This window comes from Rhinopithecus roxellana, chromosome 2 (genome assembly GCF_007565055.1).
Source record: "Rhinopithecus roxellana isolate Shanxi Qingling chromosome 2, ASM756505v1, whole genome shotgun sequence".
NCBI lineage: Eukaryota > Metazoa > Chordata > Mammalia > Primates > Cercopithecidae > Rhinopithecus > Rhinopithecus roxellana.
Window position 1 is genome coordinate 143,383,416 of NC_044550.1, and position 144,179 is coordinate 143,527,594.

General features: G+C 41.0%; 2 protein-coding genes and 1 non-coding gene across 9 annotated transcripts; 2 read left to right on the forward strand and 1 right to left on the reverse strand.

Moving 5' to 3' along the window:
• Positions 1–8,322: 8,322 nt before the first annotated feature.
• LOC104679127 (putative cytosolic acyl coenzyme A thioester hydrolase-like) lies at positions 8,323–9,651 on the reverse strand. Its single transcript, XM_030921717.1, is given in 3 exon segments — positions 8,323–8,388; positions 8,690–9,549; positions 9,552–9,651. Coding segments are annotated over 3 exon segments (1,011 nt in total). The 5' UTR covers positions 9,637–9,651.
• A 13,039-nt stretch (positions 9,652–22,690) lies between these two features.
• Positions 22,691–118,196, forward strand: N4BP2 (NEDD4 binding protein 2). 7 transcript variants are annotated; one of them, XM_010384591.2, is made up of 20 exons: positions 22,691–23,003; positions 41,199–41,295; positions 58,174–58,253; positions 59,867–60,209; positions 64,760–65,903; positions 69,018–69,142; positions 73,709–73,797; positions 75,656–75,732; positions 80,086–80,241; positions 82,181–84,558; positions 85,375–85,460; positions 86,420–86,465; positions 88,373–88,569; positions 94,682–94,800; positions 99,468–99,606; positions 103,905–104,042; positions 105,878–106,046; positions 112,700–112,823; positions 114,138–114,213; positions 117,806–118,196. In XM_010384591.2, the coding sequence occupies exons 4-19, from the start codon at positions 59,981–59,983 to the stop codon at positions 114,181–114,183; spliced, it is 5,262 nt and encodes a 1,753-aa protein (XP_010382893.2). In that variant the 5' UTR covers positions 22,691–23,003; positions 41,199–41,295; positions 58,174–58,253; positions 59,867–59,980; the 3' UTR covers positions 114,184–114,213; positions 117,806–118,196. The 7 variants fall into 7 exon arrangements, with proteins under 7 accessions (XP_010382893.2, XP_030777551.1, XP_030777547.1 ...); XM_030921691.1 differs by having other exon boundaries at positions 22,693–23,003; positions 103,854–104,042; XM_030921708.1 differs by lacking the exon at positions 58,174–58,253 and adding an exon at positions 62,716–62,807 and having other exon boundaries at positions 22,823–23,003; positions 103,854–104,042.
• LOC115895906 lies at positions 45,011–45,119 on the forward strand. The gene has a single exon (XR_004055972.1). It is a non-coding gene; the product is annotated as a U6 spliceosomal RNA (small nuclear RNA).
• Positions 118,197–144,179: the final 25,983 nt, after the last annotated feature.

Below are 144,179 nucleotides of genomic sequence, written 5' to 3' on the forward strand. Positions count from 1 at the left end.
GAGGCTGAGGTGAGATGATTGCTTGAGCCTGGGAGGTTAAGGCTGCAGTGAGCTATGATTGCACCACTGCACAGCCTGAGTGACAGAGCTAGACCCTCTCTCAAAAAAATAAAATAAATAAATAAATAAAAATAAAAAAGGAAGTGGACATGTCAAAAGGACTCATAAACTAACCTGAAGGAGTGCCTAATGACCAAACCTGGAACAATCTAAGAAACAATATAAATAATGACAGTATTGGATTATAACCCACGGAATAACTATCCAGGAGTCCATACTGACATAAATATAATTAAATGAATACATGACAGAGCAGGAACAATTATTTTTTTACAGAAAACTTCCAATTAATAAATGTAGAATGAATGTGGGAAATATACAATCTCCAATATATAAACACAACAGTAATTGTTGCAGGCAAGACCCACTGATGAATGGTAAAATCAGTGGTTGAGGCCAGGTGCAGTGGCTCAGGCCTATAATCCCGGGACTTTGGGAAGCTGAGATGGCAGGATAACTTGAGGCTAGGAGTTCAAGTCTACCCTTGGCAACCCAGAGAGACCCTGTCTCTACAAAAATAATTTAAAAAATTAGCTGGGTGTAGTGGAGTGCACCTTAGTCCCAGCTATTTGGGAGGCTGAGGTGGAGGGATTCCCTGAGTTCAGGCATTTGACTCTGCAGTTATGATTGTGCCACTGCACTCCAGCCTAGGTGATAGAGAGAGATCCTGTCTCTAAAGATAAAAAAAAAAAAAATCAGTGGTTTGAGGAGAAACAGGACATTTGCATATCCTCAAAACAACTCCTCTAAGATATTTATCAATATACAAATGAAAACACAGTAATTTAATTCCTGATAGATACCAGCTTAACCAAGTGATCAAGATTAATACTAGTAATAAGATGTATTGGCATCATATATCCTCTGATATAATGCATTGAGAGAACATGATATGACTTTTGTGGCATTTTTGTCAAAAATCCACGACTTCAATCTAATTATGAAAAAAATGCCAGATAAACTAAATTGAGAGATATTTTGCAAGATGACTACTAATACTCATCCAAGTGTCAAAGTCGGCTGGTGCAGGGGCTCACGCCTGCAATCTCAGATCTTTGGGAGGTTGAGGCTAGAAGAAGGCTTTAGCTTAAGAGTTTGAGAATAGCCTGGGCATCATAGTGAGACTTTGTCTCTACAAAAAATTTAAAAAGTAGCTGAGTGTGGTGGCCCATGCTCATCTCTCAGCTATTTGGGAGGCTGAGGTGGAAGGATTGCTTGACCTGGGGAAATGGATGTTGCGGTGAACCAATATCACACATTGCACTATAGCCTGGGTGACAGAGCGAGACTCTGTCTTACAAAAAAAAAGTGTCAAAGTTACGAAAGACAAGGAAAGACTGAGGAATTGTCATAGATTGGAGAAGACTAAGGAAACACAACTAAATGCAGTATGGGATTCTGGATTGGATCATGGAACAGAAAAAGGACATTACCAACATGGTGAAAACTCATCTCTACTAAAAATACAAAAAGTTAGCCAGGCGTGGTGGTGCAGGCCTGTAATCCCACTACTCAGAAGGCTGAGGCAGGAGAATCGCTTGAACCTGGGAGGTGGAGGTTGCAGTAAGCCAGGATTATGCCACTGCCCTCCAGTGTGGGCAACAGAGCAATACCCACCCTGTCTCAAAAATAAAATAAAATAAATTAAATTAAAATAAATAAGTAAAAAGAAAAAGGACATTGGGGGAAAACTGGTAAAATCCAAATAAGGTATATAGTTTATAGTGATTTAGTAATGTTAACTTCATAGTTTTGATCATTGTACTATGCTTGTGCATGTTTTTAACATTAGAGGAAGCTGGGTGAAGGGTATATGTGAATTCTGTACTATTTTTATAACTTTTTTGTAAGTGTAAAATTATTTCGAAATAATCTTTTTTTTAAAGGCGAATAAAGGGCATGGGGGTGGGATCCAAAACACAGGGGAGGCCGGGTGAGGTGGCTCACACCTGTAATCCCAGCACTTTGGGAGGCCAAGGTGGGCAGATCACTTGAGGTCAGGAGTTTGAGACCAGCCTAGCCAACATAGAGAAATGCTATCTCTACCAAAAACACAAAAATTAGCCGGGCATGGTGCTGTGTGCCTGTAATCCCGGCTACTCGGGAGGCTGAAGCACAAGAATCACTTGAACCCGGGAGGCGGAGCTTGCAGTGAGCTGAGATCGCATCACTGCATTCCAGCCTGGGCTACAAAGCAAGACTCTGTCTCAAAAAAATAAACAAATAAATAAAATAAATACATAAATAAATAAAACACAGGGGAAAGAGTAGCCTTAGTTAGGAGGAGCTATGCCTCTGCCATGGTATCAAGAAGGCTGGCAGAAGGCATGAGTGGTCCTGTAGATGAGTTTACTGTCTTGGTGGCTAGAAGCTGATAAAATTCTTCAGCGGGGTTCATGGCTGCATTCTCAAAGCCAATTCACAGGACATAGCATAGAATGAGGACTGGACAAATGTTTATCGAACTGAACAGGACTGAGTCTGAAACACAACTACATTATGATTATATCATTATTTCTACCTATGTGGCTTTAGGCATGTTACTCATTCTCTCAGTGCCTCCATTTCCTATGAAAATGGGAATATAATCCCAGTTGTTGAGGCAGAGATTTATATGTATTCACCCAAATCTGTTTCATTTTATTTCTGGGCACATAGCTAAATCATACTTTCCTGCCTCCAATTCTTTTTTTTTTTTTTTTTTTTTTTTTTGAGACGGAGTCTCGCTCTGTCGCCCAGGCTGGAGTGCAGTGGCCGGATCTCACTCACTACAAGCTCCGCCTCCCGGGTTCACGCCATTCTCCTGCCTCAGCCTCCGAGTAGCTGGGACTAAGGCGCCCGCCATCTCGCCCGGCTAATTTTTTGTATTTTTTAGTAGAGACGGGGTTTCACCGTGTTAGCCAGGATGGTCTCGATCTCCTGACCTTGTGATCCGCCCGTCTCGGCCTCCCAAAGTGCTGGGATTACAGGCTTGAGCCACCGCGCCCGGCCTCCTGCCTCCAATTCTGTTAGGCACAGAGCTGACCAGCACTTCATTGGCTCTGAATACATGTTTGATGAAAGAATATAACTATTGACATGCTCCATTACAAACTTTGTTGTGTCACCATTTCTTCCATATCTTCATACGGAACAAAACGACATCTTGTCTGGCCATGGAGGTGGTTAAGACTAAACGAAAATTTCCAAGAGATAATTTGTCATAAAGGATATGACTTGCTTTACACAGAACCAACTGCCAATGACTAACCCTTCTTTAATTATGAGCCGTGGAGAACAGTCATGCATTAAACATTCCTTGACATCCACCGGGCACGGTGGGACATTGGATAGACCCAGATGAAAATAATAGTTCACGGCCAGGCACGGTGGCTCACGCTGTAATTCCAGTACTTTGGGAGGCCGAGGTGGGTGGATCACTTGAGGTCAAGAGTTCAAGACCAGCCTGGCCAACATGGTGAAACCCCGACTCTACTAAGAATATAAAAATAAGCTGGGTGTGGTGGCGGGCACCTGTAATCCCAGCCACTTGGGAAGCTGAGACAGGAGCATCGCTTGAACCCAGGAGGTGGAGGTTGTAGTGAGCTGAGGTTGTGCCACTGCACTCCAGCCTGGGTGACAAGCGTGAAACTTCATCTCAAAAAAAAAAAAAAAAAAAAAAAAAAAAAGAAAGAAAATAATAGTTTGAAAAACTGAAAAATAGTTCAGGTGCTGTGGCTCATGCCTGTAATCCTAGCACTTTGGGAAACCAAGGTGGGAGGATTGCTTGAGCCCAGGTATTTGAGACCAGTCTGGGCAAAATAGTGAGACCCTGTCTCTACAGAAAAAATTAATAAAAATAAAAATAATTTAAAAAAATCAGCTGGGCATAGTGGCATGAACTAATTGGGAGGCTGAGGTGGGAGAATCCCGGAGGGAGTAGGAGTCCTGGAGGTCTAGGCTGCAGTGACCCTGTCTCCAAAAAACAAAACAAAACAAAACAAAACAAAACAAAACAAAAAAAAAGAGAGAGAGAGGGAAAAGAAAACAAATAAGAAACATTAAAGGGCCAGGCACGGTGGCTCATGCCTGTAATCCCAGCACTTTGGGAGGCCAAGGAGGGCGGATCACGAGGTCAGGAGTTAATGAGACCAGCCTGGCCAATATGATGAAACCTCCTCTGTACTAAAAATACAAAAATTAGCTGGGCATGGTGGTGGGTGCCTGTAATCCCAGCTACTCAGGAGGCTGAGGCAGAAGAATTGCTTGAACCCGAGAGGCAGAGGTTGCAGTGAGTCGAGATCGTGCCAGACTCTGTCTCAAAAAAAAAAAAAAAAGGAAAAAATCAGAAACATTTTGCTGGAGTGTTTCCTACTTTTTTGCTCCCTCGGACTGCCCCAGTCAGCTAATTTGAGGACATAGGATTATAAGAAAGGTGTGAGGACTGGGGGGTGTGTTGTGGTTAGAAAATGGGAAAATTGAATTGCAGCTAATACAAACTTTCTGGCTACTTAGTCTTCTAGGGTTGTAGTATCTTGGATTAAGTTATTATGGTTTAGATTTTGAACTTCAACATTTTCAGTTCAATAACATGGTCAAGTCAGTTATATGAAAATGAGTTAAATGAATCCATGGATTCTCATGCCAAACAGTCTCTTGTGAGAATATATAAACCAGAATGTTAATTTACTACCTTACAAGAGAAATGTAACCAGACAGCAGACTGTATATTCAGATTGTATATTTTATCAGCTGCTTGAGATTTTTTGTTTTGTTTTTGAGACAGGGTCTCACTCTGGCACCCAGGCTGGAGTGCAGTACGATCTCAGCTCACTGCAACCTCTACCTCCTGGGCTCAAGCCATCCTCCTACCTTGGCCTCCTGAGTAGCTGGGTCTACAGGCTCAAGCCACCATACCAGCTAATGTTTTGTATTTTTGGTAAAGATAGGATTTTGCCATGTTGTCCAGGCTGGTTTTGAACTGCTGGTCTCAAGTGAACCACCTGCCTGGGCCTGCCAAAGTGCTGGGATTACAGGCGTGAGTCACCACCCCGGCCTGCTTGAGATATTCTTTCCTTATAGGATAATCTACATGGGAAGCCTAGTTATAATCAGATTTTCTGGTAAACAGGAATCTGCAGCAAGAAGAATTAGATCGGTAATCATAAAAGACCAGTGTTATCTAATTACGATAACCGAATGCAATCATTTCAGCCTTAAGAACAGAATTGCTAAGAGAGGGTTGCTTTTTCTCTACTGCTATTTTCTTTCATGTGAGTTGAGCTGGAATGATGCGCTCATTGCTTTCCCTTTATTCATTGTAATCCAAGGCAGAGAGTAACTCATCTGATTGCTGAATCAGGAAGAACAACCTAGGTATGCTTGCCTCATTTCTTCTCATTTCTCTCAAGAGTACACACTTCCTCTGGGATTTAAGCCTTACTTGGGCCAGTGTGTTCAGTGTTGCCCAGGGCCAACTTCTTCCTTAGGCACAGCAGGCAGTGCCTAGGGTCCATGAAAATGTTTTAATTTCCTTTAAAATCAGAAGAAAAAAAAATGAGGCTGGGTGCGGTGGCTCAAGCCTGTAATCCCAGCACTTTGGGAGTCTGCTGCCGTAGGATCCCTTGAGCCCAGGAGTTGGAGACTAGCCTAGGCAATATAGTGAGACTCCGTATCCTTATCTACAAAAAATTTAAAAATTGGCTGGGCATGGTGCCATGCGCCTTTGGTCCCAGTTACTTGGAAGGCTGAGGTGGGAGGATCCTTGAGCCAGGAGGCTTAAACTGGAGTGAGCCGAGATATTGGCACTACAGTCTGGCCTGGGCAACACAGTGAGACCCTGTACGAAAAAAAAAAAAAAAGAAAGAAAGAAAAAGAAAAAAGAAAAAACAGAAGAAGAAAAAAGTGAATTTGTAGCTCAAACAAAAATGTTTTAATATATGTATATCAGTATAGTCATAATGTACAATTTTTAGTATATATATTTAATGAAGGAAAAAGAAGGGGAGCCCAAGAAAAAAGCAGAAGTGCCTATGGTCCCATGAAAGCCACAATGTGTGCCTTTGCTGCCTGTGGCACAGGGTAGGTAAGTGTATATCATTCTGGCGTTCAGATGACAGGTCAGTTTGGTTCTCATGAGCTGCATCCTCCAGTTAATCCTTATCAGTTCAAGGTGATATCTGACCTCACATTTACCTTATGCTTGCCCTTTATTCTCAATTTGGGCAGAGAAGAGCCATGTCCTTTATTGGATGCCCTCAAGACCTCAACATAAACTATAGGAATATATATTTACTGAATTAAACTGAAGGAGACTAGAGAATCTGTGTAGTGAGCCAGGCTACACTGATCGATGCTGGCTAACTTCTGCAGAAATACCATTATTTAACTTCCCTTTTCTCTGGTCCATACAGATCAAATCCTTCTATATATATCTATGTATATGTGTGTGTGTGTGTGTGTGTATATACATATATTTTTTAGACAGAGTCTTGCTCTTTCACCCAGGCTGGAGTGCAGTAGTGCCATCTTGGCTCACTTCAAGCGATTCTCCTGCCTCAGCCTCCCAAATAGCTGAGATTGCATGTACACTCCACCGTGCCCAGCTAATTTTTGTATTTCTAGTAGAGATGGGGTTTCGCAATGTTGGCCAGGCTGGTCTCAAACTCCTGACCTCAAGTGATCCGCCCACCTTGGACTCCCAAAGTGCTGGGATTACAGGTGGGAGCCACTGTGTCAGGCCCAAATCCTTCTATATTTTGCACTTAGCCAAAAAAAAAAAAAAAAAAAAAAGAGAAAACTCATTGACATTATCGTATACATTACGATTGATTTCTGATTTGGAACAAGTTTTTTGTTGTTGTTGTTGTTTTGAGATGGAGTCTTGCTCTGCAGCTGAGGCTGGAGTGCAGTGGCTCAATCTCGGCTCACTGCAACCTCCGCTTCCCGGGTTCAAGGGATTCTCCTGCCTCAGTCTCCTGAGTAGCTGGGACTACAGGCGCACTCCACCATGCATGGCTAATTTTTGTATTTTTAGTAGAGCTGGGGTTTTCACCATGTTGGTCAGACTGGTCTCGAACTCCTGACTTCAGGTGATCCACCCACCTCAGCTTCCCAAAGTGCTGGGATTACAGGGTGAGCCACCGAGCCTGGCCCAAGGCATGGTTTTATATATTAAAAAGTTGCTGGCCGGGTGCGGTGGCTCACGCCTATAATCCCAGCACTTCAGGAGACCGAGGCAGGTGGAATACCTGAGGTCAGGGGTTTGAGACCAGCCTGACCAACATGGTGAAACCCCATCTCTACTAAAAATACAAAAAATTAGCCAGGCATAGTGACACATGCCTACAATCCCAGCTACTTGGGAGGTTGAGGCAGGATAATTGCTTGAACCGGAGAGGCAGAGGTGCAGTGAGCTGAGATCGTGCCATTGCACTCCAGCCTGGGCAACAAGAGCAAAAGTATGTCTCAAAAAAAAAAAAAGTCACTGATGTTAAGTGATATTATTACATTCAGAGAGCAAGTTGGGATTACAAATAACATTTTTCCAGGTAAATCAATATATTCTTAGTTTTTTTTCCCCCTTATCTACATTAGTTACCTGATTAAAAATCCTGGATATTTGAGTTCTAGTTTTTTCTTTTTCTTCTTTTTTTTTTTTTTGAGACAGAGTTTCACTCTTGTTGCCCAGGCTGGAGTGCAGTAGCATGATCTCGGTTCAGTGCAACCTCTGCCTCCCAGGTTCAAGAGATTGTCCTGCCTCAGCCTCCCGAGTAGCTGGGATTACAGGCACCCGCCACCACACCCAGTTAAGTTTTGTATTTTTAGTAGAGATGGGTTTTGCCATGTTGGCTAGGCTGGTCTGGAACTCCTGACATCAAGTGATCCACCTGCCTCAGCCTCTCAAAGTGCTGGGATTACAGGCGTGAGCCACCGCGCCCAGCAGAATTTTTTTCTTTTCCAGCCAAGCAGCAGCTTTATTAGTGGTGCTGGGTTCTTTCCATACCTTGCAGTGTGCTGGGAAGCATTCCCCAGGGTTTCCACAGAATGCCTCCCAGCGCTCGGGACAACACTGTGTAGCTTTGACACTGGAATGATATAAATAAAGCTTTGGTGTGTAGGTTTGCAGGAGAGAGTACAGGTTAATACTATGATACGAAAAATTCAGACAACACCAGCTCTCAATGTGAATTGGGTTTTTGGCCAAAGGGGTAACTTCTATGTAACTGGACACTGGGCCTGTTGCCACATCTATTCAAGGCCCCAGCAGCAGGAGGAGGGCGTCTAGGGCTGAGGCACCATGTGGCCCTGCCACTTCGCCTTCATCTGCAGGTACCGCCCTTTGCCTTCCTCAAAGCGTTTCTCTCTCTCTTTCTTTTTTTTTTTCTGAGACAGTTTCGCTCCTGTTGCCCAGGCTAGAGTGCTCCCTGCAACTTCCCTCTCCCGGGTTCAAGAGATTCTCCTGACTCAGCCTCCTGAGTAACTGGGATTACAGGCATGCACCATCACGACTGGCCAATTTTTTGTATTTTTAGTAGAGACGGGGTTTCACCATGTTGACCAGGCTGGTCTGAACTTCCAACCTCAGATGATTCGCCTGCCTCAGCCTCCCAAAGTGCTGGGATTACAGACTTGAGCCACCGAGTCAGGCTTCAAAGCGCTTTTTCTCATTCTGGGTCTCGGGCAAGCGCTGGGGCATGGGCAGCGACCCACCCTCCTGGCTCAGTGACACTTAGGTGAAGACACTGGCGGCCCGGTAGCGCTTCTGGGAGCTGTCCGCAACAGAGTTGGCGTCCACCAAGACCTCTATCTCTACGGATTTATTGCTCGTGAAGGCCATGCGTCCCGAGATGGTTTTGATGCAGCCTTTTCTGATCTTGTCGTGAAAATTAATGGCGTTCACGGAAGCTGTGACGAGGTTGGTCTTGCAGTGGCGTGCAGCCACGATCCCGGCGACCTCGTCCGTGAGCTTCATGGTCACGCCTTCATGCACGAAGCTGTGCAGGGTACAGTCTGAAGGCCCCACCATGTGGATCAAGCTGGACTGGCTGTAGCTGACAGTGTTCGGCTCTGGGTTGAGGACTGGCTGGACGACGTCCTCGTTCCTCCACTTGGTCTCCATGCGCTCCAGCTTCTGGGTTTTGTACCGCTTCTGGCCCGCCTCCTCCTGCTCCTGCCGGGAATACACAACAGGAGGCACTTCGAGGACCTTGTCCACGTTCTTCAGCGACAGGGGCACATACCAGAGGGTGGCTTTATTGGTCAGCTTTTTGGTACCTGTAAGGATGTTTTCGGACATCACGTTGACCTGCACCTCCACTGAGTGCTCGGAGGTGTAGGTGATCTCTGTGCTGATGTGGGCCACCTCACCGATGCACATGGGCCACAGGAAGTAGGTGTGCTCGACTCGAGCCAGAGTGGCCACACAGTGGTCTCTGTTCTGGCTGTTGCAAGGCCAGGTGCTGATGATGGCGCCCACCTCCTCGATCATCTTCAGGATGGTCACCCCTAGACATTGCGGGCCACATTGGCGTCATCTGGCCGCGTGATCCTGCAGATCTGGATGGGAGACGGCGTCTCGATGTCTGGGCCAGACATGCTGGCAGCTGCGCAGTGGCTGCGGGCGGGCATAGGTGTCTGGCAGGCCTGGCGCGGAATTGAGTTTTAGTGTCGAGAAAATTAAAGTTTTGGTGTTTTTTTTTTTTTTGAGACGGAGTCTTGCTCTGTCGCCGGGGCTGGAGTGCAGTGGCCGGATCTCAGCTCACTGCAAGCTCCGCCTCCCGGGTTTACGCCATTCTCCTGCCTCAGCCTCCCGAGTAGCTGGGACTACAGGCGCCCGCCACCTCGCCCGGCTAGTTTTTTTTTGTATTTTTTAGTAGAGACGGGGTTTCACCGTGTTAGCCAGGATGGTCTCGATCTCCTGACCTCGTGATCCGCCCGTCTCGGCCTCCCAAAGTGCTGGGATTACAGGCTTGAGCCACCGCGCCCGGCCTAAGTTTTGGTTGTTAAAATGATTGCAGTTTTAGCTAACTTCAATTTTAAAATTCACCAATAATAAAACTATTATTTATCAATAAGTAGAAACGAGTTAGAAAATATTCAATCCTTTCAATTCAGTTGGGGAATAAACTAATATTTTTCGAACAACTGACACATATCAAGCATTTACTTAGGTATTTGCATCCATATTGCAATTTAATTCCTGCAACTGTCCTGGAGCGGCACAGTGTCTCAGGCCAGCATTTTGGGAGGCTGATGGGGGAGGATCGCTTGGGCCCAGGAGTTCATAGACCATCCTGGGCAACATAGTGAGATCCCCATCTCTAAAGAAAACTAAACAAAACAAAACCAGTTCTTTTTTTTCTTTTTTCTTTTTTTTAGACAGGCTCTCTGTCAACCAGGCTGGAGTACAGTGGTGCAATCTCGGCTCACTGCAACCTCCGCCTCCCAGGTTCAAGCAATTCTCCTGTCTCAGTCTCCCGAGTAGCTGTGATTACAGGCTCTTGCCACCACGCCTGGCTAAAAACCAGTCCTTTAAATTTAGCATCCTGGTCAGGAACGGTGGCTCATGCCTGTAATCCCAGTATTTTGGGAGGCTGAGGCAGGTGGATCACTTGAGTTCAGGAGTTTGAGACCAGCCTGGGCAACATGGCAAAACCCTGTCTTTACAAAAAATACAAAAATTAGCTGGGCATGGTGGCATGTGCCTGTAGTCCCTGCTACCTGGGAGGCTGAGGTGGGATGATCACTTGAGTTCCAGAGGCAGAGGTTGCAGTGAGCCGATATAGTGCCACTGCACCCCAGCCTGGGCAAAAGAGTGAGACCCTTTCTAAAAAAAAAAAAAAAAATTAGCATCCTTATCCCCACTGTAGAATTAAAGAAATTGAGGCTAGGAGCAGTTAAGTATCTTTACAGAGATCATACATTAATGGGAAGGCAGAACTAAAAATATGGATTTACACCTAAAGTTTAAAAGCCTGTATTATTTTCCACTTCACCATACTACTTCTCTTAGCAAAAATAACAATGATGATGCTTTGTATCTGTCTTACCTCACATAAATTATAACAAAGGTCCTTAAGGACAGGGTCAATGTCTTATACTTTTACAGTATCCCTAATGAATTTTCAGGAAATATTGCTTGAATGGTATGGTTGGTTCCTGGTATTTAAATACTGTTATTTAATTTTTCAATGGTATTTCAATGATATAAATAAATTATGCTTTTTTAACCTTAGTGTTTATAATGCAATTATTCTGACTTATTTCACATCAGAGACAATTTTATCCAGTTTAAATTCATCTTACATAAAAAATGCGTAAACAGGCTGAATGCAGTGGCTCATGCCTGAATCTCAGCACTTTGGGAGGCTGTGGCAGGCAGACTGCTTGAGCTCAGGAGTTTGAGACCAGCCAAGGGAGCATGGCAAAACCCTGTGTCTACAAAAAATATAATTATTAGCCAAGCATGGTGGCACATGCCCGTGGTCCCTCCTATTGGGAGGCTGAAGTGGGAGGATCACCTGAGCCCAGGGAGTTTGAGACTGCAATAAGCTGTGATCACGCCACTGCACTCCAGTCTGGGAGACAGAGTGAGACCATGTCTCAAAAAAAAAAAAAGCGTAAACATATATGCAGTTATGTTTGCTGCCATTCTGCCATTTTTTGGAGTGTATGATATTTTTGGAGCATTATTATATCATGCTCATATAAAATATATTTAATATATTTAAATTCATTTGTAGGCTATTAAACTCTAGGAGTTGTCTTATGAATACCATTCTGGGACTTCCAGGATTTTCCTAAGTACTTTCTATCTGTTCAGTACCGGGAATAATAATATAAAATAAATAGTAAAAGGATAGTACTATCTATAGAGTTCAAAACACTGACAGAGAAATGGACTTTGCCTTCGGAAAGGTATTAGCCTCAACGGGTTAAGTAGTCCTAGAACTTGGAAACATATATATATTTTTTCCTTTCTTTTTCTTTCTTCCTTTTTTGAGTCTTGCAGAATTAGCTAGAATGGAAACCCATATTTGAATGTACTAAAATAACTATCAGCCGAGGACTCTTCACTCTGGGATTGGTGCTCTTGCCCTGGCCCTAATGCCTTTCTTTTCAAAATACAAACCAGATCAAACCAAACAAAAATGTCTCACACTCCTCAAACTCCATTCTAATTAGCAACATTCAGAATTTATCTTTCAGGCAGGTCATTACCAAACATTGAAAAGCCTAACTTCTTAGGCAGGGACTGAGAGGAAAGTCTAGTGGGTGGAATGTGTTACTTGGCCCCAGGCCCAGCTCACATTTTCCATAAGCAAACACCACCTTAGCTTAGGGTGAATGTCCTTAACACCACCTCTGGAGCTGGCCTCCCTCAATTTAGGAGGTTTTTGTTTTTGTTTTGTTTTTTAAGTACAATAACATTTTGAGAACCTAAATAATTTCATTACAAAGAACTTTACATTTCCCTTTAACAAGCATTTACAGAAAAACTACTACGAGGTCGCACGCAGTGGCTCACGCCTGTAATCCTAGCACTTTGGGAGGCCAAGGCACGCAGATCAGTTGAGGCCAGGAGTTCAAGACCAGCCTAGCCAACATGTCGAAAACCCATCTCTACTAAAAATACAAAAATTAGCCGAGCATGATGGTGCATGCCTGTAATCCCAACTACTTGGGAGGCTGAGGCAAGAGAATCGCTTGACCCAGAAGGGGGAGGTTGCAGTGAGCCGAGATCACACCACTGCATTCCAGCCTGGGTGACAGAGCGCGACCCTGTCACAAACAAACAAAAACAGAAAGGAAAACCTGCTATGATAGTTAGATTTCTCTGGATGCAACTATCAAGAAACAACTCAAGTTAGCTTAGGCCATAAAAGGAGAGATTTATTGTAAGAATATAGGGATGTTTTGAAGAAACCAAGGAGAGAGATGTAGCTGGCCCAGGAAAGACCAGAAACAAGTTGTTGAGAGCCCAGACATCATTTTCTCTTCATCTCTCCAATATCTCTTTTCTGCTTGTTTCTTCTCCCTAGAGCAGCTTCCTCTGCTACCCTGGACTGACGTAGAATATAGCTGCCTCCAATTCCTGAGTTAATCCTATACAAGCTCAGCAGCACAAAGAAACTGAGAATCGCAAATCTTTTATATTTTTACTTAAACGCTATTTATTTTTACACAGCAAATAGATTTTTTTGGGGGTCTTGCTCTGTTACCCAGGCTGGAGTGCAGTGGAGCAATGATAGCTCAAGCCATCCTTTCACCTCAGCCTCCAAAGTAGCTGGAACTACAGGCACACACCACCATGCCCAGCTAATTAAAATTTTCTTCTTTTTTTTCTTTTCTTTTTTTTTTTAAGGCCAGGCACAGTGGCTCATGCTTGTAATCCCAGCACTTTGGGAGGCCATGGCAGGCAGATCACTTGAGGTCAGGAGTTCGAGACCAGCCTGGTCAATATGGTCAGACCTCATCTCTACGAAAAATACCAAAATTAGCTGGGTGTGGTGGTGCGTGCCTGTAATTCCAGCTACTCGGGAGGCTGAAGCAAGAGAATCACTTGAACCCAGGAGGTGTTGAACCTGGGAGGTGGAGGTTGCAGTGAGATTAGATGGCGCTACTACACTCCAGCCTGGGCAACAAAGTGAGACTCTGTCTCAAATTTAAAAAAAAAAGTAAAAAAAAAAAAAAAATTGGGGCCTGGCGTGGTGGCCCATGCCTGTAATCTCAGCACTTTGGGAGGCCACGGTGGGCAGATCACCTGAGGTCAGGAGTTTAAGACCAGCCTGGGAAACATGGTGAAACCCCATTCTATACTAAAAATACAAAAATTAGGGCTGGGTGCAGTGGCTTATGCCTGTAATCCAAGCACTTTGGGAGGCTGAGACAGGCGGATCACCTGAGATTAGGAGTTCGAGACCAGCCTGGCCAACATGGAGAAACCCCCGTCTCTACTAAAAATACAAAATTAGCCGGGTGTGGTGGCCCATGTCTGTAATCTCAGATACTCGGGAGGCAGGAGAATCGCTTGAGCATGGGAGGTGGAGGTTGCAGTAAGCCGAGATCATGCCATTGCACTCCAGCCTGGGAAACAAGAGCAAAACTCCGTCTCAAAAAACAAAACAAAACAAAACAAAAATTAGCCTGGCATGGTGGCAGGCACCTGTAATCCCAGCTACTCGGGAGGCTGAGGTAGGGGAATCACTTGAACCTGGGAGGCGGAGGTTGCAGTGAGCCGAGACACGCCATTGCACTCCAGCCTGGGTGACAGAGAATGACTCCGTTTAAAAACAAAAAAATTAGCTTGGCACAGTGGTGTATGACTGTAATCCTAGCTGCTCAGGAGGCTGAGGCAGGAGAATCGCTTGAACCCAGGAGGCGGAGGTTGCAGTGAGCTGAGATTGTGCCACTGCACTCCAGCGTGGGCGACAGAGCGAGACTGTCTCAAAAAAAAAAAAAAAAAAAAAAAAAAAAAAAAAAAAAAAAAAAAGGCAGGTTGAGTGGCTCATGCCTGTAATCCCAGCATTTTGGGAGGCTGAAGCAGGTGGGTCACCTGAGGTCAGGAGTTTGAGACTAGCCTGGCCAACATATTGAAGGCCTGTCCCTACTAAAAATACAAAAATTAGCTGGGCGTGGTGGTACACATCTGTAATCCCAGCTACTGAGGAGGCTGAGACAGGAGAATCCCTCGAACTCAGGAGGTGGACGTTGCAATGAGCCGAGATTGCACCACTGCTGCTCTCTAGCCTGAGCGACACAGTGATACTGTCTCAAAAAAAAAAAAAAAAAATTGGTACATTAGCTTGGCATGGTGGTTTGCGTTTGTAGTCCCAGCTACTTGGGAGGCTGAGGGAGGAGTATAGCTTGAGCCCTAGAAGTTAGGCTGCAGGGAGCTGTCATCGTGCCACTGCACTCTAGTCTGGGCAATAGATCAAGATCCTGTCACAAAAAATAAATAAATATATAAAATTGTTTCAGTGAAAAGTCTCTTCATCCTCTTTCCTCTAGCCACCATTTGCTTTCTCAAAAGCAATTAATGGAGCAGTTTGTTCTATCTTCTTCTTGAGATATTCTATGTATATATGATAAAATCCATCCATCCATCCATCCATCCATCCATCCATCCATCCATCCATACCATCCGTCCATCATCATATCTATTATCTATCTATCTACCTACCTATCTATATTTATCTATCTTTTTCTCCTCTCTCCATTTTTTTACGCTAATGACAGCATACCATACACACATTTTTCACTGAGCAATATATCTTGGAGATGGTGCAGTACAAACATTTAGAGAGTGCCATCATTCTTTTATATTGTGGCATTCTGCTGTTTTCGTGTAACATACTGCATTTAACCAGTTCCCTGTAGGTGGGCATTTAGGTTTTCCCCCATCTTTTGCTATATTACAAACAATGCTGCACATATGTAATTTAAAAATATGCTTAAGAGTAATCTGTATTTCTTTTTCTGTGCGCAGTCTTTTTTATAATGTGTCCATTTTTTACTATTGGGTTGTTAGTCTTTTCCTTATTGATTTCTACATGTTTGTATATTAGAAATCAGCCCTTTGTCTCTGATGTGAATTGCATTTTTTTCTTGTTTATTATTTGTATTTTGATTTTACTAATGGTCTTTGTCCCAATTCTAAAATTTCCCAGGAAGAGACTAATTGGATTAAAACACGCACTCTTGGTTAAATGTGGTGAAAGAAGTGAGTGATTTTTCAAAACCCTGGAGTCTGGTCCTGTAGAATTGGGGGAAGAGGGTACAACTGACTAGGAAATTGTAAGCTAGGAAGGTACCCTAAAAGGAATTCAGTACATTTCAATGTGTAAGGAATGTTTTCTAGTTACTATGGATACATATTTTGTCTAGGGGAAGAGAGTTCACAGTTTTAGCAAAGATACAGACCAACAAATAATCATCACTGCAATTAAGAGAAGTATACAGACATTGCTGTGGGCTTAGAAGAAATCATTCTCTTTGGGAGGACAAGGTGGGAGGATCACTTGAGCCCAGGAGTTTGAGACCAGCCTGGCCAACATGGTGAAACCCTGTCTCTACGAAAATACAAAAAAAATTAGCCAGGTATGGTGGCACATGTCTGTAATCCCAGCTACTTGGGAGGCTGAGGCAGAATTGCTTGAACCTGGGAGGCAGAGGTTGCAGTAAGCCAAGATCACGCCACTGCCCTCCAGCCTGGGTGAGTCTCAAAAAAAAAAAAAAAAAAAAAAAAAAAAAAAGAAACTGTTCTATTTGGGGCATCCAGAAAAACTTTACAGGATAAAAGGGCATTTGGGTTGGGTTGTAAAACACAAATGAAAGTGAATGACTAAGTTAGCCAATGGTTCAACATCCCTGGAAAGGATGTATTATGTGTGTGATTGTCTCAAATAGAGGAGTAATTAACTGGCAGAAAGATGTTAGCAGGTATAGTTACAGGATGTACAGTTTCCTTATTGGCAGGTGATATGAAAACTTGGCTGGGCACGGTGGCTCATGCCTGTAATCCCAGCACTTTGGGAGGCTGAGGTCGGTGGATTACCTGAGGTCAGGAGTTGGAGATCAGCCTGACTAACATGGTGAAACCCTGTCTCTACTAAAAATACAAAAATTAGCTGGGTGTAGTAGCAGGCGCCTGTAATCCCAATTACTTGGGAGGCTGAGGCAGGAGAATCGCTTGAACCCGGGAGGCGGAGGTTGCAGTGAGCAGAGATCGTGCCACTGCACTCCAGCCTGGACGACAGAGTGAGACTCCATATCAAAAAAAAAAAAAAAAAAAAAAAAGAAAAGAAAAGAAAGCAAAACTCATAGTTACATAAAGCTGGAGCTCCCACAACATGCTTACAGACAAGAGGTATGGCTTCCCGTAAAGTTTCTCACGAAGACACAGAATTGTTGTTGCTATCACACTCACAGAAGGAGGATTATCCTGGGAATGAGGAAGCTATCCTTGGCATTATCTAGACTTTTTTTTTTAATACTGTCTTTGCCAATCCCATCTCCACCCTTTCTTGTCAAGTTTGGAGACTGTGCCTCGTGCCTGCCCATTCATATACAGAGAAACTGGGTAAAACAAAGGTCAATTTCTCAAGAGCATTTCTCAGGAGACCTACATTTCAGGCTTATTTGAGGTCATTTCTGCAGGAGTGACAGCATTTGGAAGCAGAGGTGAGGGGGTCTGGATTTTAAATTCGAATATGTAGACAAGTGTTTCCTCCAAAATGTGATACAAAATCACACGTCCTGGGATACTCTTATGAATAAAGGATTTGTGGTCAAGTAAGTTTGGAAATATTTACTATTATATCCTTTTCTTAGAGTTCATAGGCACATTGGCATATTAAAAGCTCTGAGAATTTACTCAAAGAAAAAGCACAGCGTGCAATGAGAAGCCCTTCAGTTTAAAAGCAATGCATAACTATTTATCCCTATTGAGAAAAGCTGGTAGAAATAAGAGGAACTGTGAAGTTTGTGAGAGGAGACACAATCAGATTAGATTTTTCATAAAGTTTTCACTCAGACTGGGATGCCATTGTTCTTTATTCTTAGGATTTATCTTTTTTTTCTTTTTCTTTTCCTTTTTTTTTGGAGACAGTGTCTCACTCTGTTGTCCAGGCTGGAGTGCAGTGGTGCAATCTTGGCTCACTGCAGCCTCCACCTCCCAGACCCAGGTGATCCTCCCACCTTAGCCTCCTGAGGAGCAGGGACTACTACTCCCACCATGTCCAGCTAATTTTTGCATTTGTTGTAGAGATGGAGTTTCACCATGTTGTCTAGGCTGCAAAAGTTATCTTCTTTTGGTAGATTTTCTCAGTACCCTATTCCTTCCTTAAGATATTTGTTTCCTTATTATTAATAGCCTTTATGCTTGCCTTTTTTTTTCTTTCTGTTTTTGAGACACGGTCTCACTCTGTTGTCCAGGCTGGAGTGCAGTAGTGTGATCTCAGCTCACTGCAACCTCCTGAGCTCAAGGGATCCTCCCACCTCAGCCTCCCAAGTAGCTGGGACTGTAGGTCCATACCACCACACTGGGCTATTTTTTGTATTTTTTGTAGAGATGGAGTTTCCCTATGTTGTCCAGGATGGCACCTTTTATAGATAAATAATTGCACTAAGAATACATTTTCTTTATGATTAAGTCCACTAATATCTGCAAAAACTATTTATTAAGCCTCTACTTTTATGTACATTTATTATTTTAATTAAGCAGAATGTAGCTTTTATGAATGCCATTTGAGAGATGAGAAAACTGAGTATTTGAGAGTAATTTTCCCAAAGTCAGAGCTTGATGCACCCTGAGTTGAGTGTGGTAAAGCAATCTTTCAATCTTTCTTTTTTTTTTGAGACGGAGTCTTACTCTGTTGCCCAGGCTGGAGTGCAGTGGCACGATCTCGGCTCACTGCAAGCTCTGCCTCCCGGGTTCACACCATTCTCCTGCCTCAGCCTCCGAGTAGCTGGGACTACAGGCGCCTACCACCACGCCCGGCTAATGTTTTGTATTTTTAGTAGAGACAGGGTTTTACCGTGTTAGCCAGTATGGTCTTGATCTCCTGACCTCGTGATCCGCCCGCCTCAGCCTCCCAAAGTGCTGGGATTACAGGCGTGAGCCACCGCACCCGGCTGGTAAAGCAATCTTACATAAAGATAAAACCCATTGATATTTATTTACTTTAGATAATGGCAATATTATCTATTATTTGGTTTCCACTAAATTTAAAATGGAAAAGTACAAGAATTCCAGTGTATGTTGGTTCTACTTGCTTTTAGTAAAGTTCTTGCAACAACACTATTCTTTTGTTTTTGAGACGGAGTCTCACTCTGTCACCCAGGCTGGAGTGCAATGGCACAATCTTGGCTCACTGCAACCTCCACTTTCTGGGTTCAAGCCATTCTCCTGCCTCAGGCTCCTGAGTAGCTGGGACTACAGGCAAGAGCCACCACACTTGGCTAATTTTTGTATTTTTGGTAGAAACGGGTTTCAGCATGTTAGCCAGGCTGGTCTCGATCTCCTGACCTCCGGATTCGCCCGCCTTGGCCTCCCAAAGTGCTGGGATTACAGGTGTGAGCCACTGCACCCGGCCAACAATACTATTCTTAGTTGGGAATGAAAACAGTGTATTAGCCATTATGTAGAAGAGGAAAAAATCCTGACACAGATTTCTTGATTTGCCATATGTTTTGTCATAGAGTGATGCTCACTTATTCTTTCACTCAATAAACATTCATGGAGTGTTTATATTGTACAAGGCTGGGAGTTTGACAATGAGGAATACAAGGCTGAATGGGAAACTTCAAGGCATTGATGACCTAGTAAGGGAGATTATAAACACATGAATAATTAAGCAGAATGCTTCAAGTTGTAATCCAAGTACAGGAATACAAAGGTGGCATAGATTATTAATACTTTTGGTTGGAAGGAAATCATACTTATGTTCTAAACATAAACATAGACAATCATGTTTAGAATTTAGCTGTTAAATAGACCAAATTTGGACTTAGGTAAATATAAAAGGTTTACTTTTGACGACTTGGCAGTTTTTTTTTTTTTTTTTTTTTTACAAAAATCCAAGACATTTCCCAAAATATAAACTTTAGTCTTTCCTTAAAGGTAACTTTAAAAAACTTAAAGGTAAGTTTTTAATCTAAAATGCCAGGATTAACTTTAACGTATTAAGTAGTAGACATTTTACCATTCCTCAGATTTAGCTGGCATTTTAGATAATTCAATATTGTCGCATAATTCTAACAAGACCAATTGTAATAAAACCAACCGGAAGACTGAAGAGAGTGTGAGCAGGAGTGGCACCCACAAGATAGTCAATAATTTTTTTTTTTCGAGATGGAGTCTTGCTCTGTTGCCCAGGCTGGAGTGCAGTGCGGCAATCTCAGCTCACTGCAACCTCCGCCTCCTCGGTTCAAGCGATTCTCTTGCCTCAGCCTCCCGAGTAGCTGAGATCACAGATGTATGCCACTACGCCCAGCTAATTTTTGTATTTTTAGTAGAGACAGGGTTTCACCATGTTGGCCAGGATGGTCTCGATTTCCTGACCTCGTGATCCGATCTACCTGCCTCGGCCTCCCAAAGTGCTGGGATTACAGGCATGAGCCACCATGCCAGGCCCTAATTCTTAAATGTCTTCTTTGAAATTTAAGGAAACACTGCCTGGCGTGGTGGCCCACGCCTGTAATTCCAGCACTTTGGGAGGCCGAGGTGGGAGGATCACCTGAGGTCAGGAGTTAGAGGCCAGCCTGGACAACATAGAGAAACCCCTCCTCCACTAAAAATACAAAAATTAGCTAGGTGTGGTGGCGGGCGCCTGCAATTCCAGCTATTCGGGGGGCTGAGGCACGAGAATCGCTTGAACCCGGGAGACGTAGGTTGAAGTGAGCTAAGATTGTGCCACCGCACTCCAGCCTGAGCAACTCTTGTTACCCCCACCTCCGCAAAAAAAAAAAAAAAAAAAAAAAGAAATTTAAAGGGACATGAACTTCAAAGAGAATGAGCATGATAAACAAAATCTTTATCCCAGGTACTAATCTAATGCTGATTAATGCTTCACCCTTTAAACGACGTGTTGTACTTTTCCCATTGGCTTAGAATTTGAACCAATAAGAAAGGAGGAAATCTTTATAAATATTCACAACCGAAGGCTGGTATTGCGAATGTTGAGTGAAGATTGCTTTGTTCTTCATTCTAGTCTCACTTTCAGAACTTTATGGTATTGATGTTCTTCTTATTGCCATAGTAAGCAAACTTTAAAAACATTCAGTTTGGGTGTTTCTTTGTGGCTTGAAATATATTTTCCAATGTTAAGAAGAGTTTATTTCTTACTGTTCTGACTTAAGATGTGATGAATCCTTAACAAATGTTCAAAGGAAAATAATTTAAATGCCAGTTTTTATTATCATGGTGAACATATTTCAAAAACAAAATATTAATTTCCTCGACTTCTTTCAAGTTTATAATTACTAGGGTTCTTTCATTTCTAAAGTGGCATATGTTACAGTTTTTAGTCTCTTATAATGGCTCTTTAGAGGCAGAGTTAATGTTAGGTTCTCAGCAACAGCTATTTATCTCTTGAGATTCTGGGTTATTACAATTTTTTGTTTTTGAAATTTAATAAAAGCATTAAGGAGTTTTTGTATAGTGATTTTTTTTTTAAGGATCAACATGAAGTCTGTGATTTAACACTGGGACTCGAGACCTCTTATAAATACAAAATTCATACAAAAGGAAAAAATTGCCCTATTTTTCTATGTGGATGGTTTCATCAGAAAATTTACCATCTTGAGTTCTCTCCTTACATATTACTGGTTATTTGAAAAAGCACTAGAATGTTCTCATTGTGAATAAGTGTTCCAGTTAGACCTAAACGACAAAACCACTTGCACTTGCCCCAAATTTACACTCTGTTTAAAGCAACTCCCATAACAACCAACAATGTCTCTTCGATGCAAAGGGACACTTTGTCATAAGGTTATTTCGTTTCCCTATTCTGGAAAAAACCACTGCAAGTGGAATGAAAAGTAATTGCAAAGGGAGGGGAAGGAGGAAGTAAAAAAACAGGCAAAACCACAACCACTACCACCACCACCACCACCACAACCACCACCACCACCACCACCACCACCACCAACCAGAAAGCAAAGGTGAAAAATTTGCGTACCCTGAAAACACTGAACATTTCATATCAGAACCCAGAACAAATAAACCAGGGAAAGCAGAGTTGAGAGAAAAAAAAAATGGTGCAGGCTTGGAGACGGACTCATACTACAGCGGTTGCAAGAGGGAAGCGTACGTCTTTGCTTTTTCTTGGCACCCGAAAACTCAAGCTCGAACTGGGGGCAAAGGCCAGCCGCTGCGGTTCCATCGGCTAAGGCGCCCACATTCCCCGAGCTCATACTGCACGCTGGCAGGGCCGATGGGGCTGGGCGGCCTCCCTCCACCCCGTGACCGTCGCCGACCCCTTTGTCTCCCCGTGGGGCTCCGAGGCCGCGCGCCCGGAAGTCTCCCGCGGGAGAGCCGCGCGCTAGGAGGCGGGTTCCCGTGCCCGCCGCAGCGGCCATGGCCCAGCTGGACCCCTGGCCTTCACAGCTCCAGTCAGGCAATGCCGAGGCCGGTCGCTCGCCTCGCCGTCCCTCCCAACTTGCAGCCCGGACCCCGAGCGCGTCAGGGCTCGCCCCAGCTCTGCTTTCTTCTCTCCCCTTGCCCCGCCAGGCCGACTTCGTGTTTGTTTTATTTTTTGGGGCTCGGGCGAGTGCCGAGGGCTAGAAACAGCTGTGGTTTACCGCGCCGCTTATTTTGGCAAAAATTCCGGGCCTGTTGCAGTGTTCCCCAGCGCCAAACGGCTCCCGCCTTCCCCCCACGGCAGAACCCGACACTCGAAGAAGGGCTTGCTCCTCCAGGCATCCCCTGACAAGAAAAGTGGGGACCACGGCCGGCTCTTGGGCGAGCCTTGGGGGGGCGGTGGGCGGCCGGAAGCCGCCGAACCGGCCGGGCAGGACTTGCTCTCTAAAGGGAGCGGGAGAGGTGGGAACGCCTGCGGGCTCAGGTGCCCCGGGTCGCCGCGCCGAGGCGGAGCTCGGGGACGAAGCAGAGGTCGTGGCGGACAGCCGGCGGGCTTGGGGGGGCGGTGGGCGGCGATCCACCTGGGCGACGTGGCAGCCATTGCCGGCGCCTCGAGACCCCTCCCCACACGGCCGCCCGCCCGCCCTCTCGCGGCGGGCTTCTGCGCGGCTGCTCTTCCTCGGCCGGACGGAGAGCGGCAGTGTCTCCCCGCCAGGCGCGCTCGCCGCGTCTCCCCCGCGGCCGCAGCTGCTCGCTAGCCCTGAGCGGCGCGGGAGAGCGCAGTGGCGCCGGCGGGAAAGGGTTGTGGACCTGCGGCGCCGCGTTGTGCGCTAGACGACGCGGCCCCGGCTTCGACGCCCTCTGCCCGTTCCAGGAGCAGGTAAAGGCGGCGGGTGGGAGGCAGGGAGGCGGGTCCGAGGTGAGGGCCCTGGAGGTTAGGGGTCCCGGGGCGCCGAGCCGAAGCGGAGGGCCTGAAGCAGCGGCGGGAGGCGCGGCGAGTGAACTCCCAAGCCCTGAACGTGGGGCCCGGCGCGGGCCGCCTCCGATCCGACCTGCGGGCCCGGCTGCCCGGACGGAAGGGAAGTGAGGCGTCGGCGAGAGGCGGGCCCTGGCGCTCAGCCCGAGGCCGGGCGAAGGCGGGGGCCGCGGCCGCTTCCTTGGCCTCCGAGTGCCTGGCGGGCCTCCAGGCCCCAGACACACCCCTCTCGACCCCCCGAGGTTTCTTCCCAGATCTGTTCCCGCCGGGACCTGACCTTGCGCCCCTCTGGGCGCCTTCGGTGTTTGCCAGGCGGAGCCTTCTGGGAACTTCAGGCCACCTTCCTGAGCACGTAGTCCTAGCCGAGCCGTTTATTTACTCACTTCAAGTCCAAACACAAAACCACTCACACGTTCGGATTTTGGAGACTGCGGGGAGACTTTCCCCTCCCCGGCATTTGTGCGTCTTTGGCCTTCGTCCCGCCTCCCCTGCCCCCACTGCAATTTTGACCCTCACTGGGACCCTTCTAGAGCCCCTCTCTCATCGGAACCCTCTATGAGCCGTCTGTTTGGAAATTCATCCTCAATCGAGTGAGTCATCTTAGCGGGGGCACAGTTTATCCCTCATGCGCTTTTGGTTAAAATAGTTTTTTTTTTTTTTCCCTCCGAAAGAGAGCTAGAGTAATATAATGTAGATGACAGGTCAGTGTTAGCTTCAAAGGCTCTTCCTTTCGGCGGCAGTCTTTGTAACTAGGATCTGATATTTGTGTTACGGACAGGTTTGTACACATTCTCGCCATGCAGTGGTTGTAATGTCTCCATGGCACAGTTCTGGCTTGAAGGCAGGATTGGCTGCTTTTTCTACTCGACATCTTTGAGCCAATCAGCAAGGGCTGCTTGCCTGGAGACTGGTTAACTCTGTAAAGGTGGCGATTGGTTGAGCTCCTAGAAGAAAATCCTGGAGGTGAACCTAGCCTCTCAGAAAACAATGACTGATTTGCAGCTGTGTTAAAAAAATGTTTTCTTTAAATCCCAACATCAGCCTTTTCACTCCGTTTTTATTACTTCCAGTGTTTTTCTTTCAAACACCAGCTGTCTTTTGTAACTCGTTTTAACTCTCATCCTTTAATTTTAACTAAAAGACTTCTTACGCGCTTTAGGAAATGTAAACATCGTGCGTTCTGTGTTTTGATAAACGTGGTTCCATCTGCCTTTCTAACATTGTTTATTGCTAAAGGTCAGAAATAAACAGTTTAGAGTTTCGCTGCCAGGACCTTTATTATTTAAGTGCCGTGCTAGGACGGGGGGTTGGAGTGAGGGGCTGTAGTGGTGAACATGGTGGGAAGAATAGGAAATAAATGGCTGTTCTTTTGCAAGGAGGCTACAATTTAGTTAATGAAAAAAGACTAACATGTAAAACAATAAAGAATAAAGCAGTAGAAATCAGCACGCAGTACGTACGAATGCCAGTTTGAATACCTGTTGACTTTAGTTGATTTGGAGGGGAGATAGAAGTACTGTACTTCATAAAAAAAGTGGGCTTAAGTTATGGTAGAGGCATGTTTTTTCCTTCATTAAAGTATATTTCCTTCATTAAAGTATATTAAAGTAGGCATAGTACATAGTACATAGTACATAGTACTATGTACATAGTACATGGTACATGGTAGAGGCTAAATATCACTGTAGTTGCATGTTTTTTAAAAATATTTGAATCTAAATACTGTTACATAGTTTAATCTTATTTTATTTTATTTATTATTTTGAGACAAGCTCTGGTCATATCGCCAAGGCTGGAGTGCAGTGGCACTATCTCAGCTCACTGCAAAGTCTGCCTCCCGGGCTCAAGCCATCATCCCACCTCATGCCCTAGAGTAGCTGGTACTAGAGGCCCAAGCCGCTACGCCCGGCTAATTTTTGTATTTTTTTTTTTGAGACGGAGTCTCACTCTGTCGCCCAGGCTGGAGTGTAGTGGCCGGATCTCAGCTCACTGCAAGCTCCGCCTCCCAGGTTTACGCCATTCTCCTGCCTCGGCCTCCCGAGTAGCTGGGACTACAGGCGCCAGCCACCTCGCCCGGCTAGTTTTTTGTATTTTTTAGTAGAGACGGGGTTTCATCGTGTTAGCCAGGATGGTCTTGATCTCCTGACCTTGGGATCCACCCGTCTAGGCCTCCCAAAGTGCTGGGATTAAAGGCTTGAGCCACCGCGCCCGGCCAATTTTTGTATTTTTTGTAGAGGAGGTTTCGCCATGTTGCCCAGGCTGGTCTCAAACCGTGAGCTGAAGCAATCCGCCTGTCTCGGCCTTCCAAAGTGCTGGGATTACAGGAGTGACCACCACGCCCGCCCAGCTGTTTTAAAACCCTGATTATTTTCCTTTTAAAACTTCCCTTTTCATCATGATTAGCCATGATTATGCATATCTTTTGATATGCAAAGCAGCAACCATTTATTAGTCAATGAATTTCAGAAAAATAGCTACCTTCCTTCTTCGCTTTCCTTTCAGCTTTTTATATGCAAAATCATATTGTAAGTCTTGGGAAGAATCAGTTGTCTATTAAATGCCTTTAGAAGTAGTTTATGTTAGGAATTTAAGAAGAGATTGAGCATTTTTTATGTATATATGTATGTATTTTGAGACAGAGCCTCTATCGCTCAGGCTGGAGTGCAGTGGCGCTATTTTGTCTCAGCCTTCGGAGTAGCTGGGATTACAGGTGCTCAGCACCACACCTGGCTAACTTCCGTATTTTTAGTAGGGATGGGTTTTTGCCATGTTGATGAGGCTGGTCTGTAACTCCTGGCCTCGAGTGATCTGCCTACTTGGCCTCCCAAAGTGCTAGGATTATAGGCGTGAGCCACCCCTGCCTGGCCTTAGATTGAATGCTTTTTTGATACCTACCTTGCCTGATAATGAGTAAGCATACATCAAGCCATATATCATTATCAACCTCATTGCCCTCGTCCTCATAGTAATGAAGTGGCATACGTATATATATACACACATGCACACCAGATGCTGTTTTAAGCACTTTACATATGTGATTGTATTTAATTCTTACAACTCTGAGATTTGCACTATTCTTACAGAGGAGGAGACAGAGACTGAGAAATATTAAGAAAGTTGCTGAAAGTTACCCGACTAGTGTGTGGGAGTGTTATGTATGTATCAGGGAGGTTTCAGTCAAACCTAGATCTTTATGACCCAAAACCTTATTCTTTTTTTTTTTTCTTTTTTTAAAGAGACAGGGTCTCACTATGTTGCTCAGGCTGCTGTCGAACTCCTGGGCTCAAGCAATCCTCCTGCCTCAACCTCTCAAGGCGCTGAGATTACAGGCATGAGCCACTGTGCCTGCGCTTTGGGAAGAGTATTTTACTTTCTTACCTGAGAGCTTGAATCTCAGCATTGCCCTCCAGAAATTATTTTATTAGAACTGTACATCTAGATTGTGGTTAATCAGTTCTATCTGAGCTCTCATACTTTATTTTATTTTTTGAGATGGAGTCTTGTTCTATTGCCCAGGCTGGAGTGCGATGGTGCGATCTTGGCTCACTGCAACCTCCGCCTCCCGGATTCAAGCAATTCTCCTGCCTCAGCCTCCCAAGTAGCTGGGATTACAGGTGCACACCACCATGCCCGGCTAATATTTTTATTTTTAGTAGTGACGGGGTTTCACCTTGTTGGTCAGGCTGGTCTCGAACTCCTGACCTCAGGTGATCCACCCGCCTTGCCCTCCCAAAGTGCTGGGATTACAGGTGTGAGCCACTGCATCCAGCCACACATACTTTAAAAATTAAAAGAGCCTTTAATAAATTTATGTGGCTAAGTAGCTAGATTTTTTTTTTTTTTTGATACAGGGTCTCCCTCTGTTGCCCAGGCTGGAGTGCTGTGGCATGATTATAGCTCACTGTAGCCTTGAATTCCTAGGCTCAAGGGATTCTCCTGCAGTAGCCTCCCGAGTAGCTGGGAGTATAGGCCCATACCGCCATGCCTGGCTCATTTTTAAAATTTTTTTGTAGAGACAGGGTCTTGCTGTGTTGCCTAGGCTGGTCTCAAACTTGTGGGCTCAAGTGGTCTTCTCACTTCAGCCTCCCAAGTTGCTGGGGATATGGGCCTGAGCCACCATGCCTGGCCTGTTTTTCTAAATGTGGATTGTGTGACCGTATCCTTTGATCATGTATTGGCTGCTTTTCTTTTCTTTTCTTTTTCTTTTTTTAAAATTTAAATTGAGACGGGATGTTGCCATATTGCCCAGGCTGGTCTCAGACTTCTGAGCTCAAGTGATCCTCCCACCTCGGCCTCCTAAAGCCCTAGAATTATAGGTGTGAGCCACCATGCTCAGCTGGGTGTTTTTCTTAAAACTTTATGCAAGCCCCAGATACATGATTATTAGTGTCTTTATTATTATTATTTTTGAGGCGGAGTCTCACTGTGTTGCCCAGGCTGGAGTGCAGTGGCACAGTCTCGGCTAACTGCAACCTTCCAGTTTCAAGCAATTCTTCTGCCTCAGCCTCCCGAGTAGCTGAGATTACAGGTGGCCACTGCCACGCTTGGCTGATTTTTGTATTTTTATTTTATTTTATTTTATTTATTTATTTTTGAGATGGAGTCTCATTCTTGTTGTCCAGTCTGGAGTGCCATGGCAACCTCCGCCTCCTGGGTTCAAGTGATTCTTCTGCCTCAGTCTCCCAAGTTACTAGGATTACAGACGTGCGCCACCGTGCCCAGCTAATTTTTGTATTTTTAGTGGAGATGGGGTTTGGCCATGTTGGCCAGGCTGGTCTCGAACTCCTAACCTCAGGTGATCTGCCTGCCTTGGCCTCCCAAAGTGCTGGGATTACAGGCTTGAGCCACTGTGCCTGGTGTATTTTTTTTTTTTTGAGATGGGGTTTCGTTCTTGTTGCCCAGGTTGGAGTGCAGTGGCATGATCTCGGCTCACTGCAACCTCTGCCTACCGTGTTCAAGTGATTCTCCTGCCTCAGCCTCCCAAGTAGCTGGGATTACAGGCGCCTGCCACCATGCTTGGCTAATTCTTGTATGTTTGGTAGAGACGGGGTTTCGCCATGTTGGCCAGGGTGGTCTGGAACTCCTGACTTTGGGTGATCCACCCACCTCGGCCTCCCAAAGTGCTGGGATTACAGGTGTGAACCACCAGGCCTGGCCATTAGTGTCGTTTTTTTCTTGAAAATATTTTCATTAATTTGCTGCTTTATTTATTTTTTTTTTGTTTTGTTTTTGCTGCTTTATTTTTTGGTTACTTTTTTTTTTTTGAGACGAAGTCTTGCTCTGTCACCCAGGCTGGAATACAGTGGTGCGATCTTGGCTTGCTGCAGTCTCCGCCTTCCGGGTTCAAGCGATTCTCCTGCCTCAGCCTCCTGAGTAGCCGGGACTACAGGTACCCACCACCACGCCCGGCTAATTTTCTGTATTTTTAGTAGAGACGGGATTTCACCGTGTTAGCCAGGATAGTCTAGATCTCCTGACCTTGTGATCCTCCTCTCTTTAGTATCTCTTGAATCTGTTCCTTTTCCCTATCCTCACTGCTGCACTCCTACTCCATGGTTAGTATCATCTCTCAACTGGGTTGTTGCAGGAGCTTCCTAACAGCTCATCCCTGCTTTCAGTCTTCCAATTCATTTTTCCCACTGTAGCTAGAGTAATCTGTCTAACACATTTGAGCATGTAACTCCTCTGCTTAAAACTTTTTTTGTGACTTTTCATGGCCTTCAGGGTAACTTCTGAACTTCGTGTGTGTGTGTGTGTGTGTGTGTGTGTGTGACTTCTGAACTTCTTCACTTGGTTTTCAGGATCCTTATCTCATGATTTGGATCCTTATTGACACTTGGCTGTCAGTGTGCTAGCCCTATTAAGTTCCTTGTATTTCTCCCTGAAGGGATCAGAGTTCTTAAATCTATGCTTGACTACAGAAGCTTCTATCTGTCTGGAATACCTTTCCTAGTTTACTCCTTACCCTCACTTTTGTTTTGTTAACTCAGCCTTGTCTTTCAGGTCTCAGCCTAGGTGGTAGCTATAGGAGAAAACCCTCGGATACTTCAAGTCGGGGTTACATGGGCCTCCTCTTTGTGTCCTTAGCACTCCATGTTCTTTTATTGTGATTGCTTGCTTGTTTGTCATCTCACCACATAGCGGTAAATGGACTGTCTTAAAAAAATGATGTGATTTGCATGGAGTGTATTGAAAGAGAATGAAATAGTAATTTTGAGGTTTATCTAATAGGGAGAGGAAAGGGACATTATATTTGATAGATGAAAGTTTTCTAAGCCAGAGAAGGCATACCAGGCTCTTATAGCCTGAATGAAAAATATCCTTTGATGTCTAATTTTTGTCAGTTCAGATTCTCTATTTTATTAGGAACTTTTTGGAGTTCAAGTGACAGAAATACAGCTTGGAGTAGCCTGTAGGGGAGCTTTATTGATTCATATAACCATATAATAGACATTGTATGGATAGAGATGGCTATGAAGAGCTAGGGTGGGAACTTTCCCATAGTTGGGACCTTTCCATACTTATACTCTGTGCATACTGGCTTCATTCCTTTTACTGCAAATATGTTTCTTCAGATGGGAAACCTGGTTCCTGGCAGCACAGGGGTATCAACTAGAACCTTGACCAAATCTAGCGTTTAAGGGGATGAAATACTATGCTTAGTTCATTGTAGGTTGTGTGATATGCTCACTTACATGGCAAGGAATCTGTTAGCAAAAAGCAGAGCAGACCTTGAGTAGATAGAGGAGGAGATGGAGTGCTGAGCGGACATAAAGAATATCCACTTTAATTCTTTATAATTTTATTGATTTATTTATTTTTAATTTTAATTAATTAATTTATTTATTTGAGATGGCGTTTTGCTCTCGTTGTCCAGGCTGGAGTGCAATGGCATGATCTCGGCTTACTACAATCTCCGCCTCCCGGGTTCAAGTGATTCTCCTGTCTCAGCCTCCCGAGTAGCTGGGATTACAGGCGTGCATCACCACACCCAGCTAATTTTTTGTCTTTTTAGTAGAGACAGGGTTTCACCATGTTGGCCAGGTTGGTCTCTAACTCCTGACCTCAGATGATCCTCCCGCGTTGGCCTCCCGAAGTGCTGGGATTACAGGTGTGAGCCACCGTGCTGGCCAATTTTATTTATTTATTTAGAGAGATGGGGTCTCACTATGTTGCCTAGGCTGGTCTCAAACTCCTGAGCTCAAGTGATCCTCCTGCCTCAGCCTCCCAAGATGCTGGGACCATGTGTGAACCACTGTGCCTGGCCTCGTCCACTGTAATTCTTAACCACCTTTCTGATTATGAATTTATTTTCATTGATACTTTATTTGTGGTAAGGGGATGCCCTGTAATATGCACCTGTGTATTCCAGGTACTAAAATGCTAAGTCCAACATTTTAAAGAAGTTGGCCTTTTGGCTTATGCTAGCTTATAACAAGTATTTATTTATTTATTTATTTGAGACAGAGTCTCGCTCTGTCGCCCAGGCTGAGTGCAGTGGTGTTGATCTTGACTCACTGCCACCTCTGCCTCTTGGGTTCAAGCGATTCTTCTGCCTCAGCCTCCCGAGTAGCTGGGACTACAAGCATGCGCCACTCTGCCCAGCTAATTTTTGTATTTTTAATAGAGACGGGGTTTTGCCATGTTGGTCAGGCTGGTCTCAAACTCCTGACCTTGTGATCCTCCCGCCTCAGCCTCCCAAAGTGCTGGGGTTACAGGCGTAAGCCACCATGCCTGGCATTAACAAGTATTTATTGAGCTCTTGTTTGCTAAATAAAACACTTATCTGCAAGATACTTGCAGACTAGTAGTCTCAACAAGTAAATACAAAGGTGCTAAGATAGACAGATGTCTAGGGTGCACTGGGAGCTGTGGCTAAATCATACTTTGACATAGTGGGAAACTTTCCTAAAGGAAAGTAAATTGAACCAAGAAATATGGGTTGGGTGTGATGGGGTAGAGATGGAGTCTCGCTCTGTCGCCCAGGCTGGAGTGCAATGACGTGATCTCGGCTCACTGCAACCTCTGCCTCCCGGGTTCAAGCGATTCTCCTGCCTCAGCCTCCTGAGTAGCCGGGATTACAGGTATGCACCACCACCCTGGCTAATTTTTGTATTTTTAGTAGAGATGGGGCTTTACCATGTTGCCCAGACTGGTCTCGAACTCCTGACCTCCTGATCCACCCGCCTCAGCCTCCCAAAGTGGATTATAAGGGTGAGCACTGTGCCCGGCTGGGGTTAGAGGGACTTTCAGGCAGAGCATGTATAAGGCACAGAGCTGTGAAATGGGCTACCTTGTGTGGGAAACAAATAACTAGATACAGGTGGATTAAAGAGTACCTGACGAGAAGTAGAAGAGGAGGCCAAAGGTAGATAAGGGATCACGTCATAGAAGTCCTTGAATGCTTTATCACAGAGTTGGAACTTGATCTCGAAAGCTATAGAGAGTCACTGAAGGAAATTTAAGCTGGACCTCTCAGGTTTGAAGTGCCCATGCAATATTCAAGTGGATATGTCTGTCAAGCAGTTAACTATATTGGGGTATGGGAGAAAATTATTGACTGGAGTCACAACTGTAGGTATTGAAACCATGGGTTTGAATGGACCTAGAAGAGGTGAATTGAACAGAATATTAGGAACAGAACCTTAGCGAGCAATGGCACTGAAAAAAGTGAGCAGAAGGCAGGAAATCCATGACAGAGACCAAGAAGGGCCAGCCAGAAAAAAAACAGTAAATGCTGCTTGGGGTGGATTTTATGGGGTCAAGGAGTCAACAGAAAAAAGTTGAAACAAATATAAACTACTTTCATTTTAAGAAACTGAAACTGTATAGGAAATGATAGGAGTTTGGTTAGTCTGATCATTATCAATTCTGTGTGCATGGAGAAAATAAAATTTCTAGACAGTTCTTCCAATGCAGGGATTTGAATTTTTTTAGAATTTGTAAGGACAGGTAGGAGCGGATGGAGGCTCTTTTGGTGGTGTTTGGGAGTTAAGAAGTGGGTGACTCGGGGCATGGATATGATACATACACAGTCACTGGGGAGTACAAGTACCTAGTAGAGTATTTTGCACATAGTTTCTGGACCTATAAAGATCTAGTAAAGCAATTTTTTTTTTTTTTTTTTGAGACAGAGTCTCGATCTTTCGCCAGGCTGGAGTGCAGTGGCATGATCTTGGCTCACTGCAACCTCTGCCTCCTGGGTTCAAGCGATTCTCCTGCCTCAGTCTCCTGAGTAGCTGGGACTACAGGCGCACACCACCACACCCAGCTAATTTTTGTATTTTTAGTAGAGACGGGATTTCACCACGTTGGCCAGGATGGTCTCAATCCCTTGACCTTGTGATCCGCCCACCTTTTTTTTCAGGGGACCCAGAGTTAATTACTGATTATGTCGTTGTAATTAAATTTAGTTCATTTCTCAGGAGTTCTCTTTGTGATTTTCTTTTCTGTTTTTTTTGTTTTTGTTTTTGTTTTTTGAGACGGTGTCTCACTCTGTCGCCCAGGCTGAACTGCAGTGGCATGATCTTGGCTTGTTGCAGCCTCTACCTTCCAGGTTCAAGCGATTCTCTTGCCTCAGTCTCCCAAGTACTTGGGACTACAGGCATGTGCCACCACACCCAGGTAATTTTTGTGTTTTTTATTAGAGATGAGGTTTCACCATGTTGGCCAGGCTGGTCTTGAACTCCTGACCTCAAGTGATCCACCTGCCTTGGCCTTCCAAAGTGCTGGGATTACAGGTGTGAGTCACTGTGCCTGGCCCTGGTCTGTTTTTGAGTCTGTCTCTCGAGTGAACATTCTGTTTCTCTGCTAAATCACCTCTCAATTTTTTTCTTTTTTTTTTTTTGTTGAGACGGAGTCTCACTCTGTCGCCCAGGCTGGAGTGCAGTGGCCGGATCTCAGCTCACTGCAAGCTCCACCTCCCGGGTTTACGCCGTTCTCCTGCCTCAGCCTCCCGAGTAGCTGGGACTACAGGCGTGGGCCACCTTGCCCGGCTAGTTTTTTTGTATTTTTTTAGTAGAGATGGGGTTTCACCGTGTTAGCCAGGATGGTCTCGATCTCCTGACCTCGTGAGTGCTGGGATTATAGGCTTGAGCCACCGCACCCAGCCTAATTTTTTTCTTTATAGTTAAGCTACTCATATTTTTTTTAGTTAGGGAGAAAAGTACAACGTATTTACTATCTTAACCACTTTTAAGAGTACAGAACAGTAGTGTTAGCTATGCACATTGTTGTGCAGTTTTTTTCATCTTGCCAAACTGAAACTCTTTACCCAGTGAACCCGTTTTCTCCTTTCTAGCCCTTGGCAACCACGATTCTACTTTCTGTGTCTGGAGTTTGACTGCTTGTAGATAACCGATATAAGTAGAAACATGCAGCTTTTTGTCATTGTTATTGCTATTTTTGGGGTGACTGACTTATTTCATTTAGCATAATGTCCTCAAGATTCTTCCATGTTGCTGCATTTCCTTTTTTTTTTTTTTTTTTTTTGAGACAGGGTCTTGCTCTGTCACCCAGGTTGGAGTGTGGTGGTGTGATCATGGCTCACTGCAGCCTTGACCTCCCTGGACTCAAGCCATCCTTCCACCTAGCCTTCTGAGTAGCTGGAACCACAGATGTGCACCACCACACCTGGGTAATTTTTGTAGAGATGAAGTTTTGCTATGTTGCCCAGGCTGGTCTTGAACTCTTGGGCTCAAGTGATCAGCCAGCCTTGGCCTTCCAAAATGCTGGGATTACAGGCATGAGCCACTGTGCCTGGCCTCCTTTTTTTTTTTTTTTTTTTTTTAAGGCTGAATAATATTCCATTGTATGTATGTACCACATTTAAAAAAAAAAATTTTTTTTATCCATTCACCTGTTGATAGACATTTAGGTTGCTTCTACCTCTTGACTATTGTGAATAACGCTGTAATAAACATGCATGTGCAGCTATCTCTTGGAGATCCTGTTATTAATTATTTTGGATATGTACCCTGAAGTGGAATTGCTGGATCATATGATAATTGTTTTTAATTTTTTGAGGAACTGCCATACCCTTTGCTTAGTAGCTGAGCCATTTTACGTTCCTACCAGTAGTACACAAGGGTTCCAGTTTCTCTACGTCTTCGCCAACATTTTAATTTTTAATTTTTTAATTTTTTGGGACCGATTCTCACTCTGTCACCCAGGGTGGAGTGCAGTGGCATGATCTTGGCTCACTGTAACCTCTGCCTTCTGGGTTCAAGTGATTCTCCTGTCTCAGGCTCCTGAGTAGCTGAGACTACAGGCTAATTCTTGTATTTTTAGTAGAGATGGAGTTTTACCATGTTGGCCAGGCTGGTCTGGCCAGGCTGGTCTTGAACCTCTGACCTCAGGTAATCCACCTGCCTTGACCTCCTAAAGTGCTGGGATTATAGGCGTGAGCCACTGCACTTGGCCTGTTTTTTAATTTATTTGTTGATAGTGGTCATCTCAATAGGTGTAAGATGATATCTATCTCATTGTGGTTTTAATTTGTATTTTTCTGATTAGTGATGAGTATCTTTTCATATACTTGTTGGCCATGTGTATATCTTCTTTGGAGAAACGTCTATGGCAAGTCCTTTGCCCATTTTTAAATTGGATTATTTGGATTTTGTTTGTTGAGTCGTAGTTCTTTATATATTCCTGATATTACCAACTTTCAGATATATGGTTTGCAAATATTTTCTCTCATCCCATAGGTTGCCTTATTATTCTGTTGATTGTTTCCTTTGTGACACAGAATTCTTTAAGTTTGATGTCCATTTTGTCAATTTTTGCTTTTGTTGCTTATGCCTTTGGTGTCATCTTCAAGAAATCATTGCCAAATCCAATGTCATGAAGATTTCTCCCCGTTTTCTTCTGCGAGTTTTAAGTTTAGGGTCTTGGATTTAGGTCTTTAGTCTATTTCGAATTACCTTTTGTATTCAATGTAATGTAAGATTCCAGCTTCATTCTTTTGCATGTGGATACCCAGTTTTTCCTATATCATTTGTTGAAGAGACACTCCTTTTCCCATCGTGTGACCTTGGTACCCTTGTTGAAGATCATTTGATCACATATGTGAGTATTTATTTCTAGGCTTTCTATTCTATTCCATTAGTCTTATGTCTGTCTTTAAGCCCTACCATACTGTATTGATTACTGTAGCTTTGTAATGTAAGGTGTTTTGAAATCAGGAAGTATGAGGCCTCCAGCTTTGTTTTTCTTTCTCAAGTTTGTTTAAACTATTTGGGATCCTTTTCATAATTTTTATCCTTTTTTTTGAGATGGAGTCTCGCTCTGTCACCCAGGCTGGAGTGCAGTGGCGCGATCTCGGCTCACTGCAAGCTCCGCCTCCAGGGTTCATGCCATTCTCCTGCCTCAGCCTCCCGTGTAGCTGGGACTACAGGCGCCCGCCACCACGCCTGGCTAATTTTTGTATTTTTAGTAGAGACGGGGTTTCTCCGTGTTAGCCAGGATGGTCTCGATCTCCTGACTTCGTGATTCACCCGCCTCGGCCTCCCAAAGTGCTGGGATTACAGGCGTGAGCCACCGAGCCTGGCCATAATTTTTATCCTTTTAAAAATTCCCAGGCTGGGCATGGTGGCTCATGTCTTTAATCTCAGCACTTTGGGAGACTGAGGCAGGCAGATCACTTGAGGTCAGGGGTTCAAGACCTGCCTGGCCAACATGGCGAAACCCCTGTCTCTACTAAAAATTCAAAAATTAGCTGGGCATGGTGGTGGGTGCCTGTAATCCTAGCTCCTCAGGAGGCTGAGGCAGGAGAACTGCTTGAACCCGGGAGGTGGAGTTTGCAGTGAGCTGAGATCGCAACACGGCACTCCATTGGGCGACAGAGCGCGACTCCATCTCAAAAACAAACAAAAACAAAAAACAACAAAAAAATTCCCAGCCAGGCACAGTGACTCATGCCTGTAATTCCAGCCCTTTGGGAGGCTGAGGCGGGCCCATCACTTGAGGTCAGGAGTTCAAGACCAGCCTGGCCAACATGGTGAAACTCCGTCTCCACTAAAAATGCAAAAATTAGCTGGACTTGGTAGTGCTTGCCTATAATCCCAGCTACTCAGGAGGCTGAGGCAGGAGTATCACTTGAACCTGGGAGGTGGAGGTTGCAGTGAGCCAAGGTTGCACCACTGCACTCCAACCTGGGCGAAAGAGCGAGACTGTCTAAAAAAAAAAAATAAATAAAATTCCTTTCATTTTTTCCCCTTCCTTTCATTTTAAACTCGCAGCATGATTGAATTTTTCTTTTTTCTTCTCAACGTGTAAGGACAGATAACCTGTACATAACCTTTGAAATATGGAGTGTGCCCTGCTTTATAAAAACTTGGCATTTTTGAACTACATGTTTCAAATTAAGAGTTGATATTTGAATTAAAAAGGATTTTGGCCAGGCACAGTTGCCCATTCCTATATTCCCAGCACTGTGGGAGGCTGAGGGGAGGAGGATTGCTTGAAGCCAGGAGTTGGAGGCCAGTGTGGACATCAAAGTGAGACCCTGTCTCTACAAAACAAAATAAAAGAAGCAACAACAAAAAATTAGCCGGGAAGAATGGTGCATGCATGTGGTCCCAGCTTTGGGAGGCTGATGCAGGAGTCTTACTTGAACCCAGGAGTTCAAAGCTGTAGTGTTGTACCACTGCACTCCAGCCTGGGTGGCAGAGTGAGACCCTGTCTCTTAAAAAATCAAAAAACAAAAACAACCCCCCAAAACTCTTTCTTTGCTTTGTAGAGATATTCTTTTAGTGGATTAAATATGGTTTTATCTTTTCAAACATCTTAGAAGCAAACTAGTTTGTTTGAAGCATTGGTACATTTTAAAAACTTTTATTAGGAAAATACAGATATAGAAAAGTAGTATGATACATTGAACCCACATGTACCCACCTCCTTGATTCAACAATTGTTATCATTTTACCATATGTGTTTTATCTACTTACATAAATTTCCTGAACCATTTAAAAGTAAACTAAGAGTGGCAAATAAGTTTTTTTCAGTTTTCCCTTTTAAGTATAATCCAATTGTATTATAAATGTATGTATTTTGGACTTTGACATTTAAAGATTTAGATTGGTATTTGATCTTTTAAAAGATTATAAACATCCTGGCTAACACGGTGAAACCCCATCTCTACTAAATATGCAAAAAATTTTTCGGGTGTGTTGGCGGACGCCTGTAGTCCCAACTACTCTGGAGACTGAGGCAGGAGAATGGTGTGAACCTGGGAGGAGGAGCTTTCAGTGAGCCGAGATCCGGCCACTGCACTCCAGCCTTGGCGACAGAGCAAGACTCTGTCTCAAAAAAAAAAAAAAAAAAAAAAAATATATATATATATATATATGAAGACATATATCTTCAGATCTCTCCAAGGAAAAGGAGGACATTCTCTTTATATAGTCATAAAACCATTATCATTCCTAGCAAAATTACCAATAATTCCCTAATAATATACTACTTTTTGATTTTTTTTTTTGAGATAGGGTCTTGCTCTGTCACCCAGATTAGAGTGCAGCCGCACGTTCATGGCTTACTGCAGCCTTGACCTCCTGGGCTCAAGCCATTCTCCTGCCTGGAGTGGCTGGGGACTACAGGCACGTAGCACCATGCCTGGCTAATTTTTGTATTTTTTTTTAGAGATGTGGTCTTGCCACGTTGCCCAGGCTGGTCTTAAACTTGTGGGCTCAAGTGATCCTTCTGCCTTGGTGTCCCAAAGTGCTGGGATTGCAGGCATGTGACCTGATTCCCTGATATATGCTACTTATACTATATTCAGATATCCTGAGTTGTTCCAAAAATGTTTTTTATTGCTGTGTGGTGGGTTTTTTTTTTTTTTTTAAGAGGAAGTCTCGCTCTGTCACCCAGGATGGAGTGCAATGGCGTCATCTTCGCTCACTGCAACCTCCTCCTCCTGAGTTCAAGCAGTTCTCCTGCCTCAGCCTCCCAAATAGCTGGGATTGCAGGTGTCTGCCACCATGCCCCGCTAATTTTTGTATTTTTAGTGGAGACAGGGTTTCACCATGTTGGTCAGGCTGATGTTTTTTTTTTTTTTTTTTTAATGCCAGATTTTAGTCAAGAGCTACCCGTTGCATTTGGTTGTAATCTCTTGAGTCTTTTTAAATATATAGGTAGAACTGTCTCTTCTACCCATCCACCTCCTTCTCTACTCTGCTTCTGCTTCCCTGTGGTATTGACCCGTTAGATCTGTTGAGACGATTACATTTTGTATTGCTGCTTGTTTTCTCATGGCATAGTATTACTTCTTCCTTTATCCCCTATATATATATATATATATATTTTTTTTTTTTTTTTTTTTTTTTTTTTTTTTTTTTTTTTTGAGACGGAGTCTCGCTGTGTCGCCCAGGCTGGAGTGCAGTGGCCGGATCTCAGCTCACTGCAAGCTCCGCCTCCCGGGTTCCCGCCATTCTCCCGCCTCAGCCTCCGAGTAGCTGGGACTACAGGCGCCCGCCACCGCGCCCGGCTAGTTTTTTTTGTATTTTTAGTAGAGACGGGGTTTCACCGTGTTAGCCAGGAGGGTCTCGATCTCCTGACCTCGTGATCCGCCCGCCTCGGCCTCCCAAAGTGCTGGGATTACAGGCTTGAGCCACCGCGCCCGGCCACTATCCCCTATATTTAATTCCTGTAAACTGGGAGTTAGATCTAAAGGTGTGAGTAGACTTAGGGTAAACAGTTTTGGAAGAGTACCTCATGTAGTAATGCTGTGTAGTTCCTACTGTTTCTAGTTAAGAGGCATATTATGTCAGGTCCCACTATTTTGATGCTGTATTTGATCACCAAGCTGATGTGGTGAGAACCTGATCATTTCATTATAAAGTTATGGTTTTCTTTTTGTTTTTAGCAAGTAGTAATCTGTAGGGTGGTACTTTGACATCAGGTAAATTTTTTTATTCTTATTTTTTATTTTTAAAATTTTTTTAATTTTTATTTTTTTTTTGAGACGGAGTCTCACTCTGTTGCCCAGGCTGAAGTGCAGTGGCCGGATCTCAGCTCACTGCAAGCTCCGCCTCCCGGGTTTACGCCATTCTCCTGCCTCAGCCTCCCGAGTAGCTGGGACTACAGGCGCCCGCCACCTCGCCTGGCTAGTTTTTTGTATTTTTTAGTAGAGACAGGGTTTCACCGTGTTAGCCAGGATGGTCTCAATCTCCTGACCTCGTGATCCTCCCATCTCGGCCTCCCAAAGTGCTGGGATTACAGGCTTGAGCCACCGCGCCCGGCCTATTTTTTATTTTTTTGAGACGGAGTTTTGCTCGTTGCCCAGGCTGGAGTGCAATGGTGTGATCTTGGCTAACTGCAACCTCTGCCTCCCGGGTTCAGGTGATTCTCCTGCCTCAGCCTCCCAAGTATCTGGGACTATAGGCTCCCGTCACCACGCTGAGATAGTTTTGTATTTTTAGTAGAGACGAGGTTTCGCCATGTTGGCCAGGCTGGTCTTGAACTCCTGACCTCAGTTGATCCTCCTGTCTTGGCCTCCCAAAGTGCTGGGATTATAGGTGTGAGCCACCGCCCCTGGCCTCAAATTTCTTTTTTTTAAAAAAATTTTATTTTATTTTTTAACTTTTTTGGAGATAGAGACTCACTCTGTTGCCCAGGTTGGAGTGTAGTGGCACAGTCTCAGCTCACTGCAACCTCTGCCTCCCGGGTTTAAGTGATTTTCGTACATCAGCCTTCCTGAGTAAGCCGGGACTACAGGCGTGTGCCACTATGGCTGGCTAATTTTTTTTTTTTTTTAATTTTTTGAGATGGAGTCTCCCTCTGTCACCCAGGCTGGAGTGACACAATCTGAGCTCACTGCAACCTCTGTCTCCTGGGTTCAAGCGATTCTCATGCGTCAGCCTCCTGAGTAAGCTGGGACTACAGGCGTGTGCCACCATGCCTGGATAATTTTTTTTTTTTGAGATGGAGTCTCACTCTGTCGCCAGGCTGGAGTGCAGCAGTGTGATCTTGGCTCGCTGCAACCTTCGATTCCCTGGTTCAAGCAATTCTCCTGCCTCAGCCTCCCAAGTAGCTGGGATTATAGGCACATGCTACTATGCCCAGCTAATGTTTGTATTTTTAGTAGAGACGGGGTTTCACCATGTTGGCCAGGATAGTCTTGATGTCTTGACCTCGTGATCTGCCCACCTCGGCCTCCCAATGTCCTGGAATTACAGACGTGAGCCACCGCGCTCAGCCCACCTGGCTAATTTTTGTAATTTTAGTAGAGATGGGGTTTCATCATGTTGCCCTGGTTGGTCTCCAACTCCTGAGCTCAGGCGATCCCTCCCTGCACCACCCCCAGGCCTCCAAAGTAATAAGACTATACTCGTGAGCTACCGTGCCCGGCCCCAGATAAATTTCTTTCTTTCTTTCTTTTTTTTTGTGGGACATTTTTTTTTTTTGGGGACAGTCTCTGTCTGTTGCCCACGTTGGACGGCAGTGGTGCCATCTCGGCTCACCACAACCTCCGCTTCCCAAGTGATTCTCCTGTCTCAGTCTCTGTCCTGAGTAGCTGGGATTACAGGTGTGCACCACCATACCCAGCTAATTTTTATTTTTAGCAGAGATGAGGTCTCACCATGTAGGCCAGGCTGGTTTCAAACTCCTGACCTCAAGTGATCCACCCGCCTTGGCCTCCAAAGTGTTGGGATTACAAGCGTGAGCCACCGCCGCTGGCCAGGTCAATTTCTTTATCAACTTTTCACCTAACGATTTTAGCATTCATTGATGATTCTTGATTAACTATTCAATTATAGGTTAAAAATGGTAATCAGTTTTGGGTTCTGTTGTTTCTTTTACATTTAGTAGCTAGCCACCGTCTATAAAGATAAGGTTTCTCTCATCAACTAAGGCTATTTTGTTATCTGGAATTAGTGTTCTACTTAAAGGCAGAATAATGCTTAGTTACTTTCTTTTATGTAGACATTTTCAGAGTGCAATAGCACCTCCAGTGGCAGTAAGTGCAGTCTTTCTTGTCTTTTCTCTTTTGCACTTTTTCTTTGGAATATCATATATATTATAGACATTTTTGACTTTGATTTATTTTGTGATTATAGTTTGATGTGAATTTGACTTTAATATATAATTTTCCTTTTATAGTAAGAAGACATGTTGGATAACAAGAAGAGGTGTAGAGTTTGCGTATATCAACCATGGCCTTAATGAGCATGTTGACAGCATCGATGCTAGACAGACAGTAAGTGTTATTAAAGTTGTAGAGTATGAATATTTTACACATAAGATGTTTTTGTTTTTTTTTGAAATTGGGTCTTGCTCTGTCACCTAGGCTGGAGTGCAGTGGAGCGATCTTGACTCACTTCAGCCTCAAACTGCTAGACTCAAGTGATTCTCTCACCTCAGCCTCCCGAGTAGCTGGAACTATTATAGGTGTATGCCACCACACCCAGCTAAGTTTTGTATTTTTTGGTAGAGATGGTTTTTTTTTTTTTTTTTTCTTTTTTTGAGACGGAGTCTCGCTCTGTCACCCCGGCTGGAGTGCAGTGGCCGGATCTCAGCTCACTGCAAGCTCCACCTCCTGGGTTCACACCATTCTCCTGCCTCAGCCTCCTGAGTAGCTGGGACTACAGGCGCCCGCCACCTCGCCCAGCTAGTTTTTTGTATTTTTTAGTAGAGACGGAGTTTCTCCGTGTTAGCCAAGATGGTCTCGATCTCCTGACCTCGTGATCCGCCCGTCTCGGCCTCCCAAAGTGCTGGGATTACAGGCTTGAGCCACCGCACCCAGCCTCTCTGATTCTTAAAGGCCAATCTTGGCTGGATACGGTGCCTCATGCCTGTAATCCCAGCACTTTGGGAGGATGAGGCAGGCAGATCACTTGAGGCCAGGAGTTCAAGACCAGCCTGGCCAACATGGCAAAACTCTGTCTCTACTAAAAATATAAAAATTAACAGGACATGGTGGCATGCACCTGTAGTCCCAGCTACTTTAGAGGCTGAGACACACGGATTGCTTGAGCCTGGGAGGCAGAGGCTACAGTGAGCCGAGCTCTTGCCACTGCACTCCAGCCTGGGTGACAGAGTGAGACCCTGTCAAAAAAAAAAAAAAAAAAAAAAAAAAAAGCTAATCTTGCTTCTTCATATTTTACATATTGTTAGCTATCCATAAATATTTGTGTACCTATTTTATGTGTGTTACTATGCATAGTACCATTTTGGAGTATATATCATGATCCATGTTCTCAAGAAACATTGTTAGTGGTAGATATAAACACATATAGATGGAAATATAATAAGTCAGTAACACTGACTGACTCTAAATTAAGAAAGACTAGTACTGCAATAAGTAGTTAAGGATTATAGAAAGTGCTGATGTATTATACAGAAATACACTTGGAATTAAAGATACATATTTTTCAGCAACTGGCTTTAACATTTAACAACATGTCCCAGAGGTCTGTCTAGTTTTTGCACAGCTTTTCTTTTATTTATTTATGTTTTTGAGGTGGAGTCTTGCTCTGTTGCCTAGGCTGGAGTGCAGTGGTGCGATCTCGACTCACTGCAACCTCTGCCTCCTGGTTAAAGCGATTCTTCTGCCTCAGCCTCCCGAGTACCTGGGACTACAGGTGCACGCCACCATGCCTGGCTAATTTTTGTATTTTTAGTAGAGACGAGGTTTCACCATATTGGCCAGGCTGGTCTAGAACTCCTGACCTCATGATTTGCCTGCCTTGGCCTCCCAAAGTGCTGGGGTTATTACAGGCATGAGTCACCGCACCAGGCCTACACATCTTGTTTCTATATTCCACCTAATTTTTTTTTTTATTACTGCATAGTATTCCAAAGGATGATTTCTGCCATAGTTTATACTGTTTTCCTAAGTGTTTAGGATGTTATAACAGATAGATAAATATTTCTCTTTTTGTTTGTTTGTTTGAGACAGGGTTTTGCTTTGTTGCCCAGGCTGGAATGCAGTGCTTTGATTACTGCCTGCTGCAGCCTTGGCCTCTCAGGCCCAAACAATCCTACCTCAGCCTCCTGAGCAGCTGGGACGACAGGCATGTGCCACCAGACCCAGCTAATTTTAAATTTTTCGTAGAGGTATTTTCCCTATGTTGCCCGGGCTCATCTTGAACTCCTGGGCTTAAGCAATCCTCTTCCTTTGGCTTCCCAAAGTGTTGGAATTAGAGGTGTGAGCCATCATGCCTGCCCCTGATAGATATTTTTAAAGATTATTGGTTACTTAATTTGGTTACATTTTCTATAAAAAGTATTTTTTGGCCAGGTACAGTGGCTCCTGCCTGTAATCCCAGTACTTAGGGACACTAAGGCAGGAGGATCACTTGAGGTCAAGAGTTTGAGGCCAGCCTGGCCATCATGGTGAAACCCTGTCTCTACTAAAAGTACAAAAATTAGCCAGGTGTGGTGGCCCTCACCTGTGGTCCCATCTACTCGGGAGGCTGAGGCAGGAAAATCACTTGAACCTGGAAGGCAGAGGTTGCATTGAGCTCAGATGGTGTCACTGCACTCCAGCTTAGGTGACAGAGGGAGACTTTGTGTCAAAAAAAACCCAAAAATATCTTTTTTTTTGAGATGGAGTCTCGCTCTGTGGCCCAGACTGGAGTGCAGTGGCGTGATCTCGGCTCACTGCAAGCTCCGTCTCCTGAGTTCACGCTATTCTCCTGCCTCAGGACTACAGGCGCATGCCGCCACACCTGGCTAATTTTTTGTACTCTTAGTAGAGATGGGGTTTCACCGTGTTAGCCAGGATGGTCTCAATCTCCTGACCTCGTGATCCACCCGCCTCGGCCTCCCAAAGTGCTGGGATTACAGGCGTGAGCCACCGCGCCCGGCCCAAAAATGTCTTTTTTAGTGACATACTTTTGGTATCTCATGAGATTTTACCATCTCCCTTTTTCTTATCATAGTAGTATTTTGAAATCGTCTTGTAGGTAACTTAATCCATGGGAAAGACATTGATGATACTGGTTTTTGGTAGCTTCTCTTTCTGAGGAAGTTGTTTGCTGATCGTGTTTGGGAGCATGCTGTGTTTGGGTCCTGTAACTTCCCTATATATTACATACAGATATATTTTTTTGTTTGTTTCTTTTTTGATAGTCTTAAGGAGCTAAATATTTGATTCTTAGTATCAGTTTTCTTAGGCCTATTATTCCTAGTTGGTCGATATTGAATATTATGTAGAATATACATATGTGGGTCTGTGTGTGTGTGTGTGTATATTTTTTTTTTTTTTGAGAGTCTTGCTCTGTTGCCCAGGCTGGAGTGCAGTGGTGTAATCTCAGCTCACTGCAACCTCTGCCTCCTGGGTTCAAGCAATTCTCCTGCCTCATTCTCCTGAGTAGTTGGGACTACAGGTGTGTACCACCATGCCTGGCTAATTTTTGTATTTTTAGTGGAGACAGGGTTTTACCATGTTGCCCAGGCTGGTCTTGAACTCCCAACAAGTGATCTGCCCACCTCAGCCTCCCAGAGTGCTGGGATTACAGACGTGAGCCACTGTGCCTGGCCAGAATATCTTTTTTGTTTGTTTGTTTGAGACAGAATCTTGCTCTGTCGCCTAGTCTGGAGTGCAGTGGTGCGATCTCGGCTTACCGCAACCTCTGCCTCCTGGATTCAAGTGATTCTCCTGCCTCAGTAATCTGAATAGCTGGAATTACAGGCACCGGCCACCACACCCTTCTAATTTTTGTATTTTTAGTAGAGATGGGGTTTCACTATGTTGACCAGGCTAGTCTCAAACTTCTGTCCTCAAGTGATCCACCCACCTCAGTCTCCCAAAGTGCTAGGATTACAGGTGTGAGCCACCGCACTCGGCCACAATATCTTTTTTGATTGTTACAGAGATCTGTTATTTTCTGTATATTATTCCACCGAGGTAAGTTATTCAAACTTACTTGTCCTTGTCATGTACTACATATAACAGATTTATTTATAAAATGTTATGGAGTATAGCACATTTCCTAAAATTGGAATGTTACAGAGAAGATGAGCATGGCCTCTGTGCAAGGATATGACACGCAGATTCGTGAAGTGTTCCATAGTTTTAGCTTCAGTATTAAAACTGTATAAATATTTGTATAGCTGATAAGGTTCTTTTTAGAGAAAATACTTAAAAAAATGCAGGTTGTACCTTTTTGAATTAGATTTAAAGCTTCTGATGTTGAGTATTTCTAAATGTGTGTGTGTGTGTGTGTGTGTGTGTGTGTGTGTGTGTGTATATATTTTTTTTTTTTTTTTTTTTTTGAGACAGTCTTGTTGCCCAGGCTGGAATACAGTGGCAGAATTTCAGCCTTCTGGATTTAAGAGATTCTCATGCTTCAGTGTCCCGAGTAGCTGGGACTACAGTCATGTACCACTATGACCGGCTACTTCTTGTATCTTTTTTTTTTTTTTTTTTTTGAGACGGAGTCTCGCTCTGTCGCCCAAGCTGGAGTGCAGTGGCCGGATCTCAGCTCACTGCAAGCTCCGCCTCCCAGGTTCACGCCATTCTCCTGCCTCAGCCTCCCGAGTAGCTGGGACTACAGGCACCCGCCACCTCGCCCGGCTAGTTTTTTGTATTTTTTTTAGTAGAGACAGGGTTTCACCATGTTAGCCAGGATGGTCTCGATCTCCTGACCTCGTGATCCACCCGTCTCGGCCTCCGAAAGTGCTGGGATTACAGGCTTGAGCCACCGCGCCCGGCCTACTTCTTGTATCTTTAGTAGAGACAGAGTTTCACCATGTTGGCCAGGCAGGTCTTGAACTCCTGGCCTAGGTGATGCACCTGCCTCGGCCACCCAAAGTGCTGAGATTACAGGCGTGAGCCACCGTGTCCAGCCCAATATTCCTAAATATTTAATGGTTTTTTAAGTTTCTTGACTTGTGTATGGTAGCATAGCAAGCTTGGAATTAATATCTTTTTTTTTTAACTTTTTCTGGCTGGGCGCAGTGGCTCAAGCCTGTAATCCCAGCACTTTTGGGAGGCCGAGACGGGCGGATCACGAGGTCAGGAGATCGAGACCATCCTGGCTAACACGGTGAAACCCCGTCTCTACTAAAAATACAAAAAAAAACTAGCTGGGCGAGGTGGCGGGCGCCTGTAGTCCCAGCTACTCGGGAGGCTGAGGCAGGAGAATGGCGTAAACCTGGGAGGCGGAGCTTGCAGTGAGCTGAGATCCGGCCACTGCACTCCAGCCTGGGCGACAGAGCGAGACTCCGCCTCAAAACAAATAAACTTTTTCTTTGAGTCAGGGTCTCGCTGTGTCACCCAGGCTGGAGTACAGTGACATGCTCATGTCTCAGTGCAGCCTTGACTTTGTTGACTCAACTGATCCTCTCACCTTAGCTTCCCAAGTAGCAGGGACTACAGGTGTGCACCATTACGCCCAGCTAATTGTTTTGTATTTTTTTGTAGAGACGGGTTTTATAATGTTTCCCTGGCTGGTCTTGGACTCCTGGGGTCAGGCAGTTCGCCCACCTTGGCCTCCCAAAGTGCTAGGATTACAGGGATAAGCCACCTGTGCTTGGCCTCAGAATTAGTATCAATAGTAAAGTTTGTGATTTTTAGGATACTACATTTTGTTTTTTTAAGAAAATCTGTAATAAAATTGTGTATCTTGAATAATGATATGGTGCTTTTCAATTTTTATTTTCTCATTTTTTTAATTGTTTAGAGAGGAGTCTCACTCTGTTGCCCAGGCTTGAGTGCAGTGGCACAATCTCAAGCGATTCTCCAACCTCAGCCTCCTGAGTAGTTGGGATTACAAGTGTGCACCACCACACTCGGCTAATTTTTGTATTTTTGGTAGAGACGGGGTTTTATCATGTTGGCCAGGCTGGTCTTGAACTCCTGACCTCAAGTGATCCTTCTGCCTCGGCCTCCCAAAGTTCTGGGATTATAGGCATAAGCCACTGTGCCTGGCTTGATATAGTGCTTTTTTTTTTTTTTTAGTATTGATGATGTGGTTTTCAGTGGGAAGGTTTTGTATTTTTTGTTTATTTATTTATTTAGAGATAGGCTCTTGCTGTGTTGCCCAGGATGGTCTTGAATTCCTGAGCTCAAATGATCCTCCTACCTTGACCTTCCAAAATGCTGACATGTGCCCATAGACCTCGCTGCTTGGGAGGTTGAGGCAGGAGGATCGCTTAAGCATGGGCAGTTGAGGCTGCAGTAAGCTGAGATCATGCCACTGCAGTTCAGCCTGGGTGACAGAGGGAGATTGTCTCAAAAACAAAAACAAAAATATAGAGTTGGTAAGACCTCTGCTTACCATGTTGGAATATTATGATGATAATCAGTGAGCAAGTATTTATTGATTAGATTTTACATCAGGTTAAAATTATATAATAGAGGCAGAATAATTTGAAAAATGCATATATTCATGGTATTGTTAATAATTATTTGTTTTGAGGACGGGAGGGGGGAGTATATTTGTTTTTACATTGTTCATTTGAGCCAGTCCATTCACATTTCTCCATAATATATCAAATCTTACTTATGCATTCTTATTTTCTATATCCTTTTCAAATACACTCTGTTTAGGTCAGGTATATATATGAAGAAGCTATACAAGGTTGTTTAAACTAATGTATTAATGATGAGGCTTTCATTATGAAAAAGGAAAGATATGTAATATTAGATGATAAAATAGTTAAAGCCAGTGGAATAGTTAAATACAGTGGAATATGTGGGATTGAGATAAACTGGATTTATAAGTAGAACAGGTGATTGGAAGATAGTGTCAGCTATATATATATATTTACATTTATATATTTATATTTATATATATTTATATACTTTTTTTTTTTGAGTCGGAGTCTTGCTCTGTTGCCAGGCTGGAGTGCAGTGGCACGATCTCGGCTGGCTGCAACCTCTGCCTCCTAGGTTCAAGCAATTCCTCTGCCTCGTCTCCCGAGTAGCTGGGACTACAGGCGTGCGCCACCACGCCCAGCTAATTTTTTGTATTTTAGTAGAGACAGGGTTTCACCATGTTGGCCAGGCTGGTCTCGATCTCCTGACCTAGTGACCCGCCCGCTTCAGCCTCCCAAAGTGCTGGGATTACCGGCGTGAGTCACCGTGCCTGGCCTGCGTGCCTGGCCTGTATATGTTTTTATATATCATAATTTTCTTTTTTTGTTTTTTTGAGACGGAGTCTTGCCAGGCTGGAGTGGAGTGGTGCGGTCTCGGCTCACTGCAAGCTCCACCTCACGGGTTCATGCCATTCTCCTGCTTCGGCCTCCTGAGTAGCTGGGACTACAGGTGTCCACCACCACTCCCGGGCTAATTTTTGTGTTGTGTGTTATAAATAGAGATGGGGTTTCACTGGTTTAGCCAGGATGGTCTCGATCTCCTGATCTCGTGATCCGCCCACCTCGGCCTCCCAAAGTGCTGGGATTACAGGCATGAGCCACCGCGCCCAGCCAGAATTTTCTTTAATATACTAAACATTATTTGGACCCTAAAACTGCCTATATGTTTAGATCTTTTTACATACAAATAGACAAAGTGAAAAAAAGGGAATGGAAGGGATATATAGCTTGCAAACTGGAGGAAGTATAGCGGGAAGTCCATGATTCACCTTTAATTTATAATAATGATTTTTTCCTGATTATGAAAAAAATGCATTTATTATGGTTTATGTGGAAAATGCAAAAGTAGCATATAAAAAAGTATATAAAAAAACAAAATCACCTATGATTCTAGTATCCAGAGATTTCTTTTCTGGTCTAATCTAATTCAGTCCCTTTTGTGTGTCTGGGTGGATTATATTTAGTTGAGTGTCTTGCTTTCATTTCTAACATTCTCTTTTAAAAAACTACAGTGAAGGCCAGGTGAGGTGGCTCACGCCTGTAATCCCAGCACTTTGGGAGGCTGAGGTGGGCGGATTACCTAAGGTCAGGAGTTCAAGACCAACCTGACCAACATGGTGAAATCCTGTCTCTACTAAATATACAAAAATTAGCAGGGCGTGGTGCTGCATGCCTGTAATTCCTGCTACTAGGGAGGCTGAGGCAGGAGGATTGCTTGAACGCGGGAGCTGGAGGTTGCAGTGAGCCGAGATTGTGCCATTGTACTCCAGCCCAGGTGACAGTGTGAGACTCCGTCTCAAAAAGAAAAAACAAAACCAAAAAACTACAGTTAAATATTATCCAAAACAGGCTGGGCACAGTGGCTCATGCCTTTAAGCCCAGCATTTTGGGAGGCTGAGACAGTTGGATTACCTGAGGTCAGGAGTTCAAGACCAGCCTGGCCAATGTGGCGAAACCCCATCGCTCCTAAAAGATACAAAAATAAGGCTGGGTGCAGTGGCTCACTCCTGTAATCCCATCACTTTGGGAGGCCGAGGTGGGTGGATCACCTGAGGTTGGGAGTTTGAGACCAGCCTGACCAACATTGCTGGTGGAAGCTGAAATTGGTGCAGCTGCTTTGGAAAACCATCTGGCAGTTCCTCAAAAGGTTAAAGATGGAGTTACCATATGAACTAGCAATTCCACTCTTAGATATATACTTAAGAGATATGAAAACGTGTCCACACAAAACTCTTATACAAATGTTCATAGCAACATTATTCACTATAGCCAAAAAGTAGAAACAACCCAAATGTCCCTCACTTGATGCATGTATACATAAAATGTGTTATATCTGTACCATGCAATATTTCCTAGCAATATCAGTGAAGTACCAATACAGGCTACAACATGGATGAACCTGGAAAACATGCCAAGCGAAAGGAGCCAGTCACAAAAGGCCATGTTTTATATTATAAAATTCTGTTCATATAAATGCCTAGAATAGGTAAACCTGTAGAGACAAAAGTAGATTCGTGGTTGCCAGGGGATAGGAGAGGGAGGAATGGGAATGGTTGCTAATGGGTTGCGGGGTTTCTTCTTGAGATAATAGAAATGTTCTGGAATTCGTGGTGATGGTTGTACAACTCAGTGTACTGAAAATCACTGAATTGTACACTTCGAAATGGTGAATTTTATGGTTTGCATATTATATTTTAATAAAGCTGGTATAAATAGAAATTTGGGAGCTCCCACACCTAAAACCAATCCATGACATTACCTTTGATATGGATGGTAGTGGTGAAGGTGATGATTTTAAATGTATTTTGAATTTATTATTCATTCATTCATTTAGACAGAGTCTCATTCTATCATCCAGACTGGAGTGCAGTGGCATGATCTCAGCTCACTGCAACCTCCCCCTCTGGGTTCTCCTGCCTCAGCCTCCTGAGTAGATGGGATTACAGGCATGTGCCACCACTCCCAACTGATTTTTGTACTTTTAGTAGAGACGGGGTTTCGCCATGTTGCCCAGACTGGTCTCGAACCCCTGACCTCAGGTAATCCATCCGCCTTGGCCTCCCAAAGTGCTGGGATTACAGGCGTGAGCCACCATGTCTGGCTTATTTTGAATTTACAACTGGCAGGAATTGCTGAGTGATTAGGTGTGAGGGAAAGAATAGGCAGAAATGACTATTAGTTTTTGGCTTCAACAAGTAGAAATTGCCGTTAGCTGAGATTGCAATTACTGTAGATAGGGCAGGGTGGCAGTGGAGAATCAGGTCACTTTTAGACATGGCTGGTTTGAGATTTTTTATTTTTTTTCCTCTGAGGTGGAGTCTTGGTCTTTTGTCCAGACTGGAGTGCAGTGGCGCAATCTCAGCTTACTGCAACCTCCGTCTCCCGGGGTCAAGTGATTCTCTTGGCTCAGCCTCACAAGTAGCTGGGATTACAGGCATGCGCCTCCATGCCCAGCTAATTTTTTTTTTTTTTTTGAGATGGAGTTTTGCTCTTGTTGCCTAGGCTGGAGTGCAGTGGCGCAATCTGGGCTCACTGCAACCTCTGCCTCCTGGGTTCAAGCAATTCTCCTGCCTCAGCCTCCCGAGTACCAGAGATTACAGGCGTGTGTCACCACGCCTGGCTAATTTTGTATTTTTAGGAGAGATGGGGTTTCTCCATGTTGGTCAGGCTGGTCTCGAACTCCCAACCTCAGGTGATCCACCCGCCTCGGCCTCCCAAAGTGCTGGGATTACAGGCGTGAGCCACCGCGCCCAGCCTTTATTTATTTATTTATTTATTTATTTTTGAGACAAAGTCTCTCTCTGTCGCCAGGCTGGAGTGCAGTGGCATGATTTCAGCTCATTGCAACCTCCGCCTCCCAGGTTCAAGTGATTCTCCTGCCTCAGCCATGCAGGTAGCTGGGATTACAGACATGTGCCTCCACGCCCAGCTAATTTTTGTATTTATTTTTATTTATTTATTTTAATTTTTTTGAGACAGAGTCTCTCTCTGTCACCAGGCTGGAGTGCAGTGGCATGATCTTGGCTTACTGCAACCTCCACCTCCCGGGTTCAAGCGATTCTCCTGCCTCAGCCTCCTGAGTAGCTGGGCCACCATGCGCGGCTAATTTTGTATTTTTTGTAGAGATGGGGTTTCTTCATGTTGGTGAGGCTGATCTCGAACTCCCAACCTCAGGTGATCTGCCTGCCTTGGCCTCGTAAAGTGTCAGGATTACAGGCGTGAGCCACCGCGCCTGGCCTTTTTTATTTTTATTTTTATGTTTTTTTATTTTTTATTTTTTATTTTTTTGAGACAGAGTCTTGCTTTGTCGCCCAGGCTGGAATGCAGTGGTGTAATTTCAACTCACTGCCACCTCTGCCTGTCAGGTTCAAGCGATTCTCCTGCCTCAGCCTCCCGAGTAGCTGGGATTACAGGCACCCACCACCACGCCCAGCTAATTTTTATGTTTTTAGTAGAGACGGGGTTTCACTGTGTTGGCCAGGCTGGTCTCGAACTTCTGACCTCATGATCCACCTGCCTCAGCCTCCCAAAGTGCTAGGATTATAAGCATGAGCCACCGCACCCAGCTAATTTATATTTTTAATAGAGACGGGGTTTCGCCATGTTGACGAGGCTGGTCTTAACCTCAGGCAATCTGCCCGTCTCAGCCTCCCAAAGTGCTGGGATTACAGGCCTGAGTCACCTCGCCCAGCCTGAGATGTTTTTTAGATACACGACGTAGAGATGTTCAGTGAATAGTTTGATGTGGGTCTAGAGTCAGAGAAGAGTTGCCGGCTGAAGATGTAAATTTGTTAGCATGTTGATAGGATTTATTTTTTATTGTTTTTCTTAAGAGGTGGGGTCTCACTCTGTCACCAAGGCTGGAGTTCAGTGGCACAATCATAGCTCAGTGCAGCCTCCAACTTCTGGAGTCAAGTGATCCTCCTCCCTCAGCTTCCAGAGTCGCTGGAATTACAGGCATGCCACCACCATGCCTGGCTAATTTTTAAATTTTTTGTAGAGGGAAAAGAACAGGCCCTAGGACTGAGCTCTGGAACACTCCATTGTTTCCAAGTTGAGAGATGGGAAAATCTTGAGAGTGGCAATGTCCTCAGGAGAAGAAAGCCGATTCTTGGGGGAGAGATTCATCAGCTGTGTAGATGCTGGTGATAGGTCTAGCAAGACAAGAACTGAGAACTGATCATTTGATTTAATTTTATTTTCTAATTGTTGTTGGTATAAAGAAGTATAATCTAGCCAAGTATGCTGCTGACACCTGTAATCTCAGCACTTTGGGAGGCTGAGGCAGGAGGAATATTTTAGGCCAGGAGTTTTTTTATTTTTAGATGGAATTTTGCTCTTGTTACCCAGGCCTGGAGTGCGATGACTTGATCTCAGCTCACTGCAACCTCTGCCTGCTGGATTCAAGCAATCCTCCTGCCTCGGCTCCCGAGTAGCTGGAATTGCAGGCGCCTGCCAACATGCTGAGCTAATGTTTGTATTTTTAGTAGAGACAGGGTTTCACCATGTTAGCCAGGATGGTCTCCATCTCCTGACTTTGTGATCCACCCGCCTCGGCCTCCCAAAGTGCTGGGATTACAGGCGTGAGCCACTGCGCCCGGCCCTGGTAGGCGTTTTCTTAAACTTGTATATCAATTTGGGGAAGAATTGACATATTTACTGTGTTGTCTTCCCGTCTTTGAACATTTCTTTCATAGTTTTCAGCATATTAAGTTTTGTACTTGTTTTCTTAGATTTATACCTACATACTGAAATATAGGAGTCCTCACATAACATCATCAATAGGTTTTTGGAAACTGATTTTAAGTGAAACTACATATATCAGGTCCTTGAACAGTACTTTCGTTCAACGTCGTTCTGTTACGTTGATGAGGAAAAAAATTGGTTATGTATTATTTTGCTTAAAGTTGTAGTTTATAGCCAAGAGTGGTGACTCACACCTGTAATCTCAGCACTTCGAGAGGCTGAGGCAGGCTGATCACCTGAGGTTAGGAGTTCGAGACCAGCCTGGTCAACATGGTGAAACCCCATCTCTACTAAAAATACAAAAATTAGCTGGGTGTGGTGGCATGTGCCTGTAAACCCAGCTACTCAGGAGGCTGAGGCAGGAGAATCGCTTGAACCCAGGAGGTGGAGGTTGCAGTGAGCCAAGATCACGTCATTGCACTCCAGCCTGGGCAACAGAGTGAGACTCAGTCTCAAAAAAAAAAGTTGTAGTTTACAAGATCCTATTGATGACAATAAGCGAGGACTTAATGTATTTCTGTTTTTTTTTTTTTTTTTAAGCAATTGTGAAGGGTATTATTTCTTTAATTTCAGTGTCCATGTGTTTTTTGCTAGTATGTATTTTTTGCTAGTATGTATAAATGCAGTTGCTTTTATATGTTTATCTTGTATCTTGCATCCTTGTTAAACTCACTTTCTTGTTGGAGATTTTGTAGATTACTTGGGATTTTCTATAATACACAGATAACCATGTTATCTGCAAATAGGGACACTTACTTCTTCTTCCCTAATCTGTGTATGTTTTCTTTTCTTTCTTTTTCTTATTTCATGGGCTATAACTTCAGCATTATTTTGAATAAAATTGGTGAGAACAGACATCTTGCCTTTTTCCTGATGCTAGGAGGAAAGCGTTTAGTATTTCATTACGAATACAATGTTAGCTGTAGGTTTTTGTAGGTGCTCTTATCAGGTTGAGAATATTTTTGTTCCTATTTTTCTGGTAGTTACCATGAATGGTATTGAATTTTGTCATTATTTTCTGCATTGATTAATATGATTCTTTCACCCATTAAGATGGTGGATTATACTGATTTTTGAATATGAAACTAGCCTTGCCTTCCTGTAATAAACCCCATTTCATTATAGTATACAATCCTTTTTATTTTTTCAAGACAGGGTGTTGCTGTTGCTCAGGCTGCAGTGTAGTGGTGTGATCATGGCTCACTGAAGCCTCAATCATCTGGGCCTAAGTGATCCTTTTACCTCACCCTGTCCCCCAGTACCTGGGACCCCAGGTACGTACCACTGCGCTTGGCTAATTTGAAAATTTTTTGTAGAGTTGAGGTGTCACTCTGTTGCCCAGGCTGGTCCTGAACTGCTGGGCTCAAGCAATCCTCCCAACTCAGCCTCCTAAAGTTCTGGGATTGTAGGTGTGAACTACTATGCCCTGCCAAAATTCAGCAATATATAAAAACAATGATATCCACTGTACTGCAGCCTGGGTGATAGAGCAAGACCCTGTGTCAAAAATAAAAAAATGAAATATATATTGCTGAATTTTATTTGCTAGTATTTTCCTAAGGATTTTTGTGTCTGTAGTCATGAGGAGTATTGGTTTGTAGTTTTTTTGTACTGGCTTTGTCTCTTTTTGTTATCAGGCTAATATTACCATCATAAAATGGATTGGAAGTGTGTTCTTACTTTCTGGAAGAGATTATGTAGGATTAGTATTATTTTTTCCTAAAAATATTTGTTAGAATTTTCCATTGAAGCTATTTGGCCCTGGAAATTTTTTTTTTTTAATTATGATTTAAATTCCTTTATAAATTATAGTGATTTTATCTATGTCTTATTGGATGAGTTGTGATACTTTGTGTTTTTTGAGACATTGGTCCATTTCATATAAATTGTCAAACTTTTGTGTGTTCATAGTTTACTTTATAAGCCTTTTGATATCTGCAAAGTCTATAGTAATATCCCTTTTTCATTCCTGATATTGATAATTTCTGTCTTCTTTTTTGTCAGTCTTGCTAGTCTTTCAGTTTTATTGATCATTTTGGTAAACCAACAATTTATTTCATTGAATTTTCTCATTGTTTTCTGTTTCTGATTTATTTGTTACCTGCTATTTATTATTATTATTATTATTTTTATTTATTTTTTTAAGACAGAGTCTTGCTCTGTTGCTCAGGCTGGAGTGCAGTGACACAGTCTTAGCTCACTGCAACCTCCATCTCCTGGGTTCAAACGATTCTCTTGTCTCAGCCTCCCAAGTAGCTGGGACTACTGGTGTGCACCTCCACGCCCGGCTAATTTTTGTATTTTTAGTAGAGATGGGGTTTCATCATATTGGGCAGGCTGGTCTCGAACTCCTGACCTCAGGTGATACACCCACGTCGGCCTCTCAGAGTGCTGGGATTACAGGTGTGAGCCACTGTGCTTGGCCTGCTTTTTTTTTTTCAAGATGGAGTCTCACTTTTGTCACCTAGGCTGGAATGCAATGGTGCAATTTCAGTTCACTGCAACCTCTGCCTCCTGGGTTCAAGTGATTCTCCTGCCTCGGTCTCCCGAGTAGCTAGGATTACAGGTGCCTGCCACCATGCCCAGCTAATTTTTGTATTTTTAGTAGAGAAGGGTTTTTACCATGTTGGCTAGGCTGGTTTGAAACTCCTGACCTCAGGTGATCCACCCGCCTCAGCCTCCCAAAGTGCTGGGATTACAGGCATGAGCCACCATGCCTGGCCCCAGCCTACTCTTTATTATTTTCTTCTTTCTGATGGGTTTGAGTTTATTTTGCCCTTCATTTCCTAGGTTCTTATGGTGGGGGCTTAGATTATTCATTTAAGACTTCTTTTCTAATGTATGCATTTAGTGCTATAGATTTTCCTGTTATCACTGCTTTAGCCATGTTCTACAATTTTTTTTTTTTTTTTTGAGACAGAGTCTCACCCTGTTGCCCAGGCTGGAGTGCAGTGGCTCGATCTTAGCTCACTGCAACCTTTGCTTCCCGGGTTGAAGCAATTCTCCTGCCTCAGCCTCCTGAGTAGCTGGGATTATAGTTGTGTGCCACCTTGCCCGGCTAATTTTTGTATTTTTATTTTTATTATTTATTTATTTACTTTTGGAGACAGAGTTTCTCTCTTATCGCCCAGGCTGGAGTGCAATGGCGCTATCTTGGCTCACTGTAACCTCTGCTTCCTGGGTTCAAACGATTCTCCTGTTTCTGTTTCTTTGGTGTGCTCACCAGCGCGCCTGGCTAACTTTTGTATTATTGGTAGAGACGGGATTTCATCATGTTGGCCAGGCTGGTCTTGAACTGACCTCAGGTGATCCACCCACCTCGGCCTCCCAAAGTGCTGCAATTACAGGTGTGAGCCACTGCACCCAGCTAATTTTTGTACTTTTAGTAGAGACGGGGTTTCACCATATTGCCCTGGATGGTCTCGATCTCCTGAGCTCAGAGTGGTCTGCCCACCTCAGCTTCCCATGGTGCTGGGATTGTAGGCGTGAGCCACCACACCTGGCCTACAAATTTCAGTATGGTATATTTTCATTGGCATTCAATTTATTATATTTTTAAAATTTTCTTTGAGACGTCATCATTGACCCATGTATTATTTAGATGTATATTGCTTGGACATTTTTATGTTACTGATTTCTAGTTTGATTCCATTGTAGTTGGAAAACATACCTGTGTGATATCAATTCTTTTAAATTTGTTGTGGTTTGGTTTTAGCTTAGGATATGATCTATCTTGGTATGTGTTCTGTTAATACTTGAAAAGAGTGTATATTCTGCTGTTGTTGGGTGGAGTGCTCTGTAAGTATAGATTAGATTCTTAATTGTTGGTGTTGTTGAGTTCTATATCTTTGCTGATATACTGTCTACTGTTGATAGAGCGATGTTGAAGTCTCCAACTATAATTGTGAATTTGTCTATTTCTCTGTTCAGTTTTAGCTTTACTTATTTTGTAGCTCTGTTTAGTGCATATACATTTAGGGTTGCTATATCTTTTTTATTTGTATTTATTTATTTATTTATTTATTTTTGACATGGAGTTTCACTCTTGTTGCCCAGGCTGGAGTGCAATGGTGTGATCTCAGCTCAATGCAACCTCCGCCTCCTGGGTTCAAGTGATTCTCCTGCCTCAGCCTCTCAAGTAGCTGCGATTACAGGCATGCGCCACCACGCCTGGCTAATTTTGTATTTTTAGTAGAGACGGGGTTTCTCCATGTTGGTCAGGCTGGTCTCAAACTCCCGACTTTAGGTGATCTGCCCGCCTCGACCTCCCAAAGTGCTGGGATTATAGGCATGAGCCACATGCCTGGCCTTTTTTTTTTTTTTTTAAATTGAGACAGTTTCACTTTTTCTCCCAGGCTGGAGTGCAGTAGCATGATCTTGGCTCATTGCACCCTCTGTCTCCTGGGTTCGAGCGATTCTCCTGCCTTAGTCTCTCGAATAGCCAGGACTACAGGTTAGTTCTTTTTGTATTTTTAGTAGAGACAGAGTTTTGCCATTTTGGCCAGGTTGGTCTCAAATTCCTCATCTCAAGTGATCCTCCTGCCCATTGTCCACTGTGCTGGGATTATAGGCGCGATCCCCTGAGTCTGGCCAGGGTTACTGTATCTTTTTTTTTTTTTTTTTTTTTTTTTTTGAGATGGAGTTTTGCTCTTATTGCCCAGGCTGGAGTGTAATGGCACTATCTTGGCTCACTGCAACCTCTGCCTCCCAGGTTCAAGCAGTTCTACTATTTCAGCCTCCTGAGTAGCTGGGATTACAGGCACATGCCACCACGCCTGGCTAATGTTTGTATTTTAGTAGAGACAGGGTTTCACCATGTTGGCCAGGCCGGTCTCAAACTCCTGACCTCAGGTAATCCACCCACCCTGGCCTCCCAGAGTGCAGGGATCACAGTCGTGAGCCACTGTGCCCAGCCTGCTATATCTTTTTGATGACCTGATCCTTTATCATTACACAGTGCCCTTCTTTGTCTGTGATAATTTTCTTTGCTCTGAATTCTACTTATATCTGATATTAATATATAAGTGTACTTTTATTTAATTGTAATTAATTTAAATTTAAATAGGAACATGTGGCCGGTGGCTGCCATATTGACAGTGCAGTTCCGGAAGGTGGAGAGAGCTATGATACAAATTTAATTAAAAGGTAAATTTTATAATGTAATAGAAGATGATAAGGGCAATGGATAGTTAGCGGGAAAGGAGAGATTAGGGCAGAGGGAACAGGGTATATGGTTTTCAGTTGGATAATCAAGAGAGAAATCATTGAATGTGACACTTGAGCAAAAATTTGCAGGAGTACAGGAGTTAGCTGTGCAGATATCTTGAGGAAGAGTATATCAAAGGCTAGCAGACAGATAGGCCATTGTAAGAACTTTAGCTTTTTCTCTGAGTGATGTGGAGAACATGTAGGGGTTTAGATCAGACCCTTTTTACATTGTATAAAGCTCAGTCTGGCTGGTATATTGAAAATAGACTATAGGGGGACAAGGTGCAAACAGGGAGAACAGGTAAGAGGTTGGAATATGGGTTAAAGATGACAGGTGTCAGACCCAATGATTAGAGCAGGTTTTGGGAAATATATTAGACATTTAGTTTTGGATATGCTAAGTTTGAAATGTTTATTAGATATATTCAATCAGAGAAAACAAGTAGACTGCCTGTAGTTCTATTCCAGATATGAGTCCCTGCCCTTGTGGAGCTTACACTTTACTGGAATATGGGTGGTAAATATAATACATGTATAAAACATATGCTATGTAAGAAAACAATAAGTACTGTGGAGAAAATTCAAGTAGGAAAGTGGGATAAATAGTGTTGAGATACTGAGGTCTTGAGAAGGTAACATTTGAATAATGATAAGAAGGTGATAAGGAGATAGTTGGAGAAAAGTGGTTCAGTAGAGGGAACCAAGGTGTAAAGGTTCCCAAGGGAGAACATTGCTGGTGTGTTTGAAGAAGAGCGAGGAGACTTAAGTGTGGCTAAGGGAAAGGACAGTGCAGAGGTGACCAGTGTCCAGGTTATGGGCCATTTTAAGGGCTCTAGCTTTTATCTCGAGTTAGGGAGCTAGTGGATAGTTTAGTAGAAGAAAGGCATGGTCCAACCTATGGTTTAATTGAGTCACTCTGGCTTTGGTGCTAAATAGACTGAAGGGGCAAGGGTGGAAACCAAGAGACAGGAGACTTATAGGAATTTAGGCAAGAGGCTGTGGTAGCTAAGTCTAGAGTGGTGGCAGTGAGGAATTAGTATTCTGGATATGTTTTGGGAGTCACACTGACAAAATTGGCTTACCAGTTGCATGTGGGATGAGAGGAGTCAAGGATTATTCCAAGATTTTGGCCTGAGTCATTGGAAGGATACAGTTGCGCTGAGATGGGAAAGACTGGAAAGAGCAGTTTTGAAGGGGGTAATGAGGAGCTGTTTTGGACATGTTAAATGTACGGTGCCTATTGGACATCTGAGTATAGGTGTTCGGTATGCATTCTAATTATATTTATCAAGACTTTCATGTTTTTAAAAATGAAAAAATATATTGAAACAGTGTATTCATTGTTCTGAAATATATATTGTTAACATCTTAATTTTTAACATGTTCAATCCTGGCAAAACCTGAATATTTTGGAGAGAGAGAAATTGACTACTGTTTAGCTCTGTTGTTAGAGTTGGTGGTACTTTCTTAGAGCTAAATAAAGATGTCATTCCGATTTTAGAAATGGAAATATATATAGTCTGAGTGTTTTTAATTGCTTTCTATTTTAGGTCTTTTTACTGCTGGATTATGCAAGATATTTAACCCTATTTTGTTTGAATTATGACTTAAATATCAAACATCTTAACTAAGAAAAGGGAAACATTTTAGTTTTGGAAGTCAGAATGCCAAGGAAAAGGAAAAATCTTGGGGGAAATCCTTTTCGGAAGACTGCAAACCCTAAGGAAGTTATCGTATCCAGTGTTGCTAGTCGTGAGGAGCCAACCACTACTCTTCCTTCCATGGGTGAGACAAAAGTTGATCAGGAAGAACTCTTCACCAGTATCTCAGAGATGTTTTCTGATCTGGATCCTGATGTAGTGTATTTGATGCTTTCTGAATGTGATTTCAAAGGTGAGAAAAAGTTTAGTTTGAACCCTGTCCATCTTATAAGAAGACTTTGTGTACTATGCCATGATTAATAGTAATATAGAAAAATGTCTTATTTCTATTTTATTCATCATTTATTAATCATCTGCTGTTGGCAAGTTACTAAGGTTGGTATTTGAGTTGGTATTTGGGATATGAAGAATAAAACATAGTTCTGCTCTTAAGAAATGTGCAGTTCTAAATGTAAGGTATTTGTATAGATATCATATTCTATCTCTTTCATCTTTACTCCAGAACAGACTGGCACTATTGACACTTTAGGCTACATAATCCTTTCTTTTGAGTGGCTCTTCTATGCATTATAGGTTTAGCAGCATCCCCGGTCTATACACACTAGTTGCCAGTAGCTCCTTACCACCCAGTTGTGACAATAAAAAATGTCTCCATGTCTTGTCATTTGTTCCCTGGGAGACAAAATTGTACCTGGTTGAGAACCACTCTCCTCGAATGTAAGCTCCATAAAGACAGAGGTTTTAAAAACTTTGTTTTACTCCTGTATCTTCAGCCCATAACATGGCAACTGACTCATAATAGGAACTGAGTAAATATCTATTAAGCAACTAGGTAAGTATAATTATGAAAATAAGAGCTGATTAAGAGTTGAGGCTAGCAGAGTAGTATAATTTCAAAACATTGACTTTGGAGTCAAGAAACCTGGGTTGGATTTCCAGCTCTGCCACTTAATCTCTCTGAGTCTCAGTTTTCTAATCTGTTAGGGAGAAAAATAACAGTATGCACCTCATAGGACCTTTTTTTGGTGACAATTGAGTTTTTTTTTTTTTTTTTTTTTGGTAAAGTCTTCAGTATGGTAGGTTATTAATAACTTGTCATACCTTGTTTACAAGTATGTAGACAGAAGGGAGTTTATATAAGTTGGCTAGATGAGTAATTAAATATTGATGCTTAGTATTGTTACTAGCCATGATTAGTATAAGATAAAATTATTCTGGATTTGGGAAGTTTTGGTAATGTGTTATAAACTTCCAGTTTCAGTCATTGTGTGGTCTGTGATGTTAGCATATCTTATCCAGTTATGTATGCGGAAAACCAGTTGTCAGCAGTGCATGATGCTCAGAAATGATAGTATATTGAATTTTGTAAGTTACTTCAACATTTTCCTTTGATGTGTTTCAAATTTAATTGTTGCACATAAAGTAATATAGCAATGAAGAATTACAAGAAATCCACATCCTATGGTATAGGAACCATAACAAAATAACTTATTTTTGTTTTCCAGAATCTTCTATAGACCTTGTTCATAAGCATTTGCGATTTGAGTGGTGGAATTTTGTATTATGTATTTTTAACTTAACATAAGCATTTTGTCTGTGTTGCTGTAATCTATATTTTTAATGGGTTTCTAATATTCTACTGAGCTGTGCTATAGTTTAATTATATCTCCATTTTTCACGAATAATTAATATTGCAGAGAACATCTTGGTAAAAAATATATTTTTCTTTCTTTTGGCTTTTTTTTCTTAGTTCCAAAATTTTATTTTCTTGCGTCACAGGGTAAGAACTGCTTTGGCTCTTGGAAGCATACTCCTAAATTGCCTACCAGTGAGGTGTTCTGATTTGTAATTCCACCAGCCTTGCATAAGTGTAGTGGTTTCACTTCAGCCTTTTCAACATTGTGTAGTAGTGTTTTAAGATTTTTTTTTTCTTTTTTGAGACGGAGTTTTGCTCTTGCTGCCCAGGCTGGAGTGCAGTGGTGCCATCTCAGCTCTCTGCAACCTCGGCCTCCCGGGTTCAGGTGATTCTCCTGCCTCAGGCTCTATAAGTAGCTGGGATTAACAGGCGTCTGCCACCATGCCCAGCTAATTTTCTTTTTTTGTATTTTTAGTAGAGATGGGGTTTCATCATGCTGGCCAACCTGGTCTTGAACTCCTGACCTCAGGTCATCCACCTGCCTCAGCCTCCCAAAGTGCTAGGATTACAGGCATGAGCCACCACACCTGGCCTGTGTTTTAAGGTTTTAATAGGAATAAAATTGCATTTTTCTTAATTTATGTTTTTTTAATAAAGAGGAATGTTGAACATTTTTGTACATGGTTGTTTATTCTTGTAATCTTGTGTAAATTGTTCATTCATTGAAAAAAGTTTTTTTTATACCATAGTTATAATTTTTCCCAACAATCTGTATAAGGACTTTTCTTTTTATGTGATAAGTACCTATCCATCTTGGTCTTTAATTTACTTTTACTTAGTGTTAGTGTAATTTTTCATTGTATACACATTCAATTTTTAGTTGATCTTTTCTGGTTTTGCTGTCACTTTCTGTCATGTAGATTTTTTTCATAGAAATACTCCTTATGTTTGCTTTCTTTTTTTTTCCCCTCCCTGCCCCCCCCAACCTTTTTTTTTTTCCTTCCATTTTTAGGTTTTCTGTCCTTTGTAGTATTGCTATGATCTCCTAATTGGTCTCTGCCAGGCTTGCCCCCTCCAATCCCTCTTTGTTTTTCTTCTTAAGGGAACATTAATTGGGTGCTTACTAGGTGCCAGTTCTTGTGCACAGCACTTTTTCATGGATTATCTCATTTAATCCTCACAACAACCTATGAGGTAGGTGCTTTTATTATCCCCATATTACAAATGAGAAAATCGAGGTTTAGGGAAGTTAACTTGTTCAAAGTGTCATAGCCAGCAGTAGAGATTTAAATGTTGGTGTTCTGACTCCAGACCAGAGCTGTTACCTACTCTGCTGTGCTGTTTCCAGACTTACCTTTCTTAAAACAGCAAGACAAAACACAAAATAAACAACCCCTCGCTCCAAACTTCAAATGCTTAAAAATTCTAATTTTGTGGTTTTTTTTTTTTTTTGGTTTCCTTTTTTTTTTTTTTTTGAGATAGGGCCTCACTCAGTCGCCCAGGCTGGAGTGCAGTAATTAATCACTTTCACTAGAGGCTAACTGTAGCCTTGACCTCCTGGGCTGAAACGATTCTGCTACCTCAGCCACCCTACCACACTGGCTAATTTTTGTAGAGATAGGGTTTTTCCATGTTGCCCAGGCTGGTCTTGAACTCCTGATCTCAAGCGATCTACCTGCCTCAGCCTCCCAAAATGTTAGGATTATAGGCATGAGCCACCACACCCGGCCTTAAAATTTCTAATGGCTCCCTGTTTGTGTTATAACAGAAAGAGCTCAGCATTGGAGTCAGATACACCAGTCCTGGCTCTGTCACTGACTATCTGTGTGACTTGGGCCAAGTTAACGTACTTTTTAACTTCATTTCTTCATCTATTTGCTAGGAATAATATACCTCATGGTAGTATTTGAGGATTCAGTGAGGTGATGTGTATAAAACTTCTCAAATGCTATGACTGGTAGTTTCCTTCAAGTTCCCTTCGAAAATAAAATTAATATTTCTTAACATGGCATACAGGACTCTTCCCAATTTTGCCCAATTAACCTCACTCTAGGGAGAGCCAAGCCTGGGTTTACATTTTTTTCTCTTGTGTCTGGCAAGTTACTTTTTAATCTTCAAGTCCCAGTTCACATATCACCTTATGTGAAATCTTTTCTTATTCTCCCTTGTGCTTCTATGGCATTTGTACATTATCAAAAGTGTGCATTATTTATTTATTTATTTTTGAGAGGGAGTCTTCCTGTGTCACCAAGGCTGGAGTGCAGTGGCTCGATCTCTGCTCACTACCACCTCTGCCTTGCCGGTTCAAGAAATTCTCCCACCTCGGGCTCCTGAGTAGCTGGGATTACAGGCGTGCGCTGCCACTACGCCCAGCTAATTTTTATATTTTTAGTAGAGACAGAGTTTCACCATGTTGACTAGGCTGGTCTCTAACTCCTGACCTCAGGTGATCCACCTGCCTTAGCCTCCCAAAATGCTGGGATTACAGGCATGAGCCACTGCGCCTGACCAAAAGTGTGCATTATTTAATCTGTATTATATTACAATGTAATTGTCTCTAATATAATTGTTTTTAATCTCTATTAGACTGCAAAGTTCTCTATTAGAGTGCAAAAAAATCTATTAAATTTTTTTTTACAAAATATTTTTGATATGCAGTACATGCTCATAAATATCTTTGTATTAAGTGAAATTCATAGCATGGATCATGTAAATAAATTAGATTTACTAAGAGAATATATAAAATACTTAATATTTAAAAGTGTGCATTCAGTAGGTATTTGTTAAATTAATCAACAGGCTTTAGGACTTTTATAAATAAGCCTAATACATCCAATGACAGATATCTATGCATTTACTCAATAAATTCAGCAAATAATATTTATTTAATTATAGTTTATTAGCTTGGTTTATTACTGTTTCCTGAAAGAATAGGATTGCATGTCTCCATCATTCAGACTTTTTGCTACTACAGACTTTGGTATGTTAGTAAAATATTAATTTTTTTAAAATAACATGAACATTGTACATTTATATTTTGTTCAATGCAAAATCCAATATAATTTTAGCTGGATTTTAATAAAATTATTAAATCTGTTTTCTCTGTCTATATTTTTGTTGTTGTTATTATTCTTATTGTTGTACAGTTGAAAATGCTATGGATTGTCTGTTAGAATTATCTGCCACTGATACCAAGATAGAAGAATCATCTTCACAAAGTTTTGTTGCTTCTGGGAACCAAGTAGGTGCAGCAGAAAGTGAAATAATGGAAAAATGTCCTGAAGAAGAGAGTGAAGATTCAAAAATAGATTCATTTTTGGACATGCAGCTAACTGAAGACCTGGATTCCTTAATACAGAATGCTTTTGAGAAATTGAATTCTTCTCCTGATGACCAAGTATACTCATTTTTGCCTTCACAAGATGTTAATAGTTTTAATGACCTGAGTGAGTTTGTAAATCCTGATTCAAATAATATGACTCCCATTTTTTCTACACAAAATATGAATTTGAACAGTGAAAATTTAGACAATTCTGGCTCTACGTTAAGTTTAAACCCATTACCTTCACATTCAGTTTTGAGCGAGTCCAAATGTTTTATAAAGGATAACACATTGGCCTTGGAAAGTAACTACCCAGAAGATTCTCTTCTCAGTAGTTCTTTAAATGTAGCAAGTGACTCCATCGTGGGCTGTAGCAGTCTCAATCAAAAACAGAAAGAACTTTTAGAATCTGAGTGTGTTGAGGCTCAATTCTCTGAAGCTCCTGTAGATTTGGATGCCAGCGAACCTCAGCCTTCTTTAAACCTTCCAGGGCTTGATTTACCAGGTACGGGTGGGGATCAGAAATCTACTCGGGTCTCTGATGTTTTTCTGCCTTCCGAAGGATTCAACTTCAAGCCACACAAACATCCTGAACTGCCAACTAAGGGGAAGGATGTGAGTTACTGCCCAGTACTTGCTCCTCTCCCCTTACTATTGCCTCCTCCGCCACCTCCACCGATGTGGAATCCAATGATTCCTGCTTTTGACCTCTTCCAAGGAAACCATGGCTTTGTAGCTCCTGTTGTAACCACAGCTGCACACTGGAGATCTGTGAACTACACATTTCCACCCTCAGTTATTTCTCACACTTCCCCAACAAAAGTATGGAGAAATAAAGATGGAACAAGTGCTTATCAAGTACAAGAAACCCCAGTTTCTCAGGTTGTAAGAAAGAAGACATCTTATGTTGGACTAGTTCTTGTTCTTCTCAGAGGTCTTCCAGGATCTGGAAAATCTTTTTTGGCAAGGTATGAGGTTTAATTGGGTTTTTAAAAAATAGTATAATGTCTGAATTTGAACACAAGTGTGAATATATATGCAAAATGCTTTGCTTAGTAGAGATCTTTAGTAACCCCTAAAATGTTTTCTTTTTACTAAGTTTTCCTAACTTTGTGTAGCTAATAATAACACTGTTTTCTCTGGAAACCTTTTTTATGGAATCCCTTCATCTTTGACTATCTCTTTGAAAGACAGAAGAAAAAATTAAAGAGGATTCCAAAATTGTGAGCTATTGATGTAGTAGAGGAGAGCTAATTTGAGTGGGAGAAAGATGAGTTCAGCTTTGATCACAGAGTTAAAGAGAGATAATTGATCTTGATTTCATGGAATGAAAGTCTTAAATATATTAATTGTACTGGTAGTTGGAAATTCAGGATTATAGAATGTTGTTAAATAATGCTTTTAGAAATATGTGATTTGAAGGACGAGAGTATAGGATGACAACTGGTAGTCAGAGAACTTCAAGTTTTCAGGGACTTTTCTGTTCCAAAATAGAGTACCGTCAGTTATTTGATCTCATATATACACCTTTATCCCTTCTGTAGTTAAGGTAGGCTGTGAGTGCCTTAATCTGGGAGACAGGAGTCAAGTGTTACAGGCAGCTTTGTAATGGTTTCAGTGGCACTCCTTGAAGAGTATTGTTTTCATAATTTCTCTCTATCCGTGCTTAACCTTTAAATTCCAGAAGATTTCACCTAATCTATTTTATTTGCTAGGTTTTTTTTCTTCTTCCAAATTTTAATCGTTAGACTTGCAATATTATTAGTTCGGTCTCCTCTATTTGATCCTGGGTGTATCTTGTCTAGTCTTAATGAATATGCATAGATAACTGGAGAATGTCCTTCATAAACTTATTTTTAGTTTTTTTTTTTTTTTTATATATATCTTTTCTGTGTCTGGGTTTCTCTGCCAGTAAATTTCCACATATTCTGCTGATACACTTACAGGCATATTTTTCAGTAGACATGTAGGCTTTTCTAACTGACTTAATAGCAACAACAACAATAAAACAATATTATAGATGTTACTGTCAATCATGGCAGTGTGTTTCATGAAAGAGATTGGACTGAAAGGTGGTACCTTAGAAGGCAGTTGAGCTGTGAGACAATTTTGAAGAACTAGGTTTCAGGGGCCTTTAGAATCAGAGGCAGCTACAGTTTGAGTATGGGTAAAGAAAAATGTGCTTGTCACAAGGTAGAAACTTAATATTTTTTGAATGAAGAGAGAGAAGTAACGGGGATAGTGTTGAGACATAGAACCTGCGTTGTCTTGAAGAGAATGGTCCAGTATTCAAACCAAAGGAAAATGATGGATGCAAAAAGTCTTTTGAATTTTTTGGAAAGAAGGTCATGAATGGATATCTGAGAAACAATTTTGTTGTCCTGTGAGGGTAGAAAACAAAAGGGTTTAGCAAGCTCTGATGATGGAGTTAAGGGAAAGAGAGAAGTTGGGTAGTAGTTGAAAGGGGTCACAAAGTGTAGTTACAATTTTTTTTTTTTTTTTTGACAGAGTCTGACTCTGTCGCCCAGGCTGTTGTGCAGTGGTGTGATCTCAGCTTACTGCAACCTCCACCTCCCCAGGTTTATGAGATTGTCCAGCCTCAGTCTCCTGAGTAGCTGGGATTACAGGTGCCTGCTGCCACCCCCAGCTAATTTTTATATTTTTAGTAGAGACAAGGTTTCATCATGTTGGCCAGGCTGGTCTCAAACTTTTTTTTTTAAGAGACAGGGACTTGCTTTGTCACCCAGGCTGGAGTGCAGTGGCATGGTCATAGCTCATTGTTGTCTTGAATTCCTGGGTTCAAGCAATCCTTCTGCCTTGGCCTCCCAAGTAGCTGGGACTACAGGCATGGGCCATCACACCTGGCGCATTTTAAAATTTTTTGTAGAGACAGAATCTTGCCATCTTGGCCAGGCTCATCTCAAACTTCTGGGCTCAAGCAGTCCTCCCACCTCAGCCTCCCAAAGTGCTGAGACTATAGGCATGAGCTGTCATACCCAGCCTAGTTAGAATTTTTAAAGATAGCTGAGATATATGCATGTTTAATGGTAAAGAAGGAAGTGTCAGAGAAGGGAAAGCTACAAAGAGAAGAGGATAAACATAGGAATTGGGATCAAATGAGCATTCTCTAGAATGTAAGCTCCATGAGGGCAAGCATTTTTGTGTTTTTTTGTTCATTGATGTATGCTCAGTGCTTAAAACAGTGCCTGGCACTTAATAGATGCTACAGAAAGGGATATATATTTTCAGAAAAGGATAAACATTTGTTAATCTTCAAACCATTATAACAATTTTATAGTTAAGGATAAAAGGTCTTCATAACATTAAAAAAACAAATTTCTGAATAATAATTTACATAAAGCAAAATAGACCTGCCTTAGGTTAGATTTTTTTGGAATTAAATTTCTGCTTACAGTATTTTCAGTATGATTTGTTTGAATATTACAATATGTTTATTCTTTTATTTATCTATTTGTGTTTAATTTTTTTTCTTTCTTTTTTTTTTCTTTCTTTTTTTTTTGTTGAGAGAGGGTCTTATTGTGTCACCCAGGCTGGAGTGCAGTGGTGCAACCTTGGCTCTCTGTAACCTAAACCTTTTGGGTTCAAGTGATCCTCCCAACTTAGCTTCCCAAGCAGCTGGGATTATAGGTGCACACTACCACACCTGCCTACTTTTTGTCTTTTTTGTGTAGTTGGGTTCTTGCTATGTTGCCCAGACTGATTTTTATTCTTTTATTTTATTTATTTATTTTGAGACACAGTCTCGCCTGTTGCCTAGACTGGAATACAGTGGTGCAATCTCAGCTCACTGCAACCTCCACCTCCTGGGTTCTAGCAATTTTCATGCCTCAGCCTCTAGTAGCTGGGACTGTAGGTGCATGCCACCATACCTGGCTAATTTTTGTATTTTTAATAGTGATGGAGCTTCACCACGTTGGCCAGGCTGGCCTTGAACTCCTGGCCTCAAGTGATCTGCAAAATGATAGTACTTGAATAATGTATTTGGTTTATGACTTTGAAAAAATTAGGAGAGACAATTTAGAAGAAAAGGTAATGAAAATTATTTCATTTATCTTTCACAGGACTTTGCAAGAGGATAATCCAAGTGGAGTCATTCTTAGTACTGATGATTATTTTTATATAAATGGACAGTACCAGTTTGATGTAAAGTACTTAGGAGAAGCACATGAATGGAACCAGAATCGTGGTAAGAACAGATAATCAGATTCTGGGTAACGTTGTGAGTAATATAAAGAAAAGATTCACTTAGTATTTGTTCGTGTATTTGTTTTTTTTTTTTTTTTTTTTTTTGAGGCAGGTTCTCGCTATGTTGCACAGGGTAGAGTGCAGTGGTGTGATCTTGGCTCACTGCAGCCTTGACTTCTGGGTTCAGGTGATCCTCCCACATTAGCCTCCCGAGTAGCTGGTACCACAGATGTGCGCCACCATCCCTGGCTAGTTTTTGTATTTTTTGTAGAGACAGGATCTCACTCTGTTGTCCAGGCTGGTCTTGAACTCCTGGGCTTAAGCAATCTGCCTCTCTCAGCCTCCCAAAGTGCCGAGTTTGCAGAAGTGAGCCACTGCGCCCAGCTAAATTGGCTTAGTATTTTTTTTCGAGATGGAGTCTTGCTCTGTTCCCAGGCTGTAGTGCAGTCGTGCAATCTCGGTTCACTGCAGCCTCTGCCTCCTGGGTTCAAGTGATTCTCCTGCCTCAGCCTCCCAGCCTGAGTAGTTGGGACTATAGGCGTGTGCCACCATGCCTGGCTAATTTTTGTATTTTTAGTAGAGATGGGGTTTTGCCATATTGGCCAGAGCCAGGCTTGTCTCGGACTCCTGTCCCGAAGTGGTCCGCCTACCTCGGCCTCCCAAAGTGCTGGGATTACAGGTTTGAGCTATCCTGCCCAGCCTGGTTACTGCTTTTTAAAATCGAATTTGAACCACTAGAAATAGAGTTTGACCAGTTAACCACTGGTCTTCGTTAGATTGGTTTACTCTTTTTTTTTTTTTTTTTTTTTTTTTTTTGAGACTAAGTCTCGCTCTGTTTCCCAGGCTGGAGTGCAGTGGCTCAATCTCGACTCACTGCAACTCTGCCTCCTGGGTTCAAGCGATTCTCCTGCCTCAGCCTCCTCCTGAGTAGCTGTGATTACAGGCACATGCCACTGTGCCTGGCTAATTTTTGTATTTTTAGTAGAGACAGGGTTTCACCGTGTTGGCCAGGCTGGTCTTGAACGCCTGACCTTGTGATTTACCTGCCTCGGTCTCCCAAAGTGCTGGGATTACAGGCATGAGCCAGTACGCCTGGTGATTGGTTTACTTTTTATAGAAGATAGTGTGAGAATAAAAACGACTCTCTATAAACTGAATCTGTAGGGACATCATAGGTAAAAATTTAGTTTCCTTGCTAGCATAACTGTCTATTCAGTGAAGATGGTTTTATCATTAAATGTTTATTTGCATAGTTTGAATTTTCTATGGAGAATCTTATTAAGATATAGGGACTATATTTTCCTCAGGGTTTTTTCTTTTTGAGACAGAGTCCTGGTCTGTCGCTAGGCTGGAGTACAGTGGCTTGATCTCGGCTCACTGCAATGTCTGCCTCCTGGATTTAAGCAGTTCTCCTGCCTCAGCCTCCTGAGTAACTGGAACTACAGGCATAGGCCACCATGCCCAGCTAATTTTTGTATTTTTAGTAGAGACAGGGTTTCACCATGTTGGCCAGGATGGTCTCGATCTCTTGACTTCGTGATCCGCCTATCTCGGCCTCCCAAAGTGCTGGGATTACAGGCATGAGCCACCACACCTGGCCCTCAGTCTTTTATGATAAGTGTACTATAAAGGTGATTCTTGGGTTTGCCATCTTCAGACATTGTTAACTTTTTATATATTCTTTTTTGAACTAAAGATTAAGAATTCAGGAATCTGAAAATACCAACATAACTAAAACCAAAGGAGGCAGTGTGATTTGGTGATGAAGATCACCCTTGGATTCACCAGTTACTAGCTGTATGATCTTGTGCAAGTTATTTATACTTTCCAAGGCCCAGTGTCCCCTTTGGTAAAGGGAATAATAATACTTAACTCCTAGGATTGTTGTGAAAGTTAAGTGAAGGTAAAAAGTGTTAGCATTGGCTGGGCGCAGTGGCTCAGGCCTGTAATTCCAGCACTTTGGGAGGCTTAGGCAGATGGATCACCTGAGGTCAGGAGTTCGAGACCAGCCTGGCCAACATGGCGTGACCCCATCTCTACTAAAAATACAAAAATTAAACAGGCATGATGGTGCACACCTGTAATCCCAGCTATTTGGGAGGCTGAGGCAGGAGAATCGCTTGAACCTGGGAGGTAGAGGTTGCAGTGAGCCAAGATCCCACCACTGCACTCCAGTCTGGGTGACAGAGCGAGACTCTGTCTCAAAAAAAAAAAAAAAAAAAAAGTGTTAGCATGGTTCAGCATGCCATAATAACAGCAACAATAATATATGTTAATAGGCGGAATTCATTTTAAAACTGCTTTGTTAAGACAAAATTCATGTGCGATACAAATCATCCATTTAAATTCTACAATTCAATGGTTTTTAGAACTTGATATTCAGGGCTGTGCATTCGTCAATACACTCTATTTAATTTGGCTTTGCTGCAACTTTTAGAATATTTTTATCATCTCAGAAAGATTCTGTACCTATTCGCAGTCACTCTTCATTTCTCTCCAGTCTGTGTTTTGTCACCATAGATAATTTGCCTATTCTGGACCTTTCCTACAGCATGTGGACTTTTGTGATTGGCTTCTTTCACTTAGCATAATGTTTTCAAGCTTCATCCATGTTGTAGCATGTGTTTCATTCCTTTTTATGGATGAGTAAGATTCCATTGGGTGGATATATCACATTTTGTTAATCTGTCCATCAATTAATAGACATTTGAGTTGTTTTCACTTTTTGGCTATTAAGAACACTGCTGCTATAAACAAACACACATGTCTATGTCTAACCTTTCTAGGAACTGCCATGCTGTTTTCCAAAGCAATCATACCTTTTTATGTTTCCTCTAATAATTTATGAGGGTTTCAACTTTTCCACATCCTCACCAACACTTGTTATTGTCTGTTTTTTTGATTATTCCTATTCTGATAGGTGTGAAGTGGTATCTCATTGTGCTTTCAATTTACTTTTCTCTGATGGCTGATGATGTGGAACATCTTTTTGTGTGTTTATTGGCCATTTGTATATCTTCTCTGGAGAAATGTCTATTCATATTTGCTGTGTCACTCAGGCTGGAGTGCAGTGGCACGATCTTGACTCATTGCAACCTCCACCTCCTGGGTTCAAGTGGTTTTTGTGCCTTGGCCTCCTGAGTAGCTGGGATTACAGGTGCGTGCCACCACCCCTGGCTAATTGTTGTATTTTTAGTAGAGACAGGGTTTCACTATGTTGGCCAGGGTGGTCTAGAACTCCTGACCTCAGGTGATTTGCCTGCCTCAGTCTCCCAGAGTGCTGGGATCATAGGTGTGAGGTACCATGCCCAGCCTCTTTTGCCTATTTTTAAATTGGTTCTTTGTTTCTTCATTAGTGAGTTGTTAGAGACTGGGCAGAACTTTGAAAACTTCCAAATAATTACCTGTAAGATTTACTTGTTTTGGTACATCATTATTTCCTGTGTGGTCTAATTCCTTTGGAAGAAAGGTAGGAAAATCCCTTGTGCAACAGTGTGTTATAATGTTTTCTTTATTTCAGATCATTACATTTTGTGTGTGTATTTGTCCATTTGCGTTTGTTGTTTGCTTTTAAGCTTTATTTTTGAATAATTTTAGATTTATGGAAAAGTTGCAGAGATACTATGGAAAGCTTCTGTGTACCCTTCACTCATTTATCCTTCATGTTAACATCTAATACAACTAGGATACATTTGTCAAAACTAAGAAATTGGTTTATTATTATTAACTAAACTCCAAACTATAGTTTGATTTTAATTTTTCTACTCAAGGTATTTATCTCTTGCTTGACAGTCTTAATATGTGGGGTATTTTTTTTTTTGGGACAGAGTCTTACTCTGTCACCCAGGCTGGAGTGCAATGGCGTGGTCTCAGCTCACTGCAACCTTTGCATACTGGGTTCAAGCTATTCTCCCGCCTCAGCCTCCCAAGTAGCTGGGACTACACATGCGTACACCACACCTGGCTAATTTTTGTATTTTTAGTAGAGACTGGGTTTCAATATGTTGGTCAGGTTGGTCTTGGACTCCTGACCTCATGATCTGCCTGCCTTGGCCTCCCAAAGTTCTGGGATTATAGGCATTAGCCACTGCGCCCGGCCTTGTTTTGTATTTTTTAGGCAGAGTCTCACTCTGTTGCCCAGGCTGGAGTGCAGTGGCACGATCTTGGCTTACGGCAAACTCCGCCTCCTGGTTTCAAGTGATTCTCTTATCTCAGCCTCCTGAGTAGCTGGGACTACAGGTGAGCACCACCAAGCCTGAATAATTTTTGTTTTTTTAGTAGAGATGGGATTTCACCATATTGGCCAGGTTGGTTTCGAACTCCTGACCTCAAGTGATCCACCTGCTTTGGCTTCCCAAAGTGCTGGGATTATGGGCATGAGCCACCATGCCCAGTCAACCGGTACTTACTTAATTTTTATGTCCCCAAAGGGATATTTAGAAGTTGAGCAGTGAGTAAAATTAGCGCATCTGTGTTTTTCAAATTATGAAAACATCAGATTTTTTGAAAATCATATTTAAATATTGTTATTTAAAAATGATTTTTAATTATCTGTTATGTTTTTCAGCAAAAGAAGCATTTGAGAAGAAGATATCTCCTATAATTATAGATAATACAAACCTACAGGCATGGGAAATGAAACCATATGTTGCTTTGGTTAGTACCATAAGTTGTCATAAGTTTATAACAGTTCATATGCAGTTATTGGGGAACATTAATTATGAAAGTGAATCTGAAGCACTTAAGAATCTCAGAATCTTGGATAGTCTGTAACTGAACTTTCTTTGGTCTTCAGGAAAATGAGGAAATTAGGCCATTTAGCTGAGTTTTTCCATAAAGGTAAATTTTTAAATTCTGAAATTCAATTTTTAAACTTTGTTTTTTTTTTTTTGAGTCTTTCATGAAAAGATAGTGGTACTAAATTATAGTTTTTTTGTACATATGTTATATATATTTATTTCGTTTTCCTCATACTTGGCAGAATCAAAATTTGTTGGTCCTTTGTTTTTCCCCAAATTTCTTTTGAAATTTTGTTGTTCTGAGAAATTCAGCAATCTGTAAACTCAGCTATTCTCTCTGAATTTGCCAGATTTCTTTTAATATCTAAACGCTTTCCGTTTACCTGATCTATACCTAATCCTCTTTCCCTCCTTGCTCTTTTTTGCCCAGCTTTTTTTTTTTTTTTTTTTTTGAGACTGAGCTTCGCTCTTGTTGCCCAGGCTGGAGTGCAATGGTGTGATCTCAGCTCATTGCAACCTCCGCCTCCTGGGTTCAAGCAATTCTCCTGCCTCAGCCTCCTGAGAAACTGGGATTACAGGTGCCCGCCACCACGCCCAGCTAATTTTTTGTATTTTTAGTATAGATGGGGTTTCACCATGGTGGCCAGGCTGGTCTTGAACTCCTGACCTCAGTTAATCCACCCGCTTCGGTCTTGCAAAGTGTTGGGATTACAGGTGTGAGCCAACATGTCCGGCTGAAAATTCTTTATCTTCCTTTTTTTTTTTTTGAGATGGAATCTCGTTCTGTTGCCCATGCTGGAGTGCGGTGGTGTGATCTCGGCTCACTGCAAGCTCCGCCTCCCGGGTTCATGCCATTCTCCTGCCTCAGCCTGCTGAGTAGCTGGGACTACAGGCGCCTGCCAGCATGCCCAGCTAATTTTTTGTATTTTTAGTAGAGACAGGGGTTTCACCGTGTTAGCGAGGATGGTCTCGATCTCCTGACCTCGTGATCCACCTGCCTCGGCCTCCCAGTGTGCTGGGATTACAGGCAGGAGCCACTGCGCCTGGCCTATCTTCCTTTCTTTACATTTTTTAAGAACATTTTGTCATTAACACATGTAGAATTTTTGAAATTACTGTGTAGTATTTTCATCTTGTGGTTATACCTTCACTTATTTAGTCAGTTCTATATTAATAGCCACAGTTATTTGTTTTCTTTTGCTGTTACAAATACTGGAAAACTGGCTATCCTGGCGTATATCTAATATATGTATTTTTTTTTTTTTTTTTGAGACGGAGTTTCGCTCTTGTTGCCCAGGCTGGAGTGCAATGGCACAATCTCGGCTCACCGCAACCTCTGCCTCCCAGGTTCAAGCGATTTACCTGCTTCAGCCTCCCTAGTAGCTGGGATTACAGGCATGTACCACCATGCCCGGCTAATTTTGTATTTTTAGTGGAGATGGGGTTTGTCCATGTTGGTCAGGCTGGTCTTGAACTCCCGACCTCAGGTGATCCACCCGCCTTGGCCTCCCAAAGTGCTGGGATTACAGGCATGAGCCACCGCTCCTGGCCTAATATATGTATTGTATAAATAAATGCTCTTATATAAGTATTTATCAGTAGTATAAATTTCTAATAGTTAATTGCTAGGTTTAAGTGATTGTATATTTTGCCATTTTAACATGCTCATCAAGATTAGATAATCTTTACGTTTAAAATGCTATAAATTTAGAAACAATAATTTTAATTTCTTGGAAGTATCTATTTTAAAATGTTTTTGTCTTTGTTGTATGTAGTCTCAGAAACACAAATACAAAGTCCTTTTTCGGGAACCAGACACATGGTGGAAGTTTAAACCAAAGGAACTTGCAAGGTAAAACTTGGAGGCTGCCTAACATGCTTTTTATATAACAGCAGACAGAGAGGATCCATCTAGATTTTTCCCCTTGTAAATGATGAATGAATTGTTTAGACTGTATTTAATTTCTATTGCTTACAACTTTTTGTCCGGTTTTATGAAGAGTTTGTGTTTCTAAAATTGAGTTAATTTACAGTAAAAATTCCCCTTGTATTATATATTCTGTCCCTTACTACCTTTTTTGAGTTCTTATTTATTTATTTATTTATTTAAATATAGAGACAGGGTCTTACCATGTTACCCAGGCTGGTCTTGAACTCCTGGCCTCAAGTGATCCTCCTGCCTCTGCCTCCCAAAGTGCTGGGACCACAGGTGTGAGCCACCATGCCCAGCCTGTACTTTATTACTTTGAATCATATGTTAATATCTGAAACTAGAACGGACCCTAGGATTTGGCATACTTGAACCAAGTGCTACTGGGAGGGGCAGACTGTTGTAGCTGCTTAGTGACTTAGAGCACTGGAAGGTAGTACGAATGTGGAGATGGAAAAGGTAACAAATACCAGCTGTCCAGGTATCTCACTCCATGTCTGCCTCCCCCATGGCTATACTTTTTTCTTTATTCAGTTGCTTGATTTGAATAAAAATGTCAGTCAAGGCATGGACATACAGTGTGTTTTGCTTTGTGTTCTATATTTCCATAGAGATAGCCCTAACTTCATTTTGGTTAGGTTATTTTTTTTCTTGGAAATTTCAACTAATTCTAGTACTAAAGGACAACCTAATTTTAGTATATTCACAGTGTTGTGTGATCATCACCCCTGTGTAATTTCAGAACTTTTCCATTTTCTCCAAAGAAGCCCTATGCCTGCAAGCAGTTACTCTGGTTCCCCCCTCCTCTTGGCAACTACTAATGTGTGTTCTGTATTTATGGGTTTTCCTGTTGTGTATACTGCATATAAATGGAACGTATAATATGTGGCCATTTGTGTCTGGCATCTTTTCACTTAGCATAATGTTTTTAAGGCCCATCCATGTTGTAGCATGTATCACTACTTCCTTTTCATTTCCTTTTGATAGATTACTGAGTTTGGTTTTCTAATATTTCATTTAGGATTTTTGCATCTTTATAAATAAATGAGATTGACTACAGTTTTTTATTCCTTGACTTGTCTTACCTGACTTTGCAGATCATAAAATTAATTGGGAAGTATCTCCTCTTTTCTTCTTTTCTAGGTTTATCTAAGTTTGAATGTTAGAATTTACTTAAAAAATTCTCTGGATCTGATGTTTTCTTCGTGAGAATGTTCATTTGGAATTTTTCCTTTACAGCAACATTTCTGAATTTATTAAGACTTTATTAAAGCAATTATAATCGTCTCTTACTGTTTACACATCTACTGTGTTAGCAGTTAAGTTCCCTCCTGCAATCTTAGTATGTTTATATTATCTTCCTTCCTTTTTTCTTTATTGTTCTCATCAGAGATCAGATTTTGTTTTAATTAGCCTTTTCAGATAAACAAGTCTCAGCTTTATTTGAACTCCATTGTAAGTTTTTTGATGTTTAATTTCTGCTTCTCATTATTCTACCTTTATTGCTTTAAAAATCAGTTTTGCTTTTTTTATTCTCTTGTGTTTTAAACTTCTCTACTTGAAGGTTTAGGTCATTTTCTAGTATGACATTTGATGTTAAAATTTCCCTATGTATGCCAGGTGTGGTGGCTCCCGCCTGTGATCCCAGTACTTTGGGAAGCTGAGGCAGGAGAATTTCTTGAGACCAGGAGTTTGAGACTAGCCTGGGCAACAGAATGGGACCCTGACTCTACAAAAAATAAAAAAATTAGCTGGGTATGGTGGCTTGGGCCTGTGGTCCCAGATGCTGAGGTGGCAGGATCGCTCTAGCCTGGGAGGTCGAGGCTGTGGTGAGCTGTGATTGCACCATTGCACTCCAGCCTGGGCAACAGAGTGAGACTCTGTCTCCCAATAAAATAAAATTTTCCTATGTATTATTTTAGCTGCTCTCAGAATTTTAATATATAATACTTTATTTTTGTTTTATTTCGTTATTTTCTAGTTTGCATTATGATTAATTTCGTCCTTTAGCTCTTAGGTTATTTAGTACTGTGTTTTTAAATTTCTGAACAGATGGGTGTTTTGTCTTTTATAAAAATTGTTTTTCAACTTAACTACAGTAGGTCAGGTTGTGTAGTTTGTGTGATACTAATTCACTGAAATTTTACAGATTTTTTTGGCCTAGTTAAGTGTTGATTTTTTATACATTTCATATTTGCTTGTTAAGAATGTATATGATTACAATGTGTCAATATATCCATTAAATCATGCTTATTGTTACTCGTATCTCCTATATTTAAGGGATGAATGTTGAAATCTCCCTTTATTTTGTTGAACATGTGATTTCTCCTTATAATTCTGCCTATGTTTGCTTTATATATTTGGAGGGTAGTTTTTGAAATGTATACAAGCTTAAGATTTTTATATTACCCTAATAATTGAACCTTTTATCATTTTCTGGTGATTTTCTATTGTCTTTAGTAGTGATTTTTGTTGTAAAGTGTAATTTGTCTAATATTGATAGACCTATATCAGCTTCCTTTTAGTTAGTATTTATTTCTTTCTTCATACTTTTACTTTGAATGTTTTTATGTTAGATGTATCTCTTGTAAGCACGATGGCTGGATTTTTCGAAATCCACTCTGTCCACCTTTACTTTTAACTGATAAACTTAGTTCTTTTATGGTTATTTTGGTTATTCATATAATTGATCTTGTTTCTTACAATTATTCATATAATTGATCTTGTCTCATTCTGTGCTTTTTGTTTATCTCACATTTTCTGTGATTGTTCTTCTAATACACAAAATGATGTAGTTGGATTTTTTTTTCCTGTCATGCCTTATTTAAAATTTTTAAAATTGTTTCCACATTTTTAAATAAATTTTTTTCTTCTCTACTAATTTGGAAATCATATACACTATTTTTGTTCTTTTAGTGGTTACAAGTTTTATCATGCAGACTTTAAATCTAAAGTCAAACCATTTTCTTGGCTTTCCTCCTCACACATACGAAGACTTTAAAACATTTTAATTCTGATACTTGCCTCCCTCTCAGTTTACATGCTCTCATTGTCCAGAATATACAAGTAGTGTTTGTTTTCACTTATTCATCTAGTTATTGCTTTCTGCTTCATTTTTTTCTTGCATCATATACCTTTCATCTGGGAATTTCCTTCTGCCTGATGTTCATCTTTGAGAATTTTCTTTACAGTAAGGGTCTGCTTGGTGTCAAATTCTTTTTTTAAAATCTGCAGATCTTTTTATTGCCCTCATTCTTGTAAGATTCTTTTGCTGCATATGTATATTCTATACTGACAGTTATTTTCTGTTGTTGAAGATAACACTTAACTCCCTTCTGACTTACATTATTATTGTTGTTAAGTCAGCTGTCATTCTAATAGTTTCTTTGTAGATAACTAGTTTTAAAATGATTTTTTAAAATTTCTGGTTGCTTTTAATATCATCTCTTTGTCTTTGGTGAATGACAATTTCAGTACTATGTTTCTAGTTATGGATTTCTTATTTTTTATCTTGTTTGGCATTTGTTGGCTTCTGAAATTAAGGGATTGGTATTTTTCATCAGTTCTGGAAAATTCTCAGCATTTTTCTTTACATTGCTTCCGTCCCATGCATTCTCTTCTCTTTCCGGGACTTAGATTAGATGTATACTAGAACTTTTGGCTCTGGTTCCTATGACTCTTAACCTCTCTTTCATATTTTCTATCTCTTTGCTTCTCTGTGATCTGAAACCAGACAAGATCGAGGTAGGTAAATATGAAAGCCAGATTTCCCAACTGGCAAATGCATATATTATCCCTGGGATCCAGACACAAAGCCTTGAATTCAACCCAAGACAGGAGAGTTGCAATTGAGATGTTTTCATAACATCTGGCCTCCTGGCAGATATAAACCTAGATGCTGTGTGAAAGTACTCCCGAGTTGAAGGCCTCAGAATTCTCATGTATGAAGTTCAACCAAATATGAGCTTATAATAAAAAACATTTTTAAAAAAGCCACCATGAGTGAAAACACAAACAACAAACTTCGTATTTGAACCTCTAGAAACTTCAAATACTAGAATTTTCTTGCTTTCTTTGAACTTAAAGTGTATAATTTAAGAAATCCTTAATAAAATGAAAATTAAGATCGATTCATATATATTGTGGTCACAATAAAGCAGCTTTGATATTCTTATCTATTAGAAATATATTGTTGTTTTTCTGGACATATGTTCTGATTTTTAAAAATTTAATTATCAATATTCCTTCAACCCTTTTCTCCCCTGGAATTTTCAGGCGTAACATTCACGGGGTAAGCAAAGAAAAAATAACGAGAATGTTGGAACATTATCAACGTTTTGTTTCAGTGCCAATAATTATGAGTTCTTCGGTTCCAGAGAAAATTGAACGTATTGAGTTGTGTGCATATTCTTGTGAGGATAGAAGCACTAGGTAGGTTAAAATGCCTTATGTACGAAATTCAATTTGAAATATAATTTTTAAAAATATAATTTTGGAGCGTGTGGAATCATTGCTGATAAACTTTAAAAATAAGGTGGACTTTGCCAGGTGTGGTGGCTCACACCTGTAATCCCGGCAGTTTGGGAGGCTGAGGCAGGTGGATCACCTGAGGCAGGAGTTCGAGGCGAGCCTGACCAACATGGAGAAACCCCATCTCTACCAAAAGTACAAAATTAGCTGGGCTGGTGGTGCATGCCTGTAATCTCAGCTGCTTGAGAGGCTGAGGTAGGAGAATCACTTGAACCCGGGAGGCGGAGGTTGCAGTTAGCCGAGATCGCACCATTGCATTCCACCCTGGGCAACAAGAGTGAAACTCCATCTCAAAAAAAATAAAAAAAATAAAAAATAAAATAAGGTGGACTTTTGTTATTTATAAGGGTTTACTTATAGTCTTACCTGGGGTGGGATGTATGTAGTTAGCAAGATAAGTACAAGTTCATATGGGAGATGACATGACAGTTCTTTTGTTGTCCTAGAGTTTTGCGAGTCCATGATTATGCTGTGAATTCTCCTGCCAGTTTTATGTGATGCTCGCTGCTAAACCAGTATTTCCCTTATCTTCTCGCTGTTATTATTTTGTATCCACTCAAATCACTTCTTAATTTCCTTAAGTTTTAATGAAAATACTCTTTCAAGCTAGTATTATAAAAATTATTAACGGTACACTTTTACCAAGTAATAAAAGTCGTGGCCTTCTGACAGTTTGCAATCCGAGGTAGCACTGATTCTGTTTAGCAGTGAGGACACATAAACAATTGAATAAATAAAAACAGCATTAATTGACCGAGTAAAGAAGAAACCAGATATATGTAGAGGGCTGAATTATCCATATGTTATGATGGTAAGGGATAGAGAGGCTCTGTTAAAAAGGAGTTGGGAATGGAGAAGACAAAATTTATAAATGCTTTTTTAAATTGAGAAACAGTGTTGCAAAGTGGTTAAGGTCATGAACTCTTGAGCTATATTTCCTGGGTTCAAAAATCCCAAAGCTTTGTAATCTTTGGCAAGTTAACAAAATCTTTCTGTACTTCAGTTCTTCATTTCTAAAATGCCAGTAATACTCTGCTCGTAAAAATCTTACAAGGATTATGAATTAGTACATGCAAGGGACTTAGAGTTGTATCATCATCTAACACATAGAAAACTCAGTGTTAGGTATGAGTTCACTTAGGAAGGCATCCTGTGAGAGTTGGGACTTTGAGCACTGCTGAAGTTTAAAAAAAAAGGAAAATGTGTTGACAAATTTAGTCGGGAAAAATTAACTGACATTGAGAGTAAAATGATTTGCACAAGTGCTCTGCGTCTGAAATTAACATTAAGTATGGCTTTAAAAAATCTTACCAAATGACATTTCAAATGAAAGCTCTTTTTCTCTCATTTCTCTTAATTGGGCAAATAGCATTGGTTGGCCCTTTGTGACTTTGTAAGTGAAGCTTCCTCTGTATCAAATGACAGGTACACAGCATAGAGGCAGACCTATTTTACCTATGCTTAGCTATGTAAAACTAAAGTCAGAAAGAAGCCAGGAAAGTGGTGTCCTCTCCTGGGAACAAATTCAGAGCTTTAACTTTAATGCATAATTAGCACCTAAACTGAAAATCTCATATGTACTATTCAATTCAAAAAAAAGTTTGAGTGCTTCATATATGCCAAGCATCATGCTAGGTAATGGGGTTACAACAAAGTAATGTGTTCATAGTGATCAAAGATCACTATGATCAAAATTAGCTTTTATAATTTTAATGTAGTTTATTTATAAAATTTTCAGAATAACTGTTAAGTGCCCTGTCAATTAATGCTTCTTTAAATCATAGTATTGATGGCAGCGTTAAGAGACTTTCTCATGATACTCTTTAAAATAATCTTACAGCCCAAGAGACAATGAAGATACTATCTCTGAAAAAGAAGAAAATGTTTTATCTTATTCTTTGAAGCATCTAGATTTCATTGAAGAGAAGAATCTTGATGTAACCAAAGAAACAGTGTTACCCGAGAATGTTACGTATCTCTCTAATGCAGATTTAAACAAAAGAAGAAAAGAAATAAGTGATATGAATCCTAGCATTCAAAGTGCTTTAATTCTGGAAACCCCACACATATATTTTTCTGACTCTGAAAACAAACTACAAGTAACAGACAAAAGTGAAGAAGAGCAAATAGAAATGGTGGCTGTAAAAGGGTATAGTAAAACTGACACAGATAGTTCTATGGAAAGAGTATCACCTAGTACTTGGTATAGTGAAAATAATCAAGAAGACTGTGATCTTGCAAATACCGAACCACTTCAAAATGAAAAACCCTCACCTGGTGAAATAGTGGAAGAAAGAGCAACAGTAAAGAAAAAAGCCTTTGGGAAGCAAAAAAGCAAATCAACTTTGGAAAAGTTCCCAAGACATGAGCTGTCAAATTTTGTTGGTGACTGGCCAGTTGATAAGACTATTGGTCAGAGGACAAAAAGGAATAGAAAAACGGAAAAAACTTCATCTGTACAAAATGACAAAAAGTATAATTACCCTCAGTCACACAAAGTATTAGTTAACAGTTTATCTGTGAATATAGATTGTGTCCAGCAACGAGGATCTCCACATGAAAGTGTAGAGGATGGCAGAAAGTCACAGTGTGATGATGCTTCAGAGCCACTCAGTAGCTATAAATATGATGCTTATAAAAATATTGAAAAAAACTCATTCAACATTGTGGGTGACTGGCCTTCATCTGATTCTTTAGCTCAGAGGGAACACAGATCAAGAATGCCAAAGACTGGTTTCAGTGAGCCCAACCTAGAAATTGGAACAAATGGCAAAATGAATGAAATATCATTATCTACAGCACATGAGGCCTGTTGGGGCACAAGTCCTCAAAAACTAAAGACATTGAGTAGCTCCAATTTAGGAAGTTCTGAAATGCTACCCAGTGAAATGACCTGTGAGAGTCAGACTTGTCTAAGTACAAAGAGTCATGGGCAACACACATCATTGCCTCTTACTTTTACCAGTAGTGCACCAACTATTTGTGGAGTAGTGGAACCAGAAACGTTAGCTGAATGTCAAGAGCATATGCCTAAGAGAGACCCTGGAAAAGAAGTGGGCATGTGTACCCAGACTGAACCACAGGATTTTGCTCTTTTATGGAAAATAGAAAAGAATAAAATTAGCATTTCAGATCCTATCAAAGTATTAACAGGAAGATTAGATGGATTTAAGCCGAAAGTTTTCAGTATTAACACAAAATCAGATGTTCAAGAAGCAATTCCATATAGAGTAATGTATGATAAAAGCACGTTTGTTGAAGAAAGTGAGCTTACCAGTGCAGATGAATCTGAAAATCTTAACATTCTTTGTAAACTGTTTGGATCCTTTTCGTTAGAAGCCCTGAAAGACTTATATGAGAGGTGTAATAAAGATATTATTTGGGCCACAAGTCTTTTGTTGGATTCTGAAACTAAGTTATGTGAGGATGCAGAGTTTGAGAATTTCCAAAAATCGTGCGATGGATCACAAATTGGGCCTTTTTCTCTGGGGTTGAATTTGAAAGAAATTATTAGCCAAAGAGGAACTTTAGAGAATTCTAATTCTCCTGTGCCAGAGTTTAGCCATGGGATTGGTATTAGTAATGCTAACTCACAGTCTACTTGTGATGCAGAAAGAGGAAACTCAGAGCAGACGGAAATGAGAGCTGTTACTCCTGAAAACCATGAATCAATGACAAGTATATTTCCCAGTGCTGCTGTGAGTCTAAAGAATAATGACGACGTACTTCCTAACAGCCAGGCAGAACTTTTATATAGCAGTAAGCAGTCCTTTCCAGGTATTCCAAAAGCTACTACTGCAGATATGAGTGAAACAGAAAAAAACCTAGTAGTCACAGAGGCTGGAGACAACATACATTCTCCTTCACATTTTTCTGATATTTTTAACTTTGTATCTAGTACTTCAAATCTTGAATTCAATGAAGAAATTTATTTTGCTGACTCTCTTGAAATAAAGAGAAATGAAAAATTTCCAAAGGATTATGTGAAATTTTCAGATGCAGAAGAATTTATGAATGAAGATGAGAAGGAAATGGAGGAAATCCTAATGGCAGGAAGTAGTTTATCAGCTGGAGTTAGCGAGGAAGATAATACCGAGATATTGAATCCCACTCCAGCGATGGCCAAATCTCTGACCATAGACTGTCTGGAATTGGCATTACCGCCTGAACTGGCTTTTCAGCTTAATGAATTATTTGGTCCTGTTGGTATTGATTCAGGTGAGGAAAGAGTAAATGACCATGTGTGTGTCTTTGTGTGACTAGACTATAGAAGGTTCTATTTTTTTTTCCCCCTGAGGCAGAGTCTCGCTTTGTTGCCCAGGCTAGAGTGCAGTGCCTCAGTCTCGGCTCACTGCAACCTCCACCTCCCAGGCTCAAGTGATTCTCCTGCCTCAACCTCCAGAGTAGCTGGGATTATAGGAATGTACCACCATACCTGGCTAGAGAGTTCTATTTTGATTGTGAAATTGTTTTCTATGTTAACTGAAATGCAAAAGTAACTTTATGTTGTCTAACTTCACATAGTGCCTTATTTTTGACACATTTCTGGAGAACTTTAAAAAATACAATTGGAATAAATAGAGAATATTTATATGGAGTTTGTATTTATCCCATGCATAGTTTGAACGTTTTCTCTGGTATATACTTCACACCTAATTGTATGGATGAACCTTTTAAAATCCTTTGGTGCTACTCCAGATACGTTTAAGACAAGATTAATTTTTTTAGAGCATATTTATTGAAAAGTCTTGATTAACAGAAATGAATAAAGTAAATATATTTAGACTCATGGAAAGGAATAACTTAAATAGATTTACTATGAAGCTTTGTATAACTGCAGTAGTCAAGAAGTGTGAAGACAGTAACATAGCATATAACATAAATAAAACTACTCTAAGAGATTTAGTAAATAGAAGCATAAGTTAGGAATTAATAATACAAGTTAGTTTTATAATGCATGAGGTGGGTTAGTATGTTTTCTGCAAATATATAATGACTAATGATTACATTTTTCCCTCCCCCTTCCCCCACAAGGGTCTCTAACAGTTGAAGATTGTGTGGTTCATATAGATCTGAATCTGGCGAAAGTGATTCATGAGAAATGGAAAGAATCTGTAATGGTTGGTAGGCTTCTTTTTATAAAGAGCTCTTTTTTGTCCATTTTGAACCTTTGAATTTCAGTAAAATCTACTACATAATATGAAGGAGTTCTGTTGAGTTTTGACTTTGAGTTGGATGAGTTCTGTTGAATTTTGACTTTGAGAGAGAATGGACTTGTACCACTTAACAGATCACTGTCTTTTTTTTTTCTTTCTTTCTTTTCACTAGTTTAAGTATTTCCAGATGGCCCCAAATTATATAATTAGCGATGGAGCTCATCATGATTGTTGATTTTTTTTTTCTTTTTTCTATTTTAGAGACAGTGTCTAACTCTGTTGCCCTGGTTGAGTGCAGTGGCACAGTCATAGCTCACTGCAGCCTTGAACTACTGGGCACACGATCCTCCTGCCTTAGCCTCCAGAGTAGGTGGGACTAAACAGGTGCCTGCCACCACACCTAGGTAATTTTTTTTTTTTTTTAAACAGAGGCGAGGTCTCACTATGTTGCCCAGGTTGGTTTTGAATTCCTGGCTTTAAGTGATCCTCCTGCCTTGGCCTCCCAAAGTGTTGGGATTGTAGGCATGAGCCACTATGCCTGGCCTGTTTTTTTTTCCAAGAAAAAAAAATTATAAACAGTGAGTTTTTCACTCCCGAAATTAAAGACTTCAATGCTGATTGGTTAAATTTCAAAGATAGTTTTTAATTTATTAAAAAATTTTTTTTCAGACCATTCTCCATAACAAGACTTTTTTTGAAAAAAAGTGCAGTATTTTTACCATTCTGTAAGTGGAAAAATATGTAGCTGTAGTCATACTTCATAATTTTTATTATCTAACTTTATTGTTTTACTTAGATTTAGTAAGGATCGTTTACAGTTATACAAGGAGAAATGATTTCTAGAGAAAAATAATATAACCTTGTATCCTTGTTTATTAATGCACTCCTGGTTTGCCAATCTCTTGCCTGGGTTTTGTGTTTAGGAGCGACAAAGACAAGAAGAGGTGTCTTGTGGCAAGTTTATGCAAGGTAAAGCACATATTTTTATTTCTAATGTCTTAATGTTGAAACTGGGTGTGTGTGTTTGAATTTTAACTCATTCTAAATTACTTCCACAAAATACGGTACCCACAAATTTTGATTTGCAAATAAAAGTTTTATTTATTTATTTAAAGATGGCGTCTTGCTCTGTCGCCCAGGCTAGAGTGCAATGGTGCCATCTTGCCTTACTGCAACCTCTGCCTCCTGGGTTCAAGCAATTCTCCTGCCTCAACCTCCTGAGTAGCTGGGACTACAGGTGCACGCCACCACGCCTGGCTAATTTTTGTATTTTTAGTAGAGACAGGGTTTCACCATGTTGGTCAGGCTGGTCTCGAACTCCTGACCGCAGATGATCCACCCGCCTTGGCCTCCCAAAGTGCTGGGGTTACAGGCATGAGCCACCACGCCCAGCCAGTTCTTTAAAAATATTTAATACTTTATTGATATGAAATAAAACTTAAAAGGGAAAAAAGCCCCTATAATATATATTGAACTTTCATGAGTGCTGTGGAACACCTAGGGTATGCTCTCAAAGTATTTCCTGTTGAGGTTTTGCTCTGCATGAAAGAAAACTTTTGGTTTGAGAGCAATAAAGTGTTCATGTGTTTGATCAAGAACATCATTGAAATATTACTTGGTTATTCAAAGTTTTTATTGATGTTAGTATTGTTAGATCACAAAACGCAGCCTGCTTTTTTGGTACATCCTGCCAACTTGAAAATACTTGATTCCAGATGACTTTTCTTAGATAGTGTTGTCTTCAGTGACTGTTGCAGGGTGGCAGACCTGTTATTAAGCATCCTCCTTTTGTGCCTGAGTTCCTCCATATGCCTCTGTTGTCCACTCCACACTGGGACCAAGGCAAAGAGTTCCACTTTGAAGATTCTTAGGATCCACTTTGGTCCAGACCTGTGCTCATGTCATAGCCTCAAGAGCTACAGCTGATGTAGGGATAGAGGTGCCCAAAGGATGGTGTGCAAATGCCAGTATCTGTTGTTTCTTCACTCCCCAGGACAGCAGAGGAATATATCAGAATGTGTTGATATTCCTCTGAGAAGTTGAAATGTTACACATTAAATTCTGTTATTGTGAGCTTTATAGAATGTTCAGTTCCTTATTTTGAATATCATTTTGCCAATCTTTATTGTGTGCCTTCACTGAGTTACAGGTTTGCCAAAATAATCGATCTTCTTGGTCCTTAGAATGGGTGAGCAGAGCTGACTATAGCTGTTATGGTTGCTCACTTCCAGCTGGCTATAACTTCCTCTATTTACCAGTGTCCTGTATACATGTCACCATATTTTGGGTTGATATGATATGAAAAAGAGTGGGAAGCATTGAGTCAGTTTAAAATTATACACAGACTGGCCGGGTGCAGTGGCTCACACCTGTAATCCCAGCACTTTGGGAGGCCAAGGCAGGCAGATCACCTGAGGTCACGAGTTCGAGGCCATCCTGGCCAACATGGTGAAACCCCGTCTCTACTAAAAATACAAAAATTAGCCAGGTGTGGTGGCAGGCGCCTGTAATCCCAGCTACTTGGGAGGCTGAAGCAGGAGAATTGCTTGAACCCAGGAGGTGGAGGTTGCAGTGAGCCGAGATCGCGCCATTGCACTCCAGCCTGGGTGACAGTGCAAGACTCTGTCTCAAAAAAAACAACAAAAAAAATTATACACAGATCATTACTCTTTTAAAATATTGCTACATTAACACATACCATTTCTTACTTGCAATGATGTGAAGATGTATTTTACAATTTCAGAGTTGTGTTATATTTACAAACTGAAAATTAAAAAACTGTTCCCTTGGTCTCTGAGGTGAATGTAACAGAGTGAATAATGTTTAATTTATACATTTATTGTTGAGAGTATGACAGTATTTATACTACTTTGTAGATCCTTCCTTGGTTGGACATACTGGGCTTGATAATCCTGAACAAAAATCATCTCAGAGAACAGGCAAAAAATTACTGAAGACCTTAGCAGCGTCCGAAATGCTACCTTTATTGGATCATTGGAATACTCAAACTAAAAACGTATCACTCAGAGAAATAATGTCAGAAGAAATTGCTTTACAGGAAAAACATAATTTGGTATGAATTAATATAAAAAGCTACTGTCTCTGATTCTGGTTTATTGTGTATGTTTACTTTGTGATTTTCAAAGTATTTTTTAGTCTGGAATCCATATTTAACTTGATTGAATTTAATGTTAAAATTGAAAAATATTTTAAGTATAATTTGAAGCTGGAGGTTTTTCCTTCAGAGAAATTAGTTGATACTCAGCTATAAGCCATCCATGTTATGTTTGTGTTGTTTTAGATTTAATTTTATAGGTGATTGAGCTGCATCTTTCTTTTTCTTTCTTTTTTTTTTTGAGACGGAGTCTCGCTCTGTCACCCAGGCTGGAGTGCAGTGGTGCGATCTCGGCTCACCGCAATCTCCGCCTCCCGGGTTCACGCCATTCTCCTGCCTCAGCCTCCCGAGTAGCTGGGACTACAGGCGCCTGCCACCTCACCCGGCTGGTTTTTTGTATTTTTAGTAGAGACGGGGTTTCACCCAGTTAGCCAGGATGGTCTCGATCTCCTGACCTTGTGTTCCGCCCGCCTCAGCCTCCCAAAATGCTGGGATTACAGGTGTGAGCCACTGCGCCCAGCCTTTTTTTTTTTTTTTTTTTTTTTTTTGAGACATGGTCTTGCCTCTGTTGCCCACACTAGAGTGCAGTGGTGTGATCACAGCACATGGAAGCCTTGACCTCCAGGGCTCAGGCAATCCTCCCACCTCAGCCTCCTGAGTAACAGGGACTGCCATGCCTGGGTTTTTTTTTTTTTTTTTTTTTTTTTTGAGATGGAGTTTCACTCTGTTGCACAGGTTGGAGTACAGTGGTGCAATCTTGGCTCACTGCAACCTCCATCTTTCAGGTTCAAGCGATTCTCCTGCCGCAGCCTCCCAAATAGCAGGGACTACAGGTGTGCGCCTGGCTAATTTTTAGTAATTTTAGTAGAGACGGTGTTTTACCATGTTGGCCAGGCTGGTCTCGAACTCCTGACTTCAAGTGATCTACCTGCCTCAACCTCCCAAAGTGCTGGGATTACATACATGAGCCACCATGCCCGCCAATTTTTGAATTTATTATAGAGACAGTTTTGCCACGTTGCCCTGGCTGGTCTTGAGTTCTGGGCTCAGTGATTCACCTGCCTTTCCCTCCCAAAATGCTGGAATTAAAGGCATGAGTCACTGTGTCTAACCGGCTGTATCTTTTTTTTCTTTTTTTAATTTTATTTGTTTGAAACAGAGTCTTGCTCTGTTGCCCAGGCTGGAGTGCAGTGGTACAGTAAGGCTCACTGCAGCCTCAACCTCCTGGGTTTAAGTGAGCCCCCTGTTTTAGCCTCCCAAGTAGGTGGGACCACAGGCACGTGCCATGATGCCTGGCTAATTTTATTTTTTGTAGAGAGGGGGTCTTGCCATGTTGCCCAAGCTGATCTTGCACTCCTGGGCTCAAGTGACCCTCCTGCCTCAGCTTCCCAAAGTGCTGGGATTACTGACATGAGCCACCATGCCCAGTCAGCTGCATCTTTTTCAGCTTTTAATATTTGCCTCTATTTTTTTATTTCTATAAAAACATGAAAGAAATCTTATTTAAAGATAATTATTTATATTAGTAATAAGAAATGTCTGTCTTACTATTAAAGATGTCTATCTTTGAAACAAATTTTTTTTTTTTTTGAGATGGAGTCTTGCTCTATTGCCCAGGCTGGAGTGCAGTGGCGCGACCTCAGCTCACTGCAAGCTCTGCCTCCCAGGTTCACACCATTCTACTGCCTCAGCTTCCTGAGTAGCTGGAACTATAGGTGCCCGCCACCACGCCTGGCTAATTTTTTGTATTTTTTAGTAGAGACAGGGTTTCACCCTGTTAGCCCGGCTGGTCTCAATCTCCTGACCTCGTGATCCACCAGCCTTGGCCTCCCAGAGTGCTGGGATTACCGGTGTGAGCCACCACGCCTGGCCGAAACAAAATTTTTTAGAGAAAAATTTTAGAAACTTAGGAGTTTGAATAAAAAAATTACTCTTCCTTTTCAAACAGAACCTTCACTTTACTTTGAATTTTAGTTTTGGTCTTTATTTCAGAATATCTAAATATATGAAGCCATACATGCAGTTGATTTCATTTGGATTTCTTCTACTCTTTTCTGGAATTCTGAAAATTAGTATTAAAGAATTCCAGGTCAAAAGGGAAAACATCTTAGAGGTTATTTAGTCTAATTCTCAAGGGAAAAAAATAATTCTTAGATGGTGTTCTTAAAACATTTTAACACTTTCTTATTCGTTTGACTGCACAAAGGAGCACGTTTATATTTGGCTGTAATACATCCAGTTAAAGCATAGGGATTCCTATACCTTCATTTTTATTTTTTTAATTTATCTTGGTTAATTAAATTAGAAATATGCTGCCATTCCCATCTTTGTATCCTAATGCAATCCAAGAAATAACCTCTTCAGTAGATCTTAAAATTTTAGTGTCCTGTCAAATAGCCTCTTCAATTAATATATGTATTAGTTTGAGGCAATGAATTTTCTCTTTTTTTTTTTTTTGAGCTCATTCTGTCACCTTGGCTGGAGTGGTGGTGCGTTCTTGGCACACTGCAACCTCCACCTCCTGGGTTCGAGCAGTCTTCCTGCCTGAGCTTCCCAAGTAGCTGGGATTACAGGCATGTGCCACCACACACAGCTAATTTTTGTATTTTTAGTAGAGACGGGGTTACACCATGTTGGCCAGGCTGGTCTTGAACTCCTGACCTTAAGTTATTCGGCCTCCCAAAGTGTTGGGATTACAGGCGTGAGCCACGGCACCCAGTCAGCAATGGATTTTCTTAAAAAAATAAAAAATAAGAATAAGGAAAGCCTAACACTTAGGCTTAAATGATGTGATACTTTCTGTTGAAAGGCCATTTTCCCCTATTGAAACTTGTCTTTACAGTTCTAACCTCTCTTTAATATCTCGATGTAATAGTGAACAAATGAGCATCTTTTAACTTAACAACTTATTTATTTATTTATTTTTTTTTGCTATCAGTGATTTTTGCTTTTGTGTTTTTTTTTTTTTTTTTGAGACAGAGTCTGGCTCTGTTACAGGCTGGAGTGCAGTGGCACCATCTCAGCTCACTGCAACTTTGCCTTTTGGGCTCAAGCCATTCTCCCACCTTAGCCTCCTAAGTAGTTGGGACTACAGGTATGAGCCATGATGCTCTGCTAGTTTTTTTTTTTGTTGTTGTTTGTTTGTTTTGAGACACAGTCTCACTGTGTTGCTCAGGTTGGAGTGCAGTGGCACAATCTCGGCTCACTACAATCTCCACCTCCCAAGTTCAAGCGATTCTCCTGCCTCAACCTCCCAAGTAGAAGGGATTACAGGTGTCCGCCACCATGCCTGGCTAATTTTTGTGTTTTTAGAAGAGATGAGGTTTCACCATGTTGGCCAGGCTGGTCTCAAACTCCTGAGCTCAAGCAATTCACCTGCCTCGGCCTTCCAAAGTGCTGGGATTATAGGTATGAGCTACCATACCTGGCCTTTGCTTGTTTTTCTATAGATTGGATAATATAATAGAAGCTGGTTGGCTTTGTCCCAAGGATACCCACCTTTACATAGAGCCTCAGAAGGATACTTTTTTTCTTTCTTTCTTTTTTTCTCAAATAGAGATGAGGTCTTGCAGTGTTGCCCAGGCTGGTCTCGAACTCCTGGCTTCAAGCAGCCTTCTACCTTGGCCTTTCAAAGTGCTGGGATTATTAAGTGTAAATGACACTGCACCCAGCCAGATAATTTTCTGATACTGTCCTCATTCTTTGTCCCCAGAGGAGAAATATACTTTGTATATATTTTTTAAAGCAAAAAATAGAAACTTTACACATAATATATGAATAGAATAATTAATTTTAAGATGATTAGGGTTACAAGGTTTTAGTTCATTGATGAAACCTCAGAATTTATAGTTTAGAAACTATGACCTGGTAGATTGGTAGAAAATCTGATTATTGAATTTTTTAGTAAGTTTAGATTACATGCATATCTTAAGTAAAATGTGAAGTATTTTGGATTTTTTTGGGGGGGGACTGGGTTTCACTCTATTGCCCATGCTGGAGTGTGCAGTGGCGCAATCTCCTGGGCTCAAGCAATCCTGTCACCTCAGCCCCTCAAGTAGCCGGGACCAGAAGCACACGTCACCACGCCTGGCTTATTTTTGTATTTTTAGTATAGATGGGGTTTTGCCATGTTGCCCAGGCTGGTCTCAAACTCCTGGGCTCAAGCGATCTGCCCACCTTGGCCTTCCAACGTGTTAGGATTATAGGCATGAGCCACTGCACCCAGCCAGAAATATTTTAAATTCTTCAGGTAGCTTGTTTCCTTCACTCTTGTTACATGTTCAGCTGTATCACTCCTTTTTGCTTATCATATTGTCAGCTCTTGTGGTTCCTCTTTTATTGCTGTTTGGTGTTATAAATGGCCTAAGTATGGTTAAGCTTTAAAACAAATAACAATTCTACCTTTTCCCCAGATTTCTTTAATTTGTTTGTTTGTTTATTTATTTATTTATTTATTTTTGATACAGGGTATCACTCTGTTGTCCAGCCTGGAGTGCAGTGACTTGATCCGAGCTCACTGTAGCCTTGACCTCCTGGGCTCAAGCCATCCTTCCACCTCAGCAGGGACTATAGGGACTTGCCATCACACCTGGCCAGTTTTTAAAAAACAATTTTATGTAGAGATAGGGTCTTGCTATGTTGTCAGGTTGGTCTTGAACTCCTGGGTTCAAAGAATCCTCCTACCTCAGCTATTGTAATTTTTAAATTTAGGAATTTTCGGTCATTTTATTGCCTTTGAAATTGTATAGGAAGTTATTTTTCAGACATCAGCATTTTTGTAGCAAACAAAGTTATTTTGTTACATCACAGTGTTGACAAATTGTCACTTTAAGAATATTTATTGGCCGGGCGCGGTGGCTCAAGCCTGTAATCCCAGCACTTTGGGAGGCCGAGACGGGCGGATCACGAGGTCTGGAGATCGAGACCATCCTGGCTAACACAGTGAAACCCCGTCTCTACTAAAAAATACAAAAAACTAGCCGGGCGTGGTGGCGGGCGCCTGTAGTCCCAGCTACTCGGGAGGCTGAGGCAGGAGAATGGCGTAAACCCGGGAGATGGAGCTTGCAGTGAGCTGAGATCCAGCCACTGCACTCCAGCCTGGGCGACAGAGTGAGACTCCGTCTCAAAAAAAAAAAAAAAAAAAAAAAAAGAATATTTATTATCATCTTAGGTTAGAATTAAAATAGCATATTTTTAGGAAAGTTCTTTTGTTCTGACAGTTTAGAGCAGATCCAAATATGAAATGTGAGTAATAATATAATTCTTATACAGTTATTTTGGAGTAAATATATTTGTGAAAAACTTCAAAAATAATTGTGAATTCCAAGATTTTCTGTTAATCTGAATTTGCAGCTTGTTTGTACACTGTAGTTTCTGCCCATTGAGGAGAATATGTTTTGAGGATGATGTTCACAGCATCACACAGTGTCACTTTTATGAGGACCCATGGGAGAAATTTCTCTCAGGTCTCAGTACCAGAAAAATCTGTATTTCTCCTGAGCAACTGGTTTGTTTTTATTTTATGGACACTGAGAATCTTTGTTTTCCCCTTTGCTTTGTCCATTAAGAGTCTCAGAACTAAATTTGTGGCCTGCCTTTTGCAATTATACAGAATTTTGTGGCATGCATTTATATCGAATACTACTAGCCTTATCTTACATTTTATCTTTATTTTCTCTGACTTTATTTATATCCTGTTTATGTATATGTATGTATATATATACCTCTATATCTTCATCCTTTTAATGATTCAATGTGTTGGATATGCATGTGTGACAGTATGCGTATATATATTTACATACACATGCCCACACATACATGTATATGTGGGACTGTGTGTGTGTGTGTGTGTGTATATTTTTGAGCAACTTCAAATACTTGGCAAAAAATGGGATATAAATAAATAGTGCAAGAGTACTCATATTACTAATTTCAGCCTTTAATCAGTAAAGAAAGTCTGTGATTGCTTTTAAATCATCAGCAGTTTAGCAACAAGTTAACCATGCCTTTGATGAGCGTTTCTAGTATTATACATTTCATCTTGAAGATGATTTTTGTGTTTTTGTTTTAGAAAAGGGAGACCCTTATGTTTGAAAAAGATTGTGCCACTAAACTAAAGGAAAAGCAGCTCTTTAAGATATTTCCAGCCATTAACCAAAATTTTCTGGTGGACATTTTCAAGGACCACAAGTGAGTGCTAGAAGGATTGTCTGTAGTTTCTACTCTGATGTCACTGAAAGCATATGCCATGTTTATTTTTCTGATAACAAAAACAATACAGGTCTACAGTAGTCTTTCCTAATCTGTGGGTATTATTCCAAGACCCACAGTGGATGCATGAAACCATGAATATAACTGAACCCTGCATATACCCTATATATACTATGTTTTTTCCTGTAAATAAGAATTGATTTACAAATTAGGCACAGTAAAAATTTAACAACTATAGCTAACAATAAAATAGAACAGTTATAACAATATACTGTAATGTAAGTTATGTAAACATGGTCTCTTTCTCTGTGTCTCAAAATACAGTTGTCCTTCAGTATCTGTGGGAGATTGGTTGCAGGACAGAAAATCTTTGCCTTTATTGTTTCTGAGTTTTATGTTTTATTTAGGGAGTCTGTTATGTCCCAATATTATAAAAATTTTTCTTTATTATTTTAAATGTCTACCTTTTTATGTGTGTGGTATGAGGTAGAGATTTATAAATGAACTAGAGATTTAACTTGTTTTTCCAAATGACTAACCAAATGAATGGATCATCTTTGCCCCCCCACTTATATAAAACATAACTGGTAATACTTACTACATTCCCAAATACATACAAATACTTACTACATTCCCAAATACATTGTTAGATCCTGAGTTGCCACCATGTTGTTTTAATTATTGTAGTGTTATGTTTGGTATATCAGGAATGCTCTGGTTTGAAAAATGTATACTTTTGATCATGTATTTTTCGTAAATTCTTCACAAGAGCTTGTTTTAAATAGATACTTTTTGAGAATCTTTTGAGAATCTAATATAGATTTTGATCTTTAGTTTATTAATACATTTCATATCAATCGCAATAATGGATTTCTGGAATAAAACCTACTTTACCTTCAGATTTTTTTTTTTTTTTCTTCCTTTAATGCAGGTAGGAATTGATTTACTAATTCATTGGGATTTTTGCAATAGTAATGAAATGGCGTTGGTCTGTGATTTTTTTTTCTGTTCCTGGGCTATTTTCGTCAGATTTTAGTTTCAGTGTTTTATTTGGTGTCAGCCTTAATAAAATAAACTGGCAGACCACCATTTTTCTCTCTGCTATGGTAAGTTTAAAGAACTTAGTACTTTGAAGGTTCTGGGCTTGTACCTTCTCAGAGAGAGAATCTTGGTTTGTTAGTCAAAGTCTATTTTATGCTCTCTCATCATTTATTTTTACTGATATCTTTCTCTTAAAATTTGTTAGTATATTTTCAACTCTGGTTAGTTTATTTCCTTTCAGTCTTTAATAACATACATTTAAGGTATGAATTTTTCTCTATATGTTGTTCCGATTTTGATACATATTTTAATTTTCATTATTTTCTAAATCTCAGATTTTAGTTTGAATTTCTATTTACCCTGGAATTTCTTTCTTTTTTTTTTTTTGAGAGAGTCTCACTTTGTCTCCCAGGCTGGAGTGCAGTGGCGCCATCGCGGCTCACTGCAGCCTCCGCCTCCCGGGTTCAAGCGATTCTCCTGCCTCAGCCTGCTGAGTAGCAGGGATTACAGGCGTGTGCCACTATGCCTGGCTAATTTTTGTATTTTTAGTAGAGACAGGGTTTCACCGTGTTGGCCAGGCTGGTTTCGAATTCCTGACCTCTGGTGATCCACCGACGTTAGCCTCCCAGAGTGCTGGGATTACAGGTGTGAGCCACTTCACCCGGCCAATTTTTAAGGCATATAAAAACATGAGTGAATTTTATGTTTAGACTTGGACCCCATTCCCAAGATACCTCATTATGTATATACAGATATTCCAAAATTTGGAAAAATTTGAAATCTCAGCCACTTCTGATCCCAAGTGTTTCAGATGAGGAGTAGTCAATGTATACTTTCGTGTGTGTGTGTGTTTGTGTGAGACAGGATCTTGCTGTTGCCCAGGCTGGAGTATAGTAGCACGATCTTGGCTCATTGCATCCTTGACCTCCTGAACTCAAGTGATCCTCCCACCTCTGCCTCCCAAGTAGCTGGGACTACAGGCACGTGCCACCACACCTGGGTATTTTTTGTATATTTTTTGTAGAGATGGAGTTTCACCATGTTGCACAGGCTGGTCTTGAACTCCTGAGCTCAAGGGATTCTCCCCGCTTGGCCACCCAAATTTCTGGGATTACAGGTGTGAACCACTGTGCCCAGTGCAGTCTGTACTTAAGAATATTTATTCTCTGCTGAGTGTGCAGAGTTCTAAATATGTCACCTAAATCAAATCTTTAAAGGTAGTATTCCAATCCCTAATTTTCTTATTTATTTTTGCTACCTAACTTGCTATTTTCTGAGAGTTTTGTGTTAAAATCTCCCAGATGCCGGAGGGTGATGCTAGCATATGGCCATTCCTGTTCTATGAGTACCTAGGGCAAGAGGCCTGAGGTGAAATAGCTCGGAGTTGTGCTTCCCCAGGCAAAGGAGGGGGCTGGGTGTGTCCTTTCTGGGGATAGCCAGTGATTAGTCAGCCAGGCCCCTCATGTTAGGTGGCTGATTGCCTCCATTTGTCTGCCAACAGCTGGCTGATTATCTCAGCTAGCAGTAGGTTCAACTTCATCCTGGTAAGAAGGGTAGGTAGGCTCAGTTACTACAGTCTGTGCTTGAGGTGTAATCTTCTAGGGCTGTTTGTGTCAAACAACATCAGGGCTGGAGACTGACTTCCAGCAGGTGGATGATTGTAAGGCCTAGAAAGGATGTGGATAATTGTTGATAGCATCCAGCCCCTAGATACTGATATCCTTTGTGTTGAGCATGTCTGAGGCAACAAGATGAGAGGGGAAGTGGAACTGGTAGTTGCACATGGCTTCCCTTCAAGGGTTGTCTTTAATAAATTGAAGAATAGCAAAACATCACATTATTTTGGATAATTAGTTTACCAAATTCCTTCCCTCCCTCCCTCCCTCCCTCCCTTCCTCCCTTCCCTTCCTTTCTCACTCCCTCCCTCTCTCCCTCTCTCTCTCTTTCTTTTTTTCTGACAGAGTTTTGCTCTTGTTGTTCAGGCTGGAGTGCAGTGGCACCATCTCGGCTCCCTGCAACCTCTGCCTCCTGGGTTCAGGCAATTCTCCTGCCTCAGCCTCCCAAGTAGTTGGGATTACAGGTGCCCACCACCATGTAATTTTTTTTGTATTTTTTGCAGAGACAGGGTTTCACCATGTTGGCCAGGCTGATCTCGAGCTCCTGACCTCAGGTGATCCACCTGCCTTGGCCTCCCAAAGTGCTGCAATTACAGGCGTGAGCCTGGCCTAGTTAACCAAACTTCAAAAAATATTCGTATGTGGTCAGTTCCTCAGTATCTGGCCAATGGAAGAGGTGAGAGACATAAATAGTGTGAAATACTGAGCAGCACACTAAAATGTTGTGAAATACTGAGAAGCATATAATTTTTTGAATGATTTTCTTTAGATATTGGAACGTGAGTGTATCAGACATTTGTCGATTTGTAGAATTTCATTCTACAGATAATATAGTATCACCCTCAAGATATGACTGAATAATGCAGGGATGAGAGGTAGGGTAGTGCTTTAGTTTTTCTTTTCTGTATCCCTGCTTAGAATTTGACTAAAATCCCATGGTAAAAGTAAACTTAGAATTTGACACAATAAAAATGTCAGCTTAAAGGTCTATTGTCTGTGTTTGATGTTTGAAGGAAACCAAGTGTGAATCCAACAAAGGATTTAAGAATAGGTGATAAGGCCTGGCGTGGTGCCTCACACCTGTAATCCCAGCACTTTGGGAGGCCAAGGTGGGCGGATCACGAGGTCAGGAGATCGAGATCATCCTGCCTAACACGGTGAAACCCCGTCTGTACTAAAAATACAAAAAATTAGCCGGGTGTGGTGGCGGGCGCCTGTGGTCCCAGCTACTCGGAAGGCTGAGGCAGGAGAATGACGTGAACCCGGGAGGCAGAGCTTACAGTGAGCCGAGATCACGCCACTGCACTCCAGCCTGGGTGACAGAGCGAGACTCTGTCTCGGAAAAAAAAAAAAAAAAATAGGTGATAAAATGAAAGAAAGATTTGTTGTGGTTAATCTGCCTGGAACAAAGGATTCAAAATTGAATTATCTATCTATCTGGTTTTTTTTTTTTTTTTTTTTTTTTTGAGACAAAGTCTCTCTCTGTTGCCCAGGCTGGAGTGCAGTAGCACGATCTCAGCTCACTGCAACCTCTGCCTTCTGGCTTCAAGTGATTCTCGTGCCTCTCAGCCTCCCAAGATTACAGGTACATGTCACCACACCCGGCTAATTTTTGTATTTTTTGTAGAGACGGTGTTTCGCCATGTTGGCCAGGCTAGTCTCGAACTCCTGACCTCAAGTGATCTACCCGCCTTGGCCTCCCGAAGTGCTGGGATTACAGGTGTGAGCTACCGCACCTGGCTGAATTACCAATGTACTATCTTTTGGCATTCGTTTTTTGAAAATTAGCTTTTGAGAACCTACTACTTGATAGTTTCCTTCTGATTATTCTTGATTTTTTTTTTTTGAGATATACCATGAGCATTTAATTTCAAGGTTGAAAACTTAAAAGTAAGCCAGTTTTTCATATTCTTGTAAGATGTTTGAAGATTGCTTGTGTTAATGTCTCCACATAACTTATTTTCATTTATTGACATTATATTTCTACAGCTATTCATTAGAACACACAGTGCAATTTCTTAACTGTGTTCTTGAAGGGGACCCTGTAAAAACAGTTGTAGCCCAAGAGTTTGTTCACCAAAATGAGAATGTCATATCTCATACTGGCCAGAAGTCTAAAGAAAAAAAGGTATGGAGTTACTAATTTTTTTTCCTATAAGGGTAGATAATTGCATATAAAAATGTAATTGGTTCATTGAGTATAATAATTTAATGATTATTTCTCACCATTTTGACTAGACTGAAAATTTAACCACCAGTGGCATATTTGGCTTATAATATCTGTGCACTCAAAATAATGAATTTATAGCTGATTTTTTTCTTTGTGTGCATGAAAAACAGGCACTTGAATTTCTGCAACTTCTGTATACTCTGACACAGTAGAGTATGAGGTTTAATTGAATAGCAGTAATATGATGGGTCTTGAATATAAACGTGGGCAGAAATATTTAGCCTTTTGGGAAAGAGCCAAACTTTTTCCCTAAGTGGCTCCTCCATTTTATATTTCCACTAGAGTTGTATGAGGGTTACAATTTCTCCACATCCTCACTGACACGTATTATTATTTAACACCTGTCTTTTTTTATTATAACCATTGTAGTGAGTGGGGAGTTGTTTTAAGAATACCCAGGATTTGTTTTAATCAGATGTGGTAAGACATGGAGACATGGAAGTGTCGGAAAGGAAGTTTATCATACTCACAGAGTTCTGGAAAAAGGAGGTATGGCTTGCTACCAAGGCCACATAGGGAGCCAGCAGGATTGGTCAGGAGGCAGAAGGAGTAGGGGAAGCTGTGGGCAAAAGCCTGTATTTTGGTTTCTATGGGAAGATATCAGTAAGGTAGGGTAAGCAGGTTTAGGATTCGCTAGTTTAAATAATTTCAGTAGGCTCTGGGGCATAGGGACTTCCCCTGGTTGTCTGATACTCGGGGCAGGTGGATAGTGCCCTGGAGTGGGAGAACCCCATTAAAGGAGGAAGTTGGAGGCATAGATTCCGGATTGGTTGGTTTGCAAATGAAAGGCATGCTCCCAGACAGGTGTTTGTTATCTCTAGGAATTAGCTAAACCTGAGGAGGTTGTGAGAGTGGATGGAGATGAGGGGGCAGAGGGAGCAGCCTCCTTAGTGTCTTGAAGGCTGCAAAAATGCCATGGTTAATACAGAAGTGGCATCTTATTGTGGTTTTGATTTGCATTTCCTTGATGACTGTTGATGTTCAGCATCTTTTTATGTGCTATTGATCATTTGTATACCTTTGGAGGAATGTCTGTTCATATCCTTTGCCTATTTTTAAATTGGGTTATTTGTCTTTATTGTTGAGTTGTAAGTGTTCTTTATATATTCTAGATACAAGTCCCCAGACGTGTGATTTGCAGATATTCTGTCCTGTCCATAGGTTGCTTTTTCACTCTGTTGTTTCCGTTGTGACACTGAAGTCTTTTAAATTTGATGTAATCTAGTTTGTCTACTTTTGCTGTGTTGCCTGTGCTTCATTGCCAAATCCAATCTCATGAACTTTCCTCCTGTATTTTCTCTAGGAGTCACAGTTTCAGGCCTTTCATTTAGATCTTTAATCCATTTTGAGTTAATTTTTGTATATGTTGTGAGATAGAAGTTCAGGTTGATTCTTTCGCATGTGGATATCCAGTTGTTTTGTACCATTTGTTGCAAAGACTATTCTTTTCCCATTGGATTTTCTTGGCACTCTTGTTGAAAATGAATTCACCATTATTGTAAGGATTTATTGTTGTACTCCTAATTCTATTCCACTGATCTGTATGTCTATCCTATTGCCAGTACCACTTGTCTTGATTACTGTGGCTTCTTGATTACTGTGGCTTTCTAGTAAGTTTTGAAATTGGGAAGTGTGAGTCTTCCAACTATGTTCTTTTTTTTAAAGAGATTTTGGCGGCCTGTAATCCCAGCACTTTGGGAGGCCGAGACGGGCGGATCACGAGGTCAGGAGATCGAGACCATCCTGACTAACACAGTGAAACCCCGTCTCTACTAAAAATACAAAAAAAAACTAGCCGGGCGAGGTGGCGGGCGCCTGTAGTCCCAGCTACTCGGGAGGCTGAGGCGGGAGAATGGCGCAAACCCGGGAGGCGGAGCTTGCAGTGAGCTGAGATCCGGCCACTGCACTCCAGTCCGGGCGACAGAGCGAGACTTCGCCTCAAAAAAAAAAAAAAAAAAAAAAAAAAAAAAAAAAAGAGATTTTGGCGATTCTGGTGCCCTTGGATTTCCATGTGAATTTTAGGATTAGTTTGTGAATTTCTGCACAGAAGCCAGCTAGAATTTTGATGGGGTTTGTGTTGAATATGTAGACCAATTTGAGGAGTATTGCCAATTAACAATATTAAATATTTCAACTCATGAAATGGAGTATCTTTCAGTTTATTTAGGTCTTCTTTAATTTCCTTCAACACTGTGCTATAGTTTTCAGAGTATAAATTTTGCACATCTTTTGTTAAATGTATTTCTAAATACAGTATTTTATTCTTTTTCATGCTATGATAAATGTAAATGGAATTATTTCTTTTGTTTGTTTTCTTTCTGGTCTGGAATTATGCCCTTTTTAAAAATTTACTTTATTTTTTGATATTACTTTTAAATTAAAAAGAGACGAGGGTCTCGCTATGTTGCCCAGACTGGGTTCAACTCCTGGGCTCAAGCAATCCTCCCACCTCAGCCTCCCAAAGTACTAGGATTACAGGCTTGAGCCACCGCACCTGGCCTGGAATTATGCATTAATTTTATTTTTGGATTGTTTATTACAAGTACATAGACATGCAGTTGCGTTTTCTGTATTAATTTTGTATCAGCATTAGGCTTTTTTTTTTGAGTCAGATTCTCACTCTGTTGCCCAGGCTGGAGTGCAGTGGTGCGATCTCAGCTCACTGCAACCTCTGCCCTCTGAGTTCAAGCGATTCTCCTGCCTCAGCCTCCTGAGCAGCTGGGATTACAGGTGCCTGCCACCACACCCAGCTAATTTTTTGTATTTTTAGTGGAGACAGGGTTTCACCATCTTGGCCAGGCTGGTCTTGAACTCCTGACCTCATGATCCACCTGCCTCGGCTTCCCAAAGTGGTGGGACTACATGCGTGAGCCCCCACGCCTGGCCTAGCGTTAGGCTTTTTTTTTTTTTTTTAAACAGAATTTTTTTTCTTTTTTTTTTCTTTGAGACAAGAGTCTTACTGTGTCACTCAGGCTGGAGTGCAGTGGCAGGATCACATCTCAAGCGATCCTCCCATCTCCCCCTCCTGAGTAGCTGGGACTACAGGCACGAACCACCACACTTGGCTAATTTTTGTGTTTTTTGTAGAGATGGGGTTTTAGTTGCCTAAGCTGATCTTGAACTTCTGGGCTCAAGTGATCCACCTCGGCCTCCCAAAGTGCTGGGATTACAGGCGTGAGCCACCACGCCCAGCCTTATTTTTTAATTTTATTTTATTTTACAGAACCGTATCATCCTGCAATTCTTATTAATAAAAACCCCTCAGGGGTAAATTATATGCTCCCTTTTTTCTTTGAATGTTTCATTGTCAGTCAGTTGGTATTTAGGACTTAGGTAATTTTGATTTTCATTTGATCTGTTAGTGCTACCACCGATGCCTCTGCCCAACTGGAAAATATGCTGTCATGGATAGATAGATGCAGTATATTATAAAATGCAGAGAGTGTACACAAGGTGATTATGAGACCTTATGGGCGAAATTGGCAGTGAAGTTACTTCTCCCTCCTGATAATATGCAAGGCACTGTGAGTCATTATGATAATAGGGGGTGATAAGAAGGTGTGCTTGCTCAAAGTGGGAGATGATTGGAAATGTAATCAGAAAGAGAGTTTTTGTGAGTTATGTAAATGTTGGCCAAAATGTAAACTTTAAGTTATTCTGGGAATTATTTTTGTACTTACTCTCTTAAATTATCATCTTTAGTTTCAAAACTCAGACCACCAGTGAACAATTTTTTCTACTGCTCTGGTTCCTTTGGATCATGATCCTCCTCTCCCTGGTGGTGGTGGCTACGGCTGGAGTTGGGCTGGGGGCGACCGGGTGGTGGCTTTACCTCCATTTTGAGACCGGACTCGCCTCTTCCAACTCAGAGTTTAATATCGCTAATTGTATTTTGATAATTTTAGAGAACTCTTCAACATCTCCTAAGAGCGGTTAAAGAAAGGGTAACCTTAATGGCATAAAAAAGTTAATGATAGTCGATAAATGCCTGACTTATAAGGTAGACACCGGGGAGAATCTGTTTCCTGAGGAGAGAGATGAAAATACACGAGAGCCCAGTTTTCACATGTGTTTTGTGAAGGTGTAAAGCATGAGTTTTTTTTTTAACTTTCTGTGTGTGTTACTTATTGTTTAATATCTTATAGCCAAAGAAATTAAAAGAGACTGAAGAAACACCAAGCGAACTGTCTTTCCAGGACTTTGAGTACCCAGACTATGATGACTACAGAGCAGAGGCTTTCCTTCACCAGCAGAAGAGGATGGAGTGCTACAGCAAGGCCAAAGAAGCATATCGCATAGGGAAGAAAAATGTCGCCACCTTTTATGCCCAGCAGGTAAAGTGGAAAAATGATTATATATTTTTTGTTTGTTAGTTATAATAACTAAATAATCTTGAAGCAGATAACACCCATATTGTGACTAGATTAAGTTATTCTGGGGAATGTAGTAGTTATATAAGTGACATAAATAAGGTATCCTAAGAAATGTATGGTTCTGAGAATTTCATCTGCTGTTTTGAGCATTTGAAATGCTCAGTTTCTGTGGTTGTTTTGCATTTACTGCTTATGTGAATTACGGTTTGTTCTGACAGTCCCTATTTCTGGCAGCAGAATATTAATATTGGCCATCTCAATGAGATTAAAGGGGTTTTGTGCCTTCTATGATGTTTGAATTTTTTAGTAATATATCACTTTCATAGTAGAAAAATAACATTAAATTTTTTAGGGAAGTAAAATTTCTACTTGGGCTCATTTAACATGGTATTATAAGGAACCTGCTTTTCTTTTCTTTTCTTTTCCTCCCCTTCCCTCCCCTCCCCTCCCCTCCCCTCCCCTCCCCTCCCCTCCCCTCCCTCCCCTTTCCTTTCCTTTCTTTTCTTTCTTTCTTTTTTGTAAGGTCTTGCTTTGTTGCCCAAGCTTGGAGTATAGTGATGCAATCTCGGTTCACTGTAGCCTTGCCCTCCTGGGCTCAGGTGGTCCTCCCATGTCAGCCTCCCATATAGCTGGGACTACAGGCACGCGCCACCATGCCCAGCTAATTTTTGTATGGGGTCTTACCATGTTGTCCAGCCTGGTCGCGAACTCCTGAGCTCAAGCAATCCTCTCATCTCAGCCTCCCAAAGTGCTAGGATTACAAGTGCAAGATACCACTTCCAGCCAGCAATCTGCTTAACTTTTTATGTTTGCGTTTCCATATGGGTTACTTCTTTGTGATTGAGCAGAGGAGAGTATCAGACTGCTATAGGCCTGTGAACCCTAACAGTAGTCCTTGGGGGATAGCTTCTGGGGTAAGTAACTACAAGATGTTGAAAGTGAACGCCAAGACGAGACCTAGCATTATCAAAGGATACACAAATAATAAACCAGTGGTTCCTTCTTGAGATGCTGTATTAGAGTTCTCTAGAGAGACAGACCAGTAGGATATATGAAAGAGAATTTATTAGGGGGAATTGGCTTTCACAGTCACAGAGATAGAGAAGTCTCATAATAGGCCAGCTGTAAGCTAGAGAACCAAAGAATTCCATAGCCTGGCTTAAAGCCAGGAGTGTAGCACAGTTGAAGTTCAAAGCCTCAGAACCAGGGATACTGACTGCAGCCCCCAGTCCAGGGCCAAAGGCTCAAGAGCCGCCGAGAGGCAGCTGGTGCAGGTCCCACAGTCTAAAAGCTGAAGAATGTGGAGTCTGAATTCCAAAGGCAGGAGGAGAACATCTGCCTGTTTGTCCTAGCCAGCCCCCAGCTGCCCACATGGTTGGTGCCTGCCCGCATGGAGGGGAGGTCTTCTTTCTGTCCACTGACACTCAAGTCAGTCTTTTCTGGAAACATCCTCACAGACACACCCAGAAACAGTGCTTCACCAGCCATCTAGGTATCCCTCAGTCCAGTCAAATTGATACCTAAAATTAACCGTCACATGGGGGATCGTGTTACGTTTCCCACTTTTACGACTTTTGGTTCAGAAAATGTTAGAAAGAATGACTCAGTAGTTTAAGGACTACATTATTAATTCACTGAAATTTACCTAAATTTTGGTGCATTCTTGCATTATTTAAGATTTTAGATTTATTATTCCCTTTTTTTCCCCCTGCCTTTTATTTGGGACACTATTAACTTCCTCATCACCCAAGTAGCAAATATCAAAAGTGTCCCTTGGTGATATGTTTATGATTTAGGGTACTCTTCATGAGCAGAAGATGAAAGAAGCCAATCACCTTGCTGCCATAGAGATCTTTGAGAAAGTCAACGCCTCGCTGTTGCCACAGAATGTTTTAGACCTCCATGGACTGCATGTGGATGAAGCTCTAGAACATTTGATGAGAGTTTTAGAGAAGAAGACCGAAGGTAGGACTGTGGAAATCACAAGTTTTCAGTAGAATATATGTCTTTGCTTATATTGGTATAACTTGCAAATTCAGGAGAGTCTGAATATGCAGGCTGAGAATATCTGTGCAACATTTGTAAATGTTTGTGTTATTCTTCAAGGATTCTCACTGGTATGATTAATATTTTCTTCATTTGTATTCCTGTGTTGTATTTATTAGAGGGAGGGCATGGTGTAATCTGTGAATCCTCTCTGTGACTTACAAATGAGACCTTTCAGGAATATTACGTATCTTTGTCCGATAGACATTTATTAAACTTAATAGATATTTCTTGGATTTCACTTTTTCAGTAGATGTTTGATAAAATACAGAAGATGTAAATATGGTAATAGGATTCTCCTGCCTCAGTAGTTTTTTTTTGGTTTCTTTTTTTGAGACATAATCTCACTTTGTTGCCCAGGCTGGAGTGCAGTGGTACCATCTTGGCTCACTGCAACCTCTGTCTCCCGGGTTCAAGCCATTCTCGTGCCTCAGCCTCCCAAGTAGCTGGGATTACAGGCAGGTGCCACCACATCCAGTTAATTTTTGTATTTTTACTGGTGACAGGGTTTTGCCATGTTGGCCAGGCTGGTTCTTGAACTCCTGGCCTCAAGTGATCCACCTTCCTTGGCTTCGCAAAGTAAGCTACTGCACCTGGCCTGACCCCAGTATTTTTTTTTTTTTTTTGAGACGGAGTCCCGCTCTGTCACCCAGGCTTGAGTGCAGTAGTGTGATCTCGGCTCACTGCAAGCTCCGCCTCCCCGGTTCACACCATTCTCCTGTCTTAGCCTCCCGAGTAGCTGGGACTACAGGTGCCCACCACCACGCCCAGCTAATTTTTGTATTTTTAGTAGAGTCGAGGTTTCACCATGTTAGCCAGGATGGTGTCAATCTCCTGACCTCGTGATCCACCCACCTTGGCCTCCCAAAGTGCTGGGATTACAAGTGTGAGCCACCACGCTCGGCCTGACCCCAGTAGTTTTTAAATTGAATTTTAGAAATCTTGGAGAAAATCTAGAAAACAGTAAAGATTAGAAAAGAGGAACTTTAAGAACCGTTTAAATGCATTATTATTTAGTCCAGAGAGAAGAAAACTCTTCAAATGTATAGAAGTGTCATGAGAGAATATTCTCTCTATAGAGGTTGGATTAATCATGTTTTGCTCAATGAATATTTGGTTATCTTCTGTATTCTAGGCATCAAGGATAAGGTAGTGAAAAAGACACACAGTCCTTGTCTTTATTGGAGTTTATTGTCTAGGGGGGTATACCATCTAGTAGGGTAGATAACAGTGACCAAATAGTTACATAAGTAATTAGCATTGTGATAAGAAAATACAAGTTGTGGCCGGGTGTGGTGGCTCACGCCTGTAATCCCAGCACTTGGGAGGCCGAGGCAGGTGGATCACCTGAGGTCTGGAGTTCGAGACCAGCCTGGCCAACATGGTGAAACTCCATCTCTACTAAAAATACAAAAGTTACCCAGGCATAGTAGCACGCACCTGTAATCCCAGCCACTTGGGAGGCTGAAGCAGGGAGAATTACTCTGTAGGCAGAGGTTGCAGTGAGCCGAGATCGCGCCTCTGCCCTCCAGCCTGGGCAACAGAGTGAGACTCTTTCTCTAAACAAATAAATAAATGAATAAATAAAATAAGAAAATACAAGTTGTATTTAGAATAAAATCTAAAATCCCTACGTAATGTCTCTTGCTTACCTCTCCAGTCTCATCCTGTGTTTTTTCCTCGTTTTCTGTATATTTAACTACACTGTCAGTCTCGACCCCCGTACTAGTTAGGCTCCCTGTTAATAATTTCTGACAGTACTCCTACCTCTCACAATGTTTATAAAAAGCTTATTGTATAAGTGGTTATTAAATGTCTGTCTTTTTGGCCAAGAATTGAGCCAGTGATGATCATGTTTTTTCTTCAACACTCAAAAAGTTTTTGAATAAATGACTAAATAATGGTAGGTATTACTCTCATTTTTTTTTGACAAATCAGATTGTTTATATTGAAAGTATGCAATGTGATGATTTGATAAATGCACACATTGTGAAGTGATTACCACAACGAAGTGCTTTAGCACATACATCACCTATTATTGTTACCATTTTGTTCGTGTGGGATGAGAACACTTATGACTTACTGTCATAGCAAATTTCAAGTATATGATATAGTGCTATTAAATATAATTACCATGCCACACATTAACTCAGCAGAATGTATTCTTTTTAGAACTGAAAGCTTGTACCCTTTGACCAACATTTCATTTCCTCCTGTCTATTCTGGCCCCTGGCAACTACCATTCTATTTTGTTTCTATGTGTTTGGCTTTTTTAGGTTCCACATGTAAGTGAGATCATACAGATTTGTCTTTCTGTGTCTGGCTTATTTCACTTAGTATAATGCCCTCCAGCCACATCTGTATTGTTGCAAATGGCAGGATTTTTCCCTTTTAAGAATTCTTTAAATTAAGTTTTTATTAATTTTATATTTAAAAGAAATAGGAGATCTCAATGTGTTGCCTAGACTGGTCTCGAACTCCTGGGCTCAAGTGATCCTCCCGCCTTGGCCTTCCAAAGTGCTGAGATCACAGATGTGAGCCACGACGCCTGGCCTGAGCCACTGTGCCTGGTCCCCTTTTTATTGTTGAATAATATTTCATTGTGTCTGTATTACATTTTTTGAATCAATTTATCCATTGATGGACAATTAGGTTGTTTCACTCCAGCCTGGATGACACAGCAAGACTCTCTAAAAAAAAAAAAAAAAAAAAATTGAAAAATTAAAAAATGAAATGGAAAGTAGTCAGTATTGTTAAGGATGTGGATAAATTGGAGCCCTCATATATTGCTAGTGTAGCCATTGTGGAAAATTTCACTAGTTCTTTGAAAGGTTAAACATATAATTAACCAAATGACCCAGTAATTCTGCCCCTAAGTATATACCCAAGAGAATTAAAAACACAATATGTCTTTACAGAAACTTGAATATGAATGTCTGCAACAGCCAAAAAGTGGTAGTAACCGAAAAGTTCATTAACTGTTGAATAGAGAAACAAAATGTGGTAAATCCATATAATGAAATTTAATTTAGCCATGTGGAGAAATGAAGTACTGATAAATGCTACAGCATGGATGGACCTTGTAAACATTATTCTTTGTGAAAGATGAAGGCAGATAAAAAGCCGTATGTTGTATGATTTCATTTTTACCAAATGTTCTGAGTATGTAAGTCTAGAGAGACAAAAATTAGATTAGTGGTTGCTGGGACTGGAATGGTGAGAATATGGGCAGTGACTGCTACGAGGCACAGAATTTCTTTGTGAAATGATGGAATGTTCTGGATTTAGTGGTGGTGGTTGCACAACATGATGAATATGCTAAAAACCACTTAATTGCATATTTTAAAATGGTTAGTTTTATGTTAATTTTATCTCAATTTTAAAAATTGTAAGAATTAAGTAATTTGCCCAAGGTAACACTTGGTCAGAGCCAAGATGCAGATCCTTTCTGGAGGCCAAGGCCCATCTCTAGTGCATGCTTCCACCCGTGGTAACCTGTAGTTACTGTCAGTCACCACCAGGTGGCAGTATTGTTGAATAGAAATGAATCCAGTGGAAGATTTGTGGCTCTGACCTGCATTACTTTTTGTCGTAAGATTAAGGAATGTTGGCCGGGCGCGGTGGCTCAAGCCTGTAATACCAGCACTTTGGGAGGCCGAGACGGGTGGATCACGAGGTCAGGAGATCGAGACCATCCTGGTCTACACGGTGATACCCCGTCTCTACTAGAAAATACAAAAAACTAGCCGGGCGAGATGGCGGGCGCCTGTAGTCCCAGCTACTTGGGAGGCTGAGGCAGGAGAATGGCGTAAACCCGGGAGGCGGAGCTTGCAGTGAGCGGAGATCGCGCCACTGCACTCCAGCCTGGGCGACAGAGCTAGACTCCGTCTCAAAAAAAAAAAAAAAGATTAAGGAATGTTAAAATCGGAGATGAATTTTTTTAAAAAGAGAGACAACTGGACCTTATGTCCCTTCTGATTGAAATATGCACCTGCTACCTATGAATCATTTTTGCCCCCAAATCAAACTAGGAGCAGATCAGACCTTTAGAACTGACTACTGTTTTATAGGGATTTACAGGGGACAGAGGAATGTGTTAAACAACACCATGGGGATACACTCAGCAAAATCCAGATTGTGAAAATCTAGGATAGGCTGGGTGTGATGGCGCATGCCTGTAATTCCAGCACTTTGGAAGGCTGAGGCAGTCAGATCACTTGAGGTCAGGAGTTTGAGACCAGCTTGGCCAACATGGTGAAACCCTGTCTCCACTAATAATCCAAAAATAGTAGCTGGGCCTGATGTCTCAGGCCTGTAATCTCAGCCACTCGGGAAACTGAGGCAGAAGAATTGTTTGAACCCAGGAGTTAGAGGCTGCAGTGAACCGAAATCGTCCCACTGCACTTCATCCTGGGCAACAGAGTGAGACTCTGCCTCAGAAAAAAACAAAACAAAACAAAACAAAAAAGAAGGAAGTCTAGGATAAATGATCCAATTTTTTTCAATAAATTGTAAAGAAAAACACCAGGGGAGGGGAAACCTTGTTACTTAAGAAATATATCAAATAGAATGTATAGACTTATTTCAAATCTTGATGCCAACAAATCACTGTAAAAACATATTTTTGAGATAATTGGGGGAAATTTTTGGAAATTAATGATACTAAGGGACTTTTATTAATTTTATAAGATATGATGGTGCCATTATAGTTACGATTTTTAAAGGAGTCCTTATCTTTTATGAGGTATGTACTGAAATATTTGCAGTTGAAATAAATCTAGAGTGTGCTGAAAGATGAGTTAAACAGTTCTTTCAAAGGTGTTAAACAGCAAGAACAGCCTGTATTTGGGAAACTAAACATATACATTAATTCATGCAACAAACATCCTTTGAACTCTTACTTGAGGCATGTGAGTCAACTAGAGAATATTTTCATAGCAATAAGTGAACTATTAGCAGGTGATAATGGTAGAAATGATTGACCTAAATGATAAGGGGAGCCATAGTGAAGAGCATGAGTTATGGTTAGAGATTTAGTTGGGCTTTTTCTGTAAGTAAAGTTTTTCTTTTTGAGATGGGAGTCTGGCTCTGTTGCCCGGGCTGGAGTGCAGTTGGTTGTGACCTTGGTTCACTGCAACCTCCACCTCCCAGGTGCAACCCATCCTTCTAACTCAGCTTCCCAAGTAGCTGGGACTACAGGTGCACGCCACCATGCCCTGCTAATTTTTGTATTTTTAGTAGAGATGGGGTTTTGCCATGTTGCCCAGGCTGGTCTTGAACTCCTGAGCTCAAGTGGTCCATCTTCCTTAGTCTCCCGAAGTGCTGAGATTACTGGCGTGAGCCACTGTGCCTGGCCAAAGTAAACTTTTATATGTAATATAACATTCGTAAAGAACAGTGTCCAAAACTATAGGTATATAGTGCAAAAACTTTGCAAAAAGCTCGTAAAAAGGTTTTATACTATATACCTAGAATTTTGTGCACTGTGAATACCTTTGTGAAACTAGCACTCAGTTGAATTTTGAACAACATATTGCTTGAAGTAATGGATATGGATTAGAGATGGAGATCATAAACAGACAAGGAATTAGAAATGCAAGAGCAACATATTCTTTTAAAATTCCAGGCTGATATCATCTTGGAGATTTGATACTTAAAAAACCATTTGAACCATTTGTTTGTATTCTATTGGCATATTAGGACAATTTAATAAGCAGACCATGGAATGTTTATATTGTGTGTATGTATTTTCAGTTTATTAATTCATCTCATTAATAGTTTTTGTTGTTGTTGTTGTTGTTATTCTGCTACAGCTTTTATTAGTTTTCAGGATTTATATCCTTGATTTTCACAAGGTCATTTCCAAAATGAAACTCCAGTATTTTAGGAGGCTGTGACTCCTTTGATATTTTAAGAACTATCTATTAGGAAAAGTTTGTTAACAATTGATTATCTTTAACAGTAAGACTGCAATCCAGCTGTGATTAGTGGATTTGCTAATAGCTATTACTGGAAGATAATCTGTAAACTAGTTGCCATCATTATCCTTTTTTCCTGATGAGAAAATAGGTACAAAAGAAACTTAAGTAACTTGTCCATGGTCACACAATCATTTAGTGGCAGAGCTATGATTCAGAACAAAGCTTGATGGCTTTAGAATATTTAATTAACAGGGTTGTTGTAAGGATTCTTAGTTAATAAATATAAGCCACTTAAAGCAGTACTTGACTCCTTTTGTGTAGTAATTATTAGGTATCATTAATGTTATTATTGCCATTATCATTATTTCAGGGAGAACTTCTGGTAGTGCACAGAAATCTCTTCCCCCATAAAGGAAGAAGTGCCACTTAAATCTTTTGATAGATAGATTACAATGAGGCTATGTGTTTTAAAACACATTAATTTGGGGGCTTTTTGAGATAGCAAATCTATCTTACTATTACTGTTTTGAGATGGCAAACCCCAAAATCCTCTTGGAAACAATTTCATGTACTTGAGTAGCTAAGGTTTACGTTTTCTACTGAGAATGTAAGATAAATGAATTTTAACTCCCCTAATTTCTGTTGTAACAGAATTTAAGCAGAATGGTGGGAAGCCTTATTTGTCTGTGATTACGGGGAGAGGAAACCACAGCCAGGGAGGAGTTGCTCGCATCAAACCAGCTGTCATTAAGTACCTCATAAGCCATAGCTTCAGGTGAGTGTAGATTTCTGTTATTGATAATGGCAACTGCCCATATAGAGCTATATCAGAGATTTCTGTGAGTATAGATTTCTGTTATTGATAATAGCAGTAGCCCTCATATAGCTAGGTAAATAAACACTAATAGCGTACTCAGAACAATCTGTTAAAATAGTTAACTAAATTTAATCATGTGATTTCAGCCACAGATTCATGCTTAAATTATGATATAACGTTCCCTGCTGGATTTATGTTGTCTGGTAAACCAGACATAAGGAAAAATGTGTTTGTTGCCGATAATCATCTGATAAAACTTTCATAAATTTAAAGTTCTAAAAGAAAGTAAATATGTTTATTTGATAATATGCAAAATAATTAGGTAATATGTATCATACTTAAGATTTGCTATTCTTCTTTTGAAAGGAAATAAGTATTTGTGAATTTTGGATGGAATTGGGTGGCTTCTATTGAAATATAGTTACAATTTAGGTACGTTTAAACTTTAGCAGAAGTGTTCCATTTAATATGAATGTATTTGTTTTCATAAGTTAAATGCCATTAATGACCTGTGTTGACAAACATGAAATGTTCTTTTTCATTAAGTGATAATTAACAGAAAATGACAAGAAAGTCAAAGATGAAAAATCTGTTGATGGATAGATTTCCTGCAGATGTGTATCATTAGCTCCTACCCACCAATTTCAGTGTAGCATATTTATTTTATGCCATGTAATAAGATGTTATTTGGCTACATTATTGAAAATGGTAGCGTAAGTTATGAGCATAAAACAGGTGACATATCAGAGTTATTTTTATAAAAGGAGTAGTTAGACTACTACTCCTTTTCATGTTGAGATTAGACTACTACTCCTTATCATGTTGAGATTAATTATCTATTTTAGAGACTAGTCTTCCTTTAAATTCCTTACGGATAGAGCTGAAAGCATTGCATGGCCAGATTAATCAGAATTACCTGATATATCAGAGATTTCTTCTTGGTGCTTTCATGATGCACCAAGAACTTTATTCTTCCTACAGCATACTCTTTTTCATGAAGGTAAAATTCAGGCCTCACGGGTTTTGACAAATCTTAAGTTATACTAACTACTAAGTCAGGAGCAACTCCCAGCTTTAAGATTGTTTTTGTTTTGACCGTAGATAAAAGGAACGTAAACCTAGATGTTGGTCTTGGATATTGACTTAATAAGGGTTAATACTTTGGTAGTAAATATTATATTAAGCATAGGTACTTGGAATTGATTACAAGGTATATTCCTTAGCTAATTTGAAATTTTCATCTTTAAAATAACTCTTTTCTCATTTCTGCAGGTTCTCTGAAATTAAACCAGGGTGCTTGAAAGTCATGCTAAAGTAAAATAGACGTCCTTGAATTAGAAGTATGAAGGTTTGTAGGTTAAAATTACTTTTATTTGCAGTAATTCAGTCAAGTCTACCCTAAAGGTGTATTTTATTATAAATAATATTCAGTTATGAAAGAAAATAATTATGTTTTTGCAAAATCCAAGCAAGTTTGATTTGCTTTTTTACTGAATCAAATGCAAATGTTACCTGTTAAAAATATTACAGAGAAATTTTATTGATTACAAAATATCTAAGAAAATTATCAGCTACAGTTTTAAAGTTTAAAATGCTCTGATTGTTTCTCAGAAAAGGTTACCTTCGTATTAACTGTTGTGTGACATTTAGAATGTCCTAAAAGTCTTCTGTGAGAGATATTTAAAGTGCTTTGAGACATGATTCATGTCCCTCAAAGGGCAATATTAAAAGAAGAAAAAGACATAGTAGTGGGTAGTAAAGAAAAAAAGGAGATCTAACAAAAACACTTGAATATTTTTTATTTTCAAAACTAAACACATAAAATGCTTTTATTTCGCCATATCCTACAGGAAGGAAGACATGCTTTTGCCCTTTTTTCTGCTTTGTATATGACCTTCATCTTTTTACCTTTTGTTCTGTTCTTCTGTGTGCATTTTATAGGAAGAGAGTTGGGTCTGAGATTATATTGTAATTTCATACTTTCTATAGACAGAAAAGTTTTCAGAGAAAAAGAAATGGTTAAATATCTTCCAGATGTTGCTGCCTTATGCTTCTAGAACTGTCTGTATAAGTGGTATTTCAGACAGTACTAAATACTTATATTTTATTTTTGAGGCATGTAATTTTAAAACTGCAGTAGCTTAAAATTCTATTAAACAAATGTAGAAAATATTTTGGTTATAATTGGCCTGGTGCGGTGGCCCATGTCTGTAATCCCAGCACTTTGGGAGGCTGAGGTAGGTGGATCACCTGAGGTCAGGAGTTCGAGACCAGCCTGGCCAACATGGTGAAACCCAGTCTCTATTAAAAATACAAAAATTAGCTGGGTGTGGTGGCATGTGCCTGTAATCCCAGCTATTTGGGAGGCTGAGGCAGGAGAATTGCTTGAACCTGGGAGGCGGAGGTTGCAGTGACCCGAGATCAAGATCACACCACTGCACTCAGCCTGGGTGACAGAGCAAGACTCCTCATTTCCAAAAAAAAAAAAAAGAAAGAAAAAAAATTTTTGGTTATAATCATAAGAGGAATCCTTACAATTTAAAATATTTTCACTTTTGTTTTGAAAAAGAGCCAACTTTCTCAAGGGAAGCTTTCATTAACTTCTGTCATTTGGTTAGCTAATAAATTCTGTTACTATACAAGTTAAATCTGTATAATGAAGGTTATAATATGGTAAAGTGTAATTTTCCAATATGAGACAATGGCTTAAATTTGTCTTTGGAGATGGAGAATATTTTCAACATATATAATTTTAACGAACAGTTTTGTTGCTTTTTGTTAAGCTTAAAAAAAGGAAATTTGGATCAGGAATTATGGGATTGAGCTGGTACCAAAAGAATCCTGAAGTACAGAATGGTTTTCCAAAAGAGCAAACATTTCAATGAAAATAAAACCCCAAAACATTTTTTTATATATCATGATTGCATGCTTTTAAAATAAAGAGGCTTATCATTGAATTTTAGTTCCATAAAAATAAAAATACATGTTTATTATTTAGAAATGGTTAGTGACTGGTATTGCAGTATTATTCACACTTATGTTTGTAATAATTTGTTTAAAGAGTGCCAACAGTTTAGCACACTTTTGTAGTCTCTAGAACAGTTCTATACATTAAAAATAAAGCAATTCCTTTAAACAGCTTACTATAAAACTATAATTGTTAATGAAATAAGATATTCCTATGTGTAAATTAGTATGATTTAAAAGTATGAAAAACAATGTTAAAATGTGGAGTTACTGGAATGTGTGCAGCTGCATACTATGTGTTTTTATATTTCCTTACCTAGTTTTAAAAATCATCACTTTTGGGCACTTCAGCTAGACTTATTTCAATATTATAATTATGATTAATGAAGGAGCAGTCAAAAGAAGTAGAGGTGTGGTATTTGTGGGCAGAACTCAAATGAAAAAAGCTATATTGTTTACTTGTTTATTATATCAATGTTAATATTATGCCTTATTTTGATAAATCATATATCTTAATCATTGTTGATAAGTATACAGGCAAAGTTTGAGCATCATGTATTTTTATGAAGCTGCTTAATTCCAAATTGCCTCCCACGCCACTATCTAGCATAGTTTAAGAAACACATAATTTTGAAAGAAAAGTTTATAATCCCTCCTTTCTTTTTTTTCCCCATTTCTAAATCCTGTATGCCCGAAGTAAATATAGTTTGGGGATTATAAAAGATTTCTCTGTTACCCGTTTCTAAATCCTGTATGTCAAAGATAGTTTGGAGATTATAAAAATTTTCATGTATTGGTGTAGGTTGAGTATCCCTAGTGAGAAAATTCAAAATCCGAAATGCTTCAAAATCTGAAACTTTTCGAGCACAGATATGATGCTCAAAGGAAATACTCATGGAGCATTTTGGATTTTACATTTGTAGGTTAGCGATGCTCAACAAGTAAATATAATGCACATGTTCTAAAATCTCCCCCCAAACCCTAGCAATCCAAAACACTTCTGGTCCTAAGCATTTTAAGTAGGGGATACTCACTCAACCTGTATATTTGTGCCAATACATGACTCATTAGAATGATTCTTTGTAAACTTAATATTTTAAAAGTATAGCACTTCTGTAGTTTGGAAGGTTTCAGTAATAATTATATTCATTCAGTAGTCTCTTACCCTTATCTCCCAGATGGAAAAAGAGAACTAATGTGGAAACCCCAGACGGTGTCCAGTTGGACCAGGGCGACATTAGACACTTAACAGTATTTTCAGTCTGTCGATCGCTTTATTCCAATGAGCGAAATGGAAGTGTTGTTTTTTTGTTTTTTTTTTTTTTTTTTACATTTATTGGCTCTTCATATTTCTCTACATTATTTATAAGTTGCAGTTTCTTCAGTTGGTTACTATTTCCATACTGTTTGCAGTTTTATGGCCTTTAAATATAGGACATATTATATAGTAGAAATTTTGACTTTAAAGCATCTTGAGTAGTATATTTTGAGAAGAAAAGCTGTACTGCTCTTCTGGATGTTTTCCATCCTTTATTTAGGTCTTTTCTTTTTGAATTCAAGTGTTTTGTATGCTTAGAAAGTGGACATGTATAACAGCGAGATTGGTTATTTCTGAGCTAGAAATTGGAAACTTTTGAATTTTGAAACTCAGGAAATTGCTCTGACAATGTTTTAACTGCTCTCAATTTAAGAAAATGACTAAATGTATAAAAAAGACAAAAACCACATGTGCTGTTTTTTCAGAGTGCTTTTTCTAAGTGCTTTTGCATTGTGCAATGAGGTGAAGTTTGGTAATTTTTCTGTGAAGTAGTTAAATATTGCTCATTTTTATTTCCATGCAAAGAAAACAGATTTAAATGTTTATGTGGCCAAAAAGTGTCATTTAAAAGGTAGTTTGTGTAGAATGTATGTTCATGGTGCTTATTTTTTAAATGTAATTTAAGTTTACAGTATTACTTAATGCTTCTTTACAGAATTTAATAGAGAAACAAGGCTAGAACACATCTACATCCTGAAGAGCCGTTTATAACTTCATATTATATGATGACAAAGTTCATTATTTTCCTTAAAGTTGAGCAATTGACTTTTATGGTCCAATGATGAACTTATTATTAATAAATGATTGGATTAACTGTGAGGCTTCTCATTAAAATACAATATTGCAGCTATCAGTTGGAGAATATATTATAAAATTTTCAGACGGTATATCAGAAAAATGTTTTTATTTGTACTGTAAAGAAAATGTAATTTTGCTGTTAACTCTGTACTTTTTAAATTGAAAATGTTTTATAAATTTGCTTTTAAAATTTCTTATGAAGCCATTTGCAAATTACATACTTAATTTAATAAAATACTTTAGCCACAGTCCAGTGTGAGGAAATCCTTCATTTGATGTATTAGGGTTAGTGGTTTAACTATTTTAAATATTTTTATGTGTAACTTTGTAATTTCAGGGGGAAAGTGTCATAAAAATTTTATTTCTGTACCACAACTTTTCTTCTAGTTTAAACTATTTTCTGTAGCAAATAAGAGTCCACTTTTGAACCAGATAAATGGATTAGCTATGGTTTCTCTCCTCACACCCTGTATCTTTTGACTGACATCAAAATTAAGAATTATATCTCTTACAGGCTGGACGTGGTGGCTCATGCTTGTAATCCCAGCACTTTGGGAGGCTGAGACGGGTAGGTTGCTTGAGGTCAGGAGTTTGAGGCCAGCCTGGCCAACATGGTGAAACTCTGTCTCTACAAAAAATACAAAAAGTTAGCCAGGCATGGTGGTATGCACCTGTAATCCCAGGCATGAGAACTGCTTGAGCCAGGGAGCTGGAGGTTGCAGTGAGCTGAGATTGTGCCACTGAACTCCATTCCAGCTTGGGCAACAGAGTGAGACCATCTCAAAAAAAAAAAAAAAAAAAAAGAATCTCTTAGAGACTCAAGTAATGCTTTAAATAATATTAATGGCCTTTGGACTTAATATTTGAGTCCAAAGCAGAATAATTCACTCATTTCGCAAGGACTTAAAAACATTTATCTAACAAATATTTAGAGTACTTGTTACTGGGGTTACAGTGTAAATGCGATAGAGCTTTTATCCAGAGTTATAATTATTCTTATCAACTACTATGTGTATAGTGACTTATACTATGGGATACTTTTGTATATGTTATATTTTAAATCTCAAGAGAATTTTATTACATAGGTAGTGCTGTCCCAATTTAATGAATAAAGCCACATAGACATAGAGAAGTTAACTGGTTTGCTGTTTAATGTCAGAGTTGTATAACTTGAACCTGTGTTCTCTGACTCCTAATATGGAGCAGCTGCATTTGTCCTTAGAGAGAATAGTTACTTATAAAGAGATAGTATTCTACTGTTCTCTTTAGAGAGTTGTGGCTCCACAGTATATGTCTTTGAAAACCTGCCATTTATGAGTCTGCCTTCTTCCTTTATAAGAAAGGTGGTACTTTGGAAAAACCCAAAATACTAATGGCAAAAGGTAAAAGTTTATTTCTTTCTTCCCATGAAATCCCAGAGATAAAAATTCCAGGACTGCTGGGAGTCTTCTTTTTCTTGATGCTTTTGGGAATCTAGGAAAGTTCACCATTCTGCCATACCCAAGATACTGGCCCTCATTTTCCTAGGCCAGGTTGGGTGGCCACATCTTGAACTCTCACGTCTGTATTCTACTGGAGGAAAGACAAAGAAAAAGGGAGCAAAAGGCAAGTGCTAGTGATCTAAAGATGATTTTTGGAAGCTGCCATAGGAAACTTCTACTTACATCCTATTGGCCAGAACCTGGTCATGTCACATCTAGCTGCAAGGGAGGCTGGGAAATTATCTATTTCAGACTGCCATGTTCTGCTGAAATTTGGTGTTCTCTTGGTGGAAAGAGAATGGATATTAGGAGAATGAATAGCAGTCTCTGCCACATCATTTTTTTTTAATCATTATATGCAAAGAATGTGAAAATTAGTTCTTGATATGTTGATGACTTCTGAGTGTTAGGAAATAAAAAAAGAAAATAAGTGTTTTTTATTTATTATTATTATTTTTTAAGATGGATTCTCACTGTGTCACCCAGGCTGGAGTGCAGTGGTGCAGTCTCCTGAGTAGCTGTGATTACAGGCACTCACTTCCACGCCTGGCTCATTTTTATATTTTTAGTAGGATGGGGTTTCGCCATGTTGGCCAGGCTGGTCTCGAACTCCTGACCTTAGGTAATCCACCTGCCTCAGCCTCCAAAAGTGCTGGGATTACAAGTGTGAACAATCGCACCCGGCCGGGGAATTTTATTCAGGGAGGGTTGCTCTATATGATTCTGTTCTAGCCTCAAGTAGGAAAAAACTAAATGACATAGACTAGCTTAAAAAGTGCTAGTGGCAGGAAGTACATTAGTCAAAACATGTTTTTGGCATTGCTACATTAGCCTGCCCTATTTAATATAGGATATATGTACAGATGGTTCCCCACTTAGGATGGTTTGACTTATTTTTCGATTTTGTGATGGTGTGAATGCCATATGCATTTAGTAGAAACCATCCTTCAAAGCTTGAATGGTGATGGGCTAGTGATATGTGGTGCAATACTCTCCTGTGATGGGCAGTGGCAGCGAGCTGCAGCTCCTAAGTCAGCCCCGCTAACGTTAACTTTCCTAAGCACATTTAAGGTAGGCTAGGCTAAGCTATGATGTTCAGTAGCTTAGGGGTGTTGGATGCATTTTCCACTTACAATATTTTCAACTTACAGTGAGTTTATTACATAAGTGACTCCAGTGTAAGTCGAGTAACATCTTTATTTCACATGCATCTCTTAAGTTAGAAAACTCAGACTGACCCCCTAACTGGGAGAGTTGGGGAAAAAAAGATTCTGGATTAAAATATTAAACACACACTAAAAACACTGCATAGTTAACAAGATAAAAGAGGCTTAGGTCAGAAATCTAAGTGAGAATATTAGAGGCACTTTTGCAAAAGGTGCTTGTGCTCCTGACTCATGTTAAGTTTTAGTTTTCAGTTTTGGGGTGATGGGACAGATGACAAAGGACAGCAAACTTAAAAGACTAAGACACTCCATAGAGCTAACACCCTGCAGAGCTTTATCCTCAGTGGAGATGGGGATGAATAAAACAATTTTGCCCTCCTTCCCACCCCCAGAAGGACTGCAAGGAATATTGTCTTGAGCAGAAGAGACCAAAAAATGAATCAATCAATCAATCCTGAGAAGTTAAAATCACTACTGGCCCTCACAGAATGACAGCCCAAAGTCATAACACTTAGAGTGATCAAAAAAATGACAAGTCGAGAATTGAATTGGTAGAGGTCTCGGCCTGATAATTCTTCCATTAGCTGCCCAACAAAGGCAAACACAAATTTTCTCAGAGAGAATGCACCCTCATCTTGGAGAATTAGATCTGATCAAGGCTGTAGATCCAACAACCGATTTATAGGGATTACAGAGGACAGAGGAATATGTCAGACATCACCATCGGGATGCAATTACCAGGATAGACTGTGGGAAACAACACAATTTCTTTGAATAAGTTGCAGATACAATAAAACCACACAGGTGGAGGGAGAGCTTATGCATTGAAACATAAGAGGCATATACCAGTTGCAATTTGTGGACCCTTTTTGGGTACTAGTTCAGCAGAAAAACTGACAGTCACAGGACTGTTGGCAATGTGAACATTGACTCGATAATTAAAGAACGATTGTTTTTTAGGTGTGGTTGTATTTTTAAAAGGATCTCTAGTTTTAAAAAATATACATGCTGAAATATGTACGTAAAATGATACGATGTTAGCAATTTACTTCAAAATGAGATGGAGGAAGTGGGTGTGGGTACTTAGGAAACAAGATTGCCCATAAGTTTGTAAATGGGAAAGATAGATGTTTATTATACTAGAATGTCTACTTTTGAATATATGCAAAGCTCTATAAAAAAGGGATTTTTAAAAAGTTGGTGGAAGAACTGGAGAAGTGGATTCTAGACCTGGCTCTGGGGATGAATTCCAGAATGCTGTAGGATTAACCTGCTTAGTAACTGCTACTTCTGCTTTAATTTAAAGGTGAGGAATCAGGAGGCCACCATGGCACTGTTGCCACAACTGTCTCTCAACCATTCTCAAAGGTGGTGACTAGGCACCAGAAAAGTGTTGCAGAAAAAAATCTCCATCATTTGCCTTTTGAGCAGAATGAGCCATACCAGTGGGTAGACGGCCTCCACCTTACTTATGCCTCCCAAATTTCATTGGAGTATATCCAACTGGTAGAAACTATTGTATTCATATATATATATATAATTTTACCTTCATAAAAGATCTGGGAAATGTTATTTTAAACTTTACAGGAAGTCTTATTAGAAGTAGAGCTGAGGCTGGGTGTTGTGGCTCATGCCTGTAATTCCAACACTTTGGGGGACCAAGACAGGCAGATCACTTGAAGTCAGGAGTTCGAGACCAGCCTGGTCAACATAGTGAAACCCCGTCTCTACTAAAAATGCAAAAATTAGGTGTGGTGGCACTCATCTGTAATCCCAGCTACTCAGGAGGCTGAGGTAGGAGACTTGCTTGAACCCGGGAGGTGGAGGTTGCAGTTAGCCAAGATAGCGCCACTGCACTCCAACCTGGGTGACAGAGTGAGACTCTGTCTCAAAAAAGAAGAAATAGAGCTGGAGGATGAGTATCAAATGTTCATATTTGCTACACTGATGGTACTTGTCCAACCAGATATAGAAATAAAATGGCTTGACATATTAGTCACAAAAGCATTGCATGTCAACTGGGATAGTTAGAGGTATGCCAAGGAGTACCCCCCAAGTCCAGGATAAGCTTAGGATATATTTCAGGAGCATTGGTTTTCCTCAATGGCAAATAATACACATTATTATTTAATGTAGCTTATTGGTGTAGGTATTAGGGTTCTTCAGAATGAACAGTAGATAGATAGAGGATTTATCAGGAGAATTGGCTCCTGCAATTTTGGAGGCTGAGAAGTTCCAGCCAGAGAAGTTCTCCAGCAGGAGAAACAGGGAAGCCAGTAGTATGGCCCAGTACAAGTCTGAAGGCCTCAGAGCCAGGGACACTGATGGTATTTTTCAGTCCAAGTCTGAAGTTCTCAAAATCCAGGGAGAGAGGACCCCATGTGCTCCTCTCCAAAGGCTGCTTGAGTGTCCTTACAACATGGTGGCTGGTTTCCCCAGAAGAGGTAATGCTTGTGAGCACGTCGGAAACTGCAGTACCTTTTATGACTTAGTATTGGAAGTTTTTTGCAGTTATCTGCCAAATTCTGTTAGAACCAAACCATTAAATTCAGCTAACTTTGAAGCATAGGAGAATTAGCTCTACCTTTTGAAGGATACAATGTCAAAGGATTTGTGTATGTATTTGGAAGCCCTTATGTTTACTGTGAACTAGGCACCACTAGGTACTTTGCAATGTACCTAGTATAAACCACCCACTGGGGTAGGTATTATTGCCCACATGGCAGACATTGTTGTCCTACCCAACAGGTATTTCTATTACAGCTGTTTTTGTTCAGGCATCTGGTGGCAGTGTGCTCAGGAAAGATCAACCCCTCTGTAGCTCCTGCAGGTGAATTTTGATTGGTGGAAAAGCCAATCATGGCAATGCCATTTCCCCTTGCCAGCGATTAGTTGAAGGGTGGATATATGATCATACCAACAAGAATTCTGCTAGAATGGGTCTAGGAAAAGTTTTGCTCATGAATACAGAGAGACACATAGGAAGAAATGCACTCTTGTTCAGCAAGACTTTGTGTCTGTGTGTGATGTCTGGAATTGCAGTTGCCTTGTTGAAACCATGAAGAGACAAACCGAAGGCCCAAGCCAATGTGCTAAGGATGGTGAGTGTAGAGAAGAAAAACCCTGTTCTTGATGATGTCATTGAGCCCCTGAATTAACCCTGGAACTGACCTTTAGTGGCCTTGTTATGAGAGACAACAAGCTACCTTTGTTTGGGTTTTGTGTTACAGCTGGAAGCATCCTAATGATTTGATATACCCCATTTTACAGACTAGGAAACATGTTCAGAGAGATTATAGAATTTGCCAAAACTTTCCCGGCCAATAATAGCAGAGCCAGGATTCAGACTGAGATGTCTATGTTCTAAGCACCTGGTCCTTTATCAGTTAAGTGACTTTTCTTCAGCAATTCTCAGGAATCAGAGAGGAGAAACAGAGGCCTCAGTTGGTTTCAGCAGAGGTAGTGATTGGAGGACAGGTATGGGAAGGGGTCAGTATGGGAAGGGGTCAGTGTGGGAAGGAAAGGAGATGAAATTCAGGATGCTGTATATGTAAGGTTGAAAAGCTTGACTGTGAGATACAGGCTGGTAAGGAGTCAAGTGGAATCCAGAGGGGGCTGATAGACTGGAATAGTGGAGGTGAGCAGTGAAGGTATAGTTGGGGAAAGAACAGATTCAGAAAGTTTGAGGGGGAGGGAAAGTGGAAGGAGGTTGTAGGAAGGGAGAGAACTTCTGAGTTCAGGGTATTAGGATGTGGGTATTTGTTCCTAAGGGAGTTTGATTTGTGGCTGAGCATGGAGATGATGGTAGTCGGAGTGGAGAAGGTCACAGAATTGACACCAAGTTTCTGGATCATCTACTCTGTGTACATATTACGTAGAAAAATGACAGGCAGTGCAGTGGAGAGGAATATTGAAAGCCAGTCTGCTAGAAGTCTGGGTGAATTAAAAATGTTTTATTTATTTGTGTGGTCTCCATTCTTCACACAGATAGGATCTGACTCAACACAGCCCCATGTTGAAGAAGAATTATAAGGATTGTTCTGTTTTAATCTGCTGCTTTGCCAAGACTGGAGAGATGAGATGGATAGGGTCACCGGGTGGGGCTGAAAGGAGAGAGTGGTGAGAAATGGAGTTTCCTAAGTCTTTCTGAAACAGTTCTTTGCAGCGGGACCTCACTGTTTTGTTTGAAGTTGCTTCTTGACTATTTAATCCATCTGAATTTATGAAAACCAGCAAAATAGGCTTACACATTACCCATTATTTCAGATTATTGTGATTTCCCTACTTATTTAAACAATTACAGGCAACTCTGCTGATCTCTTTGCTGAGACTCTGAAGACTCTGGTGATCTCTTTGCTGAGCTGTAGGGTAAGAAGAGCTCACTGTCTTCTTAAGCTCTGGGCTACATTTTTCTTTTCATTGTTCTGTTCTTTCTTAGGTAAAATCATTTTTTTCTTTCAAATTTTTGGCAGTGGGTTACATAGGAATCTATTTTTAAAGTAGCTTATTAATTTTCTGTTACCTTCATGGAATCATTAGCTAGAATATCTGAATATAATTTCTTCCTCGTCCCTTATATTTCTTGGTTCCTGTCCTTAGAGTCATGTTAATAGTTTTAGGTCATATTCCTGTGATTTTATTGTAAGCTAACTCAAATCTTTTTTTGGAAATAGGATAAAAATCAATCTGCACTTTTTTTTGTCTTGCTCTGTCACCCAGGCTGGAGTGCAGTGGCGCAATCACAGCCCACTGCAACCTCTGCTTCTTGGGCTCAAGTGATCCTCGTGCCTCAGTCTCCCAAGTAGCTAGAAATACAGGTGTGTGGCACCATGTCTGGCGATTTTTTGTATTTATAGTAGAGGTGGGGTTTTGCCATGTTGGCCAGGCTGGTCTTGAACTCCTGGCCTCAAGTGATCCACCTGCCTCGTCTCCTAAAGTGCTGGGATTATAGGTGTGAGCCACTGCCTGTACTTTTAAGAGAAAAAGAAGCAAGGTGTAAAAGGGTACTCACAGTATGATCCATTAGTGTGTTTTTAAAAGGATATGTGTAGATAGATCCACCGATATAGTATACATCTCTATGTACATATGTGTGTGTGTATATGTATATATAAATGCAAACCCACACATACAGTGAATAGAATAGATTCTGGGCCCCTTATGACTCAGTTTCAGAGGATGTCATGTTCAGAAGTCAGTATTCCTCAAAGAACTTGTAGGAAACATTTGTGTTTTATATAGCACAAGTTGAAATTAGTTTTCCCTTCATATTCTTTTTGTCTCCCACTCTCATACCCCAAAGCCTCTGTCTCTGTATTTCTTCCTCTCCTCCTTTCACCAAAACCCTCCCTGACGTCTCTACAACTGCTAGGCCCTATCTATCTCCCTTCCCATTTTCTTTCTCTTTTCTTCTGCCTAGTGAATAGTTCTGGACCTTTTGTATATAAATCTCTCATCTCAGCTTCCTTGGTTCTTCTCATAGAACACACCTCCCTCCCATTTATTTTATCTACACAATAAGACAATGCAAGGGGTGGGGGGTGTAGCCAGTGGGAAGCGGTCAGGGTGCAAATATTGGCATTTTTTTTGTTGTTAGTAGGCAGGAGGAAGGAAGCTACAAATACTCCCACAGTAATAAGTTTTTTCCCTGTTTCACATGAAGAATTTCTGAAGGATTCTGTAAGAAACTGTGAACAGCAGGTTATCTTGCGGGATAGGCCTGTGGGGTCAAAGGTGGGAGAGTTAGATTTTGCCTTAATTGTCTGAACAGTTTTTATTTTAAAACTGTATATATCGGCCGGGCGCGATGGCTCAAGCCTGTAATCCCAGCACTTTGGGAGGCCGAGACGGGCGGATCACGAGGTCAGAGATCGAGACCATCCTGGCTAACACGGTGAAACTCCGTCTCTACTAAAAATACAAAAACTAGCCGGGTGAAGTGGCGGGCGCTCCGGGAGGTGGAGCTTGCAGTGAGCTGAGATCTGGCCACTGCACTCCAGCCCCAGCGACAGAGTGAGACTCTGCCTCAAAAAAAAAAAAAAAAAAAAAACTGTATATATTACTATTAGAAAGTCATTAAAAAATAGAGACAATTGGCCAGGCACGGTCTGTAATCCCAGCACTTTGGAAGGCCGAGGTGGGTGGATCACCTGAGGTTGGGAGTTCAAGACCAGCCTGACCAACATGGAGAGACCCCGTCTCTACTAAAAATACAAAATTAGCCGGGCGTGGTGGTGCGTGCCTGTAATCCCAGCTATTTGGGAAGTTGAGGCAGGAGAATCGCTTGAACTCAGGAGGTGGAGGTTGTGGTGAGCGAAGATCGTGCCATTGCACTCCAGCCTGGGCAACAACCGCGAAACTCCATCTAAAAAAAAAAAAAAGAAAAGATAATTAATAGATGTACTTTTTATTTTAAAATTTTGTGTGTACATAGGAGGTGTGTACATTTATGGGGTACATGAGATATTTTTGATACATGCATGCAATGCATATTAATCACATCAGGGTAAATGGGATATCCATCCCCTCAAGCATTTCTCCTTTGTGTTACAAACAATTCAGTTGTTTATAGTTGTTTTAAAATGTATACTGAATTATTGTTGACTGTAGTCACCCTTTTATACTATTAAATACTAGGTCTTATTCATTCTAACTATACTTTTACATTTTGAAACATAGTGAAAATGCCATACTTGATATTAGAGTGAATTATTCATTGTACAAATTATATGTATTTTAATATGTTTCTCTTTAGGCTGCCTTCTAGTACCAAATGTTATAATCAGATAATTGACCTGGTGTTTGTGATGATCTGATATTACCAGGAAAAGCATTAATCTGCCTTTTTTTAACTCTTAAATTTATACAACTGCTGGAAGAAGGGAGGACAGATCCCAGAGATCTAATTTGTGAATAATTGGAGTTCCAGAGTGAAATACAAGAGAAAATCCAGATTTAATAGAAGTAAATTTCCTGAGCTGAATAAAGCCTTATATTTGCAGGTTGAAAGTGTTCACTAAATTCTAGGCAGGATTGATGAGAAAAAGCATACAATACACCTAAACATACTCTGACAGAATTCCTGAATCTCAAAGTTAAAGAGAAAAATATATAAGATTCCAGACGAAAGAAGTTATTTGTAATGGGAAAAGAGTTGGACTGGTATCAGACAGTGGAGTCATATGTATACCTGTTAAGAGAGAAGGAAAGTAACCCAAGAAGTCTCTTTCCAGCCAAGCATCATTCACCTGCCAGAGTGAAAGAGATGCAGAAAGGATTCCAAGAACCTATCGTCTGCATATCCCCATCTGAAGGAACTGAAAAGAGGACTGTAACTAAATAACAAATTAATGAGAATAGAGACTCCAAGAAATGAGAAGGTAAAGTAGAAAGGGAAAATGATGAGCCTTGTAATATACATGGGTATGTATATTAATGTACTTGGACGATGATGAAATGACTGAAAATGTGTACTACATGTGTTAAATAAAGACACTTAAGATAAATGTGACGACTCTAACTAGAGCCTGGAAGTAAAAGTTACAATTTTTCTCAGCAAAACCTAAGAGGTGGTATTGGAGGAAAGGGAAGAAGAAGTAAAAACATTCTAAAGTTTCATCTTATTGGGTGGAGGGAAAGTATCAAGGAATACAGTAACTTGGTGGGGAAATAATATATTCTTACATAATAGTAATATGTGTTTGATGATGTGTATTAAAAAAGAACATAACCACTAGTGGAGTGGGAAAGTGTAATGTCATTTTGAAATTATAAGAGGAAACAAAGGAATAAATTATAACTTGATCATACCCAGCACTCCAGCCTGGGTGACAGAGCGAGACTCCTTCTCATACCAGTATATATAAAGAGAAGAAAAAAAAATGAAGTTTAATAGTAAATATAAGCAAGAGAGAAGGAATAAAATAAAGAATATCAGTGATTATATTAAATGTAAATGAGCCGAATTTTCCTATCAAAAGACAGAGACTATCAGAATGGATTAAAAACAAATCCAGTGAATATGTTGTTGATAAGAAACACACTTAAGAGTGATAAAGAAATATTTAAGGCAGTTGGAAAAGCAATACTACAGATATATAAAGAAATATCAGAAAAGGTGGGACTAAATGGAGAAGAACAGTACCTACAAAAGACAATATATGAAGATAAGCACCGAACAATATCATAAACATATAAATCAGAAGATTATTATAAATATAAGGATAACATAAAAATGAAATTTGTGGATTTTACTGCACCTTTTTCAGAACCAGACAGATCTAGTAGACAAAAAATAGGAGACCATAGAGAAACCAATTGACCCATTTGCTGTAATAAATATATATAGAATTATACATTCTTCAGAGAATATGTATATTTCTTTTATTTCTTTTTTTCTTCTTCTTTTTTTTTTGAGACAGAGTTTTGCTCTTGTTGCCCAAGCTGGAGTGCAATGGCGTGATCTTGGCTCATTGTAGCCTCCGCCTCCCTGGTTCAAGTGATTGTCCTGCCTCAGCCTCCTGAGTAGCTGGGATTACAAGTGTGCACCACCACACCCAGCTTAGTTTTTGTATTTTTTTTTTTTTTTTTTTTAAGACGGAGTCTCGCTCTGTTGCCCAGGCTGGAGTGCAGTGGCCGGATCCCAGCTCACTGCAAGCTCCGCCTCCCGGGTTTACGCCATTCTCCTGCTTCAGCCTCCCGAGTAGCTGGGACTACAGGTGCCCGCCACCTCACCCGGCTAGTTTTTTGTATGGTTTTTTAGTAGAGGTGGGGTTTCACCATGTTAGCCAGGATGGTCTTGATCTCCTGACCTTGTGATCCGCCCGTCTCGGCCTCTCAAAGTGCTGGGATTACAGACTTGAGCCACCGCGCCCGGCCATTTTTTGTATTTTCAGTAGAGACGAGGTGTCACCCTGTTGGCCAGGTTGGTCTTGAACTCCTGACCTCAGGTGATCCGCCCACATCTGCCTCCCAAAGTGCTGGGATTACAGGCTTGAGCCACTGCACCTGGTCAAATATATATATTGGCTACTAAGTAGTTACACAAATTTATCATAAACTTGGCTACAAAAATAAAAAATAGAGGGCCGGGCATGGTGGCTCTTGCCTGTAATCCCAGCACTTTGTGAGGCCGAGGTGGGGGAATGATCTGAGGTCAGGAGTTTGAAACTAGCGTGGCCAACATAGTGAAACCCCGCCTTTGCTAAACATACCAAAAAAAAGCCTGGCGTGGTGGCGCACACCTATAATCCCAGCTACTTGGGTGTCTGAGGCACAAGAACCGCTTGAACCCAGCAGGCAGAGGTTGCAGTGAGCCGAGATCGCTCCACTGCACTCCAGCCAGCACAACAGCAAGACTCTGTCTCAAAAAAGAAAAAAAGAAAAAAAACCTTAAAAATAGAGATTTTAAAATTTCACATTATTTGATGAAATTAGACGTAAATTAATGAAATTTGAAATATATAAAAGATTTAAAAATAATTATTTGAAATTTGAGACCACCCTCCTAAATAATCATTGGATCAAATTAGAAACTAAATTGAAATTATAAACTTTATAAAGGAAAAAAGGGAAACTCGACATAACCAAACGTACAAGACCCAGCAAGAGCTGTACATAAAGTACATAAAGATTGGAAATTCAGTGCTCATCTTTAAAAAAAGAAAAAGAAAAAAGGGAAGCTGGGTGCGGTGGCTCACGCTTGTAATCCCAGCACTTTGGGAGGCTGAGTTGGGTGGATCACCTGAGGTCAGGTGTTTGAGACCAGTGTGACCAACATGGTGAAACCCCGTCTCTACTAAAAATACAAAAATTAGCTGGGCATGGTGGCGGGCGCCTGTAATCTGAGCTACTCGGGAGGCCGAGGCAGGAGAATTGCTTGAAGCTGGGAGGCAGAGGTTTCAGTGAGCTGAGACTGCACCATTGCACTCCAGCCTAGGTGACAGAGTACAACTCAGTCTCAAAAAAGAGAAGTAAAATAGCCATAAAAGAAAATAGAGGAGGAAATTAATAAAAGACTAATATTAATGAAATTTAGAAAAGATAAACTCTGAAAAAAGAGAAACACCTTATGAACTTGAGGGTAAAAAGCTTTTAAAAATTAAAATACACATTTAACTCAGTAATTCTGTCTACAATTCTCATGGAAATAAAAACATAAATTTCAAGGTATATACCCTCAATCATTAACCTCAGTTTTTTTTAGGGGGCCTGCTTACTATGTACACTGGTCATCCCAACTTAAGAGTCCATTGTGGTAATAATTTAAAGATTACAAATAAAGAAAATGAACTAGGTAGTTGTCTAGTAAGAGCACATGCAGGATGGCCGGGTGCGGTGGCTCACGCCTGTAATCCCAGCACTTAGGGAGACTGACGCAGGCAGATCACTTGAGCTTAGGAGTTGAAGACCGGCTTCGGCAACATGAGGAAACCCTGTCTCTACAAAAAATACAAAAATTAGCCGGGTGTGGTGGCGCGTGCCTTTAGTCCCATGCGCCATCACAGTCCCACACTACCTGGGGGGCGCTAAGACAGGAGGATCACTTGAATCTGGGAGGTTGAGGCTGCAGTGAGCCGAGTGGTGCCACTGAACTCCATCCTGGGTGAGCAAGTGAGACCCTGTTTAAAAAAAAAAAAGCACATGCAGGAGCTCAGCAGATCTCATCCACTTTTGTGTTTTAATCGGAAATTGTTGACTACCTTTTTTCAGCTGTATCTTTTTGGCCAGATGTTACCAAATGAGATCATTTCCTGTTCAATAATTCTGTCAGGTTATGCATTAACTTAAATGATTGAGTTAATATGTCATGGGCCATTTAAGATAGTGCAATTGTATTTCACATATCCTCATTTTGCTCAATGATGTCTTTTCTGTTTTGGTTCCTCTTTGATATGTTGGAAAGGGATTGAAACTAGGAGCTTGTGATATGGAAAAGGCTTTTACATGTTTATGATAGAGAGATTTATTTACTTTCTTGGCAACTTGTGTGAGAATACAGTTTTAATATTTCAGCAAAAGCAGATTGGTGTAGTTTTATTTAGGGATGCCCAGTTTAATTATTTTATCAGTTATATTGGAGTTTGGTCAAGGCATTTAGGTATATTTAGCCTATCTTGCTAGGTTGCATACCTAAAGGATTGGGCTTCCACTTTTCTCAGTCTATCTTCTGCCCTTCGCAAGTTCTTCCAACGCAGAGTGCCAGGGCATGCTGTCACTTTCATTGTTTGTCCATCCCTTCTGCCAAAAACTAGCCAGGAAACCAGGAGCCAAGCTCTAGGAGAAGGCTGCCAATGCCATTGGCAGAAAGAGTGCCATCTTGTTTTTTACTTATTGTTGTTGAGCCTGGTGTCAGTGCCACCTTTGTGTCCCAGGGTAATGCTGTGTGGTGATTCCCATACAACATGGCCAGAGAAGCATTTCAGTGCTGTCTGATGACACTTAGGTTCAGCTTTGGATCATCCCCTATGATGTGGCTGGGTGTTATGGCTTGAATTGTGTTCTCCCAAAGTTCACATGTTGAAGTCCTAACCCCCAGTACTCCTGAATATGATCTTAATTGGAGGTAAGGTCTTTACAGAAGTAATCAAGTTGCATTAGTTAGGGTTCTCTAGGGGGACAGAACTAATAGGTTAGATATGTACATAAAGGGGAGTTTATAAGGAGTATTGACTCATACGATCACAAGGTGAGGTCACACAATAGGCCATCTGCAACAAAACCTCAGAAGTAGGGAAGCCGACAGTGCAGCCTTCCGTCCAAGAGTCCCAAAGCTGATGAACGTGGAGTCTGATGTTCGAGGGCAGGAAGCATCCAGCACAGGAGAAAGATGGAGGCCGGGAGACTCAGCCAGTCTGGTCTTTCTCTGAGATGGAGTCTCACTCTGTCGCCCAGGCTGGAGTGTAGTGGCACGATCTTGGCTCACTGCAACCTCCACCTCGTGGGTTCAAGTGATTCTCATGCCTCAGCCTCCCCAGTAGCTGGGATTATAGGCATGTGCCACCACACCTGGCTAATTTTTTGTATTTTTAGTAGCAATGGGGTTTCATCATGTTGGACAGACTAGTCTCAGTCTTGAACTCCTGACCTCAAGTGATCCGCCCACCTCGGCCTCCCAAAATGCTGGAATTACTGGTGTTAGGCATCATGCCCTGCCAACAGTCTAGTCTTTTCACGTTCTGCCTGCATTTATTCTGGCAGGCAGATTAGATTGGCAGCTGATGAGATTGTGCCCATCCTGATTGAGGGTGGGTCTGCCTTTCCCAGTGCACTGACTCAAATTTTAATCTCCTTTGGCAACATCCTCACAGACACCCCCAGGAACAACACTTTGCATCCTTCAATTCAATAAAGTTGACACTCAATATTAACCATCACACAAGTTAAAATGGGGGTAATTTGGGTGGACCCTAATCCAATGTGACTGGTGTCCTTATAAAAAGGAGAAATTTGGACACGGAGATAACCACAGAGGGAAGACGATGTGACGAGACACAGGAAGAAGACACCATACAGGCAAGGAGAGAGGCCTGGAACAGCTCCCTCCCTCACAGCCCTCAGAAGGCACCAGCCCTGCTGACACTTCGATTTTGGAATTTAGCCTCCAGAGCTATGAGATAATAAATTTCTCTGAAGCCACCCATTCTGTGGCAGTTTATTACTACTAATACAATGAGGTTGGATCAGTTCAACTCAGCAGTGTGTTTAAATCTGTGAATGACCACTTCACTGCAATCTTCCCAACAATGTGTTTTATGATATCTTAAAATCTCCAAATCTCCAGCACATGCCTGGCTAGAGTAATATTACTGTTTGTTAAATAAACAAATGAATGATTACATTGAATCTAAGAACTTTTTTGCTTTTCTTTGCAAAAGCACCACCCAGTATTCCCTGTAGGTATCTTTGAAATTATATCCAGTTGACACTGCCTTGCTGTTGACAGTTTGCTCCCCTAACTTCCCCTCCCATTGTCCCCATCCCTCTGCCCCCAGCCCAGAACAAAAGAGGATCTTTGTGGTTATCTAACTCTGCTATCACCATCAGTAGAGGACATCTCTTGCACATCAGGACAACTTCCCCTTGAACCCCTTGTCCCCTTAGAGGGGCTAGTTTAGGAAACCTGTTCTCCTACCTCAGCAAATTGCTCAGATCCTGGGTATGGACAAATTGGCCACCCAAAATTGCAAAAGGTAGCTGATTACTCTAAATGCAGGAACTCCCTGGAAAGCACCCCATGATCACAAATAGTTTTTGCTTGAATATAGTTGGATGAAGATGAGAATGTGATCCCTGGCAAGTTAGATGCTGTGGGAATACAACCCCTGTCCTCAAAGATTTATGCAATAGCAGGAAAGAAAATAGGACACTCATTGCTATACTAGGAGGCAGCATTTGTAGTACACACTACGTGAGAGGTATGAGGGAACAGAGGAAGAAGTTCATTTTGACTGGGGCAGCCAAATAAGGCTCATGGTGATGAGCATCAGATGGAGGTGAAGGGAAATACGCTCTGTGCAAGGTAACAGTGTATTCCCAACCACACCCTTCCTTGTAAAGTGAGCCTGAAAACAGGCTGACAGTCAGTGGATATACAACAGTGCAAGTGGACCAGTTAGTCACAGTGAGAGTCAAACTGTTTTCACTGCAGAGAGTCTGGGCCAAACTCTTGTTCAATATTTTGCATGTCACCTCTCTATTGGCAAACCAGTATTTATTTTTCTCTGCATTATCACTTTCTCTTTCCTCTCTCTGCTCCCCTGTCCTCTCCTCTTTTTTTTTTTTTTTTTTTTTTTTTTTTTTTTTTTTTTTTTTTTTTTTTGAGATGGGAGTCTCACTCTGTTGCCAGGCTGGAGTACAGTGGCACGATCTCAGCTCACTGCAACCTCCGCCTCCCGGGTTCAAGCGATTCTCCTGCCTCAGCCTCCCAAGTAGCTGGGACTACAAGCGTGCGCCACCATGCCCAGCTAATTTTTGTATTTTTAATAGAGACAAGGTTTCACCATGTTGGCCAGTATGGTCTCGATCTCTTGACCTCGTGATCCACCTGCCTCGGCTTCCCAAAGTGCTGGGATTACAGGCGTGAGCCACCGTGCCCGGCTCCCTGTCCTCTCCTCTTACCTCCCTTTTCTTTTCTCATTTCTTTTTTATTTTCTCCTGAACTAATGGCAAGAAATAGAAAGTACGAATTTGAAGTTTTATTATAAACTTTCCTGGGCTTGTTTCTGATTATAAAAGCAATAATGGTTATGAGAAAAAAACACTAAAACTACAAAAAAAAAAAAAAAAAAGGTGTAAAGTAGAAGAAATTTGAAGTCTTTATTAATCTCATTCAAAACAAGCAACTGGATAGCTAATATAAAAAAGACAAGAGAGGCCGGGCACAGTGACTTATACCTAATTCCAGCACTTTGGGAGGCTGAGGTGGGAGGATTGCTTGAATCTAGGAGTTCGAGACCAGCCTGGGCAACATAGCAAGCAAGACGCTGTCTCTACAAAAAGTAAAAAAATTAACCTAGTGTAGTAGTGCATGGCTGTATTCCCAGCTACTTGGGAGGCTGAGGCAGGAGAATCACTTGAGCCTAGGAGATGGAGGTTGCAGTGAGCCGTGATCATTTAAAGAAATTAAAAATAGAATTATGAGATAACCCAGCAATCCCTCTTCTGGGCATATACCCAAAAGAAGTGAAATCACCACCTCATAAAGATATCTGCACTCCATGTTCATTGCAGCATTACTTGCAATAGCCTGGATGTGGAAACAACCTAAGTGTATGTTGAAGGAAGAATGGATTAAAAAAACTGTGCTGACTGGGCGCGATGGCTCACGCCTATAATCCCAGTACTCTGAGAGGCCGAGGTGGGTGGATCATTTGAGGTCAGGAGTTTGAGACGAGCCTGGCCAACATGGTGAAACCTCAAATACAGCGAGCCGAGATCGCGCCACTGCACTCCAGTCTGCGTGACAGAGTGAGATGCCGTAACAAACAAATAAATAAACAAAACTGTCCTTAGTGTTCACAGCAGTTTGGGAGGAAAAAAAGGAAAGAAACTGTGCCATAGATACACTGTGGGATATTATTCAATCTAAAAAAAAAAAAGGAGATCCTGCCATTTGCTGCCACATGTGTGAACCTGAAGGACATTATGTCAAGTAAAATAAGCCAGTCACAGAAAGAAAAATACTGCTTGATCTCACTTGTATGTGAAATTGTTTTTGTTTTTTGTTTTATCAAAGACAGTCTCATTCTGTTGCCCAAACTGGAGTGCAGTGGCCCAAAGAGAACTCACTGCAGCCTTGAATTCCCAGCCTCAAGCAATCCTCCTGCCTTAGCCTCCCTAGTAGCTGGGACTATAGGTGCATAGCATCTTGCCTGGCTAAGTTTTTTTTTGTTTTTGTTTTGTTTGTTTTTTTTTGGTAAAGACAAGGTCTCGGTGTGTTACCCATGTTACCAGGCAGGATTTGAACCCCTGGCCATATGTGTGTCAGTTTCCCAAAGTGCTAGGATTATAGGCATGAGCCACCAAGCCTGGTATATATGTGAAATATAGAAAAAAAAAAAGCCAAATATACAAAGACAATAAAATAGTGATTACCTGGGGCAGGGTGGGAGGTAGGAAGTAGGGAGATAGAGGATGGGGGGATACAAAGTAACAGATACCTGGGATGAACCAGTCTAGAGATCTGATGCAAAACATGAGAACTATAGGTAATAATAATGTATTCAAAAGAAAAACAACTGGCCGGCGCTGAGGCTCATGCCTGTAATCCCAGCACTTTGGGAGGCCGAGGTGGGTGGCTTTCCTGAGACCAGCCTGGGCAACAAGGCAAAACCCTGTTTCTACCAAGAAGTAGAGGGGCGTGGTGGCAGGTGTCTGTGGTCCCAGCCACTCGGGAGGCTGAGGCAGGAGAATCTCTCAAACTCAGGTAGCGGAGGCTGCAGTGAGCCAATATCGTGCCCCTGCACTCCAGCCTGAGCAACAGAGACTCTGTCTCAAAAAAAAAAAAAAAGTCTGTAATCCCAGCACTTTGGGAGGCCGAGGCAGGTGGATCACGAGGTCAGGAAATCGAGACCATCCTGGCTAACATGGTGAAACCCCGTCTCTACTAAAAATACAAAAAAAATTAGCCAGGTGTGGTGACGGGGGCCTGTAGTCCCAGCTAGTCGGGAGGCTGAGACAGGAGAATTGCTTGAACCTGGGAGGCGGAGGTTGCAGTGAGCCCAGATTGTGCCATTGTACTCCAGCCTGGGCGACAGAACGAGACTCTGTCTCAAAAAAAAAAGAAAGAAAAAAACCCCACATTTTGGTGATTTTCCTATCCACCCTCTCTGCCATGTATATAAACATTTAAACAAAAAAATCATATAAACAATGATTTTGCAAGATGAAAAAGTTAAACCATCTTTTCTGATGTTCTAAAAAGAAATAGTTACAAATATATAATAATAACATAATTTATTTTCCTGTTGTTGGACATTCACGCTGATCAAAATCTTCATCACTGAGAATATGATGAACATCTATCCTTACTTTTATTTCCAAAACTAGATTCTTAGATTAATTTTTGTCCGTTATATCCCCCTTTCTTTGATTAGATCATTGTTGATCATCCAAGGAGTGGAGAGTGTATAGTTTTGACAAAAATACTCCCAAGGTGGTTCTGATAAGCATACCTCCCTCTACCCCAACTCCAGTTAAGAAATGTAGGATTAAGGCATTGAAATCACTCTGTGGTGACTGGGAGAAAACACGAGAACAGTAACCATAACAAATGCCTGAATAATTGTGATACTCCTTTATCACTGAGTTAATTATTCAAGCTCCCTGTGCTAGAATTCACAGTCAAAGCAGATGTCACCGAGACAGCCAGGTCTCAGTGGGAAAGGGTCCCTGGAGAAACTCCACCCAACCTGCCCACTGAGGTGGAATCTCAGGAAGTTCATGATGTTTGCAGCAGGGAGGAACCTCGCCCCTCCTCTTCCTGTGTGGAACCTGGGATTCAAACTGTGGGCGGGAAGCGCTCTAGCAGGAGACTCTGGCCTTTCGGGGGATCCCTGTTTCCCCTGCTTCTTTCCCTTTTTACCCAATAAAATCCTTTTCTCATCCTTTAAACCGTCTGCAAGTCTACATTTTCGTGGCCGTGGGACGGACAAGAATCCCCTTTTACCGTAACTACAGAAAAGTCCTGCAATGTCAGCCGAGAGTATTTTCGCAGCAGACAGCAGTGGAAAGCTAGCCTGCTCCTCTGTCTTCCAGAACTTTCCTCCAATGACCAACCTGGAGGGGTCATGCCTAGCTAAAGCTCAACTCTGAACACAGAATTCACACAGTATTTCATGTTTGTATTGATTAGGAAAGGAAACAGATAACTAGGTTCTTTGGGAGATGACAGGTGATCTGGTACCATGCAGAGGGAAGGAAGGGATGGAAAGGGAATTTGTAGTTGTTTTCCTTTTTAAAGACTTCTTTCTGGGCTGGGTGCGGTGGCTCGCGCTTGTAATACCAGCACTTTGGGAGGCCGAAGCAGGCGGATCATCTAAGGTCAAGAGTTCGAGATTAGCCTGGCCAACATGGTGAAACTCCGTTTCTACTAAAAATATACAAATTAGCTGGGCATGGTGGCAGGTACCTGTAATCCCAGCTACTCGGGAGGCTGAGGCAGGAGAATTGCTTGACCTGGGAGGCAGAGATTGCAGTGAGCCAAGATCGAGCTACTTGCACTCCAGCCTGGGTGACAGAGCAAGACTCTGTCTCAAAAAATAAAATAAATAAATAAAAAGAAAAACAAAATAAAGACTTCTACCTCAACTAGAGCACAGACTCCATGTGAGAATATCTGACTTTCAGTATCAGATGCTCTCATTTTCTAGTGTCAGATCCTTCATTTGTAGAGGTAAGGCTTTGGCTGTCCTTATACGGCTGCTCCCAGTTCTAAAGTTCTTCCATCTTCTCTGCAACCATCTCACATGCAGGGCTCTTTAGGGGAGAAAAACTTTATTTTCACAAATCTTACATAGCCCAGGTGCCTGCATGGAGTCACTCTGTCCTTTGAATAAAATCGTCTCAAATAAATGCTTTTGTTATGAAATGAGAGCAACAGAAAACAGAGATGAGGCATTTAACTTCAGCAACCAGAAAAAAACAAAGACAAAAAAAACTGTAAGTAGAAAGTAAGGTGCCTGTAATCCCAGCTACTCAGAAGGCTGAGGCAGGAGAATCACTTGAACCCAGGAGGCAGAGGTTGCAGTGAGCCAAGATCATGCCACTGCACTTCAGCCTGGGTGACAGAGCGAGACTGGGTCTAACAAACAACCCAACAAAACCAAACAAACAAAAAACAGGAGGATGAATTCTTTGCTCAGAAATGTGTACAATCTAAACACAATCTTTACCTTTCTCTCAACTGTCAGTGTCAACACAAATAGGATAGAATCGGAAATGAATAAATTGGAAAGTAATGATACAGCAAGAGTTAGCAAGTAAAATCAAAAGTTGTCCCTTCAAGATATATAAATGTTGTAGGAAAACCTCTGGCAAGACTACCCAACTGCCCCACCGCCGAAAACAATAAAAGAGTAGAAAAGCATTCATCTTTAGGCACAAGAAAGGTACTCACAGATATGAAAGCGGTTGAAGAATTGTAACTAGTGGTACTGGTGCAGCATGTACCTTTCTGGTAGATTTCAATGATTATTAACATGGGCATACTTTATCATTGTAAAAACAATCACCACTCTTGTTCTTCCAGCTACCATGCTTAACAAGGACAATATCGAACTCTCTAGATAACTAAGTAAGTCGCCCAGGACAAAACAAAGATTTGGAAAGGTTTGAACAGACTCTATCTGCACGGTTTCCTTGAGACATGTGAAATGTGTAGGGAACGAGCTTCCTTTGAATATGAGCACACATTTGCCTTCCATGGGATAAGACGTGCTTAGTGCAGCTGCTGTCCGAGAGCTCTTTAAGGCAAGACTCACAGTTGAAACTCGCTGCCTCATGTTCTTCTATTTGCTTAAAGCTGGCTGAGTTTTTGCAACTGGTACTTCTATTCAATTTGCAGTGTGACACTGCCCTTCTCATTTTCTGTCTTTGTGTTTGCTGATTTTCATTTTTATTGATAGGGGCCGGTGGCAGAAAGCATAAGACCATTGTAAGGAATGGATGTATTTGTGGAGCATTTATTTATGGGTCTTAGTAGATATTAAAACATTTTGGAGGCTGGGCACGGTGGCTCACGCCTGTAATCCCAGCACTTTGGGAGGCTAAGGCGGTCGGATCATGAGATCAGGAGATCGAGACCGTCCTGGCTAACATGGTGAAACCCCACCTCTACTAAAAGTACAAAAAAAATTAACTGGACGTGGTGGCAGGCACCTGTAGTCCCAGCTACTCAGGAGGCTGAGGCAGGAGAATGGTGTGAACCTGGGAGGTGGAGCTTGCAGTGAGCTAAGATCGAGCCACTGCACTCCAGCCTGGTGACAGAGCGAGATTCCATCTCAAAAAACAAACAAGCAAACAAACAAACAAAAACATTTTGGAAAACTACCATCGAGTCACAGCAAAAATAATAGTAGCTTATGTTTATTGAAATGTTCTGTGTTGCAAGAGGGTGCTAAGCAGTTGTTATGTACTAATTAATTTAATCCTCACAACAGCCATAAGAGGTGTAGAGGCTATTATTATCCCCATTTAACAGTTGAGGAGGCAGGGCGCGGTGGCTCAAGCCTGTAATCCCAGCACTTTGGGAGGCCGAGACGGGCGGATCCCGAGGTCAGGAGATCAAGACCATCCTGGCTAACATGGTGAAACCCTGTCTCTACTAAAAAAATACAGAAAACTAGCCGGGCGAGGTGGTGGGCGCCTGTAGTCCCAGCTACTCGGGAGGCTGAGGCAGGAGAATGGCGTAAACCCGGGAGGCGGAGCTTGCAGTGAGCTGAGATCTGGCCACTGCACTCCAGCCTGGGCGACAGAGCGAGACTCCGTCTCAAAAAAAAAAAAAAAAAAAAAGTTGAGGAAACTGAGGCACATGGAAATTAAATAATTTTCCTGAGGTTACATAGCATAATCAAGATTTAAACTTGGGCAGGTTGGCACCAGAGACTGTACTCTTAACCATTATATTATTGCAGTGTAATTTTGAAAGAATGATGAATCATGAATTATAGAAAAATATTGTTTATATTTTACAGCGGTAAAGTCCTTCTTTCTTTCTTTTTTTTTTTTTTTGAGACTGAATTTCACTTTTGTTGCCCAGGTTGGAGTGCAATGACATGATCTCGGTTCACCACAACCTCTGCCTCCTGGGTTCAAGCCATTCTCCTACCTCAGCCTCCCGAGTAGCTGGGACTACAGGCATGCACCACCACACCCGGCTAATTTTGTAATTTTAGTAGAGAGAGGGTTTCTCCATGCTGGTCAGGCAGGTCTAGAACTCCCGACCTCCGGTGATCCACCTGCCTCGGCCTCCCAAAGTGTTAGTGAGCCATTGCACCCGGCCTAGAGTGGTAAAGCCTTTCTAAGCAATTGCTGAAATTAAAAACTTGGGCATGGCAAAAGACACCATAAATAAAAGACAAATGACTGGGAGATAATGTATGTAACATATAGACAGATTAATATCTTTTATATACAAACAACTTTTCTAAACTGATATGACAATAATAAATCAATAGAAAAAATGGGCACAAGATAAAATATGCCATTTTAGAGGAGAAATACAAAAGACCAGTAAATATATGAAAAGATGTTGAATCTCAATAATGATTAATTAGCAAGACACCACTTTTCAACTAAAAAACTAAAAAAATTTCTGACAAAAACTAAAAAAATTTCTAACATCTGGTGTTGTGATAATGCAGGCAGATAGTCAGTCACTCTCATACATCACTGGTGGACTTCCCTGGAGTGTATTTGGCAATGTCTACTACAATTAAAAAAAAAAAAAATCTACTCTGAAACCTGCAAAGTCACTTCCTGTCATTATTCCACAGGAATACTTAATTACTCATGCATAATTCATGCATGCACAATCAATTCAGTTCACAATTACCAAACGTGTTACATTGTTTTGTACAAGTAGCACTGTTGGTAATAGCAAAAAAGTGAAATGCATCAAGATAGGCTAGTTAAATTAATTATGGTGCTTCCATACAAAGGAATATTGTGTTGCTATTAAAGGATGAGGTTACTCTATTTTCCAGACTTGTTGTCCTTGCTATATTGATTGGTCAAAATAAAACAAAAATAAGTTGCAAAACAATACGTCTACCATGACCTTATCCTGGTATAAAGAAAAACTGTAGGCCAGGCACGGCGGTTCACACCTGTAATCCCAGCACTTTGGGAGGCTGAGGCGGGTGGATCACAAGGTCAGGAGTTCAAGACCAGCCTGACCAAGATGGTGAAACTTTGTCTCTACTAAAAATATAAAAATTAGCCGGGCGTGGTGGCATGTGCCTGTAGTCCCAGCTACTCGGGAGGCTGAGATAGGAGAATTGCTTGAATCCGGGAGGCGGAAGTTGCAGTGAGCTGAGATCTCGCCATTGCACTCCAGCCTGGGTGACAGAGCTAGAGTCTGTCTCAAAAAAGAAAAAGAAAAAAAAGATTATTGGCCAAATACTTGCTCTCATTCCCTCCCCTAAAATAGTCATTGGTGGCTCTAGCTTGTCACCATATTGCTAACCCACTGTCTCTTCTTGTCTCTGTTTTCTTTTACAAGCAAATGTGAAACTTCCCCAACTTTCTGTTCATTTCTTCTGGATAGCAATTCAGTGCTACTGTTGTCATCCCTTCTTCTCAATACATTTTCGATACTAACTCATCTTGTAGATTAATGTATCAATTAGGATTAGGTTAAATTGTACGTGACAGAAAACCCCCAAGCAGTGGTGGGCTGTGCAAGATGTAAGTTGATTTTTCCCTACTGTGCAAATGAAACCAAGAGGTAGGTGCTCCAAGGCTGGTACAGCAGCAGTGTTATCTTCAGGGACTCAGCTTTCTTCTCTCTTGTTCCTCCGAGCTCAACTTGTGACTTTCATTTCATAGTTCAAGTTGGCCGCTCAAACTCAAGCACCTAAGAGGGAAAGGACAAAGAAGAAGTCCGGGCACGGTGGCTCACATCTGTTAGTCCCAGCACTTTGGGAGGCTGAGGCGGGTGGATCACAAGGTCAGGAGTTCAAGACCAGCCTGGTCACATGGAAGATAATGTATGTAACATATAGACAGATTATTAATATCTTTTATATACAAACAACTTTTGTGAAACCCCGTCTCTACTAAAAAGCTACCAGTGTGGTGGCACACACTGGTAGTCCCAACTACTCTGGAGGCTGAGGCAGGAGAATCACTTGAACCCAGGTGGCGGAGGTTGTGGTGAGCTGAGATCATGCTACTGCACTCCAGCCTGTGCAACAGAGCAAGACTGTCTCCAAAAAAAGAGAAAGGACAAAGAAGAGAGTACTTCCCATTAAAGACGTTCCTGGGATTGCCTGGAGGTTGCTTACACCCCATTAGTCAAGACTTAGCCACATGACTACATTCAGCTGAAAAAAAGATTGGAAAAAATAACCTTTGTTATTGGCTACAGTGCTCAGTTGAAAATTATGTACTGTTGCTAATGAAAGAGATTTTGGGGGATAGTCAGCAGTCTCTAACACAACTAACAATGTTTTACCTTGCACACAAGGAAAGGCTTTTCAGGCTGATACAAGAACATGCGCAGAGACAGGAAAATGTGTTCATGTGCCTCGAACAGGACATGGGTGGAAGGTCGGGCTAGAAAGAGAGGCAGATGCCATGTTGGGAAAGGCTTTGAGGGTTAGGCTGAGAAGTTTGCTTTTGTCCTGTAGGCAGTAGGGAGCCAAACAGATCCTTCTATTTGGTATAAATCCTTTGAGGGATTTAAACTAATTGCTTGTCTGAGTTCATTTTATTTATTTATTTTGAGACAGGGTCTCACTTTGTCACCCAGGCTGGAGTGCAGTGGCGGGAACACAGCTCACTGCAGCCTCCACCTCCCAGGCTCAAGCGATCCTTCCACTTCAGTGGCCCAAGAAGCTGAGACTGCAGGTGCACGCCACCACGCCTGGCTAAATTTTGTGTGTGTGTGTGTGTGTATATACATATATATATATATTTTTATTTTTATTTATTTATTTATTTATTTTGTAGAGACGGAGTTTCGCCATGTTGCCCAGGCTGGTCCATTATATATATATATATATATATATGTATGTATACAGAGACGGAGTCTTGCTCTGTTCCCAGGCTGGAGTGCAGTGGCCGGATCTCAGCTCAATGAAATCCCAGGTTCAAGTGATTCTTCTGTCTCAGCCTCCAAAGTAGCTGGGATTACAGGCACCTGCCACCATGCCCAGCTAATTTTTGCATTTTTAGTAGAGATGGGGTTTCACCATGTTGACCAGGCTGGTCTTGAACTTCTGACCTCAGGTGATCTGCCCGCCTCAGCCTCCCAACATGCTGGGATTACAGGCATGAGCCACCACGCCTGGCCCCATTTTATATTTTTTAACATAAAAATTGTGTAAGTCCCAACATTTAGAAAATAGAGGAATGTATAAAA

Coding starts and splice junctions, on each gene's coding strand:
- N4BP2 (XM_030921691.1), top strand. CDS start 59,981: ATGCCAAGGAAAAGGAAAAATCTTGGGGGAAATCCTTTTCGGAAGACT. Junction 84,559..85,374: donor TCCTGTTGGTATTGATTCAG/GTGAGGAAAGAG, acceptor TTCCCCCACAAG/GGTCTCTAACAGTTGAAGAT. Junction 99,607..103,853: donor AGAAGTCTAAAGAAAAAAAG/GTATGGAGTTAC, acceptor AATATCTTATAG/CCAAAGAAATTAAAAGAGAC.